At 36.9% G+C, this 121896-nt stretch overlaps 4 protein-coding genes across 4 annotated transcripts in view; 2 read left to right on the top strand and 2 right to left on the bottom strand.

Moving 5' to 3' along the window:
- Nucleotides 1-24847: 24847 nt before the first annotated feature.
- Nucleotides 24848-53310, top strand: LOC100890537. The gene is made up of 11 exons (XM_030988299.1): nucleotides 24848-25273; nucleotides 44559-44805; nucleotides 46162-46338; nucleotides 46800-47014; nucleotides 48406-48547; nucleotides 49421-49535; nucleotides 50713-50781; nucleotides 51061-51197; nucleotides 51465-51552; nucleotides 52554-52718; nucleotides 53272-53310. Exons 1-11 carry the CDS (start codon nucleotides 24925-24927, stop codon nucleotides 53308-53310), a joined length of 1743 nt encoding a protein of 580 aa, XP_030844159.1. The 5' UTR covers nucleotides 24848-24924.
- Nucleotides 53311-53532: 222 nt separating this feature from the next.
- On the top strand, nucleotides 53533-56980 carry LOC115924941. The gene is made up of 4 exons (XM_030987906.1): nucleotides 53533-53703; nucleotides 54375-54458; nucleotides 55826-56038; nucleotides 56753-56980. Exons 1-4 carry the CDS (start codon nucleotides 53551-53553, stop codon nucleotides 56858-56860), a joined length of 558 nt encoding a protein of 185 aa, XP_030843766.1. The 5' UTR covers nucleotides 53533-53550; the 3' UTR covers nucleotides 56861-56980.
- Nucleotides 56981-60106: 3126 nt separating this feature from the next.
- On the bottom strand, nucleotides 60107-68326 carry LOC577111 (small subunit processome component 20 homolog). The gene is made up of 11 exons (XM_011670483.2): nucleotides 68170-68326; nucleotides 67608-67718; nucleotides 66341-66490; nucleotides 65515-65634; nucleotides 64677-64871; nucleotides 63936-64074; nucleotides 63361-63725; nucleotides 62291-62539; nucleotides 61410-61548; nucleotides 60967-61112; nucleotides 60107-60250 (listed from the first exon to the last, which is right to left on the bottom strand). The coding sequence occupies exons 1-11, from the start codon at nucleotides 68176-68178 to the stop codon at nucleotides 60119-60121; spliced, it is 1755 nt and encodes a 584-aa protein (XP_011668785.1). The 5' UTR covers nucleotides 68179-68326; the 3' UTR covers nucleotides 60107-60118.
- A 42956-nt stretch (nucleotides 68327-111282) lies between these two features.
- The window catches only part of LOC587153 (small subunit processome component 20 homolog), a 54108-nt gene continuing 43494 nt past the window's right edge, over nucleotides 111283-121896 (bottom strand). The window contains 13 exon segments of the mRNA XM_030988298.1: nucleotides 111283-111312; nucleotides 111357-111388; nucleotides 111391-111526; nucleotides 112170-112286; nucleotides 113151-113292; nucleotides 113615-113781; nucleotides 114294-114461; nucleotides 116408-116506; nucleotides 117053-117209; nucleotides 117508-117647; nucleotides 119088-119350; nucleotides 120407-120492; nucleotides 121017-121288. Of these exon segments, the coding sequence (XP_030844158.1) occupies nucleotides 111283-111312; nucleotides 111357-111388; nucleotides 111391-111526; nucleotides 112170-112286; nucleotides 113151-113292; nucleotides 113615-113781; nucleotides 114294-114461; nucleotides 116408-116506; nucleotides 117053-117209; nucleotides 117508-117647; nucleotides 119088-119350; nucleotides 120407-120492; nucleotides 121017-121288 (1809 nt within the window).

Raw genomic sequence — 121896 nt, 5'->3', positions numbered from 1 at the left:
GCTTTATATCTTTACCCTACGAATGATGCACCATTACACCATTCGGGGTTCATTTATGAAATAGTGCATCCTAAAAGATGCACGGTGGGCATCACGTGAGGCTCCATTAGGTACACCAGTAAATGCTTGTTCAGATATGACGGGGTAAACCCCCCCCCCCCCCCCCCCACCTATTTCCTCAATTTACTGCTCGTTATACGAGGGTAAAGATCCGGTAGTGGTATGCAGCTTATACCAAAAGGCTCGCCCCGATATGACGCGGTAATATGACGCGGTAAACCGCGGCTTTTGTTTTAATCTTGACGTCCTAAGCGTTCAAATTTCTGTATTTTATAATAGACTAAAAGAGAGCGTCAATGAGGACCTTTGTGAGGACGCGTAGGACATTTGTTGCGCGCATTTGCCATTCGTTCAGACGTTATAACAAAAAGAAACCTCCGTGCTTTACTGCTTCAAATCTAAATTAGACTTAATGGGGAAACGCTAAGGGAATTTATTCCACCCTAATGTACCACTTTCAATGATTTTCTGGTGTGAGGGTGGTCCTTAGATGTCGTATCTTGGGAATACGAGAGGGAACTGTTAAATCCTAATTGCTAAGGTTTGTTTCATCGCCGTCTCTGCACCGGTCACTTGATTCTCATCAATGACGTCATTACAAAGTACAGCGCGAGGGGTGTTTTTGATAAGGCCGACGTGTTCACATGAGCAAACTTGTGGAGTAGCGTGGGTGCAGCCAGAGCAAATCTATTTCAAAAGAGTTATTTCATGGAGTTCCAAATAGTCCCATCCTATAGAGATTGCACGTAGGAGGGAACTACTTGGAGCTCGAGATTGCTGATGTTTTTCAAGCGTTTGGATAGTAAAAAAACACAACAAAAAAACATTTGTTTTTAAAAAGACCTTAAGTAATTCTTGTTCACCTACCATCTGATGATTACCTTCTAAATAGTGAGAAGAAACAATGTTTAGAATCATTTATATCTCACTATTTGGCTTCGGAAATCATAAATACAGAGCTATGGGCATTTTTACTATATTGGACAAAAGTTTCTTCCCTAATTGTACGTACAATGACTCATGCAAACACAATACAATTAAAGACTACATGATAATTACACGTGATCGATCCCATGATTAGTATCAACTGACTTTTCATTAGATTGGTTTGATTAATTAGCCTAGCCTTGGGACCGCTAAAGGCTTTGAGAAGTAAATGTCATAGTATCTACTCAGTGTTTTCATTCTTGTACATATGTAAGTCTCTTTTTTATATGATGGTGTAATGTATAATACGCGTCACATTTTTGCATATTATGACACAGAGGCCCGGTCCCCCACTTAGTGTTATTTAGGGTACGCGTATGCTTGTTCCCTCTTTTTGAAAACACCCCCTATCTGAGGACTGCCAACATTTCCGAACCCCCCTTTCGCGGGCTTTTTGCGGGCTTTTCCTACCTTGGAGACCCCCCTAAATCCGGAAAAATGCTCAATGTACCCCCCTAAATTCGGAATAATTTCTCAGGAGTCCAAAAAGATGAGAGAAATAGGAAAAACACCCCCTTTTTTAAAGAAATCTCCGGGTGAAAAGTCAAAAACACCCTCTTTTTGTTTACATTTCGCGGGCCGGACTTTGTCGCACGAAAAGTACCCCTTTACCGGACATTTTGGTAACACGCATGCGGTCATTCCGTTCTCGGAGTGGGGGGCCGGGCACAGAGGTCAGTAGTTACCATGAATTTATACTTTTAAAAACTGTGATGCGGTTAACCGCGCCATATATGAACATGCCTGTTGTGCTCGTGAGTTAACAAGAATGTCTCAACATTTGATCTCATTTATATTATTTGGTACTGTATTAAAGGATACCAGTCATTAAAATAAAACGATTTATGTACACCTACGAGAGGCTGCAATGTATCAACTCGACCTTTAAACAGAAGGTTGAGTTCTTGGCAGAGATGAAAAATAATTTGTTAGCGTTAACATTGTATTATGCAAGAATGTGGAAGAACATCGGATAAAAAAATGTTTCCTGAAAAGCATGGCTCTCAAATGCCTTAATATTCTAAATATGACACGTAAAGTATAAAAACGTATTTTTATGCCACATTTAAGTGTAGTCCCATATACATATTTATGTGATCAGGGATTGTAATTTTACCAAGACTGGGCCATTTTTCTTATCATTTTGATGATGCTATAACCAATACTTAATGTGCTAGATGATCAACCTTTTCCGATCGATTCTACAAAGTTTCCTTCACAATGCAATCGCATGACTCAACTTTATCTTTAAACCAGAACATAGCCACAAAGTGCTGGATGTACTGGATAGATATTAAGAATATCACACAACCGCGTGCACTGAATCCAAGTCTGGCGGTTTGATTAATATAAAGAATGATAATATAATGCTTATTGTTATGGCCCACATATCCAAAGGTGCTGAAGGCGCTCAAAGATTACACCGTCTTTTCAGTGCTCACAACATTCAAGGAAACCGGTACACAATTAACACCTGGGTGGAGAGTGGCAAATGTAGATTTAATGTCTTGCCAGAGGACATGATTGCCATGGTGGGATTCGAACCGCGATCCATGTGATCTACAGTCGAATGTTGTATCCAATAGACCATGACATCTCTTTCATTGAAATGAAATGAAATAAATTGGAATTTCTGGTAATTATGCTAGGCCACCTTCGAATCAAAGTTTCCCAGAGAAGATTCTTCTTGTCCACCAAGTTTGTAATCAACCAGAGTCCATAACTTTTTTTGCCTTCATTAAATTCTTCACTTTTTCTCCAAAAATTGTTTTTTGGTTTAATCCTCGAAAAATTCCGGAAAATTTGATTTTAAAAAGCGAGAACATTTCTGCATGTTGCAGCTTTCTCCGCGGATTCCTTTTTCCATTTTCGTCTGGTCTTTTTGTTTAGCTTTCCTTTCCTATTCTTTTTAGCATGTGTAGTATGTGTACTTTGGAATGTTATGCTGTTTTACAAGGCCATTGGAGCGGCTTACATTTCTATATCAATATTTATCTAACTGTATACACATCATGCACATGGTAGACTTGGTTTAAATAAAATTGATATCCATCTCCAGCCTTAGAGGCCATTTTAAAGGCATCGTTTAACAATGTTAAATCTGAGATGCATGGCCCGACGTGTTATCAGTGTCTGTGAAATGGTGTAATGTTAAAGCCCTAACAAATCGCGCTTCAAAATGATCGAAAAATGCCTCAAAAAGTAAAAATCTTTGAGTGATCGGTTTTACCATACTCGTTTTCTCCAATAGTCTGTAGTGTTATGGAAAAGGTTAGGAAAACGCAAACATTTGGTTTCGATTTTTTAAAGGTTTATAATTATCATTGCAGCATGAGCTAAATCCAGGATTCTGTTTCAGAATTTGAGACAAAGTCACGATAATAATTGTGCATTTGAAAAATTATTATTAGTCTTTTTAAATCACCAAGTAAATCTCAGATCTTGTTCATCATTTTTTGAAAATCAAATTATAAAAGGTCATTTCATCACGATCCTATACCAGTATCTGGCTGCCGCCATTTGTGTGTCCTCACTGGAGATCGTGACGTAAATGCACTATGGATGTATGATTGGACAACTTTATCAATCATACTAAAACAAGTTGAATTATTCCAGAATATTTTATTCTTTTAATTGAAAATATTAATTTGAATTATGAATGAATTATATTTGTCATATTAAGACAGTAATACAATACATATCTCTAATTTAATGTAAGCCGATTCATAAATTTCCAAATTACGTACGCGTGGGAGCTTGATCAGAGCACGAACGCACGCATATGTCTAATCTTGGGTATTTTACATTTTTGCAACAGTTATTACCGATCTTTGTAAGTATTCGGTGTGTTTGTAGATCTCGTACTATCGCAGATCTATTTCATTCATTAAATACAAAAAAAGAAATCATAGTTTTGTACTCGTGGTGTATCACTATTATTGGCAGCTCCCTTCTGAACTTGTAGCAGACAATAACCGTCTTCTTATTTTGGAAACTTTGGTAAATATACATATCCTACAATCCTGATTGTTGTATGAAAATGTGAGTTTAAATGTCCTCTACATAATGACGCAGGTTGCAAGAAGGGTTTCATTATCCTTTAAAGGATTTTTTCATGTAAACGACAACATCTTTTACTCATTTTAAGGATTTCACCGACGTATGAGCCTTTTAAAAGGAGCATGTTTAATGCGGGAACAAGTCCATGTTGGTCAGGTAAGGTGTAAGGCATAGGAAGGACATCAAGCGAGAAATAGTAGGTGCGAACGAGGAGGTGATAGAAAGCAATGACTGTGTAGAGACCGATGAGAATAAAATGGAATTGGGAGATAGACAGACTGGGAGAGGGACAAGTAGATTATAATACAGAGGATGGTAACCAGCAGATCGAAAAAGTTCGAATGACAGAGGATAAAGAAAATCAAAGTACTACGTACCCTTAAAGTGACTCGGTAACATTGTGAAAGGTTAATGAAAAAATTGCGTATTTTTTGGATGAAATGTTACTTATTATATTCCTTCAGCCGTACTTACCCTCTAACATGCAAACAATTCTTTAAAAGTTCTTTAAAACCACAAGGATATTTATGGTTTTCTTCGGAGGCGTCACTGTGCGACACCCTCTAACAGTAAATTCTCCCAACCACTTTTTGAATTTCCCCAACTGTTTTTCCATGAAAATAAGACATAAGACAAGCTTTACAAAATCATTCAACACCTATATGTCTGGAATGGTATATAGAGCCAATTCTTGGCTTTGTGACAATTTACATTCACCTAAAATATAATTAGATCGTAATAATTGTTATCATAAATAATCGTCTGTTTTCATTCGAAATTTCATATTATCTTGAATTGTATATCTAGCACTGATGTCACTACCTTAGCACCATTTTCTCTCATCTGAACAATGTTTCAAAGACCCTTTAATAGTAACGACTTATGGCAGTTTACCCAAAGTGTAACATTTCATCCGTTTTATCACATTCTTCACGGGAATTGTTTTTAAATCTAGAAGTGTGAATGAGAGTAGCCTGATTATATTGCCTCTGAAATTAATTGTGTAAGCTGAAAACCTACCTGAAGGAAGGCATGGTCATACACTTAAGGCTGACTCTCTACAATACTAGCCCTAATTCTCGACTTATATTAATTATCATGACTTTCTCGAAATAGATTACCTCATTTCAACATATAAGGCTGAGTAAATATCGTCACGATTCGTAGAAATTCGAGAAAGGGGGTTCTTATTCATGTGATGGTTGATATGTTTTCTGTACTCAAATGTCATTGGGTCAATTGTAACACGAATTATTTTGTAAATTCAATTTCATTTATGCGTATGCCCTACGGAGGTTCAAAAAAGATGAAATTGCAGTATATTGCATTTTATAGATGTCCTCGTATGCTTATATATTCCATTTCAAAACAAAAATATCGAATAACAATGATATGGGGTGCGCTGAAAAAAAGAAGGAAGAGGAGACGAGAAACTAGGAATTGATTTTATTTGGCCTAAGTGGTATACGAGCGAGATGCGTAGTCACGTAGTATATCCATATGGAATTGTTCTTGGAATCATCAGCATAAAGTCAAATTACGAACACGAATCTAATAGCAACGTAGATGAAGAAAGGTGTACATGCGATGTCAGTGAGCGTGTAGTTTACAGGTTCAAGCCCCCGGATCATTGTTGAGTGTAACTGTGTCTGCGGTGTAAGACTGTAATAGGCATTGTTACTTTAGCCGCTCCTGACACAGCCAGAGACTGTCATATCTAGGCTCTGCTCAAGGCTTTAGGAATTGTGTTAAGTGTCGCATTAGAGTTTGCATGCTTGCAGACTCATGAGCACAGGTCATACGTCATACCTTGTAGGTCCATGGTGTTCACCAAGTAGATTCGAGGCTAGTAACTTCTTGATCTAACCATCTGTTTACACATGTCAATCCTACAGTCCATAGTGCAGAGAAAGTTAAAGATAAATTTGAGTTCTGGTAAAAAAACAAAATGAATTCTCACAGAATCTAACGAAACTTACACTGAATGTTCAAGATTACAAATAAATGTCATGTGCCAAACAATTTTGAAAGACAATGTATACTGGCTGAGTAATGAGCATAGAAAGATAAGTAAATCAGGGTAGTACTAGCCCCGACACCATGTGTGTTGTCCCATATACATCTTTCTATGAAAGTGATTGTTACTTTACCAAGACTCTGCCAAATTTATGATGATTTTGATGACTCCAGAACCTTGCATTACACTCTAAGAAAAAAGGGTGCAAAAAAGGGTGCAAAATAAGAGTTTGCACCCTTTACATAAAAATGAACCCTATGTAAGGAAAAGGGGTTCAAAAAAGGGTGCAATATAAGATTTTGCACCCTTCCCACAAAAATGAACCCTAACGACCCAAAAAGGTGCAAAATAAAAGTTTGCATATTGCATGCATATTCATGATTACCTTCCACGTGTTCACATAAAAATACATTTATCATATGATTTGTTAAGCAAATTATGACAATGCATATCAATTTTGTGATTTGTATTTTCCTTCGGCAATCATTAACCAATAGATTATTTTGTCTGATCATGTTACAATTACATTCACGTTTTAGCAATATATATATTGATTATATGATTACTAACCAAGAAACATCATGCATGTTTAATATGTATTTGTGTACGAGCAAACGTCACGAGTATTCCTTGATGATAGGTGCAGGATTGCACCTTTTAAAGAGTGCAGGATTGAACCCCTTAATGTGCTGCTATTGCATCGGTTTGCACCCCTAAAGGAGCAGGATTGAACCATTAAGGGAACTAACAAGTCTCCTAAAAGGTGCATTCTGGCACCCTCCTAAAGGGTGCAGGATTTAACCTCTAAAGGTGCTGCTATTGTTGCATCGGTTTGCACCCCTAAAGGTGCAGGATTAAACCATAAAGGGTACTAACATTTCCCCCAAAAGGTTCAATCTGGCACCCTTTTGAAGGGTGCAGGATTGCACCTTTAAAAAGGGTGCAGGATTTAACTCCTAAAGGTGCTGCTATTGTTGCATCGGTTTGAACCCCTAAAGGTGCACAGTTGCACCATTTTTTCTTAGTGTGTACACACCATTACTTACATGCTATATGATCAACTTTTCTGATCCATTCCACACCTTTTCTTTCACAATGCAATCGCATTACCAGAACTCAAGTTTATCTTTAACAGGTATAAGGGAGAAGGGCAATTATTGTGTATACTATGATTTAAGAATATGGGTTACCCTATAAAATGCGATGGCTTTAAAAACTTTGTTCTCCTTGTTGCCACGTTGGCATTGGTGGAATTAAAGGTTAAGTGGTTATCGGCATATTAGTGTATCAAACACATTGTCCGAAAAAAACTACTAGCGTACAATGAACAACCAGGTTATTAATAACCTTACAAAGTTTTGTACTTGTTTAAGTATGTGTCATATTGAAGCTTGCATCTAAAAGTATTACACGAATGACCTAGTTCAACTAGTCCCCCTTTCATTCTTGAATTACGACAAATACCAAAAAAAAAATCAAATTTAGAAGGGTCTATATGATTCAGTGTTTGAAGAAAAAAATTTCCCCCGCAATAATTTATTCTTACTACCCTCCGATTCGTAATTATCGACAATATTTTTTCCAAGTTCCTAGTGCCATTCACCTTCTACGAGGTATTGTATTTTCAAAGTCATTATGTATATGTCTTTCTGGGGTTGTTGCTTTTTCACATATTTCGACAATATATCAATATGATTATCATTTCTTTCCTGTTTAGGGTATATCACAACTAGGGTATAACGTCTCTTCCAAGTTTGAATATTTTACCTCGGCTTAAGCTCGGGTAGCTATAGCGCTAAGGGCATTTGGGTAACAAATTTCTTTACCTGGGTCGAGTGTGGCAAACGTAGATTAATGTCTTGCCAAAGGACGTTCGAGCTGTAATAGGGAATTGAAACCCGGTCCTACCTTAATGTTGTCGATAGCGATTTTTCATTTCAATTCAATTTAATTCAAAATATTATTTTTCACACACAGAAATAGGGATAACCTTTACATGAATCATTCGCTGGGTGTTCCCTTTTCACTGGTAGCTTTGGAAAACATTCCATTTTCCCCCACTGTTTTTTCATTTACAATAGTTATATGCAACCCCCCCCCCCCCCCTCAAAAACATTTCTCTTTTGTCATTTTATTACTTTTACAAGTGTCTAAGATCGCTATCTTTAAAACGTAATATAATATTGTTTTGATGTGTAATTGAGATGGGAAGACAAGTTCTCTTGTAATTGAACCACACAATGCCTCTCTAGAGCTGTGTACCTTGCCTGAATGAGATCTAGTATAATGATGCATTAGGGATCTAATGAAACTCGCTTCTTTGAGCACAGATATTACAACCGTTGATATTACGTGATTCGTAAAGGTACGATGTCTCCGGTGAATTCAATGCAGGAAATGGTGTATTCTCACATATACTTATAATAAATTTATAAATGTGATTTAAAAGAAGCATAATCGAGAGATATTATATTGTACAATACACAGATGGCATTACAGTGATGGCAAAATGTGGGAATTTGATTGCGGTTGTTATTATTGTTGTTTTTGTTTATTTGTTTTATATGTAGGTTTGTTAGTATTTTGTTTGTTTGTTTTTTAACTTTGTTTTACAACATTGTGTGGTCGGATGGTTAAAAACTAATTTTTCGATATGTTTTTATTGATTCCCAATATAATTACAATTGATCGCTTTCATTATTGGCTGTTGTGTACACATTTTGTTCCTGTTAGTATACAAACTAAGATAAGTTACGATTTTTTTCATAATCATAAAATCATGCATCTTTATTTAGCATGTTTAATGTTAATTATTCCCAATTTAATGATACGACATAGAATTGCTCTTCGTTCTCCAAAACACCTTATTGTGGAGGTTTTGGTCTAATGGATAAATCTCGGGACTGTTAACCACAAGGTACGGGGTTCGGATCCCTGCCGTAGCAACGTCCATTGGCAAGACAATAATCTAATAGAACATTAATATTATCGTCCTTGTGGTAATTATTTTATCAGAAGAATTCTTACACATGCGTTGTTTTATTTTCATCATTTGAAAATTCATTTTTTGCTTGAAAAGATATATATATATGTATTCGTCAGAAAGACGAAAACTACACGTATTACAACTCGCGAAAGTAATACTCTTTTTCATTGAATTATACTGAAACCTAAAGAGTCTAATTTGATGACGGGGGTTGGGGAATCTGTTATGCATCTCTTCTGTAAAATCAGCCCTGATTTTAAAATTCTGCAGTTAATAAAAATGAGTTTGACATATTGAACTGCAGAAAGCAGTGAACAAGCGACTATCAATATTTCTATTAATATTATTGTTATTATCATTACTAGTATAAGTATTTTTCTAGTCGTTGTCCATGTTATTGATATTATTATTAATATTGTATTAATATTATTAGTATTGTTATCATTATTATTGTTATTGTTATTATCATTATCATCATTATTGATATTATCACTATTATAATAACTACTACTACTACTTTTACTTTCTCAAGATAAGAGGATGATATAAATATACTCGTATGGCTTGATGGCACAATGATGTTAATCTTGTCACTAAAAAAGTGCCCCTCCCCCCCCCCCCAAAAAAAAAAAAATCCTCCTTACATAAACCCTGATGTAGGATAAGGCAGGTAATAGGGAAAACGTGTCTTGCTGCAGGCAACTAATATTCATCTCTCTCCGTCCACAATTGATACCTCTGTCCGATGGAGTTGCAAAATGACAATATTTTGATATCAAAGCATGGGAAACAAACAATCCAGGAGTACCTATTATCAAATGACCTTGCATGAGATGGAAGAAGTTTAATGGTTTCTGGACTTTCTGTCAGGTAACCGAAGAACTGTTGTCATGGTTATCATAATAGCCCTGAAGCAGAGTTACCACCGTAAATGTAAGTACATCAGATCCATTACAGCGGTGTTATGGTTAGGTAAGACATTTGATATGAAGTCATTATTGCTGCGATGGCTGCAGAGAAAAGTGGAGTTCTGGGAAGGGCACATTTCCAGGGCAGTAAGCCTTTTCTCCAATGCCATGATAATAAATCTGTTACAACGTTTGTTTCAACTCCAATCGAATTATCGGACCGAGTCACGAAGCCAAACCGACTCTATAGCGACTCTAAACCGACCGATTCACGGTCACTGGAGGCCCTAATTTTGTTGTTGTTGTTGTCGTTGTTATTGATGTTTTTGTTTGGTCTTCCGCGCCCCCCCCCCTCCCCCCCCCCCCCCCCACTCCGAAAACGGACGGACCCCTTGCGTTTACCAAGATGTCCGGTAAAGGGGTACTTTTCGTGCGACAAAGTCCTGCCCGAGATTTGTAAAAAAAAAAGGGGTGTATTAACTTTTCACCCGGAGATTTCTTTAAAAAGGGGGCGTTTTTTCTCTCTCTCTCATCTCTTTCGACTCCTCAGAAATTATTCCGAATTTAGGGGCGTACATTGAGCATTTTTAATGATTTAGGAGGGTTTCCAAGCAAAAAAAGCCCGCGAAAAGCCCGCGAAAAGGGGGTTCGGAAATATTGGCAGTCCCCAGATAGGGGGTGCTTTCAAAAAGAGGGAACAAACATATGCGTACCCTAAATAACACTGAGTGGAGGGGGGCGGGTTTGGTCTCTAGTCGGTGTGCTATCGGTCTCGTTATTGCTACTGGAGTACAACCTCTCTTATTTACAAACGTCTACATGCTTCTCATTAATCTTCACGGGCAGGGCAGATCCTGGATCTTTTCCGAGGAGAGGGGGCGAAATCGAATTCGAACCCCAAACCCTTGGATTGAGAGACAACTGAATGAACCGCTACACCACAAGATCTCTTAAATGGTGGCAGGTGAACCTTTATACCATAAATTTTGATGAAAGAATTTAAAAAAGGGGGGATGGAGAGAAAACGTGCTTGTAGAGAGTAGATAAATGAGACGGGTGGAGAGGGCGGAAGCTATAAAGAAAGAAAACGGTGCTTCGACCTGAGTTATCGAGAGAGGATGATACCAAGGAAGGAGGGAGAGAGAGAGAGAGAGAGAGAGAGAATGCGTGTGCGTGTGTGTGTGTGCGTTTGAGGGTGGGGTGATATAATGGGGTACAGGTATGGGGGAAAATTTCATCAGACTGCACTCTATAACGAGAAAGAATAGGATCTCTAAGTACCCATCAAAGTAAATGTCATCAGGATTGAATTTACATTGCAAATTTAATTATGAGCACAGTGGTTTTCTGCGGTCCCGTTATTACTGTTACCAAACTACACATTGCTTGCAGACATGACTTGATTGAGTTTACACGGGGGTGGATGGAAAAAAGAAGAAACCCAATACATGACATCAAACTCATTGGGGGTAAACACTTAAAGAGAAATTAAATTAAAAAAGGGAACAAAACTAAAGCTCAATCTTTTCTTTTTTGTGACTGTTCTCCTTGGCAGATATGACATCCATTTCCAAGAATTCTACTTCACTAGGTGATGCTGTTGTTTTTGCTGTTATGGATTTTATGGCGTTTGTCATTAATTATTTTTAATATTGATGACGATTTCTCATAAGAAATAATTTTAAATGAATACGGGAACCAAATCTTCTTTTGAACAATATTTTTTATCATAATGTTCTACATGCTCATTATTATAAATGATTTGTTTTAATTATTTTTGTCCACATGTTTATGAAGAGCAATCAAGGTTCGTGGGATGAAGATTAATATAAATACAACTAGATAACCTTTACCAAACTAATGTGCGATGACTAAGAAAAATTATTAGCGTAAGTATACGACAGGCAATTTTTAAAAAACTAATAATATTTTGTTAAAGTAGGGATTAGCTCCTGTCTTTAATAGTATACAGTCTAACTTACTTTAGTGACCACCTCTAGAGAAGAACCACCTTTTTTTGTCTCCCTTGACCGGTCTCAAAAAAAAGGTCTCATTGTCCTAGGTGTAACTAAGAATTGCCACTTTTGACGGTCAACACAATTTAACTTTTACCGGCTATGAATACATCTGGAGTATGTATATTACTTGTTATATTATCGTCAATTATTACAAACGTTGAAATGTTGTTTTGTTGTGAATGTGATGCAATCGCACTTATAAAGCAATTGATCATGAGAGCAGTAAGATTCTATTTGATTTTGATTTCAGATTATTTCGTAGGACTGCACAGAGAAGGAGAAGCGCAATATCGTCCTTAAATAATCAATCGCAAACATATAAATCGGGGGAATATATAAAGACAGATATGTAAAATAAAGAGATAGATCTATGTGCATTGAACATGGCAGACAATAAATGACAAAGATAATGAATAGCGGGGTTTTTTTTAATAATAAAAGTGACAATAAATAGTTAGATGCATGTGCAGTGATTATGGCACATAATCAATGGCGAAAATGTACATCGGGGAAATATATTCACACATAGATGAAATAAAAATGAAGAGATGGATGCCTTGGGCTAGCTCTTTCTTGTCAACTTGCCATTGTAGAAAACAGCACCAAAACAAATTCTCTCGAGACGATATCTTTAATGTACATTTATGCTGAATCGAGCATCCTATGTGTTTGTTTACATTAAGCATAAAGCACGTTTGATAACACCCACGCTCTAAAGAATTATGACTTTCCACTGACCTGTTCTTGAGCACCGTAGTCCAGTTATCCACCGTCCATCATCATACGCAGCCTTATAAAACCTAAACAGAACGAATCTTTCCAGGTCGATGTCCACACAATATTCCGATTTGCTATGTTTAGAACAACATTGGATACAGCTTGTTTCGTAGGTCTGAGATGCCTTGCTACCGTAGATAGGAAAGTAGAATGCTAGCTTCGTATAATGCCTCTGTACGTCTAACTGTCGCATTCAACTACAAATCAGTGAAAATCAACGACCGACTCCTTCGCAAGCTGCCCGCATACGGTCTGACGAGATATACACACACAACACACGCTACACCGCGCACACACACACTACCCCGAACACACGCACTACACCGCACACACTATGAGCTATATTGCGCACAAACAGTGAGTAGCACCTGGTGCAGACGATGGCTTGTCAAATTTTATTCCACGATTTTTTTTCTTTTTCCCGGGCAACTGACAATGCATGAATCGTGAGCTGTGTAAAAGCGGACGGGTTTTTTGAGTCGTAAAAGGGTTATTTTCTTTCTGCGACTGCGTCACATTTCATGCCATATGTTAATAACCGTAGCCTAGATAGCTTACACGTTTAACAATGGATCTCGGTTAAAATAGTCGAAATATTCGATATGTATGTCACGGATGATTCAAAATATTACTTAGCCTTGTGACCTTTATACAAAGATAATGAATAAAAAGATACAGGAGATATAAAGAAAAGTTAGAGGCGTATTACTTCACATGTCAACTGCAAAAATGGAAAATATATGACATAAGACATTACAGTGAATTTATCTGCATTTTCGTCTATTATAATACACAAGAAATATTGAGATACTGACTTTGTCAGTATTTTTTAAAGTTTACAATATTTCAAATCATATGTAGTTCGAAGGTCAGTCAGTGTTGAAACCGTTCTATTCTACGTTGCTGTTGTATAAGCACTATCATCACCACTATAATGTTATCAGTATAGTGAGAATATTGCGAGTTTGCTCAGCTGGGCCATATTACTTGGTTTAGTGGTATTTTATTTTACATTGACGGTCGTTATCTCTTTACTGTTGTCTTTGATTTCAGACTTCAGATTGCTTGAAATTCAGAAGTCTTTATTCATCACTATATTCATGAATGTTTCTATTATAAATTCAATTTTAATTTATTATTTTTCTAGATCACGATAAACAATTACAATATTATATACAGTGTAAAAGATGTACACATGTTTGATTATTAAGTAAAATGAAATCCAACAAACATTACCTGATAAGCATATTCAAAATTGTCAGCCAGTTCACACAAATTTTGAAATTGCTCCTATTTGAATACTTAGCAAGGAAACAGTCTCTCGAAAGTTTGCATTTTCTATTCTCCCATTGGAAACTACAAAAACTTTGGTAAACATTTGAACAAAATCAAAAGTCAAGTTCATGTACAGGCGCGCCGGAAGCAGTTTGGGATTGGGGACAAACATCCCAGGGGCTCACATTGCAGGAGACGTAACGAGAAAAAAAGTTCGGAAGGGGGGGGGGCAGACGAAAAATCTGCATCACTACCAGCCTTACACGGTACATGCAGGTCCCGCGGAACGTTTTTCAAAGTGGAGTATTATCGTTCAGGTAGACGTAAATTGGCGTCCAGGGCATGAGCCTCGGCAGGGGGTCAAGGGGCTGAGCCCCCGGAAGCTCAGGGGTTTTAGGTATTTAATTACGGTCAGATGAGCATCCAGGGGCCCGCCTTAAGGCCCTTGGTGGGGTCCAGGGGGCAGAGCCCCCGGAAGCTCAGGGGTTTTAGGTATTTAATTAAGGTCAGATGGGCATCCAGTGGGCCGCCTTAACGCCCTTGGTGTGGTCCAGGGGGCAGAGCCCCCGGAAGCTCAGGGGTTTTAGGTGTTCAATTACGGTCAGATGAGCATCCAGGGGGGCCGCCTTAGGGCCCTTGATGGGGTTCAGGGGGCAAAGCCCCGGAAGCTCAGGGGTTTTAGGTATTTAATTACGGTCAGATGAGCATCCAGGGGCCCGCGTTAGAGCCCTTGTTTGGGTCCAGGGGGCGGAGCCCCCGTAAGCTCTGGGGTTTTAAGCATTTAATTACGGTCTGATGAACATTTTTTATACCTTATTTGTTACATTGGCAGGTAACTTATTTTTTTCTCCGTCTTTCTTTCTTTTTCTCTTTAACATACTTTTTCAAAAAGGAGGGGGGGGGGGGCTCGAGCCCAGCCACTTTGCAGACCATGACATGAAGGCTTCTAAATAAGCGTATTTCGCCTGACTGTAATTTGGAAATGTCTTATTTTCCAACAAACGCATAAAAAGGTATGACTTACAAAAAATAAGAAATACCTCACACCCCCCCCCCCCCCATCAGTACGCCAGCGTTCAGGGGCTCATGTCTTCTCACCCCTATAACAAAAAAACGGACACGCTTTCCCATTCTCGCACAATATGTCCACGATATGCGCGTATTGCTATGATAGAGACCTCCATTGATAAATACCGTATAGGTGGCATGCGCAATGTTTATAAAATTAAATTCCTGTGAACTTTCCTTTTTCTTTGAATGGAATTGTATATGTGATTTAATTCAGGTTTTTATTATTATTACGTTCTTTTGGATTAAAAATACAAACCATGTTTACTCCTTTACTGTTTTTTTGTTTGTTTTTGGAGGGGGGGGGCGTTTTTTTTTTTTTTTGGGGGGGGGCAAAAATGCGTTTTGCCCCCCCCCCCCCACTTTTTTTGACTGGGGGGGGGCAACTGGGGATCAGTATCTTTAATTGTACATTTGTTTGAGTGAAAACAGACCACTATTAATACAACAATTAGAAAACTAATCTGATCGATTCCTGAATTCTCCAACTATATGCTTAAAATCGAATTACATTTTAGGTTTTAGGTGAAAGTAAATCGTCACAAAGCAATGAATCGGGTCTGTATACCATTTCAGATATTTAAGTGTTGACTGATTTTTAAAAGCCTGTTGTATGTCTTATGTTCATGGAAAAACGGTTGGGAAAATTCAAAAATGGTTGGGAGAATTTACTGTTAGAGGGTGTCGCACAGTGATGCCTTCACGAAAAATAAATATCTTTGTGGTTTGAGAAATTTTTGAGGATTGTTTGCATGTTCGAGGGTTAGTACAGTAGAAGGAATATAATTCATACCAAAGTTACACAGTATTTTCATCAACCTTCAACAATGTTACTGAGTCACTTTAAAGCCTAGGTGAGACCATTTTATAGACTCGTTTGATTGATGACTTTATCTTGAGTTACACACATCATTAAATGTTGTTAAATTATTGAAAGTGTGATGAGTCGTCAAGCATCCCTGCAATCAATTTAATGACTAAACCCATAACCGCACTGACCGTAAAATTAACTATTAATTACTTTGATTCCTGATAAAATGTGTAAATATTCGCCCACTCACCATGTATATAATGCTTCACTCAAGCAGTCATAATAAAGAACTTTATCATTCCCTACCATCGAATTTCAATCAAAATTTCACCGACTGAACACCACTTTCAATTTCTCGTTTCAATTTTATGTGGCTATAATCATCAATAATCTAGGTAATAAGCGTGAGTTGGTTCTTTGGGATTGCGACCAATTAGCCTAGTTTATAGGTTCCCACTCAGATAAAAGTTGTCAGTAATTCTGATAATGGTCAGTGTAAATTCTTTGGGGAGGGGCACATATCACCCCCCCCCCCTCCCTCTTTAAACATTGCATACACCTATATGTACCTGATAAGCGTGTGATGCCCAGCATGGCCAATATAGATAACCCCTTCCCTCTTCCACAACGATTATAACAGTTTCACTAAAAATAGAATACTCTTTCTTCTTTTGAAAGGTTTTATACCTCACTTGGTACCTTGAAATTATGATTTGGAAAAAAATGATAACCCGTGTTTTTCTGGCTTATCGGGATGTTTTACACATATTTGTTTCACTAATCGAAAAATCCTGCGCATGATACCTTTTGAATATTGCTATTTTTCGATCATTAATATAGTAACATCACGTACTTATTTCTCTTCATTGCACCTACAATTATCAGGTCTGCACCCATGTGTGTGTGTGTGCATGTGTATGTGTGTGCGTGCGTGCGTGCGTGTGTGTTTGTGTGTGTGTATCTATCTCTCCTTTTGTTTTTTCTGCCTCTCTCTCTCTCTCTCTACATCCTCCCTCTCTCTCTCTCCACATCCCCTCTCTCTCTGTTTCTTTTGTTCACTTTGTCTCTCTCTCTCTCTCTCACTTTTATAATACTGACTTGAATGATGTGAGTCATCGATAGATTATCATTGGTTGGCGGGGACGGGGGAGGCGGACAGGGTCGGAGTTAGCTTAGGTTTCATACCCTGTCAGCACCTGATACATTTCTTTTCTTTTCTTTTCTTCATTTATTGAAGGTAGGGGATGGTCTTGTAAGAGATTTTCTTTTTATTTCGACATCTGGCATGCCATCAAAATATGTGCCTAGAAACGCAAAGTATAGAAACGCATGGTAGATGGAACAGGCACAAGATGCGATGCAAAGTAGAAAATATAAAGAAGGTCGAAAAGCTTTCTATACCCGATAAAAGCCTTTCCAGGAAGGAGAAGGCGCCAAAAGAATGGATACATCCTCGGAACTATTCCACAAAGAGATACGGACATAAAGGATAAAGAAACCTGGATTTCACCTTGCATATGGATTGTAACCATGGTAACCGATATACGTAAGCTGCCGTTCTCCTCACAGGCTAGACGTAGTGTAAAGTACTCGTTCTATTAGTATAACTCAACGCATTTGGACAATGATCGCCTATCCAGCTATCGTTCACGGAGAAGTTATTACATTATCACACTCAATTTATGTTTATTTCATTGCATGATGAATGCAAAGGTTCAGCGTATCTAAGATTTTCTCCTACTGCTTGGTATTTTCTATCAATGCCTTTTTGAATGTATCTACCCATGAAGCAGTGATGATGATTTTGTTTGTTTTTTTGTTAATTTTTTGATAGAAAGTGTTGCCTTCTTTCGTTTAGTAAGATATTTTGCTTCAGTTTAAATTTGTAAATATGCGGTCGGCATCAGTTAGGAAGTGATATGAAGCTAAACATTATACGAATCAAATGAATTTTGTATTTCTTTTTTTCTTTTTTGAAAAATACCCCAGAAAGATGGATCATATGTTTTGACTATTGTTATTTAAATGGCTTTTATAGAAGACTAATTTTGAGAAAAGAATGTGGAAAAGATGAAAGGGAGGAAATGTTATTGTTCACTTTTTGAAGAACTTTAAAAAAGCATCGACACCAACACCATCCTTATCAAAAGAGAAAAAAGTATTGTTTACTTTACCTTCAATGGTGAAAATGTATACATTCACTGTTGGCCATAAAGGTGGAATAATTATTTTTACCCCAATTTATGGAATGATTTTGACGATGATTCATTCCTAATAGATCTAAATAACAGTACTCTAGCCCCCGCTGCGTACAATCATTGATTCATTGTCTAAGCAATGGCCTCGTTAATGTCAGCCCCCATGATCAAAACCGTGTCAATGTGCTTTATTAGTGCCCTTTTTATGAGGCAATAATCCTTATTACCGTCAGTTATGACTTAAGGACGTAGGTCCCCTAGTTAATTAGCATAGTAGCACACACATGCTTTAGCAGTCACTCAAAACAACCACTCAAAACTTATTTTGCAATAAAATCTGAGAATGTATACTATTATCTAGATCTATTAGAAATAGAACATTGTCAAAATCATTCCATAAATTGGGGTAAAAAATAATTATTCCACCATTATGACCAACAGTGTAGATCGAAATTTGCTTTGTATTGAGATACTTTATTACACCTGTCTGGATGAAAAGGAAATTTACTTTTAACTCAGCTACGGCTTTCTTCTTTTTCCTGGAGTTCATATCATTTTAGATAAAAGCTCTTTACGTGGTTTCGTATTCAATTCCGTTAAACCCAATAATGATTGTATTTCAAAAAGATTTTGCATTCAATGGCTGATTGCAAATGTTTACAATAACTTACCAGCACCCCCCCCCCCCCACTCAGTGTTATATAGGGTACGCGTATGCTCGTTCCCTCTTTTTGAAAGCACCCCCTATTTGAGGACTGCCAACATTTCCGAACCCCCCTTTCACGGGCTTTTCGCGGGCTTTTCCTGCCTTGGAGACCCCCCTAAATACGGAAAATCCTTAATGTACCCCCCTAAATTTGGAATAATTTCTCAGGAGTCCAAAGAGATGAGATGAGAAAAAGAAAAAACGACACCCTTTTTAAAGAAAACTCCAGGTGAAAAGTCAAATACACCCCCCTTTTTTTTACAATTCTCGGGCCGGACTTTGTCGCACGAAAAGTACCCCTTTACCGGACATTTGGTAACACACATGCGGTCATTCCGACCCCGGAGTGGGGGGCCGGGACCAGCAGACGTTTCAAATTACCTTGTACCACTAACAGTATTGCTTACGTAAACAACAACACCGGTAAGATTGTACAATTGATAATATAATTCATGTTCATTAACAAGATAAAACAGATGAGAAACATATTTGCAATGTTTATAGGATTCTGATTTAAAATCCTCAAAATATACACATCATTCACAATAATCATTGAATCATGAATAAGTATATTAGATATATGACAAGGTAAACCTTCTTCGCAAGACCTGGATATTGATGGCATGCGCATTAGCACGTAACTCTCTTCCGCCTTATCAATGAATGAATTTATCTTGACTGGCATGTCATAATGGGAACTAATGAATGACATATGAATAAAGGCTGTGTTGCCATGGTAATCGGTAATTGGAATCAGGATTTTGGTCATAGCTTTCATGATTAATTTAGGAGAACACCTCAATCTAATGTTTGCTTAAGGAAAGGCGGGTGAACATGAAAAGTGAAAGGTGGAAATATTTGAAATTTCTGTATTTATGTACAGTTTTAAAATTGAACCAAATTGATTGGAAACATGACATTGATATATGTTGGTTCATTTCAAGTGATGATATACAAATATAACACTGTCTTGAGAGGTTCTGGTTAAAACTATGCGCAAGAGGTAACTCCAATAGTACTCTTTGAGTCACCGAGGCCCATAGTTTTAACCATTACCGCGAAAAGAGGGCATGATATTTGTTTTATATCCTGCATCAACATATTATTTTCAACAACAAAAACAATTTGTATTAAAAAAAATTACAAATAAAAAACAAATTAACAAATAAAGATTTGAAGAAGAAAAAATAAATCAAAGAAATTCAACTCCCAAATAGTACTCCTTAATAGTGACCTACTCCCAAATAGTACTTTTTCAGAGCAACCTTAAAATAATTAAAATATTTCTGGTCATGTGACAAGACCTCAACCAATCAGAAATCAATACATTTTTGATGCTGGGATGATAATAAATATTTTGAGGTGGTGAAGAAGAACGACATGTATGAATTGTTAACATGATAAAAATAGGACCTACAAAAAGCGAGTCACCGCACTATATTACAAATATTACAGGCGAAATAGAAATAGAAACCTAAACATTTTATGAATTACGGAGACGATTCTTAGGTATAATACGAGAAAGCTACCATAAAAATAAAGTTTTTTTATTTGTTAAATTATTTTTATTAAGTATTGTCAAGGAAAATATTTAGGCCTATCAAATTTTTGTTTTTTAATAAGTCGCAGAAATCCCCTTCTGTTCCTGATTATAGATTAGCCCAAGCCTTATTGATAAATGCACCCTCTTTATTTCATTTAATCAGCGAAAAAAAATATCCGAACAAGAAATATTGTTGTTGTGTTGTGTGTGTTTTTTTTTTGTTTTTTTTTTGTTTTTTTTTGTTTTTGTTGGGGGGTCGTTTATCGATACATTTTATTCAATGTTAATCTTTTTCTTAGGGTTAGAAGTTCCCCTTTAATAGGTGAGACATGCAATACATCAGTTACCATGTTACGCACTTAAAACAAAAATCCTTGCCATGCGCTTTATACATACCCAATAGATGAACTTTACTTTTACTATACCCACATCTAAATTTGTTTTGGAAGTCATGACCAAAATTTTATTTTGATCAATGTTTTTATTTAAAAGGAAAATACAACCTTTATAGCAACATACTCGAAAATAAAGCAGACAAATCTTAAACTGCAGACTGGTAAATGTTTGAACAAAAATCGGGGGAAAGGGGTTATATATTTTTGAAAGTAAGAATAACTAGAACGTTTATGAACTTCAAAATGTCTGAATCTGTAATTTAAATGTTGTTCAACACACAAAAGTACTACATTTTCTTTTTTTCAAATTGTTTGACTCAGTATATAATCGATAACATATTGTGAGTGGTGCCCCAATGGAGAGGGCATGGAGAAGATTAATGATAGTTTGTACACGGCAAACTGGAGAGATGTCATAGACTTGGTGATCTCAAACTCCAAATATTCATAACCTTCTTTATTGGTCCGATTCATTTCGAACTTTCGCCATTCTGTTTCCTTTATTTTTGTGCTCTCATAAAGTATGAACAAAGGATAAAATTGTCTTGTTAAGTAATTTAAATCATTCTGGAATACCTGTAGTAGATGATGAAGGTCTATGACATCATATCAATGTTAGTAAGTGCTACTTTGCAGCGCTCAAGGTTTACTCGGTTGCATAAGGTCTCCTATTTAAAGGCTAAGAAAGATTATGATGACAAAAGAGGGCGCTCATAATAATCTGAAACAGTGCCATTGATTAGGAGAGTTTGGGCAACCCGGTCCCAGTTGGGCGCAATGACTATTATTGCTTTGTTGGGCGAGCACACAACAAAATAATAAAATAAATGCAATGACTCTAATTTGCTGTTGAACATCATGAGCTAGGATATGTTTTAATACGACTGTTAATAGCCAGGTGTATACTTCGTACTAATACAATTTTATAGCCACTTCGGAGACTGTATCTATGCATGAGCAGATAAAGGTAATGTGTACAAAACTGTAAAACACATCGAGACGACTGCTGGATATGTATTCACGGAAGTAATATAATCATGATTCATATATGCACCGGCGGTACATTCTATGATACACAGGTAAAAGTATTGTTTTCAAAAGGGCAAACAAAGGTTATTAATAAAGCACCTCCGTAACATTGGCAGTGAGTAGTCTGAAATGATCAAAGCGTGATGGACGTCTCCATGTGTAAAAGATCCGTGGGTATTTGGGGGTCATTTGTACAAGTGCTATCTCCGAGGTAATGACGTAGTACTTTCTTTCAAGCCGAACGCCCTCTACGGAATGGACAGAGCGTAGAGCAGTGGATTTCCTCTCGCGTACTGTGTCGTTGATATGTGAGAGCTTTTGTAAATCGAAAATTACTTCTTCTCTTTATGATAAGAAGAATAAATGTTACTTTCAGTCTCCTATGTTTTGTTTTTCTTAATTTAAATTGGCTGAATCAGTAATGTCACTGTGACGTATTGCCGGATAACTTTCCGCTTAATTTCAACACAAACAATTACTAAAATGATTTTGTTTTTCTTCTTCAAATTGTATGATCCAGGAAGGTTTTTCCTTTTCTAAAAGGACCTTTAATAATATGCTATCTATAGTATATTTGTGTGCAGGGCCCAGGATATTTTTATACACGACAAAGAGGAGAGTGGTCTGTGACTACGTCACAATCCATTGCCGAAGTTGCCAGTTTGAGATATTCGCACAGATTTAGGGATCTCACATTTGTAGGGTTAGTGTTAGGGGTCAAACTTTCACGTTCTGCTTTCATACAATATTTCAACGGCTGGGTTACCATTTAATTCAAATTTGCAACTCTCCACCCATGTATTAAATGGGTACTGGTTGGAAAGCATTCCCGGCATGCTGTAGGTAGCCTATATAATTATAGGCCCTACCTATAGAGTGTTGAAGTGTGACGTCATAAAAAAAATATATTTTTAGAATTTCTCAATTTTGTCTTCATTACCCGAAAGAGCATAAAAAATAGTGTCCACATGTCGAAAACCAATTGAATATGTTAAGTATTGGCTGAGCTATGACCATCTGAATAAGTATATTCCCCTTGGTAACTCAGTGTTATTCGCTCTGGCTCCTAAAGGAAAATGAAGAAAAAAATAAGAAATTCTAAAAAAATAGATTTGTATGATGTCACAGCTTTGGTACTCTATAGAGTTTGGCTGATATTGGAGCACCTTGATTGCCTAGGCACCTTGAGTGTAGAATGGATATGAGCGCTATTCATATCCAATATTACTTTATCAGCAGTTTATTCTATGATGATATCCAGGGGTGTAATATCAATACATGTGTCCTATAGTATCCCATCTTCTCACGATAAAATGTCACAATGGTTGCTTACAATAACGCGTCCATTCATAAAGTGCATTAACACTATATTAAGCCGTCAGGAGTTTAAACGTAGCTATTATTGACAAAGAGTTGCACTCTAGCTAATGCTGTTGAGATGAATTAAAGCTTTCAGGAGTTAAACACTTTATTGTTAAATACGATGTAGTCTAGTGATCAACAATGAGCCTAAAGTGCCAATTTCTCATCGCCAGCGGGTGTTTATCAGATGAAATATAAATCTTGTCATTCAAGTACAGTAATTAGACCAAATCCGTTTTATAATACGCCTGACAATGTCAATACAAGTCTCCTAATGATACATTGTGGTATAATAGTATTTAGGAATTAAGTTTATTTCAGACTTGAAATAAGTTCGAGGGTCGATTTTATTCCTCTTTCCAAGTATAGGTGATTAGACATGTCTATAATTTTGAAATAGGAATCATCGGTTTTTCGTGATCTGAAAGTCTGTGAATATGGTGACGAAACCTTCAATTAACGCGATGACTCGGTGGTAGAACAGTGGTTTCGTAACTGGGATGAGGTCCCGGGTTCGCAACCAAGCCGATGAGCAAGTGCCCCTTGATAAGGCCTTAATCCGCATTACCAAGTCTCTCGGAGAGGACTTAAAACCGTCGATTTCCTGGTTGCTCACTTACAAGCGCACCCATGATTTCTTAGTAGTCAGGTAAAACAAACCAACACACATACTAACCAAATCCGTATTCCTATTTGAAAGATCATATGTTTCTTTTTTTTAGTTGCTTTTCAGACAAAACCTCGTAGAAAATAAATATTTAATGTTCGATTAATTTTAAATTATTATATTCTTAATAGTCGAGGGTTCGCACTATTAGAGGGAATGTTATGAATCAGTGTTTCACTGTGAACTTATTATGTGGCAGGAGTTAACATGCAATACTGCAAATCTGTTTATAGGTCAAGTAAGATACTGATACCATTTAAATCCCATTTCATTTTCCCATGAAGTTGGAACTGAAATTTCACAATTTTCATTTAGAAAAAAAGGAATATACCGCATTATGCAAATTGTGTTATGGTTTATTGATATGTATAGCGATCTGACGTTATAGTGTACAGAAGTAGGCGACCTCAGCAACACATTCAGGCAGAATTTTCTTAAATTTCTTTAAAAACTTGATACATTGAACGTAATTTGAACAAGCTTTGAAGCTGTTGCCCATAGAAAACTGTGAAGATATTATATATGTTTATAAGATGATGAAACGGATCCTAATGAAATGATTGGTTGAGAGCGTACACGTGACCAAGCATTTATGTTGCCTAACACGTAATTACTAATGACCGGTCATTAGTAAAATCATGTTGTAAAACATCATTTTGTAAAACAAATAAAACATCATCTTATAAAACAAATAATACAAATTATGTTTAGGGCATTAGTAAAATTACCCACACTCAGTACCTTCGAAACAATCCAGACACCCTCGGCTTTCGCCTCGGGCGTGTTTAGACTGTTTCAAAGATACCTTGTTGTGGGTAATTCTTACTAATGCCCTCACTGCTGTGTATTATTTGTATAATATAGTTGCTCAACCACGCCCACCCACTCTCACAATCTCATAGAGAAGCGGTGCACCCGGAGCAGACGACATGCGTGTTCGTTCGTACAGCGAGAATCAACCGAGAATCGCTATAATTTATACGAGGCTGAATTCTAGTTCACAGTGACCACTTCATTTCAAGAAGTTTCCAAGAGGCGGATAGTATACTCTACCATCATGAGATTCAGGTTACGCCGAATTTGCTCATTTTTTGTGTTCATATTCCTGCCAGCTCAGCTGATGGTTATAATTGGTGTTCATTATATCAATCGTAAAGATGAGTCTCTTCCGCCAGCTGCTAACAAGGCAACCGAGCTCAAAATCTCTGCCGATGAGACGCCGGGATTAGAGCACGGAGCGATGGAGGTGTTCACTGAGCTGCAGAGAAAATGGGATACTAAGAAGGATTTAGATCTTGTGAGGGATTTAGATGACAAGGAGGAACGTGACGAAAACAACAATGGTTTGATGAAGCAACATGAAAGAAAACTATCACACATTCTACGAGAAGGTACAAAAGAGAAGGGTAAGAGGAGGTCTTTTTACCATTCCTGATTGGAACATCGAGAATAAGAATAATAATAGTAATACATATGATAATGATTATGATGATAATAATAATGATAAAAAATAATTTTAATGATACTTATCTAAGCACTTTAGACTGTAATTAGTATTACTCCGGTCATTCTATTCAATTGCTAAGAAGAAGAAGAACAGGAACAAGAAGAAAAAACATACGTTAAAGAAATTTTACAGCAGTCCAACAGCCCTTTTAAGGTATTTTGTTATTTTGAAAGAAAACACATGCTTTTTGAATTTGTTTGCCTACTTAAAGCATCTTCGCAACAATAAGCAAATCCGACCTCGTAATTAGCCTATTTGTATGAAAGGAAACTAAATTAGAGGGAAAATTGACGAAATTTTGAAGTAAATCGGGCCAATAATGAGAAAATTATGATTTCGTTTGAAATATGAGATCACTACAGCTATTCGGCTCTCAAATTGGCTTTTTTTTTCCTCAGTGGATTGTGACGAAGTTATGGACAGATCTCCCGTATGTCGTGTATAAAAATATAATTAATTACCGTTCTTCTCCAAAGTGCCTTCTTCCTTCGGGCACTAAAGAGAAAAATGAATAGTGTAATATGATAGGTCCTCTAAAAAGAAAATACCCCATACACTTTTGTTTTAAAGATATATGAGTTGTGTTATGTGTTGGAAAAATGGGAAAATTGTCAGGCATAACATCACAGGGACATCATTGATTCAGCTAATTTAAAGTTCCCACACGTATAGTGATCAAAACTTATTTTGTTATCATAACTTCTTCTTTCTTTTCGTTCAAACTGTAACTAGTTTGTTTTTTATATTGTTATGCCTTTTTTAGTGTTATTTACTATTAAGGTGGGATTTCCCTTTAAATGTGTCCGGGTTTTGTTATTTCCGCTTTGATTCATTCAGGATTATGAATATGTTATGTTACCTTTGATGAGAAGTTGAGTATTTTGGGGTATAATAGAAGAAAATGTTCACCGCATGAATATCATCCATGCTAAATAGATCCTTGGTAATAATCTTTTACACTTTAATTTATTTGTAAAGACATTGTGTCGCATGTGATGAGAAGAAGAGTGTTTCGGGTAGTGTAAGAACAACATGCTCACCGCATGACATCATCCATGCGAGATAGATCCTTGATATAGAATTATATCAAATCAAAATATCAGCAAGAGATGACCTTTCGCGCTTGACCTGAAAATGAATTCATATTTGTTGCAAAATAGAATGTAGCGAGATAAAGCATTTCTGCAGGATAGTGATGATTTTTGTAACGTACTGTGCTTGATAAAGGCTTCAAGGGCGACCTCGACAATTAGATTTAGATAGAATTGAATTCTGGTAAAGGTTTTATTTTTAATATCACGCTTTGAATCTTTCTTCCCAATGCGGGAGATAATCATCTTTTGTAGCAATGTTTCGTGCATTGTAAAGGAGATTGCTTCTAAAATGCTTCTAAAATACCAACTGTTGATAAACTTGGAAAACAACTTTTTTAAAAACTTCGAGTATGCCTACTCATAACAGTATGAGGTGCTCTTCACGTAGATTTAATTAGGTGATACGTAACGAAGTCTACGTATCACCTATTGATTTCGTCAAGATTTTTATTCCTAGTATTCTTCCTCGATTTTGTTCGCAGGATATCTCAAGATTGAATAAAGCCATTGTCATGAAACTTTCAATGATGATAGATCTTAGTCTAACTTAGAACTGCGTGACTTTTCAAAGACTCAAAATCATCGTGACGTCATCCAGGCGCCATTTTGTGAAAATCAACTTTTGATCATATCTTCATAACGGAAAGTATTTTTTCATTCATATTTATCATGAATAAGATCAATATCCGTCGGGTCAATTTGAGGTCAATAAATGCGCGCAAAAATGCGCGTACGCGTAGGCGCGCGCGTTAATGCGCGCGTAAAATTTAAAATTGCTCAAAATCGTCTTAAATTTTTTTTGCATACGTTTCAGGCCATTATAAGCATTTCATAAAAAAATCACGCAAAACACGCATTTTTGCACGTTTTCGTTCGTCACGGCCGAACGAAAAATAATTTCTCCGCAAAAGCTTCTGACCGAATATTCCTCATATTTTTCCGAAAAATTTGATACCATGTTTAGCTCTTTATCACTATTAAAAACGGAATGAGCGTCCGTTCAAGATAACCGTCCGTACGCGCAATTTTTGTAATACATTGCATATATGGGCAAAAACATGCCTATAAAAAGTCCATTGGGATGAATAGGGATTGCCAATTTTTTTCTTCATATTTAGATAGAGTATGAGTCGGAGGTATGATTTCATATCTCATTTGGCCATTAAGTACATCTTAACGTCATCATAATGGCCTTGGAAGTCAAAAATACAAAATTGCATATTATGACGTCATTGTATTTATGGAAAATGTAGTGTATTTCTCTCAATATTCATCGATTCTCTTTGAAATGTCGATATGTTGTAGATAAGGCAATTCTCTACAAGATCACTTTCCACTAAGTTTCATTTTAATGAGGTCATCATAGTACAAAATTCAATTAAAGGCCACATGTCAGAATTTTCGTCATTTGCGTGTTATGTCTATGGAAGGTGAATTTCGTTCACGTCATGAATCTACATGGCATTCATCTATGAGCACTATCTATCTTACGTGTGCTCTGTTTTCTCCCAAATTGGGGTATGTAATAGCTGAGACCATGGGCTATAAAAACGGTGCTTTTAGTTTTTCGGTCAGATGATGGTATCATGTCACAATTTTCAATTGAAAGTCGAATTTGCAAATTCCGTAGAACTTTGCAGTAATTATGATGTCACGTATGTCCTATTTGTGAAATTTTAACGTTAGCAGTGTTCTAGTATTGAGTTTAATTGATGATGGTTTGATTGAGAATAAAAATAAAAGAACAACAATGCATTGCGGCATAAACGGATGAATTAGGAAATGTTTTACAAATTTAAAATACAATATATTCAAACATTCATATCAAATAACATCGAAATTAAAGAATTGAACCTGAATGAGTAAATTGTTAAAAACAATATTCAACTTCGAAATTTGTATTTCATTTTTGATCTTCCGAAATCATTTGATATAAAAAGGAGATACACAAAGTGAAGAAGAACATGATGATGATGTAAAGCAAAGAAAGAAAAGAAAAGTTGATGGTAAGATGGTAAGAGGATAGACAGAGGGTATAGTAACACTATCCTAAGGTATCGATATCAATATTCAAGCATTACACATTATACAAATTACAAATGATAGAGGCGAAGTTATTATGCGAATACTTATATGACAAATTGTACACATTTATATTTTCCTCTAGGTAATAGCTACTACAAGAAAAAGGTTATGTTTTATCCAAACTGTAAAAAAAGGGGAATTATTAGAAGAAGTAAAAGTAGAAGAAGAAAGAGGGAAAAGAGAATTGAGAAAAAAGGAGATGGGTGAGATGCCTTGCTGCCTTCCTCTTTATCTCTTGTTCTGTCTCGATCTGCCTCTCTATTTCTGTATAGTCTCCCCCTTTCTCTCTGCATCATCCCAGTGTCTCATTTATTAGTGTATTACATGTATACAAATCAAATCAAAGGAAATTTGAGGCAATTTCAATCGTTTAGCCATTCACTGCCATGCATACTAACAATCATTTCTAGAATTAACATCTTATAGATGTTGGTTTATGGATGGGTAAAATATAAATATCTTACTCATATTTTATATTGAATCAGGACTAAATAAATCACTGTGTTCATGTTTAATTGATAAAAAAAGGGCTTAAAAACTTTATTTGCATGTTATCTCAAGACTTGACAGATGGCACACGGAAGCATTCACATCCTTAGTGCGTTAAAACGTTATTCAAACGGTAGATCTTTCTTTCCAATACGGAACGGTCAATAAGCAGCATGAAACTTAATTAAGATATAGTCCTTATTAGTCATAATCAGCTCTATTGACGTCATTGTTGCGTATTTAGTGCGTCGAAATATCACTTCAATGATTGGTATAAGTATATCTCTGCAATGTTTAGTAATAGCAGGGCACTCTCCCTGGTAATAGTTAACAGTTATCATATATAACGATCCTCAATCGAAAACATGAAGGGGGCGCTGTGCCACTTTCAATCATGGTCATCATTTTAATATCGTCATCATCGTATTCATGAACATAATCGTTTTTTGATTATCGGCAACACTTTCATGACCAGTATTCAAAAGAGCTTATTTATGCTAGAAATATGGAAGGCATTGTTCTCAATTGCATCTCTCTCTCTCTCCTCTCTCTTGCTGTGTTTCCCTTCTCCCCTCATGTTCTGCCCCTCTCCTTTACTTGGTCTGTCTCTGCATCTCTCTCTCACTCTCTATCTCTCTTTCCCTCTCTACGCTTTTATCCTCTCCCTCTCTCTCTCTCTCTCTCTTTCTCTTGCCTTGCCTTCTTCTTATTATATTGCTCTGTCTCCCTCTGTTCTACACAGTTGAAACTTGACTAATGGATATACCATAATGGAAGTAGTATTTAATAAAGAAAGATGAAATCGTGAAAATGCGTTCTTCATTATGTTACACACGTATCACCTAATTCGTCAAAGTGACGAATTAAAGTCTAGTATTTATTTTGTGTCTGTATAGAAGAAATTATTATTATTCTTCCTCAATTTTGTTCGCAGGATATCTCAAGAATGGCAAAAGCCATTATCATGAAACTTGCCATGATGATAGATCTTAGTCTAACTTAGAACTGCGTGACTTTTCATAGACTCAACGTCATCGTGACGTCATCCAAGCGCCATTTTGTGAAAATCAACTTATAATCATATCTTCATAACGGAAAGAATTTTTTCATTCATATTTATCATGATTAAGATCAATATCTGTCCGGTCAATTTCAGATCAGTAAACGTGCGCAAATGCGCGCGTGCGCGTTCGTCCGCGCGTTTACGCGCGCCCAAAAATTTGAAATGCTCTAAATCATCCCTAATTTTTTTTACATACGTTTCAGGCCATATGGAGCATTTGATAAAAAAATTACGCACACGCGCATGCGCGCGCGTTTCCGCGCGTACTGACATTTTGCAACATAGAATCGCCGATTTTTTTTCTGTCATCATATTTTGTACATTTTTTCCAAGCATTTTGATAATTTGTTCACCTTTTAATAACGCAATGAGTGTCCGTCAAATTTGGCAGCACGCGCGGATTTGCGTTATCTTTATCCACAATACATGGGCAAAAACATGCCTATATAAAATTCATTGTTACTCTTTAGAATAGATAGAAACTCCTAATATTTTTTAATATTTGGATAGACTATGAGTCGGAGATATCATTTCATGTCTCATTTGATCCTCAATGAACTCATGACGTCATCATAATGGCCTCCAAACTTAAAATTTCAATTTGCATATTATGACGTCAGCATATTTTTGGAAAATTGATTGTATCTCTGTAAATATGGATCAATTTTCTTTCAAATTTTGATATGTTCTAGCTGAGACAATTTTCTACAAATGTAGTAACCACAATTTTCCAGTTTGACAAAGGTATCATGGCATATTTCTGCGATTAAAGGAGGCATGTCAATTTTTCACATTTTGCGTGTATTGTCTAAAGGACATGACTATTTCTCAAAACTGCATTCTACATTTCCGTCTTTCGCGAGCAACATCTCCGTTGTTTTAGCTTTGTTTACGCTGAGATTCGAATATGTTGTAGCTGAGACAATTACCTATCTCCAATGTGCACTACATTTTTTGATCGTATGCCGGAATCATGCTCATATTTCACTTGCAAAGTAGGACTTCAGAATTCTATTTCCCGTTTACGTGTAATTCGCTATGGGAGATGTTTTGGTATATCAGTAACGCACTTGACTTTCAACCTCGAGATCCCTGGTTCGAGTCCGGGTGTCTCCAACAATTTTTTCTCCACTTTTTTTTCCTTTTGACCTTTCACTGTACCATCTCCTTTGATTATTTAAACACGTAGAATCGCAAATAATGTGATAAACAACCCTTTTTACTTTATTATTACCCTATTTTCACTTAATCCATTACTTTTTGCGTGTTATCCCTATGGGAGATGACTTTTTCTCAAATCTGGAGTCTACATTCCTGTCTTTTGCGAGCAATATCGCCGTTATTTCTGCTTGGATTTTGTTTTTTTTTAAGTATGTTGTAGCTGAGACTATATGCTATCTGAATCAACCCTTATTTTTTCAATAAGATGTCAGGATCGCGCTCATGATCATGATCATGATCATTATCATCATGATCATCATTATCATAATGATGATAATCATTTATCAATTACATTTTCATTTCTTTGAATAAGATAAAATCGTCAAAAGGTGTTCTTCATGATGTAAATTAGAGTCAAATGTGTAACTGGTTACTGCACAGGGTCAAAGGTCATATATTGTTTCGATCTATCTTCCCTAGATCCATGATGATCAAGGAGACACAATTTAATCTTGACATATGGATAGATCATAATGGGAGAAGCATATAAATGGGAGAAGCATTTCATAAAATAATATATCGTGTAATGCATTATTCGTTATGTAAACCATTATCATACGTATCACCTAATTCGTCTAAGTGACGAATTAAAGTCTAGTTATCTTTGTAATCTTTGGAAGCTCCACCTTGCTACATCTTTTTTCGCAGCTAAAAAACAACATGACCAACCACTGCTAAAAATATTGCATTTGAATATTACAACTGAAACAAACATGATTTACGGAATCCCGCTGCCTCGGGGGAGGGGGAAGGAGGTAAACCCCCCCCCCCTTCCCTGAATGCTTTTTACGAAGGAATTCCGCCGCCCACTTTTCTAGAATACGTAAGGGGGTTAGGGCTGACACGATTTTGTTTTCCTTTTCAAAGACTTGTTTCAATGGGGATCCCTGAAGGGATTGCTGCGTCCGCCCCCTCCCCAATCCACTTTTTGTGAACATCATCCTTAATTAAGCCGACAATGCGTATAGAATGTAGTAGCCTAGACACAATTCCGCTGGGACAATTAGCGTATGGTTTGTGTGTTAATTTATGACGATCTGTACGACTGATGTTTTCAGCTGTCTAGTTTTCAATGATTACATGATTGAAGTAAGATGTTATGTCTTCCTGGTCATGCTCTAATTATTGTTATCTGTTTTCAATGCACCGCTGACATCATCATCTGCGACTGGGCCGCACTGCCATCAACCCCAGGACCTGTCTTCATAGCTTTTTTAGTTTTTTGATTTTCTTCCCTCAGTTGATCATACTGATGAGGATGCAAAATGAAATAAAATTGCTGTATGGCTGTATTCTAATCTAAGCGTCCCGTCTCGTTTCGTGCACTAGGGAAAGGACTTTCAAGATGCTTGCTTCTTTTTTGTCTTGTCTCCAGCCAGTCGTTGAAAACAAACTTGTCAATCTGTTGAATAGTTGTTGGCCAATTGACAGTCACATTGAGGCAATTAGGAAGGGTGTAATTGTCGGCAGCTGCCAGGAAGATAGACGGAGATGTAGAAGGCGAAACTTAAACGGAGACATTTGCAAAGGAAGTGAGAATTTAAGTCCAAGGATTATGACTGCCATATTGAATTCTACTAATCGTGTCAATAGAGAATGATTTAGTTCATAAGTCACGTGCATGTTAAAGGAATACTGCACCTCAATATATAATGTTGCCCATAAAGTTGTATTTATTTCTAACCTCTTTCCATGGTGACAAATATTACGGTTAATTCTTGATAGATATAGTTAGAATCTTCTTAGACCTTTATTGATCAATCTCTACGAAGCGTTGCATTGACCAATACAAGTCCGATAAGACATACCTTTATCTATCAGAAATAAACCATATTGTAACAATCATTTCATGAAAAGAGGTACAGTGAAACCTGTCTATAAAGACCACCCAAGGGAGACAAGAAAGGTGGTCTTTACAGGCAGGTGGTCTTTATGTATAGTTTCCTTTAGTACATGTTTCAAGGAGAAACCATTTTCAAGGGAAACAAAAAATGTGGTCTTTATAGGCAGGTGGTCTTTGTAGACAGGTGGTCACTAAAGCTGGTTTGACTGTATAATCCAACTTCGTGGGCATCAAGGTAGGCTGTGGAAATAATGATGTTTTGAGAGCTATCTGCATTACTGACGTATGCTATTAATATTTAAATTATAAACGCATCTGTTGAATTTCAGCATCTCGAAGTTCATTTTCACGTTAGAAATCTTGTTCATGTCCCCATTCTACTAGTCCTCTCAAATTTTGTCTACACATAGCAGACATGACGCACTGACTCGTCCTTAAACATTAGGATTTGCACTCAGCTGATTTTATATTGCGTATACGGTCTATGCATTTAGAGCTAACGTGTCAACTGTAAATAATAATAATAATATGGATTTATATAGCGCCTAATACGAAATACTGTCTCTAAGCGCTTGGTAAAGCTTGCTAAAGCCTCTGGTATAACTAGGCTTTAATTCATTTTTTAGTAAGTCTGGTCTACGAACCTACGGGTGTTTCACATAAAATCATTTTCGATTTTAGTATGCTAAAATCGATTAAATATAATGTAATTAAGAAATTTCAAACATTTAGAAGGGAAACTATGATGACTATAAACACACTTCTGAAGTGTTGAAAAGGGTATAACACACACTTACTTAAATTATGTGGATATGCTGTTCATATGTTTTGATAGTTTTCGATAGAATTCGTATTTTGAATAAGCTTGTCTTGTGATTAGTTCAATTTGATGATTTATGGAATTCATTCACGTTGAAAATGAACTTGACAGAATTCAGCGTATGTACAATATAATTAATAAACAGTTAGAATCACTTTTATTGGTATGGTTATTCTTGATTTAATAGAGAAGCACAACACGTTACGTTGAATCTATTTATCTTTTGTAACATTAATGTATCTGAGCAAACAAATTGTTATCAAATTTTAAAGTATAAACAAATCGAGACAACTTTTTCAGCCAGTTCAAGCTGAATCTCATACTGGGAAGTTTCCTTGGTGAAACCTTCCTGTTTCACGCTCTATTTATGGTTGACATTACCTGTATAGACAACATGGCCCTGTTTCACGGAACTGTCACCATGGTCATGAGAGCTATTCCAATTGAAATGCGTTTTAATTTTAATACACGAGTTTCAATGGATGTCAACGACCTTGTACTTACGACGGTTTTGTGAAACGTTGCCCAGGCCTAAAAGCATATTCAATATTTCTTTCGTACAAAACTATCAAGCGATCTATACATGTACTGATGCAGGTACCATTGGCCCCATACAAATTTCACCTGATAGTGTCAATATTTCAAATGTATGATCCGTCAAATTCTTCACGCTCTGACGATGGTTTCTGATGTTTAGGTTACCTGGGAAAGGTCATGACATTGACCTACATCTATCAACCTATTCAAATTCAATTTGTGATCGGGGTCAGAGGTCGAGCTGTATGCCTCCTTTGGGCATAGGAGAGTGACAGTTTGCGTAAATGTAGTTTATTAATGCGACACAATTTTAAGTTTGAGGTCTTTAGGCGATTAAGACGTGTGACAGGGAAAAATGAAGGGAATATGATATGGTGATAACGACGACGACGATGGCGATGATGATGATGATTAATGGTTGTGATGGTGTCAACGATGATGATGGTGGTGATGATGATGAAGATCATAAGTTATGAATACATATTTAAGACTTTGTGTAGTTAAACAAAAAGATTATTTAAGAAAAAGATATATATAAAAAGTGCAGTGGCACCCTTTAGTTTCCCCTGCATTAAACTCTACAGATTCTGATTCTGAGCCGTGTAGTCCTACATGGCAATATACATGTAATGTTTTGAAGTATCTAATACCATATACAGTGTAGCACAAAAGTAGTAATTTATACTGGCAGGTAGGCTGGATGTAAATTGCTGTTGATTCCTCATGAGACATTGTACATTGTTTGCGAGGCCTGTCATAGGACCTCGTTAAGTACAAATTGTTAACTTTTAAATGGAACAGCCTGTCATAGGACCTCGTTAAGTACAAATTGTTAACTTTTAAATGGAACAGCCTGTCATAGGACCTCGTTAAGTACAAATTGTTAACTTTTGAATGGAACAGCCTACCACCCCTCCCCCCCCCCCCATCCCCCCCCCCCCCCCCTCTTGCCCCACCAGGAGAGGAGCATGTAGAAATAATGCACATCTGGTTCTCCATATATTTTAATTTCATTTTATTTTATTTGTCATGTTATTCGTCTATTAAACGGAGTGTGACTCGGGATGTAAATTTTTCATTTGGAATATTAATGCAAGGCGACCAATTCTATAAGGGAAAAGCTTTTTCGTGTTTTACATATCAGTAACAGTTTGGTAGAGCATTATAGAAAAAGTGCCCACTGAAAGGATTGCCCTCATATTTGACATATTTCAAGTAACAGCTAACGTGGCTGATATGGTTGTTGACACGTTCATGTCACATATGTTTGTGTAGTCCCTTAATTATGCACAATTATGTGTACATTGCACTGACTTTTAGCAAGACTCGGTTAATTTCTCATCATAATTTCTTTCACTATGCAATCGCATGACCAGAAGTCAACTTTACCTTTAAGAAACTGTGTCAGAGCATTATTGCTACTAGTACAGGTACAAGCTAGATTTACTGCTCCTGATAGAAAAAAAAACACACAGGGAATAGGGCCTTAATTTCATAAATTGAGAAAAACTGAATAGCCGAGGACAGACGTAAATTGTGTTTATTCTCAAGAGAAAAAGACGACATGTAAGGTCGACTGTACACGTAATGAGTCCGTATCCATGGTAACGGTTGAAGGCTAGAAACGTAGAGGAATGTTCTCTATAGTGTCATAACAACAGGTAATCGTATGAAAATAAAGGTTAAATTATGTAGAATGTACATCATAGACACATCGTATAAAAGTAATTTGTGGTCATTTGGTAATATAATTTTTATTTCTCAATCCTCTTATTTCTTTTTACTACAAAATTAATGTATTTTACGAGAATAATCCTATCTCATTGTTGTGTCGGCTAAATGAAGATATTCACGAGACAGTTATGAGAATGTTATGATTACGTGATTGTATAGTGGATCGAGTGTTGTGAAGCTATCACCCAGGCTTTTCTCTTTTGATGAAATCTTCAGAAATAAGAAAATAGTGTACAGTGCAGAATGATATTTTTGAAAATGTAGTTTCTGATTTTATGCTACATGTATATGCTATTAAAAGAAAGTGTTAAAGGTACTATGTCCCTTTTGCAGCCAACCTCAAATGCTGTAGAACATTGCAGGAATTATGAATATGTCATGTATGTCCTATCTGTGAAATTTAAACGTTAGCAGTGTCATCATATTCAAATTATGCAAGGAAACCCGTTTACTTGCTAGACTTCACTGTCAGACACTATTGAGTGACTGACTGGCTTTTCTTCTTCTTTGGTAATAACATACATAAAAAGAGTTGTAAAGGGTACATGAGCATTTGTCTACATCAATAACCTACTTCTTGTGATGGCCAAGATTAAACTGATTGAATCTTTGCGCAGCATAAAACGTATGACCATTCGTTACAATTGTCTGAAAATCAAGACTATTACTTTTGGGCTCTATAGCCCTAAAGTCGATTTGACAACTAATAGTCGTTATTTTCCCACTTGAAGACATTTTCAAGCCCCACCTTTTTTAGGGAAGTTCTAAATTAGTATTATCTTTCAAATGCAGTTGGAATTTAACTTTTTCATTTTTTTGGCCTGCAAATGGGACATAGTACCTTTAATAGTCACATTTGCACTGCGCTTCTAATTAAAATACCTTTCTAAGCGCTTTACATCGTAATTATTATCACCCCGGCCATCAGGGTAATTAGATTCAATTGTTAATCCGCACGTGACAGTGCACACGCTTCGCTCCCTGGGGAGTGTTTCAGCAAGGTGCTATTTTACTAGCGCACACATGACAATCCAACCACATTAATGTTCGAATCCTACAGGATATCAAATTTAACACGAAGGTGGAGAGTGGCAAATTAGTGCCGCCGAGGGACTCGAGTCAAAACTAGTTCACAGCACCTCTACGTTTTGGTTTTAAGTATGTTTTACCCCTGCACTATCATTAAACATAATTGTTGAAAGGGGTGTGTCAATAAGGAACGGAAAGGAAAAGTAAGGGAAGGAAAAAGAAAAGGAAAAGTAAGGAAATGGGAAGGAAAAGGAAAGGAAAGTAAGGAAAAGGGAGAGAAAGGAAAAGTAAGGAAAGGGTAAGGAAAGTAAAATAAATGAAAGGAACGAGGGGAAGGAAGGGAAATGATAGGAGAGAGAAAGAAAAGAAATCAGAGAAAGAAATAGAAATGAGTCAAAATAAAGGAAAGGAAAGGAAGGGAAATACAACGAGAGGAGAAGAAACGAAAGACAAAAGAGAAAAAAGAAATATGAATTCGAATTCATGCACGGGAGAAAGATACGGATAAGGGGAAGACTATGAAAAGAAAAGACATTGGGAAGAAGGAGAATAATGATTAACAGTATAAGAGAGAACAAGAAGGAATAAAACCATAACAGAGGAATCAGCATACAACATAATTATACTAAAGTAGAAGATAGAGAGAAGGAAAATGATGTCTAAGATGTAGCCGATACTTGGCCCTCCCCGTTGCATGATTGTTTCGGAAGCTAGATTGAAAATAGAGCATCTTATCTACGTGATTGAGATATAAGAGGAAACGGGATGAGATGTGTGTAGGCGATGAGCGTAACACGGTGGAACGGCTGAATAGAAAATTAAAGGAGTGAGAGGGGCAATAGTTGTGTCTGCAATCACTGACTCTCATTTGACACTTTACAACAACTCCTAAAGCCTTGAGCAGAGGCTAGCTGCGTAAGTCTCTAGTTGAGTCTGGAGTAGCTGAAGTACAGAGCCTATGCAGAATGTTGTCAGCTTAGTCTCACATTGCAGACACTGCTACGCACAATGACTGACTAGGTTTCCAGTCCGCAAACATGAATGGCCTTTTGTCTTACAGGAGCAAGCTTAAGTTATGTTATTCCAGACATACCGAGAATATCTGAGAGCTCAGTATATTTCCTGACTGTATCAAGCTGATAATAATTAATAATTATTATTAAAGGCATTTCTATAGCGCCTTCTATTCTATTCCGAGGCGCATTATTATTATTACCCTGGCTTTAGACTAGCTGCCATTACAGTGCTCTAGCATATTAAGGAATTAATTCCTGCCAGGTACCTATTTACCTCACCTGAAATCCCTATACTAGAGATTGAATCAGACAACACATCATCTAAAATGATATTGTTATGCCAATTTATTTTCACAAATCCCATCTATATACTAGACGATTCTACTGTCTTGACGGATGTAGCATAGTAAATGGATCGTGACCGCGATCGCTATGGACAGGATGGATATAAACAATGTCATAGCTGACAAGATTTAAAAACAAATAGAAAACTCAGAATTCGAGGGTGGTCCCAAACGATCTGACTGTCTTGTGCTTCTTTTATCAAGTTTAACTTATAACTTTTTTAAGAAAGTGAGATTTAGATCAACGTCGAGTGTAAAGCGTGATATCAAAATCCCTCCGAATATCAATGTACCACTTTAAAACATTTCGTCTGTGTAATTTGTCTCTATACTGATTTAAGGAACATGACTTTCTTCATGGTTTAAAAAGAAGTTTCAGTTCCCGTCAATATTTGTTTAAATATATATATATATATTCGAAGTTTCATCATTCTTTGATCTTCAAATACCCTCATATTCGAAGTTTGACGAGAAATAGCTGTAAAGATTTGTGTGTATATGCCATTTTGTCAGTAGGATGTAGTGAATTTCTTTTATTTTGGGTCATTACAAAGCCCCAGCGGAAACATTAACTCACATTCAACCTTTCCAAATCAATTACTTCCAGACAGTTTATTTCAAGATGGACAACCCCGACAAACAAAAAGGTTACAATCGTGGCTGGAAAGGAAAAGGCTGGGTTTGCAACCCTCAAAATTCATCCCCTTCCAATTATTTTTAGAGGAACAGGAACGATATAAGGAACAAATGATTTTGTTATATATATGATATTCTGAACTATATTGAATGATATACAGTAGGCTTTCGGGTGCACAATGTGAGATAGAGGGAGGATTGAGAAGTCCTGAAAAAGACTCTCGGTAATCTTTCTTGAGGGTTTGTAGTCCTGAAAAGGACTATTGATATATTGAATGAGTAGTTTTGTTTTCCTGTAATGCTTTCAAATGCATGAAAGATTTTACCAAAACTATGAAAACAAGGCCTTGAGACTACCAGAGGGGAAATGATAGTCAGATGCAATGAAAACATGTGGGTGGAAACATGTGGGTGAAACATGTGGGTGAAATCACTGGAATCGGTAAAGATAACGAATTAAATGGTCTAAAGTGCGCTTAGATATAAGGAATATATAATGTAATACATGCATATACAGGTATCTAAAATGGACGAGAAAAAATTATATTTACACTGTCTTACAATGGGTTACCTTTAAAAGCTTAGCAAGTCTAGACCAACTCTCGTTTATCGACTAACCTTATTTTTTTTCTTTCTTCTAAAGAATGAATTGTAATCTAAATTTAAATATCCGTCTTAACACCCATGTAAGGCGTCTGGAAATTCGTCTTAATCTAGATGTGAGTGTTACAATGAGAAGCAGGGGTATAATTGCACGTGTAATGTTCTCTCATTATGATAATCAGAGGAAGCATTCATGATCTTGTCTCTCTACGGGTTATCATGATGAAGCTATTCAACAGACAGTGGCATAGCATGGATCCAGTCATTTATGAGGGCACTGCAGGGTGGGGTGGGGTGCACCGGTCCGTAGACGGAGGCTGTGGGAGGGGGTGGGCCTATTATTTAATTTTCTCGCCCTTATCCGGCATGTCTCCCTCCCCCCTCCCCTCTATAAATGAAAGGCACGTTTAATATAAAGCTCTACTTTATAATATAAACAAGCAGAAAATATGACTCTTTTCGATATTTAAGGTACATGATCACTTTACCCTTTTGTCTCTATTTTATCAATTCCCCCCCCCCCCCTCTAAATATTTACCTTGTATATTATGTCGGGTTGTGAAGCATCATTATCACATGCATATTTTTAAAGTTAGTTCCTATCAGGTTCGGGGTAACTTTGATGCTTTTAAACGATGTAGATACTTAGCTTGAAGTTTTTGTTTCACGTAAGGCAATCCAAAATAATACAAAGTCGGTAACAAGATGGCCCCAAACTATAATCTTATAATACACTGTTGGTCATAAAGGTGGAATTTTTTTTTTACCCCAATTTATGGAATGATTTCGACAATGATTTATTCCTAATATATCGAGATAATAGTATACATTCTCAGATTTGTTTAAATAATAATTTGCAAGTGTTTGTTTGCGTGACTGCTAAAGCATGTGTGGGCTACTATGATTATCAACTAGGGGACCCACGTCCTTATGTCATAACTGACAGTAATGAGGATTAGTGCCTCACAAAAGGGCCTAAACTTGGAAAGGGACGTGCATGGGTTAGAGACTATGAAAAGAAAGGTTTCGATCGGGTATGGATGAGAGACTAGATCAAGTCACAAATCATCCATGTATTTGGTCCGACGCGGAAGTGAGGGAACGTTCCGTTGATAGACATGTTTATAATCGTAAACAGACATGACATATCATATCTTGAAAGTTATTGTCAATCAAAACCATATTCTTCAAGTTATCAAAGGAGATATAAGACGATTTGACGATTTATTGTCGAGCGGTCTTGTTACTGACAAGGACGTTAAAAGGAAAAACTTATGAGAATAAAAGATTTAACGATTTGTTATTTCATAAATGTTATGAGAGAGGGGGAGATAGAGAAAGAGGGGGAGAGAGGGGAGGAGGGGATGGGGGAAGAGGAAGTGGGGGAGATAAAGAGGGGAAGAGAAGGAAAGAGAAAGAGAGAGTGAGTGGGTGAAGTGAGGTGAACAAAAACAGGGTAAAAAGTTTTGGCGAGTTAAAGAGGGAACATGAAAGTGTGAATGAGAGAGAGGGACAGGGAGACATACCGACAGACGGGTAGACATGGGAAGGAGGAGGGGGCACGTGCGTCGGGGTAAAGGCAAGTGAGAGGGGGCACTAGAACGCAAAGAGAAAAAGAGAAATGAGAAAAAAAGAAGTAAAATTATGATTGTTTTGAGGATTATAATAATGATGTCCCGCGAATAGACTAGATATGCTTTTTATCAGTATAAGATTTTTTTTTTCGTTATTATAAAATATGGGGTTTAAAGGAATAAAACTCATTTTCAGCATACCTACATATATTCGCTGGGATGAGGTTCCTTTAAGTTTGTGAATTATTGAGCGCTGCGTATTGATTGCTCGCAAGGTAGTATTAAGAACGATTATTGGCAATGACTTAAGCAGGGCTCCCACTTAGCCGAGTTGGAACCTCGAGTTGTGGCGAGCTGGCGCGATCTTATGGCAAGCCGTTTTATTATTAATTGATATCAATAAATCAATTCTTGTTATCAAGAAATAATTTTATGTTGTAAAGCAATGGTAATTCTTGATATCAAGATTTCGATTTCGTGATATCAGGAATTCGATTTCGTGATATCAAGAATTGAATTCTTGATATCAAGAAATATGTTTTAATGATAAAACTGCTTGCCATAAGATCGCGCCAGCTCGCCACAACTCGAGGCCCTGCTTTACATCAGAAAAACATGATTGCTGCGAGTAAGGACGTACAACACCTGGGCCCCGTCTTATAAAGAGTTGATATCAATCGCAACTTATGTACGATTCATATCAATCGCAACTATGTACATAAGAGATAGGACACTGCAAACTTGAGATTTAGTGGAGGACTTGCGATTGGTTGGGATCAATCGCAACTCTTTATAAGACAGGGCCCTGGAGTTACATGTTCAACGCCACCGCTACAACAAGCATGTTGAGAATAATGAGGTGAGAATAATCACAATCAAAAGCTCTCTATTGTACAACGAAGAGACATGAAAGGTGATGCATATTCTGTCATGATGATAATAAGTTTTCGCGGACCCAAATATTTACAGAAAAAATGCCCCAAGTTGATATTAATATAGATGTACCTACTGTTGTACTTATATCTGGAGATGTGTGAGCAGGCGCGCGCGCACTTCACTGATATATTATTGTTTAGATGTTTCTTCCAGGGGACCTAGAGACAAATCATTCCGTTAACCTATTATTACTCAGTGAGCTACAATACTCTCGTCTGCGCACATTACTTGGTGCTATGTCGGGCAAGCTTCCGGGTTGTCAAGAACAACATTTGCTTTAAAAGTTCGCATACAATTTGAAAATGTTAGTCTATTGAGAACGGTCCATGCAGTGGACTAGGGATAAATTTAAACGACCTTTGTCAAATCAGAACAGACTCTGCACCTGTCGATGCAGGTGTATGGAATAAGAATGTCATTCTTCCGTCTGCATGTATGTAAGACAATTAGATTAAAGCCGATTCCTTGCCAAGAACCTAAAGGTTAAGGCCAAACATCCTCTTAAAGACCACATGAACATGAACGATTGGGGATGCTATAGGATTTTGTTGGTAATACTATTTTTCAAAAATCCAGTTGTTCATACATAATATAGAATAAAAAAAAACTTAAATGAAGATTTATTTATATATTTTCTTTAAAAATGAAGGTCTATTGTCGAAACTCTTAAATGTTGTGAGTCATATCTATGCGTTATGCGTTAGCACTGTTAGCACTGTGGCTGAAAGCGATTGGACTTGGATTTTTTAAAAATGCACTAAATCATTAGCTTATGTAACGTAAAGATAACATATCAAGCTTATAACATAAATGCTATAGGAGGCGCGATGGTTTTGTGGTCGAGCAGAGGCCTCGTACCCGGGATATCCCGGGTTCGAAACCAAGTTGCTGCGGTAGTGCCCGGTAAGACATTAATCCTCATTACCAAGGCCCTCAAAGAGGACTGAAGGCCGTCGGTCCCCTAGTTGCTTACTTACAAGCATCCGCATATTTTCTTAGCAGTCAGGTAAAACACAATAGCCAACAAATAAAAAGATCGTTCATCAGTTGAAAGTAATTTTACATAAAAACGTGTCTCATGCATTGTCATAGTTGTATGCCCTCCCAAATCCCCGGAAAGGAAAGCAATGACCTAGTTTTCATGGCTGTTTAACACACGTGACCTTATCATGAATTTCATTCTAAATTGAAATGACATTCGTGCTTGAACTCTATAACTATGTATTAGGCTCATGTAATAATAGAACAGTCAAGACATTCATGAAAACCTTGTAATATTATTATCGCGTTTTTTGTTCCCTTGATGTTTCTGCCTATGTCATCTTTATCGAAAGGAATTTTCGAGTTATTCTTTGAGTTATATAGCAGCACTGGCATCACTGAGTAAGGCCTCGCTTGATTATTTAAAAGAAGAAAGAAGTTGTTGAACAGAATTTGTCAAGTTATATGAAAACATTTCAGACTCAACATAATAAATGAAATTATCGTTTTAGCTTTTGTAATGTATTCGTCTTGTTTGCCCATCAACATGCATCATTCCTGGAGTTGTTTCATGGCGTAGTACGTAGTTTAGTTACTTGACTCTCAGTCTTTAGATTGAGGGGTCGAATCCCAGCCCGATACTCAGTACGTCTTTTGGCAAGACATTAGGGACTTTTAGATTCGCACGGAGACAATGGGGATTGCTACGGTCGACGTCCTTTTAATGCACTGCCTTGAATGGACGTCACACGTATCAGTCCACGCAAATCTAAAAGTCCCTAATATTACACATTTACCACTCTCTACCCAGGTGTTAAATGGTTACCCGGTAGAATGTTAATCATTGTAGTTTTCTCAGCATTGTGAGCGTCTGTAAAATGGCGCCTGGCTTGTAATATTCCCCAGGGAGTGAAGAATGTGGATTCCTTGTGCGCGAGCAAGACTGAATCCAAGGGCGGGGGTAATAATAAATCCGTAAGGCACTTTATATAAACATCCTGGATGCATTCAATGCTATATAAATAAAAAACAATATATTATCATTGTTAGCATTATTATTGTTTTTATTATTATTACCATTATTATTATGGTGATGATGATGATGATCATGGTGATGACGGGTAATATTTTTCAGCTGGTAGTAGTAAATATTACTGACTTTTGTTCACGTTTCTACAGATAATCACACAGTGCATCTCCCTCCCCTCATCAAATCACAAACACCGATCCTTATCAACCAAACTAAAGCTGCTATCGATCAACTCAAGAAGTCACGTGATCGTCTATTCAGCGATGCGATTGGTCCATCGAGTGACAGTCAGTGTATGATCCCTAACATGGACACACCAGCACACACGTGTAGAGAGTATATACAATGGAAATGTAAAATGGTCCCTACGTTTACTTCGTATGATCCAGTCAACAGGTATGAATATTCATTGTCTGGTTTTGGCATAACTTAGTGGGGTGGCGAAGTCAGAAAATGAAAGTCAGAGAGAGAAGGGTGCATGAGAGAGAGAGAGAGAGAGAGAGAGAGAGGGAGAGGTGAAGAAAAAGGAAAAAAAGAAGGAGATGATGAAGAAGAAGAGTAAAGAATTCCTTGAAATGCTAGAGCACCCTAATGGCAGCCATGCAAAAGCCGGAGCGCCCGCAATATCCAGTCTGACAGACATGAGCACTTTGAAAGAATCCCCTCTCGTGACTTATTATTATCAAAACGACGAAGAAGGAAAAAAAAGAAAAAGAAAATAGTAGTTGCTTTTTATATTCCATACATCAATATCATAAGGGATTAAAATTTCAGTGGAATAATTAGAAAGAAAAATTCCCAGTCATTTTCATCTAAGCGTATGTAACATGAATTCGTTTCCCAGGTTAAAGTCACGATATAGTCATTATGATTGCCATCCATACTCATGTGTGACAGATTGATTCGTGTTTTAATCTGCAAAGTTGGATTCTACCCACGTTTTAATAAAGCTTAAAATCAGAGTATTACAGTAATCTGTGAATGAATTCTGCCTAAATGTAAAACTTTCTTTCAATAAAACTCCGTTAATATGCAATTTTATTGCAAAGTCACGTCCGTCAATGTATAACAGATATCATAAAAATGAGGAAATACATATAATAACGATGACATAATACAGGCTTTAACAACTGAACCACATCGCCTCCCTAATATGGTATGGAGGAGTTTGTTGTTTGGTTTATAAGATGAAAAAAGGGAGACGGCACTATTCTGGAAACGTAAACAATTAACATGATTAAAGAAACAACTTTTTCGTTGTTTCCCGAAGCCGCGAGATACAAATGATTCTCTATTGACGGTTGAAGGATAATTCGCATAATTCACCAGCTATGCGTAAATGAATTAAAGAAATAGATCTGTAAGCTGGAGAAATCAAGCTAAATTTTGGCTTTTAATTATTGAGTCTAACTCATTAATTGATACATCGAGGGGGATTCACATTTCACACTTACAGGAACGTAAAAAGGAATTGTTGGTGAAGGGGCAAACATTTTCGTGGGCGAGTTAGATACATGTATTTCGTGATAGTTTGGAATACTTCGTGGTAATTCGTCATAGTTACAAACTAAACCAAACAGAGAGATATCAAAAGAAAGAGAAAGAGAGACCGATGGGGAAGGTGGGTTGGTAGTGGAGAAAAGATCGTGTCGAAAGGGGTCGGGGTGGGGATAGAAGACTAGTATTGACATTTCCGTTCCTTTTTGTCCTGATGCATATATATAACTCAATTACACTCTCATTTGTTTTCAGATTAATCTCAGTCACGTGTAAAGGAATGTTTCGAGTCAATCAGGTCGAGAGAGTCGAGTCTGAATACGCACTGTCACCTGATAACTATAGACAACCGCCATTTTGGGAATACTACGAAGGAGTCAATAACATCACCATGGAAACAGAATATGCTGATATCGCCTGTAAAGATAAATTGTGAGTCAACCTTAACGTGGCTTATTAGATATTATGCACACGTTGTCTGGTCCCACTCCCCCTCTCTCTCTCTCTCTCTCTCTCTCTCTCTCTCTCTCATTCGTGCCCTCACTACCCCCCCCCCCCTCTTTCTCTCTTCTATTATCTCTACGACTCTGATCCTTATTTCTGCTTATATATTTTTCTTTTCCTTCTTCTTTGTAAAAAAACACTTTGAAAAAAACCCTATTCCTCTCAAGGTTGATAAGTTATTATCTCCACTAATATCCAATCTCTAGAGTTGAGCTATACATTAAATTAAAGCTTTTGGAACGGATAATCGGAATCGATCATAACATAGAATTTGAAAACACGAATTCTGTCTCCTTTTGACGTGACGGGTCACAGATAATTTGTATCATACGTCATAAGCTTCTACCCTTTATCATAATATAACCTGTGTTCCCTTATTCCTCCAACAGATTTCAAGACGTTCACAATTACCACACTCAATTCCAACCTAGGCCTGGTATCGACTGGCTCCAAGGGAATGCTCTTAGGACGATTCGTCTCAAAGAGCCACAGTGGAAACCGGTCTCTATTCTTACTATAGTTCTAGACTCAACTTCTCGGGCCCACTTTCACAGGAGATGCGGATTGCCCAAGACAGCTGCCTTGCTACGAAAGTATTATGAAGGTAAGTAATCTACAAGGTAGTAATGGTTCTAGTTTTACTGGTGAAATCATCAGGGGAGGGGGAGGGGGTTGCACAAAAAGCCTTGCAAATTGGTTACGGAAAAACATGTCCTCTGTCTCAACGTGCACAAAATAGATAAAACAACATTAAGACAACAAACAGACATGTTCAAATTAAAAAATGGTTACATTATTAGCTGGTTTAACCCTTTTAGTGCAGATATCAACATTAGTATTCTTATGAAATTAGGTGATATGGGACGGTTGGATAGAAAACATGATAGATGTTTACATACAATTCGATGAGTCGAGGAGAGGCGGGGGAAAGGCCTTCTTAAGGTTATCGAGAATACGTGCTTATGTCGAGAATTTCGCACCTTATCTCAGGTACATACATGTATATACGTGATGTTTATAAGGGCGTCCCGGTGGTCGGATGTTTTAATTTTCCATTATGTGAGCAACACTTGCCACATATTCGGGTGGCGGACGGAATTGTGTTTATTGTATTCCTCTTCATTTCTAGCACGTACAGACAAAATTATGAAAGGTCTCGAAAAGGTCTCGAAATTCTTCCTAGTTTGTAGTTGATCTATGTTTAGACAAGACAAGACAACCCACAGTCATTTTCCCAGCGGAAATACCAAAATAAACCATGCTCAAAATCAAGGATGTGTCAACAATTGAATTACCACATTACATTCTCATGTTAACCCTCTCTGTTATTCTAAGATTTGTTTTGTTTTTATTTTGTACCAAACAACCTCCATTTTTGTGAAGATCTTTTGGAGACTGAAATTCAATATGTAGTAGAATGGAAACAGAGCTTTGAACTTAGTTTAGGCCCAACATGTCAAATTCAAGCAAGTTTGAAGGAGAAAGACGCTAAATCCTGAACTCTCTTCCGAATTCGATGATACAAATCACCAATACCACTTGTACTCATCATTATGATGGAATCCGTTACGGTATAATCTTTCTCTTTATTAATTAAATTATATATTACTGTTTTTTTTTTCTTTTCTTATTTTGTTATGATGTCCTTTTCCGCACTTGATATAATTATGACGAAGTTACACAAAATATGTTTACAGTTGATAGGTAATAATTAAATTATATTTTAATATATTATAAGATTACCTTTGGCGAGTTTTCAAAGATCGGAGGAGATAACCCTTTTTAACATTCTCCAATTCTTTAAAGCACTTTTAAACACACAATGAAATCAATTTCAATGCATTTACCTACAGTTCACGGCTCTTCTACTATGCGAGGAAGCGTAGTGACCGAGCGAAATTTCTGATACTGAATAATAAAACTTCCCTCTTTTGATTTTCAGTATGCTGATGTTCAACTCTAACAAAAATGCTTTAATTTATCTTTCTTTACTAGGAATGACCTCAGGTTTATCGCATCAGTCGTTCATGTTTAATCGCTTTAATGGCATCAGTACTGCTACAGTGCTCAATCTAACACCACTCTTCACAGGGCAGCTTTATGATCATGTCGATGAGGAGAAGATCAGGCAAAAAATGTAAGTTACCATGGGTACATTATAATAATAATAATAATACATAAGATTTATAAGGCGACAAGTCCACTTGACAGTCAAATGCTCAAGGCGCAGCTTGTGCAAAAGATGAAATACACGAGACATATATACAAAGTGCAATAGGAAAGGTACAGACATGAAAGGTAATGGTAATCAATTTTACGCTAAATTAAACAGATATATCTTAAGATTATACCATTCTTGTATTGATGATGGTTGCAATCATAGGTGTACCTGGGGAGGAGGCAGGGGCGATAACTCTCACACCCTTCCCCCATGATTTTCAAAGTTCCGATGTTGTGGAAATCATCGCCTTATATCCCAGTTGTGAGGTGCTTTATCTCCTCTCAATAAAGGTTCAATTTGACCGAATATCGTCATATTCGGGCAGCAGGGTGCCTGAATGTTTTAATTTTAATTCAGAAACGTTTTTCAGCTAAAATATTGCAATGAATAATATGCATAACCATTCAAGTATCTTTTATTAAATAGTACCAACAGGTATCTCCCAGTTTGCCAAGTCTAATATCGTTGATACAAATTCTTTAATTTTTCTCGAATATTGCTCTCAGTCATTAGTTAGTCGCAAGTAGGATATCACATGTTTACGTTATCTACTCATCATTCTTTTCTTAGACCACAGACCTGTGACAACAACTTGAACCAGGGACCGGTTTCATAAAACTTCTTTATCAATAACAAATGCCAAAACTATTTAAAAAAAATTGCTCTCAGCCAATCAGATGCAAAGATTTCAGGAGCTTATAACAACTACTGTATCTTATTATTGATAACAAATATGAAACAGGGCCTAGGTTCTGTGAAATAAATTATTTGTTTGTGTGTTTCGTTTAGCTACGGGAAAGATATCAAAGAATGGATGTGGCAGTATGCGGAGTCCCGGGGGTATCTAACAAGCTATGGTGTCGATAATGGGAGCGGCATGATGGGTACAAGAACACAGTGTAAGGTAACCATGGTAACCAAGGATATCAACCATAATTTGTAATGGTATTAAAGCCAATGAAGGACCTTAAGGTAACATTTGATTTGTATTGAAGATTGAAGCTGGTTTTTCCAGAGGACTCATCTATTCGGTAAAAGACGAAAACAAAAAAGATGACTGAGGAAGAAAGGGACATGTATATAAGTCGTATAGCGTTACTATTGGATAAAGTTTTTCCACTGAACAACGAAAATCGGTCATTTATTTAGCTATATTAACCCATTTATTATCAAACAACTACTTTCGAAAAATCAGCCTAACGTAATCGTAATCTGATTGTGATTTCTGTTGGATATAAAGATGGGTATTTAAATTTCCCTTGAGTTGATTTTCGAAAATAATTGCGACCGTGCTAACAATGACCAGTTTAAACCAATAGGGAGTCTTGTAATTAATTGATAATTTTGGAACCGGCGCAGGTTGCATAAAATTACTAAAGCACACATAATTCATTTTAAAAGAATGGCAAACTTTTTTCGTCAAATGTAAAAATGCTTGAGATTCTGGAGAAATAGCATTTATGAGATTTCATTATTTGCTTCACGATAGTATAAACATTATAAGCTTAAACACAAGTAAGTAGTTGACCTAACACCTGTAGGCCTAATAACAAATTCATCTTCGTCTGTTTTTTAAATATATATTATGGGATAGCGCATTCATTCAATTTGTTTAAAGGCTCATTCGGATATGAAAAAGTGAACCGCGGCGTTTGTTTTTAACGTGTGATGTCTCGTTCAGATAAGACGCAGCAATACCGTGGCGTTTTTTTATGATGACGTAAAGTGTAAAACGCTTCACATTTCTGTATATTCTATAACACAGAGCTTTCTGAATACGCGCGGGACATTCGTTGCGCGCAGTATTTACCGCGGCGGTTCAGTTTTTGCGACGGTCAACCGCGTCACAAATGAACGAGCCTCAAATGGATGGCAACTGCGCGCACAAAGGTCCGACGCGTATTCACTAAGCCCTGTGTTAAGACATACAGAAATGACATGAGACTAATAGTCATCACGAACAAAAAGAAAAAAAAAACCTGCCGCGGTTGACCACCTCATATTCTGAACAACGCTTACCGAAACTTTAATACGTAGTAATGTTTTTTTTTTTTCTCGTTTTTCTTTTTGGTCTATGAAAGGCGTGTTTATACAGACCTCCAGTGTTACCTCATATTGAGCATGGATGGAAACGGAGAGAGAATGAACGGGTAAGAATCTAACTATAAACCTATCTTGGAATTCTCAATTACAAATACATCCTCTGTTCGGAGCCAGAAGGGCGTTAACTCTGTGATAATGTATGAGCTATCGCCCTTGTGGTTCCAAACAAACTCTATGTTAGCGTCTAGGAATTGTATATTTTTAGAAAGAGATCAGGACAGAGGGGGCAGAGAGAGAGAGAAAGAGAGCAAAGAGAGAGAGAGAGAGAGAGAGATTTTTAGGCCTATGAAAACTATTAATCACTATGAATATTGTCTTTGGTGCAGGTTTCTACTACTACTCTATCAGGGTTGTGTGAAGGCAACCACATGATACATGAATATATTCTCAATTACACTAGAGATTTTTTACGTCATCCCCATCCTGCTAAGTGGGCAGCGCTGGATCTGAACGCAGGTCACAGGTATTAACTCTGAATTTTCAAATTTGTATCTAAAGTCAAAGATTACTAATATTATGCAAAAATATTAAAAATAAACCTTGAAAGTTAAAAGAAATATATTTCAATATCGGAAAGGAAGTTTTCTGTATTTATCAATTTCGTATTTCAAAAGGATAACGAGGTCATAGTGATGGTAGGCTTAAGTAGTCTTGATAAAACAATATCGTTATTGTTTTGCATAATACTATAATGCCTTACCTCCTCGTCTTTTTTTAAAAATCTTTCCAGAAGAGAGATGGAATCAGTCAACCAAGTCGACAATGAATTATCCAAAGTCCTACAGACGCTGCTTGATGAAGATAAAAACCTTGTGGTGGTATGACTATTGCATGATTAAAAGTATTATTACAACATTACTGCCATGATTATGCAAATAAAACACAGCAGTGAGGGCATTAGTAAGAATCAACCACAGAAGGTACCTTTGGAACGGTCTAACACGCCCGAGGCGATAGCAGAGGATTATTTTACTAATGTCCGAACAAAATGTTGTGTTTTAGTTGTTTTATAAGATGATTTTTTTATTTATTTTTATAAATGATATTTCATAACATGATTTTACTAATAACCGGTCATAAGTAGAATTACATGTTAGGCAAAATAAATGTCTGATCATGTGTACGCTCTCAACCTATTATGTGAGTAGGATCCGCTCCATCTTATACAATTTATTACCATCATTGTAGCCTGGCAATTCCATGTCGCAGTTTAAACAAGGCTATTATATTTTCTGATCTGTTTTGGCTAATCTAGACTTGTATGGGATAAAATAGTAGATTCATTTTTTTTTTAATTTTTGAACTAGTTACATGAGAACACATTGACCATTGCGAGACATACGAGGTCTTTTTGCATGGAGTTATATAGCCAACGATTTGGTGCAGAATATATTTTATTTCGTAAAAATTATCTATACCTTAGCAACTTAAAATAGATACTCCATACAAAGATACCTTGTTAATAATTATCCCCACTATTAGAGATTAAGACCCGCCACTTTTATTGTGGTTTGGAAAACAATTGTCCAACTAAAAGTGAGGATTATCTAGGTAGACCCGTATCATTTTGGTTTCTGAAGGTGTCATGGTGAGTGGTTCAATCACTTGACTCTCAATCCAAGGGTTGAGGGTTCAAATTCCGAGCCTGGCACGAACATCCTTTGACAAGACATACTTTCCACCCAGGTTTAAATGGGTACCTGGTAATTGCTGGGGTAAATCGATTGCAGGGCCCTCAGGGGGGAACAGCATTGATGCTGGTGAGGCTAGTCTGGGTAAACAAAATTATTACAATTATACTAGTTTTGTTTGTTTCTAGGTACTCCTAGGGGATCACGGCAAACCATTCCAGAAAGATCCGTCTTATATTGGAAGTCATTACGAAACACTCCTCCCGTTCTTGTCGGTTACCATGCCAACGTGGATGCTACGTCAGAGACCCGATGTTTTCCGTAACCTGGCTATTAACCAGCAAAGATACCTTGTAAGTTTATTTTATAAGTCTTAGGACAGTCATTATGATCAAAGAAATTAACAGAATTCCCTTCTCAATATTCAACTCCCTTTATTGTGGAATTTTACATGGCAATATATATTTTAATGATTTTTCTAAAGAACTTGATGTACATATGCCTACTGTAGATAATTTAAACAGACATACATATACGCTGAACAGGCAATGCATACTCAACGGAGATATTAGAGCTACAGTAAACAACTAAATTATTCATACCCTTACCAAGTTTTGTAATTTTTTAAGTATATGAAAATGGAATTGTCCCTATTGATGTTTTCGTCTAGAGAATGTAACATAAACCTTACATCTAAAAGTATTGATCGAAGGACCTAATTCACCAGTCCATCTTTCATTATTGAGTTACGAAAAGAGAACAAAAAATTACAAGGGGTATGAATTAACTCAAATGTACTCTTGAGCTAGATGTAGATTTAATACTCAACAAAACATCGAGTACAAGAGTGCACATACGTTTGTTCAGTTTTCAAACGTAAGTTACATCATGTACTCTTCCCCATAGCCTTGGGATCCAGGACTGCTCAGGACCCCCATTGGATAAAAGTTGTTCCCAGGTGCCTGCCCCCATCCCCTCCTTCTCCTCCTCTTGCAACACACATAGTGTAAAAGCAGTATATCTATGATAGACCAATATGTTGTATGTATGTTATGGTTCTACCAATGTCAATACATGTATACCGAGTTTAGATCTCAACACGGATTGCAAAGAATGAATTGAAAAGCTTTCTACCATGCATAATCATATGTCTTTGTTAAGGTACATGCGGACCTGCACGTAAGCATGAAATCACTGCTTCATTTCCCTCATATTGAGGACGTAAAGGGAGTGAGAGGAGAGAAAGCGGTGAATATCTTTCAGGATGAGATTAGAGAAGACAGAGGATGCGAGGAGGCTGATATGCCGATATGGAGCTGTGTTTGTGGAACCATGAAGGTATACGTTTGCACCCATTACCACCATCATCGATTTCTAATTCTGTATAATATTATACGCCACACGTAAAAACAATCGTTGGTCAGTCACATGTAAATGGAAAAGAGTTTTTTTTATAATAGATGACAGGCAACTAAAAAGAATTAGATTAGATCCCCAGTCATTGTTACTGGCCAAGAGTTTATGGACTTGCATTTGATTTATAGGAATTTGATTCATCTCAACGTATATGTACTGTACCTATCTTAAGCAGACAAGAAAGCGTTGATGCTTTCACATATTATATAATGCTTGTAAAACGATGTGTTGTGAAAAAATTAACCGGAACATTTTCTCCCATACGGACTATTTTCTCTTTGTTTTAAGAGACATCACATTACATGAACGGTATTGCGGTAACTTATATAATTTGTTTTGTTAATGAGTTATCCATGTATAAAATAAGTGTAACCAAAGCTAATTAGCAGTGGGGGTGGGGGGGGGGGGGATACACAAACAATATAAACGGATGACCTTTCGATTTATAATACTACATTAATTGAAGATTTCTTTAAAAGTTTGAACAGATTGCAATACGTAAGAGGGATGTTAAGACGTTTTGACAAATAGCTGTCTTTACCATGCACCAGAATTTCTTTTTATCTCCGAATTATCTTTATTATGAATGACAGAAGCTTCCAGGGAGAGAATTTAACGATCTTCATAAAGAAATGGCCGAGGTTGGACTAGGTCATATAAACAGCTTACATAGCCCGGTAAGTATAGAACTATATATCGTAGGCAGGGACAGGCGGAGGGATTGGTGTAAAAGGCCACTTCGGAAAAAGCACTTGTAGAAATGACCCCGAGATATCCACATATCTTTTAAATTAAAGTCCCTCTAAAGTGTTGGGAGCCCCAAATTTGTCAAAAATATGTGATGGTAAAATGTCAATTAAATGTATTATAATGTGAAAGTGGATGTCATTTTATTAAAAAAGTACAACAGAAAACCCAATTTATGTGTTTTGTCATCAATATGTGTCTTCAAACACATTTTTTCTTCTTCAGAAGTGTGTCTTAAATGACACCATCTTACACATTATTATACAATATACGTGAAAAATTGCCATCAAATTTGTAGGGCACCCAACACTTTAGAGGGATTTTAAACATGGAGATGTTTCACTTTGGGCATTTTTGAATAATCACTGCCATAGTGATGGAAGTGCTTCATGAATTATACCTTTTGTTTGCATATAACACAGGTGCAGGTATGAATAAAGATTACATAACTTTTATGAACACGTATCTAGCAGTTGTCTTGATGGGATTTACAGTTTATAGTACAATGACCTTTATCTGCCTAAAAGGGGTTTTAAGGGAATGCTGGCTTGACTTCTGCTGTCGACCTTAAAATTAACATAGGCCAATAATGTGGTCATTGGCTTAATTAGCCACAAATTGACGAGGGGGCCTTGGTGCGCGGGCAGACGGAAAGCATATGGGTAAGGGGATATGGGGGCAGTCAGTACACTGTTGAACTATTGCAAGTTCCGTTGATTTGCGATGCACTACAACTAGACATATGCGAAAAGCCTTATCTGTTGCTGTCTTCAAAGTTTTATTGAAGACGCACTTCTTTTCAGGAGCTTTTGAATATTTTGTTTTGACTGTTTGTGTGTAAAGTAGCACCGTTAGGAGTTTTGTTTTCATAGCTGTGCTATATTTTTTGTATTGCTTGATTTGCCTCATTTTTGCATTTTTCTTACTTTCCATTCCCGTTTATCATCTTAACGTATCATTTCTCTTTTTCTTAATTTTTGTCCTTGCAATTACTCTCTTTCTTTCCTCATAAGTAGTAACAAAATAAGCACTGTTCCTTTTATTTAATTTATGTACATCTGGTTATGCTGAGGCTTTAGCTTTAGCTTTTTCAATGTAATTATCATACATATGGTTGTATCTTTTGTTTTAACTGTTACCATGTATATTATGTTCTTTTATTGTATGATTAGTTATGATTATTATCATGTATATTATGTTCAATTATGTTATTTTCGATAAAGTGGAAATAAATAAACTTGAAACTTGAAATGTAAATTGATCTAATTATTACAATCATTATCATGTTTTCATGTAGAGTCTGTTGAGCAAAGTGGATTCTAGTCTCCCTCTCAGACGCTCATCATGTATAGATCTCAGCTTCAAAAGACTTCTACACGTGTTTATCAACGAGAATGAGAATAAACCAATCAACTCTACCTTTAGACGAGTCTACCATATGACCTTTCAGACTAACGAGCTGGATACTATATGGGATCTAGTCATCGACAATCAATTAAATATCAAACAGGTGAGATATCTTTCATTTTAAAGCCCCACTGCACTACTTAAAGCTACTTGCGCCCTCTATATAGCAAACAATGCATATTAAAGCGATGACCGTTGGTTCCCCATGGTCCATTTTTTCTTATGTTAATTGAGAGCTGATTTGATGAGATAACCACCTGTCAGTTACCATGCAGGAAGGTCTAATCCCTCCTGGCCAAACTAGTGCAGAGGGGCTTTAAATGAACTACAATAATGGCTTCAGATTACTGACAAAATTCACTACCAGATACTTATACCAGCTTTAAAAGCTACGTCTAGCACTCTACCTTAAGGCATCTTCTCACTCTTTCAGCAGCAAAGAACATCATATTCACTATGATCTACATCAGCTCCATCCCTTATCATTCCCAAATTCTGAAAACAGACTGGCTTAAAATCCTTTCAGTCCCTTGATACACGCTTAGCAACGGAATAAACTTCCTGCATTTTTAAGAAATAGTAATTCACTCGACTCCTTCAAAAACATCTGAAACACCTTTTATCCTTTGAAAAAGGCACTATATAAATCCAATAATTATTATCATTATGATAATTATGGCCATGGGTTCATTAGCTACGTGATTAGCACGCAATACTACAAGTACAATAAGAGGTACACTAGGGCAGAAGTTCAGTATTGCTTTAATTCAAGCATTTGACCCATTTTAACATGGTTTATGTCATTATCTTTTTACAGGTGAAACAAGCGAGTCTATATCAGAGGTTTGATGTGTGTTGGGATAAACGAGTTCCACAGCCATTCTGCGTTTGCGATCTTAGTAAGAAGGCAGAAGACATCATATGATCTACTCAAATCCAGAACATGGACATCTTCTCTGGCCTGGGGGGTTTTTCACAGAGCCTTTTTTCAGTGACAAATGACAAAAATCAGTGACAAATCTGCTGATAACCAATCAGAAGCAAGGATTTCAGTAGCTTATAACAAAATATGTCATTTGTCATTGATGACAAGTTTTGTGAAACGCCCCCCAGATGGATAGTTCAGATATGACGCAACAAAATTGCATTTTCTTTTGTGATGACGTAAAGTGTAATATGCTTAACAATGCTGTATCTTATAACACAGAGCTCAGTGAATACATGCAACATCCATCAGTCCCCCAATTGTTTTGAAGCCATAGAAGAACTTTATCATAACCATGGATTGGCTTTCATCCGGCTTTAGACTGATCTTGACCAAATTTGGCAATCACACGAATGAACGGACTAGTAATGCCTTGTAATGCCTTGTAATGCCGATACTGCAGATATATGCTAACCTTTACATCCAGCTTTCAGGGAGGATTCATTCAGAAATCAGGGAGTTTTCAATCAATTGCATACAGCAAAATAAGAATAATCTTTCACAAAATCAGGGAGGTATTAACATTTATGTGGGATGAGGTATAAAAAAATAAATTTTTCAGGGGGCCTCCCTGAAAATCAGGGAGGGTTGGCATCTCTGATACTGCACAGAACAGCCAGGGCGCGGTAAATGAATGGCAATTGCATGCAACATACGACTTGCTTGTATTCACAGAGGAGAAAAAAAGTCTGCCTCATCATTAAGCAAATAAGCACAATTTCACAACTAATTTCTATAATAAACACTCTGTCAGAATCGACCAGTTTTATTTTGATTCCACATAGAAGAAATGTCTTCACTCTCTTGTGCAATGTAATCAACAATGTGTATATACTGTAGGTAGTTTGTAAGTATTAAATCCAATACTGTATCTCCATATCTCAAATAAAAGACTTGAAATATAAATACTGTTTACTTGCATGATTCTTTTACATACTGACCACATATTGTACATGTATCCTTTTAATTATAAAGCAGAATTCAGTTGCCTCACACCTGTTAAAACTGCCCCAGTAAAAGTGACTGGACACAGCTAGACAACTATGTACATGTGGATAAATTCTCTCTTTAAGGACAATCCCACCATCCTAAAACTTGCTCTACTAAATAACAAATAAATATGATACTTGTTGTATGTTTATACATGAATTGAAATGTCTTTCCTGTTCATAACAGATGAGAAATAACCAAGTTTGTATTAAATTCATATGACTAAAACATCTTAATTTTTCCACAAAGTTAGGTATTTTCCCGTTTATCACCACTAATCTATGATTTTAAACAGGTTCAATCTAATCCATCTGGTACATCAAGTTTGAAGATGGATTAATCATTAAAAATAAAAAGTATTGTAGGAAGAGATACAGTCATCACAAATTAGCTTAATTAGATATTGAAAAGCTTGGCAATTAGAAAATACTGAGAACAAATTAATTATACTAATACCCACAGGAAAGATGAGGTGTCTAAAGAAAATTGCTTTTACATGTAGCTAGTGCAAGTCCCACCTTTGCAATATTTCTTTACACAGGCAATATTTTGGGTGACAGATCCACTTAAATCAAACTTGTTACTTTAAACTAACAAAAACAGGATATGAAATGGAGATATAAAACATTTTGGCACAACCTATCTTGTTGTATCTGAAGAAGCTTGCAGCATGGCCTATCAATACAAGCATACACATATATAGATTTGGGTATCACATTCAAACTTTCAATCAAACATGTTCCAATTATATTAAACAAACTTTCATTGCAGGCACTTGCTATACTGAACAAGTATATAAACAAAATATATATATATATATATATATGGGGACGGTGAGCGATTTAGCTCTGAAAAGCACAAAAATAGCTCAGGTAAATTGAAAAAGAGCTCCAGGGAAAATCACAGTGAGAAAAACACACTGACATGTATACAACCCCCCCCCCCCCCCCCCCCCAAAAAAAAAAAAAAAAAAAAAAAAATTAAAGTTGTTGCGGACAGAAAACTATTTTTTACAATTCATTGCAAAACTGTAGTGTAGCTCTGCCCTGGTCACAAGTAAAAAAACATGTCAACAATGTAGTTTTCTTCTGATAATACATGCGTTCATAATGATCACGTACCATCCAGTTTACCTGTACATTATCTTAATGGTACATGTAGATGCATTCTCTGTGTAATTATTATCAATAATATAGGTTAGGGGTTGATAGAAGGGGTATCAATAATATGAATTATAGATGCTAACATTCAGGCCATAGAAAAGACATGGAATGGCATGGGAAACAAGGGGTCTGTTTTTTATTTTCATGGTCCACATTTTTTTTGCAGCACCTGAAAATTTGTGTACTAATTTTTGGTGCTGAATTCAAATATCCACTGTTGATCCCCTGGTTGATTACTTACAAGCATACACATGCTTTAGTAGCAGTCAGGTAATAAACCTTCAAACAATCATACCAATTTAATAATCGTATCATAATAATAATAATATAGAATATTTTATAGCGCACATATCCACCACGTAAGGTGCTCCAAGAACCCCTCAACTCTGCTAGCATACCGTATCAGTGCTCACAGCATTCAAGGAATTCCTTCCTACTGGTACCCTTCTACCTCCTGGGGGGAAAGTGGCAAATGTAGATTAATGTCAAGCCAGAGGACATTAGTGCCGCAGCGGGAATCCTCAGTCCAACATTGAACGACGTATCCACTAGACCATGGGAGTGTTTCACAAAGACTAAAATCGACTTTAAGTTGGACTTAACTATGGCAGGCTATTCATGCCACTGGTTGCTCTCATCATTGGTCTCTCAACTATGATCTTTGGATAATATATTTAGTTTCAATAATGAACTATCAACAAAAGGCAATTCTATAGAGTTGTGACCATGATTTGTACGTCCCTTGATAAACCAATGCCATGAATGGTCAGAGGAACTAGTGGCATGAATGGCCTGCCATAGTTAAGTCCAACTTGGAGTCAATCTTATTCTTTGTGAAACACCACCCATGACACTTTTACAATTCTATTCCAGAGACCCGTTTCACAAAGCCTTTTTTAAATGACAAATGACAAAAATTAGTGACAAATCTGTTGATAACCAATCAGAAGCGAGGATTTCAGTAGCTTATAACAAAAACTGTCATATGTCACTGATGACAAGTTTTGTGAATCCCCCCCCCCCCCCCCCCCCCTGGGTTACTACTCTATGTCTGTTTAGGTCTCTTGTTGATATGATAAGTTGGTCTCATCATTTGCAGCTTTCGTTTCCTTGAGTCTTTCTTCAACTGCTGTTTCTTCATCTTCCTCAAAGCTGCTTTCTCAGGATCAGCAACAGCCTGAAAGTACAAACAAACCAACATTACCCATACATCCAAACTCTGCAAAATAATAACAACGGTGCAGGAGAGGCACATTGTAGAAAGGTATAACTAGGAAACGAAGGATAAAAAGAGGAAGAGAATAAATATGACAGATACAGAAGGGAAAAGAATAAATATGAGACATTACAAAAAATAATACATATGAGAAGTAAGAATAGAGGAAGAGAATAAATATGAGAGATCAAAAGAGGAAGAGAATAAATATGAGAGCTAAAAATAGGAAGAGAATGAATATTAGACATAATTGTAAGATGATTCTTGGTTAGCTCCGCAAAATATAGTGTCATAGAAAGATAAAAGAGAAAGAGGTATTAAAGAGAAGAAATGAGGAGGCATAGATAAATGAAGGAGAAGAGAAGAATTATGATTGAACAAAAATAGGAAGATAATAATACAAAAGGAGAAAGAGTAAAAGAAGAAGATGGGAGAGAATAACAGAATAAATAAAGGAGAAAGAGAACAGCAATAAAACAGAAGAAAAAGAGGGAAAAAATAGATTGATGGGAAAAAGGAATAGAAAGTGAAGAGGGGGAGAGAGAGAGGATAAAGTGAAGGAAAAGAGAAAAAAGAAAGAGGGATAGAAAGAAAGGAAAAAGAGGGAGATGAGGAGAAAGCAGAAGAGAGAGGGGACAAAATAGGATGAGAAGGAAGGTTGGTATCATGAAGTGTACCTCTAGAGCTCTCTTCCTTTTCCTAGCCATTCTTGTTTCATTAGAATCCCTTTGAACTGCAGCGTAGACCTCTGAGAAAACATCTAATCCAACCAGAGACTTCAACAGCTCCAGGACCTCCTGACACAACGTCTTTAGCTCAGGATCTGGTAGAATAAACAAATCAAAAGAAAGTACATCATCCATCTGACTATGTGCAAGACAAATCTCACAGCTTTTAAAGCAGGAATGCACTTCTTATATCTACTTGCGCCCTCTATATAGCCAACAATGCCTATCTGGTACCTGTTGGTCCCCCATGATCCTCTTTTTCTTATGTTAATTGAGAGCTGATTTGATGAGATAACCACCTGTCAGTGACCCTGCTGGGTGGTTTAATCCCTCCTGGCCAAACTAGTGCAGATAGGCTTTAAAAACCAGTATATTTATCAATAAAGACTTACCAGCTTGAGCTGACTTGTCGTTGACCTCTCGTCCCACCACATGAAGCATGCTAGGAAGGTATGGTCGAAGCGACCCTTGACCTAGGTCTAAAGCTGTAGCAGCGATCCATTTAATCACTGACATCCTCTTGAGTGTTATCTGAATCAAACAACAAATCAAAATGGAGATTATGGGTAGAAAATCAAAACATTATTAATTTTAGTTCAATTTAATTCAATTTCACACAGAAAGAAAAAAATAAATTCTCATACAGAAAATTAACAAAGACAATATCACAGACCTACTTTCTACTTATTGGGTAAAGTTGTCTTTATAGGGGAAAAAAGTTACCTACAGGTACTGAGCAATCATAATAGAAGTTAAAGTTTTAGCTCCAAAGCTGAATAAATTTTACTTTGATTTTTTGTTTAATTACTATTATTTTTTATTACAACCAAAACTTGAGGTTGGATTTCAAATAAAAATACAAATACAAACAGATAGATGATAATGGTAGAAATTATGTACACAAAAAGTCAAAGGAACTGTAGAGTCTGATACATACATGTAAGCGGTATATATGAATAAAATGTCCTACTAGCAAACTTGTTTAAGAAATCATTGCATCATAGAAATGGACTTGCTCTTGTGCAGTGGATGAGAGGAATATATCTTGTTTAAAGCCTGACTGCACTAGTTTGGCCAGAAGGGATTAGACCAACCAGCATGGTCACTGACAGGTGGTTATCTCATCAACTCAACTCTCAATTAACATAAGAAAAAGGGGATCATGGAGGACCAGTGGTCACCGATTAGGTGTTGTTTGCTATATAGAGGGCGCAAGTAGCTATAAGTAGTGCAGTTGGGCTTTAAGTTTTATTCTAGAATGGTTTGATCTTACCTTTGGGGTCTTAGCTACCTCAGTGGCTGCTATCCTGCTCATTCTCTTCAAGATCCAAGACGTACTCAGCGTTTCGTTCTCTCTGTCCATCTTCTCTTCTCCTCCTTCCTTCTCTTCATCTCCTTCTTCCTCCTTCTCTTCGTCTCCTTCTTCCTCCTTCTCTTCATCTTCTTCTTCTAGTTCTTCTACAGCTTCACGAGGGTTCAATATCCGCACCACTTTGGATATGAAGATGACGTTCTTAATCACCTGGCAATAACAACAACAACGACACAAGAAAATATCAAATTGTATATCTTTTAACTTTTCAAAATTTCTGTTTGCGATAGCACTTGGATTTGGTGTTGACCTCCAAGAAAAAACATTAACAACTATCCATAAATTCAGAGTTTCTTTGTAGAATAAGGGATTATTGTAAATATATCAGTTACTCATACACGCCAACATTTGAAAATCAGAAATCTGTACAAATTATGCTATTTTAAAAAAAAAGAGGAACAATCCTAACTCTCCTATTCAATACTACAGACAAATTTGTACAGGAAGAGGAACACCTGCATTAAAATGATAATTATCTTCTCCCAAAAAGAGGAATGTTCCTCTTTAATCTGAACAGTTGGCATGTATGGTTACTGAATGGCACTGTGGATAGTGACAATTTCAAGATGACTTGTTATTGAGAGTTTGAAGGCCTCGGTAGACTATGAATAGCTGACGATGGAAACAGAAAATGTTCTATCCGCCTTGACTATCCTTTCTGCCAAATAAGTTTCAGCTTTTGACATCACCTATCTTGCTTGTTTTCTCCTACTTCAAGACTCTTTTTCTCTTAACGATGAAAACATCTGAAATAATGGCACTCCTACAAATTCTTGCCCCCAAAACAGTAAAAAAATAAGAGTAAAAAAGTAAATAAGTAAAAAGTAAAAAGTAAAAAGTGAAAATAAAAAAGTAAAAGGTAAAAAGTAAAAATTAAAGATTAAGAGGTAAAAAGTAAAAAGAAAAAAGGAAAAAAGAAAAAGTAAAATGTAAAAAGTAAAAAGTAAAAAGTAAAAAGTAAAAAGTTTTACCTGCTCTGCTAGCTCCTTGGTTACCATGCTGGAATTGAGCTGCTTACAAAACTTGTCCGCCAATCCCATCATCCTCTCTTCTAGGTTGCTATGGAGATACTCCATCCTCTTGCCTTCCTCTGATTTAACAACAGCTCCTCCATCTCTAATCATCTCCTTCTGGTTCTTCTTCTTCTTTTTTTTCTTCTTCTTCTGCTGACTCTCAGACGAAGGAGTGATTGCTGCTGCTGCTTCTGATGCATCAGCGTCTGTTACTATAGCAACCAGATGATGCGGTTGCCAAGCAGCGAAGAGTTCTCCAAAGAGTCTTGCAGCCATCAGTCTCACCCAAGAGTGAGGATGAACAAGGTGTGATTCCAGAGATTCTACAACATTAAGAATTGAAACAAATTAAAAAATAATGAATGTATGTGCGTTAGGTAACGTTAAGCCTTAAAGGGACTCGTTAACATTGTTCAGAAGAGAGAAAATGGTGCTTAGGTAGTTACTTCAACATCTCACTTTTTTCAGAGGATAACTCATCAACTTTATGATGAATTTCTTAGAGTTTGTGCACTTAGGTATATCCTACTTACCCCACATAGATGTGATGATTTCAGGTTGATCTTTGTAGGTAGCTAGCTGACACTGTTTAGTGATCTTACAAAGTGCCGACATGACATGAAACATGAGATGATCTTGAGCTTTCATTTCATTCTCTTCTCCTAGCTCCTCCTAACAATCAAATCAAATAAGATCAAATAAAATCACAAAAAATCATAAAATAATAATCATACAAAAAATTTATATAACACTTGTGACGCAAAAGTATCAAAGAGCTGTAAACAAATCAGATAAAATCAAATCAAATCAATTCAAAACGATTAAAATCAGATCAAATCAGATTAAATAAAATTAAATCAAATTAAAACAAATCTAATCTAAACAGATCAAATCAGATCAAATCAGATCAAATCAAATTAGATTCAAATTAAATCTAATTTAATCAGATCAAATAAGATTAAATCAAATCAAATCTAATCTAATCAGATAAAATCTAATCCAATCAAATTAAATCAAATCACAGGCCCAATCAAATCAAATCTTATCTAATCAGATAAAATCCATTCCAATCAAATTAAATCTAATCTAATCAGATAAAATCCAATCCAATCCAATCAAATTATATCAAATCACAACAAATGAAATCAGAACAAATCAGATTAAATCAAATCAAATCAATCAAATCAAATCAAATCAAATCAATTCACATGTGATTTGGAACGATATAAATCTGAAAACTGAAAGCAATTGATGAAGCTGTGTCTTGCTCTTACCTCTAGTAAGTTCTCGGGCCTGATGATATCACAGATGACTGGTAATACCTGAGTGAGACGTCGGTTGAATTCTTCTTCCTCCGCTTCTACAAAGATGGCCGTTAATTGAGCGGCCAATCTCTGATGCGCAGGCTTCGTATCTTGCAACCAGTGTAGAGTGATGCTAAACAGCTCATCACGCTTCTCTAAGCTTAGCTGTAAGAGAAATTAAAGGCATAGTTTAACAGTGTTAAATCTGAGATGCATGGCCCTAAGTGTTATCAGTTTCTGTAATATGCTGTTAATAGTATTAAAGCCCTAAGAAAAATGTGTATGTATTGTTTTAAAAACTGTTAGGAAAACGAACTTTGAAATTTCGATTTCCATTCATAAATATCTTGATAATCAGACAGACGATTGGCTTATAAAAGTCAGATGATTCCTGACTGACCTAAAGGTTTATAATTATGATTGCAGCATGAGCTTAATCCAGGATTTTGTTTCAGAATCTGAGGCAATGTTTAACACCAAGTCACTTTAAAACATCACTTTAATTTTTTAGACTATCCAAAACAGCATGCTTTATAGATACATGGTAAAATTCATAAGTCTTTAGTAGAACACTCCATCATGTCCAGATATTTGTAAATGCACACAATGCATATCTTTATATGCACTACACAGTTATGGCTTGCTCAGATATGGCGTGGTAAACTGGTGAAGAAAAAAAATCACCATTTTTACATGTTAATGAATTGAAACTGCAAGCAACAAAAGACTTGCACATATGCATTGAGCTCTGAGACTAGTGCACAGCCCTCGTACAATCAGATAAAAGAATATTTGAGAGATGACTCACCTTATCTAAGAGAGTGATGAGAGCCAGAGCCGTCAGCTTTCTACAGTTTGCTGAGTCATCATTCACTAACCGTGTTGCCATGGGGATGTAGAACAGACCAGCATGCTCTACAAGAAGTTTCTGGATGACAAAATTTTAAAAAATTAAAATAAATAATAATACCTGTTTCTTAAAATAAAATGCTCTTTCATAAAAAGATCAAAGCATTACAGTATTTTTATTATCCCAGTCACTGGAATGAATTACTATTCTGCACATCATAGTACACATTCTCCACTCCCTGGGTAGCATTCCAGCTACTCGTCATCTAACAAGCACACACATGCTCATCCAACCACAATGATGTTTGCATCCTACCAGACCAGTTTATAGCACCTGGGTATAAAGGAGCAATGTAGATAAAAACGCCTTGCTCAAGGACTCACATACAGTACCGAAGCTGTGACATCAGAACAAAATCTATTTTTAGAATTTCTAAATTTTGTCTTCATTTTCCGAAAGAGCATCAAAAATTGTGTCCAAATGTTGAAAACCAATTGAATATGTTAAGTATTGGCTGAGATACATGTAGGACCATCCAAATAAATAGATTGCCTATAGAAACTCTGCGTTAAATTGCTCTGGCTCATAATGTTATGAACCAGAGCAATATAACACTCCTATAGAGTTCCTATATAATCTACATGTATTTATTCAGATGGTCATATCTCAAAATATATTTTTGATGACATCACACTTCACCACTCTATTGGACTTGCCTTTTTCATTTTGCTGCTTCTCATGTGATCATTCTTTCATGGATTGTGATAGGTCTAATAAGACTTACCTGGGGGAAGGACGAGTAGATGGTTGCTAGCATCTCTAGGGCCGACTCTCTTCCTGATTCTACGCTGAAACTCAACTGCTTCACGTAGAACTCTAGATGGCGCTTTAACTTCTTACCAAGCGGGTAGTCCAAGAGAAACTGATGCATCACCTGTGGTATGATAATAATATAATAATCATAATGGATATTTTTGTAGCTCTGGTCCAGTTCTGGTCATAGGATGGCATTGTAAAACAAATGTTGTGGAATCGATCAGAAAAGGTTAATCATCTAGCATATAAGTATTGGTGTGTACTGCGAGGTTCTGGAATCATCAAAATGATAGGAAATTTTGCCCAGTCTTGGTAAAGTTACAAGCACTGTACACAGAAAGATGTATATGGGACTACGCTATATCTATCCAGGCTGGATAAATATGACAATTTACCAAAAATATGTTTTAGTAGGCAAAGTGTGCATGTTGGTGTTACTCAAACATATTTGTAATTTCTATTTTTTATGACTATATTGGTGTTACTCAAACATATTTGTAATTTCTATTTTTTATGACTATATTGACTATTTTCTACAAATATTTTGAGTATTTTCTAAGACTATATTGAGTATTTTCTACAACTATATTGAGTATCTTCTATGACTATATTGAGTATTTTCTATGACTATATTGAGTATTTTCTTTGATTATATTGAGTATTTTCTTTGACTATATTGATTATCTTCTATGACTATATTGAGTATTTTCTTTGACTATATTGAGTATTTTCTTTGACTATATTGAGTATCTTCTATGACTATATTGAGTATTTTCTATGACTATATTGAGTATTTTCTTTGACTATATTGAGTATTTTCTATGACTATATTGAGTATTTTCTATGACTATATTGAGTATTTTCTTTGACTATATTGAGTATTTTCTTTGACTATATTGAGTATTTTCTTTGACTATATTGAGTATCTTCTATGACTATATTGAGTATTTTCTATGACTATATTAAGGATCTTCTATGACTATATTGAGTATTTTCTATGACTATATTGAGTATTTTCTATGACTATATTGAGTATTTTCTTTGACTATATTGAGTATTTTCTTTGACTATATTGAGTATTTTCTTTGACTATATTGAGTATCTTCTATGACTATATTGAGTATTTTCTATGACTATATTGAGGATCTTCTATGACTATATTGAGTATTTTCTTTGATTATATTGAGGATCTTCTATGACTATATTGAGTATTTTCTATGACAACATTGACTCACCTGTCTGCACTGTAACCTGACAGAGCTGGACTGTTGAGTGATTGACAGATCTGAGATTTTACTCATGATACCATGGATTTCTGGAGCTACCAGCTTTCGAGTCAAGATGGCCTAAGAGAAAAAAAAAAAAAAATTTATATAATGTTAACAATTTAACATGATTCTTGTAGTCTGACTTCACATGTTTGGATTACCTTTTATCAATACTTGTTTGTATTTTAAAAAAATAATACAAATCATTTTTGTAAATAATCTAACTAGTGAAAATTTGAAAAATGCACATTCATGATTTTTTTTTTTTATCACTGTGAACCTTGGGTCTCTGCTCTGTGTATAACTGATGTTACGCTGATGAACGTGAACCGGGTCTTCATTAGAAGATAGTGAGGCAGTATAACTTGGCTGGTGTAATCATGGATGCCTTCTTCAGCGTATAATGGAACTCATCCGCATGCATCATTTGTATATTATATGCTGATGAACATGATACGGGTCTTCATTAGAAGTATTACTGTTACCAATTTGAATACGAATAGTGATTGATACGGCATAGAGAACATACCTTGAGCATTGTGAACGCAGTTGCTTGTCTGGTGTAATCATGGATGTCTTCCTCAGCATAGGCAAGTAGAACTTGCAACTGTTTCTCATTGATTGTGTAGTGCTTCACATCGCGGATCAGGACTGTTACCGCCTAAAAACAACCATAAAAAGAACATCTTTGAAAACAAACTTAATTAACAATTTTTAAGATCTCACAAGTGTGTATCCAGTGCACCATTTCCACTCTTTCTGTGTTTTGTTTAGTAAAGCACATAGAGACATGCAATTATGTCTATGTGTTATGCACTGTACAAAAATGTTTCATTATTATCTCATTTATGTTTAGATGCATTATGAGGTAGATTTATAGCACTGCCGTGTTTCAAAATGCAGTCACCAAAATTATTTCCTCTATAAAAGATTAATCAGCAAAAACATCAAGGTAGTCTTAAAAAACAAAGCAAACAGTGAAATTTATTTCTTCTGTTAATAATTTGAAGTAAATTTGAATAATTTTCAATATCACGAACACATAATAACACCAATCCATGAAAATCCAATTGCATTAAAGCTATTTGGATTAAGCATCCAATCATGCTTTTGAATACAACAGATTGTGTATTAAACATCAACAATAGATACAGTTCATGATAGCTGTGGATCATAAGCCAAAAATGAGTTCACAAGTTGAATATTGCAGATGAAAATTATCTAAATGGATACAGTTCCGCCTGCGATCAACGTCACACTGATCGCACGCAATTGATCGCGCTCAAAATGCGCGACTATGAGCGCGATCGCGCGCTCTTGTTATGCGTTATCACTGAATGCGCATACTGTCCTCTACGGCAGAAAAGAGGCGCGATATTCTGTACGGCAGCATTACAAAAGCGCTCGATTCCGTTCAAAACGGCAGTAAAAAGCGGGGGTGTTTTAAAAATATCTCTCCCGTTTCAATTTTGTTTTCCTCATTAATACGTTGATTGTTTTCCCTTTTTGAAGATTATCTAGATCATGCATGCCTGCTTTTTTTTAATTTTCTACTTCTAAAAACAATAATTATCAGCAAGGTTTTGTTGCCCCTACGGAGATCTAAAAACGATAATTATCGGCAATACTTTGTTGCCCCTACGGTGATCTAAAAACAATAATTATCGGCAAGGTTTTGTTGCCCCTACGGACAACTAAAAACAATAATTATCGGCAAGGCTTTGTTGCCCCTACGGAGATCTAAAAACAATAATTATCGGCAAGACTTTGTGGCCGCTACGGAGATCTGAAAATTATAATTATCGGCAAGGTTTTGTTGACCCTCCGGAGATCTAAAAACAATAATTATCGGCAAGACTTTGTTGCCCCTACGGAGATCTAAAAACAATAATTATCAGCAAGGTTTTGTTGCCCCTATGGAGATCTAAAAACAATAATTATCGGCAAGGTTTTGTTGCTCCTACGGAGATCTAAAAACAATAATAATCGGCAAGACTTAGGTGCCCCTACGGAGATCTAAAAACAATAATTATCGGCAAGACTTTGTTGCTCCTACGGAGGTCTAAAAACAATAATTATCGGCAAGGTTTTGTTGCCCCTCCGGAGATCTAAAAACAAAAATTATCGGCAAGGTTTAGTTGCCCCTCCGGAGATCTAAAAACAATAATTATCTGCAACGTTTTGTTGCCCCTATGGAGATCTAAAAACAATAATTATCGGCAAGGTTTTGTTGCCCCTACGGAGATCTAAAAACAATAATTATCGACAAGACTTTGTTGCTCCTACGGAGACAATTAGTTGTCGCTGATATTACCGGCTTTGTGACAAAAATTAAGCCGACGGAAAGAAAGAAATGAATAAAGAAAATTAATTCAAATATCACTTGCGCTAGAGAAACAAAAAGTGAGAGAGATAGAAGCGAAAACGATTAAATATCGCTGATTTTACCGGCTCTCATGATAAAACTTAAGCCGTCGGAAATAAATAAAGAAAATGAATTGCAATATCACTGGCACTAGAGAAATAAAAAGTGAGAGAAAGAGATTGGTGAAAGAGATTGGTGAAAACAATGAAGTGTCGCTGATATTACCGGCTTTCATGACAAAAATTAAGCCGACGGAAAGAAAGAAACGAATAAAGAAAATATCACTTGCGCTAGAGAAATAAAAAGTGAGATTTTTTTCTTCTTCTCCACCTCACTTTGTCACTTTGATTCTATTTTGTACTAAAATTTTTGTAAATAATTATGGGTTCACCTATTAAAACTTGCATATTTGTTTGTAAAGTGTATTTTCATTGTTTTATATTCTGTTCTAACAAAACAATGGATTCTGAGTGGGGCATTCTGGCGACATTCCGAATGCCAATTGTATAAATCCGTGACGTAATTAACTATGAGGCCTAAAAAATAAAAATATATTGTGCCTTAGGTGCTAAAACATGGGTCGGTCGGAAAATAATCATCTATCTTTTTTTTTTTTTTTTTTTTTTTTTTTTTCTCGCCCTTTTTGGGCTGATATTTTTCAGCTTTTAATGCTTTAATACATGTGTTTCAGCGACATCATTCCATTCATATCTTTTCACCTTATACTAATCCATGGTTTACAATATTGTGTTGAGACAACACTCTCTGCTTCCCAGCTGATGAGGTTTTTCAACTGCCTGTAAAACTTGCTAGCAATGTGAAGATTGTTGACAAATTGTACAGGTAGTCCCGGGCACAAAGTGGTCTCTTTACTAACCAAAGAAGGGACCGAAACTGACACAGGAAAAGACGGCCAGACAGTTTTGCATGCAAGAGGTTCAAATCATAGCCTATCACAAAATTTGTATCTAAACTGGCCCGCTTCATAAAATATGCTCTTCATTCCTGTTTCAGTCCTGGGGATTGTTCCAAGTGTATGTTTGTATCCGTTTGTTGAGTCTGAAATGAGTCAAATCTGACCCCAAAAAACAAACAATAATCAAATACATGAATGTTAGAACTCACTGTATCTCCATTTTTTAATCTGAGTTGTATAATTTACGAAGTTACAAACCAACTTACACTTTGTCTTGCTGGAAAACTTTAATAAAGAAACAATATTTGAATAAATAAACACAAATATAATGTGTGTTTTCTCGATCACATGAGTTTCATGGAACAGAGCGCATACGATCCCATTTGATTGCAACTGATCGCAGACAATTACTGCGTGTTCTGGTAACGTAGAGGCTTGTGGATAGTTCTCAATGTTGTAGGGTAAGTTTGAAGGAAAGAAAAAGACAAAACTCTAACGTTTGAGATTCGAGGAAACATAATATGGGGATGTATGAGTAGTTTCTGTCATGGGCGGAGATTCCTTTTCGAAAGGTTTACAAACGTGTATAGTCTCATAGCAACAGCATTCATTTGCGATCAGATGCAATCGCGTGAAGAAAAAAAAGTCTTTAGCGGTAAAAGGCACGACAATTATAATTTTGATGTAAAAAGCCCGGTCGACAAAGCCTATTCAAATTTTACGTGCAGGTAGATGAAACACAAATTATGTTCTTTGTAAAAATTATATTGCTATGGTGTCCTTTGAGAATCAATTGACGGATCATTCTCATGGCTCCTCTTTGAAAAGACATAACGGAAAAATGTACTCTCACCGTACCAGGTGTTTCGGGGTCAAGTTAAACATTTTATGCGTCCTCAAAAGATTCCCTTTTTCTTTCAAACACAATTCTTGTCGTTAAGCAATATCCCTATTTCTGTAAGAGCATTCGCACTCAAGCAGACTATGAATCTTAATTTTGTTATGTCTCTCCAATGTATATAATAGTTTAAATAAAACGACTATCAATCGATCTTTCCGTACTGTAGCTTTATGCTTGAATTTCATTTTAATTATCCACCCCGACTGGCGCCTTTACGATCGCATTTGATTGCAACTGATCGCAGCTGATCGCAGACAATAACTGTGTGTTCTGGTTACGTAGAGGCTTGTGGATAGTTCTCAATAGTTTGAAGAAAAGAAGAAAAAAACAGAACCCTAACGTTTGAGATTCGAGGAAACATAATATGGGGATGTATGAGTAGATTCTGTCATGGGCGGAGATTCCTTTTCGAAAGGTTTACAAACGTGTATAGTCTCATTGCAACAGCATTCATTTGCGATCAGATGCAATCGCGTGAAGAAAAATAGGGTCTAGCGGTAAAAGGCACAACAATTATAATTTTGGTGTAGAAAGCCCGGTCGACAAAGCCTATTCAAATTTTACAAGCAGGTAGATGAAACACAAATTATGTTCTTTGTAACATTTATAGTGCTAAAGGGTACTTTGAAAATCAATCGACGGATCATTCTCATGGCTCCTCTTTGAAAAGCGTAACGGAAGAATGTACTCTCACCGTAGCAGGTGTTCGGGGTCAAGTTAAACATTTTATGCGTCCTCAAAAGATTCCCTTTTTTTTCAAACACAATTCTTGTCGTTAAGCAATATCCCTATTTCTGTGAGAGCATTCGCACTCAAGCAGACTATGAATCTTTATTTTGTTATGTCTCTCCAATGTATATAATAGTTTAAATAAAACGACTATCAATCGATCTTTCCGTACTGTAGCTTTATGCTTGAATTTCATTTTAATTATCCACCCCGACTGGCGCCTTTATATTAAGAGCACACTGTTCAGCTATCGCATCCAAAACAGTTTAATCCGGCCCATCAAAGATTAAAAAATTATAAACGTGGATGGGAGAGAGATGCGGAGAGATGCGGAAAGCTTAAAAATCTTCTATACGAGGAACAGAGCGCATACGATCCCATTTGATTGCAACTGATCGCAGACAATAACTGTGTGTTCTGGTTACGTAGAGGCTTGTGGATAGTTCTCAATAGTTTGAAGAAAAGAAAGAAAAAAACAGAACCCTAACGTTTGAGATTCGAGGAAACATAATTACGGGGATGTATGAGTAGATTCTGTCATGGGCGGAGATTCCTTTTCGAAAGGTTTACAAACGTGTATAGTCTCATTGCAACAGCATTCATTTTGCGATCAGATGCAATCGCGTGAAGAAAAAAGGGTCCAGCGGTAAAAGGCACAACAATTATAATTTTGGTGTAGAAAGCCCGGTCGACAAAGCCTATTCAAATTTTACAAGCAGGTAGATGAAACACAAATTATGTTCTTTGTAAACTTTATAGTGCTATGGGGTACTATGAAAATCAATTGACGGATCATTCTCATGGCTCCTCTTTGAAAAGACATAACGGAAGAATGTACTCTCACCGTAGCAGGTGTTTCGGGGTCAAGTTAAACATTTTATGCGTCCTCAAAATATTCCCTTTTTCTTTCAAACACAATTCTTGTCGTTAAGCAATATCCCTATTTCTGTCAGAGCATTCGCACTCAAGCAGACTATGAATCTTAATTTTGTTATGTCTCTCCAATGTATATAATAGTTTAAATAAAACGACTATCAATCGATCTTTCCGTACTGTAGCTTTATGCTTGAATTTCATTTTAATTATCCACCCCGACTGGCGCCTTTATATTAAGAGCACACTGTTCAGCTATCGCATCCAAAACAGTTTAATCCGGCCCATCAAAGATTAAAAAATTATAAACGTGGATGGGAGAGAGATGCGGAGAGATGCGGAAAGCTTGAAAATCTTCTATACAAGGAACAGAGCGCATACGATCCCATTTGATTGCAACTGATCGCAGCTGATCGCAGACAATAACTGTGTGTTCTGGTTACGTAGAGGCTTGTGGATAGTTCTCAATAGTTTGAAGAAAAGAAGAAAAAAAACAGAACCCTAACGTTTGAGATTCGAGGAAACATAATATGGGGATGTATGAGTAGATTCTGTCATGGGCGGAGATTCCTTTTCGAAAGGTATACAAACGTGTATAGTCTCATTGCAACAGCATTCATTTGCGATCAGATGCAATCGCGTGAAGAAAAAAGGGTCTAGCGGTAAAAGGCACAACAATTATAATTTTGGTGTAGAAAGCCCGGTCGACAAAGCCTATTCAAATTTTACAAGCAGGTAGATGAAACACAAATTATGTTCTTTGTAAATTTTATAGTGCTATGGGGTACTATGAAAATCAATTGACGGATCATTCTCATGGCTCCTCTTTGAAAAGACATAACGGAAGAATGTACTCTCACCGTAGCAGGTGTTTCGGGGTCAAGTTAAACATTTTATGCGTCCTCAAAAGATTCCCTTTTTCTTTCAAACACAATTCTTGTCGTTAAGCAATATCCCTATTTCTGTCAGAGCATTCGCACTCAAGCAGACTATGAATCTTAATTTTGTTATGTCTCTCCAATGTATATAATAGTTTAAATAAAACGACTATCAATCGATCTTTCCGTACTGTAGCTTTATGCTTGAATTTCATTTTAATTATCCACCCCGACTGGCGCCTTTATATAAAGAGCACACTGTTCAGCTATCGCATCCAAAACAGTTTAATCCGGCCCAGCAAAGATTAAAAAATTATAAACGTGGATGGGAGAGAGATGCGGAGAGATGCGGAAAGCTTGAAAATCTTCTATACAAGGAACAGAGCGCATACGATCCCATTTGATTGCAACTGATCGCAGCTGATCGCAGACAATAACTGTGTGTTCTGGTTACGTAGAGGCTTGTCGATAGTTCTCAATAGTTTGAAGAAAAGAAAAAAAAAACAGAACCCTAACGTTTGAGATTCGAGGAAACATAATATGGGGATGTATGAGTAGATTCTGTCATGGGCGGAGATTCCTTTTCGAAAGGTTTACAAACGTGTAGTCTCATTGCAACAGCATTCATTTGCGATCAGATGCAATCGCGTGAAGAAAAAAGGGTCTAGCGGTAAAAGGCACAACAATAATAATTTTGGTGTAGAAAGCCCGGTCGACAAAGCCTATTCAAATTTTACAAGCAGGTAGATAAAACACAAATTATGTTCTTTGTAAACTTTATAGTGCTATGGGGTACTTTGAAAATCAATTGACGGATCATTCTCATGGCTCCTCTTTGAAAAAACATAACGGAAGAATGTACTCTCACCGTAGCAGGTGTTTCGGGGTCAAGTTAAACATTTTATGCGTCCTCAAAAGATTCCCTTTTTCTTTCAAACACAATTTTTGTCGTTAAGCAATATCCCTATTTCTGTGAGAGCATTCGCACTCAAGCAGACTATGAATCTTAATTTTGTTATGTCTCTCCAATGTATATAATAGTTTAAATAAAACGACTATCAATCGATCTTTCCGTACTGTAGCTTTATGCTTGAATTTCATTTTAATTATCCACCCCGACTGGCGCCTTTATATGAAGAGCACACTGTTCAGCTATCGCATCCAAAACAGTTTAATCCGGCCCAGCAAAGATTAAAAAATTATAAACGTGGATGGGAGAGATGCGGAGAGATGCGGAAAGCTTGAAAATCTTCTATACAAGGAACAGAGCGCATACGATCCCATTTGATTGCAACTGATCGCAGCTGATCGCAGACAATAACTGTATGTTCTGGTTACGTAGAGGCTTGTGGATAGTTCTCAATAGTTTGAAGAAAAGAAGAAAAAAACAGAACCCTAACGTTTGAGATTCGAGGAAACATAATATGGGGATGTATGAGTAGATTCTGTCATGGGCGGAGATTCCTTTTCGAAAGGTTTACAAACGTGTATAGTCTCATTGCAACAGCATTCATTTGCGATCAGATGCAATCGCGTGAAGAAAAAAGGGTCTAGCGGTAAAAGGCACAACAATTATAATTTTGGTGTAGAAAGCCCGGTCGACAAAGCCTATTCAAATTTTACAAGCAGGTAGATGAAACACAAATTATGTTCTTTGTAAACTTTATAGTGCTATGGGGTTCTTTGAAAATCAATTGACGGATCATTCTCATGGCTCCTCTTTGAAAAAACATAACGGAAGAATGTACTCTCACCGTAGCAGGTGTTTCGGGGTCAAGTTAAACATTTTATGCGTCCTCAAAAGATTCCCTTTTTCTTTCAAACACAATTCTTGTCGTTAAGCAATATCCCTATTTCTGTGAGAGCATTCGCACTCAAGCAGACTATGAATCTTAATTTCGTTATGTCTCTCCAATGTATATAATAGTTTAAATAAAACGACTATCAATCGATCTTTCCGTACTGTAGCTTTATGCTTGAATTTCATTTTAATTATCCACTCCGACCGCCGCCTATATTTTTAAGTGGACACTGTTCAGCTATCGCATCCAAAACAGTTTAATCCAGCCCAGCAAAGATGAAAAATTATAAATGTGGCTGGGGAGAGAGATGGGGAAAGCTTAAAAATCTTCTATACGAGGAACAGAGCGCATACGATCCCATTTGATTGCAACTGATCGCAGACAATAACTGTGTGTTCTGGTTACGTAGAGGCTTGTGGATAGTTCTCAATAGTTTGAAGAAAAGAAAAAAAAACAGAACCCTAACGTTTGAGATTCGAGGAAACATAATTACGGGGATGTATGAGTAGATTCTGTCATGGGCGGAGATTCCTTTTCGAAAGGTTTACAAACGTGTATAGTCTCATTGCAACAGCATTCATTTGCGATCAGATGCAATCGCGTGAAGAAAAAAGGGTCCAGCGGTAAAAGGCACAACAATTATAATTTTGGTGTAGAAAGCCCGGTCGACAAAGCCTATTCAAATTTTACAAGCAGGTAGATGAAACACAAATTATGTTCTTTGTAAATTTTATAGTGCTATGGGGTACTATGAAAATCAATTGACGGATCATTCTCATGGCTCCTCTTTGAAAAGACATAACGGAAGAATGTACTCTCACCGTAGCAGGTGTTTCGGGGTCAAGTTAAACATTTTATGCGTCCTCAAAAGATTCCCTTTTTCTTTCAAACACAATTCTTGTCGTTAAGCAATATCCCTATTTCTGTCAGAGCATTCGCACTCAAGCAGACTATGAATCTTAATTTTGTTATGTCTCTCCAATGTATATAATAGTTTAAATAAAACGACTATCAATCGATCTTTCCGTACTGTAGCTTTATGCTTGAATTTCATTTTAATTATCCACCCCGACTGGCGCCTTTATATTAAGAGCACACTGTTCAGCTATCGCATCCAAAACAGTTTAATCCGGCCCAGCAAAGATTAAAAAATTATAAACGTGGATGGGAGAGAGATGCGGAGAGATGCGGAAAGCTTGAAAATCTTCTATACAAGGAACAGAGCGCATACGATCCCATTTGATTGCAACTGATCGCAGACAATAACTGTGTGTTCTGGTTACGTAGAGGCTTGTCAATAGTTCTCAATAGTTTGAAGAAAAGAAAAAAAACAGAACCCTAACGTTTGAGATTCGAGGAAACATAATATGGGGATGTATGAGTAGATTCTGTCATGGGCGGAGATTCCTTTTCGAAAGGTTTACAAACGTGTATAGTCTCATTGCAACAGCATTCATTTGCGATCAGATGCAATCGCGTGAAGAAAAAAGGGTCTAGCGGTAAAAGGCACAACAATTATAATTTTGGTGTAGAAAGCCCGGTCGACAAAGCCTATTCAAATTTTACAAGCAGGTAGATGAAACACAAATTATGTTCTTTGTAAACTTTATAGTGCTATGGGGTTCTTTGAAAATCAATTGACGGATCATTCTCATGGCTCCTCTTTGAAAAAACATAACGGAAGAATGTACTCTCACCGTAGCAGGTGTTTCGGGGTCAAGTTAAACATTTTATGCGTCCTCAAAAGATTCCCTTTTTCTTTCAAACACAATTCTTGTCGTTAAGCAATATCCCTATTTCTGTGAGAGCATTCGCACTCAAGCAGACTATGAATCTTAATTTCGTTATGTCTCTCCAATGTATATAATAGTTTAAATAAAACGACTATCAATCGATCTTTCCGTACTGTAGCTTTATGCTTGAATTTCATTTTAATTATCCACCCCGACTGGCGCCTTTATATTAAGAGCACACTGTTCAGCTATCGCATCCAAAACAGTTTAATCCGGCCCAGCAAAGATTAAAAAATTATAAACGTGGATGGGAGAGAGATGCGGAGAGATGCGGAAAGCTTGAAAATCTTCTATACAAGGAACAGAGCGCATACGATCCCATTTGATTGCAACTGATCGCAGCTGATCGCAGACAATAACTGTGTGTTCTGGTTACGTAGAGGCTTGTCGATAGTTCTCAATAGTTTGAAGAAAAGAAGAAAAAAACAGAACCCTAACGTTTGAGATTCGAGGAAACGTAATATGGGGATGTATGAGTAGATTCTGTCATGGGCGGAGATTCCTTTTCGAAAGGTTTACAAACGTGTATAGTCTCATTGCAACAGCATTCATTTGCGATCAGATGCAATCGCGTGAAGAAAAAAAGGGTCTAGCGGTAAAAGGCACAACAATTATAATTTTGGTGTAGAAAGCCCGGTCGACAAAGCCTATTCAAATTTTACAAGCAGGTAGATAAAACACAAATTATGTTCTTTGTAAACTTTATAGTGCTATGGGGTACTTTGAAAATCAATTGACGGATCATTCTCATGGCTCCTCTTTGAAAAAACATAACGGAAGAATGTACTCTCACCGTAGCAGGTGTTTCGGGGTCAAGTTAAACATTTTATGCGTCCTCAAAAGATTCCCTTTTTCTTTCAAACACAATTCTTGTCGTTAAGCAATATCCCTATTTCTGTCAGAGCATTCGCACTCAAGCAGACTATGAATCTTAATTTTGTTATGTCTCTCCAATGTATATAATAGTTTAAATAAAACGACTATCAATCGATCTTTCCGTACTGTAGCTTTATGCTTGAATTTCATTTTAATTATCCACCCCGACTGGCGCCTTTATATTAAGAGCACACTGTTCAGCTATCGCATCCAAAACAGTTTAATCCGGCCCAGCAAAGATTAAAAAATTATAAACGTGGATGGGAGAGAGATGCGGAGAGATGCGGAAAGCTTGAAAATCTTCTATACAAGGAACAGAGCGCATACGATCCCATTTGATTGCAACTGATCGCAGACAATAACTGTGTGTTCTGGTTACGTAGAGGCTTGTCAATAGTTCTCAATAGTTTGAAGAAAAGAAAAAAAAAACAGAACCCTAACGTTTGAGATTCGAGGAAACATAATATGGGGATGTATGAGTAGATTCTGTCATGGGCGGAGATTCCTTTTCGAAAGGTTTACAAACGTGTATAGTCTCATTGCAACAGCATTCATTTGCGATCAGATGCAATCGCGTGAAGAAAAAAGGGTCTAGCGGTAAAAGGCACAACAATTATAATTTTGGTGTAGAAAGCCCGGTCGACAAAGCCTATTCAAATTTTACAAGCAGGTAGATGAAACACAAATTATGTTCTTTGTAAACTTTATAGTGCTATGGGGTTCTTTGAAAATCAATTGACGGATCATTCTCATGGCTCCTCTTTGAAAAAACATAACGGAAGAATGTACTCTCACCGTAGCAGGTGTTTCGGGGTCAAGTTAAACATTTTATGCGTCCTCAAAAGATTCCCTTTTTCTTTCAAACACAATTCTTGTCGTTAAGCAATATCCCTATTTCTGTGAGAGCATTCGCACTCAAGCAGACTATGAATCTTAATTTCGTTATGTCTCTCCAATGTATATAATAGTTTAAATAAAACGACTATCAATCGATCTTTCCGTACTGTAGCTTTATGCTTGAATTTCATTTTAATTATCCACCCCGACTGGCGCCTTTATATTAAGAGCACACTGTTCAGCTATCGCATCCAAAACAGTTTAATCCGGCCCAGCAAAGATTAAAAAATTATAAACGTGGATGGGAGAGAGATGCGGAGAGATGCGGAAAGCTTGAAAATCTTCTATACAAGGAACAGAGCGCATACGATCCCATTTGATTGCAACTGATCGCAGCTGATCGCAGACAATAACTGTGTGTTCTGGTTACGTAGAGGCTTGTCGATAGTTCTCAATAGTTTGAAGAAAAGAAGAAAAAAACAGAACCCTAACGTTTGAGATTCGAGGAAACGTAATATGGGGATGTATGAGTAGATTCTGTCATGGGCGGAGATTCCTTTTCGAAAGGTTTACAAACGTGTATAGTCTCATTGCAACAGCATTCATTTGCGATCAGATGCAATCGCGTGAAGAAAAAAAGGGTCTAGCGGTAAAAGGCACAACAATTATAATTTTGGTGTAGAAAGCCCGGTCGACAAAGCCTATTCAAATTTTACAAGCAGGTAGATAAAACACAAATTATGTTCTTTGTAAACTTTATAGTGCTATGGGGTACTTTGAAAATCAATTGACGGATCATTCTCATGGCTCCTCTTTGAAAAAACATAACGGAAGAATGTACTCTCACCGTAGCAGGTGTTTCGGGGTCAAGTTAAACATTTTATGCGTCCTCAAAAGATTCCCTTTTTCTTTCAAACACAATTCTTGTCGTTAAGCAATATCCCTATTTCTGTCAGAGCATTCGCACTCAAGCAGACTATGAATCTTAATTTTGTTATGTCTCTCCAATGTATATAATAGTTTAAATAAAACGACTATCAATCGATCTTTCCGTACTGTAGCTTTATGCTTGAATTTCATTTTAATTATCCACCCCGACTGGCGCCTTTATATAAAGAGCACACTGTTCAGCTATCGCATCCAAAACAGTTTAATCCGGCCCAGCAAAGATTAAAAAATTATAAACGTGGATGGGAGAGAGATGCGGAGAGATGCGGAAAGCTTGAAAATCTTCTATACAAGGAACAGAGCGCATACGATCCCATTTGATTGCAACTGATCGCAGACAATAACTGTGTGTTCTGGTTACGTAGAGGCTTGTCAATAGTTCTCAATAGTTTGAAGAAAAGAAAAAAAAACAGAACCCTAACGTTTGAGATTCGAGGAAACATAATATGGGGATGTATGAGTAGATTCTGTCATGGGCGGAGATTCCTTTTCGAAAGGTTTACAAACGTGTATAGTCTCATTGCAACAGCATTCATTTGCGATCAGATGCAATCGCGTGAAGAAAAAAGGGTCTAGCGGTAAAAGGCACAACAATTATAATTTTGGTGTAGAAAGCCCGGTCGACAAAGCCTATTCAAATTTTACAAGCAGGTAGATGAAACACAAATTATGTTCTTTGTAAACTTTATAGTGCTATGGGGTTCTTTGAAAATCAATTGACGGATCATTCTCATGGCTCCTCTTTGAAAAAACATAACGGAAGAATGTACTCTCACCGTAGCAGGTGTTTCGGGGTCAAGTTAAACATTTTATGCGTCCTCAAAAGATTCCCTTTTTCTTTCAAACACAATTCTTGTCGTTAAGCAATATCCCTATTTCTGTGAGAGCATTCGCACTCAAGCAGACTATGAATCTTAATTTCGTTATGTCTCTCCAATGTATATAATAGTTTAAATAAAACGACTATCAATCGATCTTTCCGTACTGTAGCTTTATGCTTGAATTTCATTTTAATTATCCACCCCGACTGGCGCCTTTATATTAAGAGCACACTGTTCAGCTATCGCATCCAAAACAGTTTAATCCGGCCCAGCAAAGATTAAAAAATTATAAACGTGGATGGGAGAGAGATGCGGAGAGATGCGGAAAGCTTGAAAATCTTCTATACAAGGAACAGAGCGCATACGATCCCATTTGATTGCAACTGATCGCAGCTGATCGCAGACAATAACTGTGTGTTCTGGTTACGTAGAGGCTTGTCGATAGTTCTCAATAGTTTGAAGAAAAGAAGAAAAAAACAGAACCCTAACGTTTGAGATTCGAGGAAACGTAATATGGGGATGTATGAGTAGATTCTGTCATGGGCGGAGATTCCTTTTCGAAAGGTTTACAAACGTGTATAGTCTCATTGCAACAGCATTCATTTGCGATCAGATGCAATCGCGTGAAGAAAAAAAGGGTCTAGCGGTAAAAGGCACAACAATTATAATTTTGGTGTAGAAAGCCCGGTCGACAAAGCCTATTCAAATTTTACAAGCAGGTAGATAAAACACAAATTATGTTCTTTGTAAACTTTATAGTGCTATGGGGTACTTTGAAAATCAATTGACGGATCATTCTCATGGCTCCTCTTTGAAAAAACATAACGGAAGAATGTACTCTCACCGTAGCAGGTGTTTCGGGGTCAAGTTAAACATTTTATGCGTCCTCAAAAGATTCCCTTTTTCTTTCAAACACAATTCTTGTCGTTAAGCAATATCCCTATTTCTGTCAGAGCATTCGCACTCAAGCAGACTATGAATCTTAATTTTGTTATGTCTCTCCAATGTATATAATAGTTTAAATAAAACGACTATCAATCGATCTTTCCGTACTGTAGCTTTATGCTTGAATTTCATTTTAATTATCCACCCCGACTGGCGCCTTTATATAAAGAGCACACTGTTCAGCTATCGCATCCAAAACAGTTTAATCCGGCCCAGCAAAGATTAAAAAATTATAAACGTGGATGGGAGAGAGATGCGGAGAGATGCGGAAAGCTTGAAAATCTTCTATACAAGGAACAGAGCGCATACGATCCCATTTGATTGCAACTGATCGCAGACAATAACTGTGTGTTCTGGTTACGTAGAGGCTTGTCAATAGTTCTCAATAGTTTGAAGAAAAGAAAAAAAAACAGAACCCTAACGTTTGAGATTCGAGGAAACATAATATGGGGATGTATGAGTAGATTCTGTCATGGGCGGAGATTCCTTTTCGAAAGGTTTACAAACGTGTATAGTCTCATTGCAACAGCATTCATTTGCGATCAGATGCAATCGCGTGAAGAAAAAAGGGTCTAGCGGTAAAAGGCACAACAATTATAATTTTGGTGTAGAAAGCCCGGTCGACAAAGCCTATTCAAATTTTACAAGCAGGTAGATGAAACACAAATTATGTTCTTTGTAAACTTTATAGTGCTATGGGGTTCTTTGAAAATCAATTGACGGATCATTCTCATGGCTCCTCTTTGAAAAAACATAACGGAAGAATGTACTCTCACCGTAGCAGGTGTTTCGGGGTCAAGTTAAACATTTTATGCGTCCTCAAAAGATTCCCTTTTTCTTTCAAACACAATTCTTGTCGTTAAGCAATATCCCTATTTCTGTGAGAGCATTCGCACTCAAGCAGACTATGAATCTTAATTTCGTTATGTCTCTCCAATGTATATAATAGTTTAAATAAAACGACTATCAATCGATCTTTCCGTACTGTAGCTTTATGCTTGAATTTCATTTTAATTATCCACCCCGACTGGCGCCTTTATATTAAGAGCACACTGTTCAGCTATCGCATCCAAAACAGTTTAATCCGGCCCAGCAAAGATTAAAAAATTATAAACGTGGATGGGAGAGAGATGCGGAGAGATGCGGAAAGCTTGAAAATCTTCTATACAAGGAACAGAGCGCATACGATCCCATTTGATTGCAACTGATCGCAGCTGATCGCAGACAATAACTGTGTGTTCTGGTTACGTAGAGGCTTGTCGATAGTTCTCAATAGTTTGAAGAAAAGAAAAAAAAACAGAACCCTAACGTTTGAGATTCGAGGAAACGTAATATGGGGATGTATGAGTAGATTCTGTCATGGGCGGAGATTCCTTTTCGAAAGGTTTACAAACGTGTATAGTCTCATTGCAACAGCATTCATTTGCGATCAGATGCAATCGCGTGAAGAAAAAAAGGGTCTAGCGGTAAAAGGCACAACAATTATAATTTTGGTGTAGAAAGCCCGGTCGACAAAGCCTATTCAAATTTTACAAGCAGGTAGATAAAACACAAATTATGTTCTTTGTAAACTTTATAGTGCTATGGGGTACTTTGAAAATCAATTGACGGATCATTCTCATGGCTCCTCTTTGAAAAAACATAACGGAAGAATGTACTCTCACCGTAGCAGGTGTTTCGGGGTCAAGTTAAACATTTTATGCGTCCTCAAAAGATTCCCTTTTTCTTTCAAACACAATTCTTGTCGTTAAGCAATATCCCTATTTCTGTCAGAGCATTCGCACTCAAGCAGACTATGAATCTTAATTTTGTTATGTCTCTCCAATGTATATAATAGTTTAAATAAAACGACTATCAATCGATCTTTCCGTACTGTAGCTTTATGCTTGAATTTCATTTTAATTATCCACCCCGACTGGCGCCTTTATATAAAGAGCACACTGTTCAGCTATCGCATCCAAAACAGTTTAATCCGGCCCAGCAAAGATTAAAAAATTATAAACGTGGATGGGAGAGAGATGCGGAGAGATGCGGAAAGCTTGAAAATCTTCTATACAAGGAACAGAGCGCATACGATCCCATTTGATTGCAACTGATCGCAGACAATAACTGTGTGTTCTGGTTACGTAGAGGCTTGTCAATAGTTCTCAATAGTTTGAAGAAAAGAAAAAAAAACAGAACCCTAACGTTTGAGATTCGAGGAAACATAATATGGGGATGTATGAGTAGATTCTGTCATGGGCGGAGATTCCTTTTCGAAAGGTTTACAAACGTGTATAGTCTCATTGCAACAGCATTCATTTGCGATCAGATGCAATCGCGTGAAGAAAAAAGGGTCTAGCGGTAAAAGGCACAACAATTATAATTTTGGTGTAGAAAGCCCGGTCGACAAAGCCTATTCAAATTTTACAAGCAGGTAGATGAAACACAAATTATGTTCTTTGTAAACTTTATAGTGCTATGGGGTTCTTTGAAAATCAATTGACGGATCATTCTCATGGCTCCTCTTTGAAAAAACATAACGGAAGAATGTACTCTCACCGTAGCAGGTGTTTCGGGGTCAAGTTAAACATTTTATGCGTCCTCAAAAGATTCCCTTTTTCTTTCAAACACAATTCTTGTCGTTAAGCAATATCCCTATTTCTGTGAGAGCATTCGCACTCAAGCAGACTATGAATCTTAATTTCGTTATGTCTCTCCAATGTATATAATAGTTTAAATAAAACGACTATCAATCGATCTTTCCGTACTGTAGCTTTATGCTTGAATTTCATTTTAATTATCCACCCCGACTGGCGCCTTTATATTAAGAGCACACTGTTCAGCTATCGCATCCAAAACAGTTTAATCCGGCCCAGCAAAGATTAAAAAATTATAAACGTGGATGGGAGAGAGATGCGGAGAGATGCGGAAAGCTTGAAAATCTTCTATACAAGGAACAGAGCGCATACGATCCCATTTGATTGCAACTGATCGCAGCTGATCGCAGACAATAACTGTGTGTTCTGGTTACGTAGAGGCTTGTCGATAGTTCTCAATAGTTTGAAGAAAAGAAGAAAAAAACAGAACCCTAACGTTTGAGATTCGAGGAAACGTAATATGGGGATGTATGAGTAGATTCTGTCATGGGCGGAGATTCCTTTTCGAAAGGTTTACAAACGTGTATAGTCTCATTGCAACAGCATTCATTTGCGATCAGATGCAATCGCGTGAAGAAAAAAAGGGTCTAGCGGTAAAAGGCACAACAATTATAATTTTGGTGTAGAAAGCCCGGTCGACAAAGCCTATTCAAATTTTACAAGCAGGTAGATAAAACACAAATTATGTTCTTTGTAAACTTTATAGTGCTATGGGGTACTTTGAAAATCAATTGACGGATCATTCTCATGGCTCCTCTTTGAAAAAACATAACGGAAGAATGTACTCTCACCGTAGCAGGTGTTTCGGGGTCAAGTTAAACATTTTATGCGTCCTCAAAAGATTCCCTTTTTCTTTCAAACACAATTCTTGTCGTTAAGCAATATCCCTATTTCTGTCAGAGCATTCGCACTCAAGCAGACTATGAATCTTAATTTTGTTATGTCTCTCCAATGTATATAATAGTTTAAATAAAACGACTATCAATCGATCTTTCCGTACTGTAGCTTTATGCTTGAATTTCATTTTAATTATCCACCCCGACTGGCGCCTTTATATAAAGAGCACACTGTTCAGCTATCGCATCCAAAACAGTTTAATCCGGCCCAGCAAAGATTAAAAAATTATAAACGTGGATGGGAGAGAGATGCGGAGAGATGCGGAAAGCTTGAAAATCTTCTATACAAGGAACAGAGCGCATACGATCCCATTTGATTGCAACTGATCGCAGACAATAACTGTGTGTTCTGGTTACGTAGAGGCTTGTCAATAGTTCTCAATAGTTTGAAGAAAAGAAAAAAAAACAGAACCCTAACGTTTGAGATTCGAGGAAACATAATATGGGGATGTATGAGTAGATTCTGTCATGGGCGGAGATTCCTTTTCGAAAGGTTTACAAACGTGTATAGTCTCATTGCAACAGCATTCATTTGCGATCAGATGCAATCGCGTGAAGAAAAAAGGGTCTAGCGGTAAAAGGCACAACAATTATAATTTTGGTGTAGAAAGCCCGGTCGACAAAGCCTATTCAAATTTTACAAGCAGGTAGATGAAACACAAATTATGTTCTTTGTAAACTTTATAGTGCTATGGGGTTCTTTGAAAATCAATTGACGGATCATTCTCATGGCTCCTCTTTGAAAAAACATAACGGAAGAATGTACTCTCACCGTAGCAGGTGTTTCGGGGTCAAGTTAAACATTTTATGCGTCCTCAAAAGATTCCCTTTTTCTTTCAAACACAATTCTTGTCGTTAAGCAATATCCCTATTTCTGTGAGAGCATTCGCACTCAAGCAGACTATGAATCTTAATTTCGTTATGTCTCTCCAATGTATATAATAGTTTAAATAAAACGACTATCAATCGATCTTTCCGTACTGTAGCTTTATGCTTGAATTTCATTTTAATTATCCACTCCGACCGCCGCCTATATTTTTAAGTGGACACTGTTCAGCTATCGCATCCAAAACAGTTTAATCCAGCCCAGCAAAGATGAAAAATTATAAATGTGGCTGGGGAGAGAGATGGGGAAAGCTTAAAAATCTTCTATACGAGGAACAGAGCGCATACGATCCCATTTGATTGCAACTGATCGCAGACAATAACTGTGTGTTCTGGTTACGTAGAGGCTTGTGGATAGTTCTCAATAGTTTGAAGAAAAGAAAAAAAAACAGAACCCTAACGTTTGAGATTCGAGGAAACATAATTACGGGGATGTATGAGTAGATTCTGTCATGGGCGGAGATTCCTTTTCGAAAGGTTTACAAACGTGTATAGTCTCATTGCAACAGCATTCATTTGCGATCAGATGCAATCGCGTGAAGAAAAAAGGGTCCAGCGGTAAAAGGCACAACAATTATAATTTTGGTGTAGAAAGCCCGGTCGACAAAGCCTATTCAAATTTTACAAGCAGGTAGATGAAACACAAATTATGTTCTTTGTAAATTTTATAGTGCTATGGGGTACTATGAAAATCAATTGACGGATCATTCTCATGGCTCCTCTTTGAAAAGACATAACGGAAGAATGTACTCTCACCGTAGCAGGTGTTTCGGGGTCAAGTTAAACATTTTATGCGTCCTCAAAAGATTCCCCTTTTCTTTCAAACACAATTCTTGTCGTTAAGCAATATCCCTATTTCTGTCAGAGCATTCGCACTCAAGCAGACTATGAATCTTAATTTTGTTATGTCTCTCCAATGTATATAATAGTTTAAATAAAACGACTATCAATCGATCTTTCCGTACTGTAGCTTTATGCTTGAATTTCATTTTAATTATCCACCCCGACTGGCGCCTTTATATTAAGAGCACACTGTTCAGCTATCGCATCCAAAACAGTTTAATCCGGCCCAGCAAAGATTAAAAAATTATAAACGTGGATGGGAGAGAGATGCGGAGAGATGCGGAAAGCTTGAAAATCTTCTATACAAGGAACAGAGCGCATACGATCCCATTTGATTGCAACTGATCGCAGACAATAACTGTGTGTTCTGGTTACGTAGAGGCTTGTCAATAGTTCTCAATAGTTTGAAGAAAAGAAAAAAAAAACAGAACCCTAACGTTTGAGATTCGAGGAAACATAATATGGGGATGTATGAGTAGATTCTGTCATGGGCGGAGATTCCTTTTCGAAAGGTTTACAAACGTGTATAGTCTCATTGCAACAGCATTCATTTGCGATCAGATGCAATCGCGTGAAGAAAAAAGGGTCTAGCGGTAAAAGGCACAACAATTATAATTTTGGTGTAGAAAGCCCGGTCGACAAAGCCTATTCAAATTTTACAAGCAGGTAGATGAAACACAAATTATGTTCTTTGTAAACTTTATAGTGCTATGGGGTTCTTTGAAAATCAATTGACGGATCATTCTCATGGCTCCTCTTTGAAAAAACATAACGGAAGAATGTACTCTCACCGTAGCAGGTGTTTCGGGGTCAAGTTAAACATTTTATGCGTCCTCAAAAGATTCCCTTTTTCTTTCAAACACAATTCTTGTCGTTAAGCAATATCCCTATTTCTGTGAGAGCATTCGCACTCAAGCAGACTATGAATCTTAATTTCGTTATGTCTCTCCAATGTATATAATAGTTTAAATAAAACGACTATCAATCGATCTTTCCGTACTGTAGCTTTATGCTTGAATTTCATTTTAATTATCCACCCCGACTGGCGCCTTTATATTAAGAGCACACTGTTCAGCTATCGCATCCAAAACAGTTTAATCCGGCCCAGCAAAGATTAAAAAATTATAAACGTGGATGGGAGAGAGATGCGGAGAGATGCGGAAAGCTTGAAAATCTTCTATACAAGGAACAGAGCGCATACGATCCCATTTGATTGCAACTGATCGCAGCTGATCGCAGACAATAACTGTGTGTTCTGGTTACGTAGAGGCTTGTCGATAGTTCTCAATAGTTTGAAGAAAAGAAGAAAAAAACAGAACCCTAACGTTTGAGATTCGAGGAAACGTAATATGGGGATGTATGAGTAGATTCTGTCATGGGCGGAGATTCCTTTTCGAAAGGTTTACAAACGTGTATAGTCTCATTGCAACAGCATTCATTTGCGATCAGATGCAATCGCGTGAAGAAAAAAGGGTCTAGCGGTAAAAGGCACAACAATTATAATTTTGGTGTAGAAAGCCCGGTCGACAAAGCCTATTCAAATTTTACAAGCAGGTAGATAAAACACAAATTATGTTCTTTGTAAACTTTATAGTGCTATGGGGTACTTTGAAAATCAATTGACGGATCATTCTCATGGCTCCTCTTTGAAAAAACATAACGGAAGAATGTACTCTCACCGTAGCAGGTGTTTCGGGGTCAAGTTAAACATTTTATGCGTCCTCAAAAGATTCCCTTTTTCTTTCAAACACAATTCTTGTCGTTAAGCAATATCCCTATTTCTGTCAGAGCATTCGCACTCAAGCAGACTATGAATCTTAATTTTGTTATGTCTCTCCAATGTATATAATAGTTTAAATAAAACGACTATCAATCGATCTTTCCGTACTGTAGCTTTATGCTTGAATTTCATTTTAATTATCCACCCCGACTGGCGCCTTTATATTAAGAGCACACTGTTCAGCTATCGCATCCAAAACAGTTTAATCCGGCCCAGCAAAGATTAAAAAATTATAAACGTGGATGGGAGAGAGATGCGGAGAGATGCGGAAAGCTTGAAAATCTTCTATACAAGGAACAGAGCGCATACGATCCCATTTGATTGCAACTGATCGCAGACAATAACTGTGTGTTCTGGTTACGTAGAGGCTTGTCAATAGTTCTCAATAGTTTGAAGAAAAGAAAAAAAAACAGAACCCTAACGTTTGAGATTCGAGGAAACATAATATGGGGATGTATGAGTAGATTCTGTCATGGGCGGAGATTCCTTTTCGAAAGGTTTACAAACGTGTATAGTCTCATTGCAACAGCATTCATTTGCGATCAGATACAATCGCGTGAAGAAAAAAGGGTCTAGCGGTAAAAGGCACAACAATTATAATTTTGGTGTAGAAAGCCCGGTCGACAAAGCCTATTCAAATTTTACAAGCAGGTAGATGAAACACAAATTATGTTCTTTGTAAACTTTATAGTGCTATGGGGTTCTTTGAAAATCAATTGACGGATCATTCTCATGGCTCCTCTTTGAAAAAACATAACGGAAGAATGTACTCTCACCGTAGCAGGTGTTTCGGGGTCAAGTTAAACATTTTATGCGTCCTCAAAAGATTCCCTTTTTCTTTCAAACACAATTCTTGTCGTTAAGCAATATCCCTATTTCTGTGAGAGCATTCGCACTCAAGCAGACTATGAATCTTAATTTCGTTATGTCTCTCCAATGTATATAATAGTTTAAATAAAACGACTATCAATCGATCTTTCCGTACTGTAGCTTTATGCTTGAATTTCATTTTAATTATCCACCCCGACTGGCGCCTTTATATTAAGAGCACACTGTTCAGCTATCGCATCCAAAACAGTTTAATCCGGCCCAGCAAAGATTAAAAAATTATAAACGTGGATGGGAGAGAGATGCGGAGAGATGCGGAAAGCTTGAAAATCTTCTATACAAGGAACAGAGCGCATACGATCCCATTTGATTGCAACTGATCGCAGCTGATCGCAGACAATAACTGTGTGTTCTGGTTACGTAGAGGCTTGTCGATAGTTCTCAATAGTTTGAAGAAAAGAAGAAAAAAACAGAACCCTAACGTTTGAGATTCGAGGAAACGTAATATGGGGATGTATGAGTAGATTCTGTCATGGGCGGAGATTCCTTTTCGAAAGGTTTACAAACGTGTATAGTCTCATTGCAACAGCATTCATTTGCGATCAGATGCAATCGCGTGAAGAAAAAAAGGGTCTAGCGGTAAAAGGCACAACAATTATAATTTTGGTGTAGAAAGCCCGGTCGACAAAGCCTATTCAAATTTTACAAGCAGGTAGATAAAACACAAATTATGTTCTTTGTAAACTTTATAGTGCTATGGGGTACTTTGAAAATCAATTGACGGATCATTCTCATGGCTCCTCTTTGAAAAAACATAACGGAAGAATGTACTCTCACCGTAGCAGGTGTTTCGGGGTCAAGTTAAACATTTTATGCGTCCTCAAAAGATTCCCTTTTTCTTTCAAACACAATTCTTGTCGTTAAGCAATATCCCTATTTCTGTCAGAGCATTCGCACTCAAGCAGACTATGAATCTTAATTTTGTTATGTCTCTCCAATGTATATAATAGTTTAAATAAAACGACTATCAATCGATCTTTCCGTACTGTAGCTTTATGCTTGAATTTCATTTTAATTATCCACCCCGACTGGCGCCTTTATATAAAGAGCACACTGTTCAGCTATCGCATCCAAAACAGTTTAATCCGGCCCAGCAAAGATTAAAAAATTATAAACGTGGATGGGAGAGAGATGCGGAGAGATGCGGAAAGCTTGAAAATCTTCTATACAAGGAACAGAGCGCATACGATCCCATTTGATTGCAACTGATCGCAGACAATAACTGTGTGTTCTGGTTACGTAGAGGCTTGTCAATAGTTCTCAATAGTTTGAAGAAAAGAAAAAAAAACAGAACCCTAACGTTTGAGATTCGAGGAAACATAATATGGGGATGTATGAGTAGATTCTGTCATGGGCGGAGATTCCTTTTCGAAAGGTTTACAAACGTGTATAGTCTCATTGCAACAGCATTCATTTGCGATCAGATGCAATCGCGTGAAGAAAAAAGGGTCTAGCGGTAAAAGGCACAACAATTATAATTTTGGTGTAGAAAGCCCGGTCGACAAAGCCTATTCAAATTTTACAAGCAGGTAGATGAAACACAAATTATGTTCTTTGTAAACTTTATAGTGCTATGGGGTTCTTTGAAAATCAATTGACGGATCATTCTCATGGCTCCTCTTTGAAAAAACATAACGGAAGAATGTACTCTCACCGTAGCAGGTGTTTCGGGGTCAAGTTAAACATTTTATGCGTCCTCAAAAGATTCCCTTTTTCTTTCAAACACAATTCTTGTCGTTAAGCAATATCCCTATTTCTGTGAGAGCATTCGCACTCAAGCAGACTATGAATCTTAATTTCGTTATGTCTCTCCAATGTATATAATAGTTTAAATAAAACGACTATCAATCGATCTTTCCGTACTGTAGCTTTATGCTTGAATTTCATTTTAATTATCCACCCCGACTGGCGCCTTTATATTAAGAGCACACTGTTCAGCTATCGCATCCAAAACAGTTTAATCCGGCCCAGCAAAGATTAAAAAATTATAAACGTGGATGGGAGAGAGATGCGGAGAGATGCGGAAAGCTTGAAAATCTTCTATACAAGGAACAGAGCGCATACGATCCCATTTGATTGCAACTGATCGCAGCTGATCGCAGACAATAACTGTGTGTTCTGGTTACGTAGAGGCTTGTCGATAGTTCTCAATAGTTTGAAGAAAAGAAGAAAAAAACAGAACCCTAACGTTTGAGATTCGAGGAAACGTAATATGGGGATGTATGAGTAGATTCTGTCATGGGCGGAGATTCCTTTTCGAAAGGTTTACAAACGTGTATAGTCTCATTGCAACAGCATTCATTTGCGATCAGATGCAATCGCGTGAAGAAAAAAAGGGTCTAGCGGTAAAAGGCACAACAATTATAATTTTGGTGTAGAAAGCCCGGTCGACAAAGCCTATTCAAATTTTACAAGCAGGTAGATAAAACACAAATTATGTTCTTTGTAAACTTTATAGTGCTATGGGGTACTTTGAAAATCAATTGACGGATCATTCTCATGGCTCCTCTTTGAAAAAACATAACGGAAGAATGTACTCTCACCGTAGCAGGTGTTTCGGGGTCAAGTTAAACATTTTATGCGTCCTCAAAAGATTCCCTTTTTCTTTCAAACACAATTCTTGTCGTTAAGCAATATCCCTATTTCTGTCAGAGCATTCGCACTCAAGCAGACTATGAATCTTAATTTTGTTATGTCTCTCCAATGTATATAATAGTTTAAATAAAACGACTATCAATCGATCTTTCCGTACTGTAGCTTTATGCTTGAATTTCATTTTAATTATCCACCCCGACTGGCGCCTTTATATAAAGAGCACACTGTTCAGCTATCGCATCCAAAACAGTTTAATCCGGCCCAGCAAAGATTAAAAAATTATAAACGTGGATGGGAGAGAGATGCGGAGAGATGCGGAAAGCTTGAAAATCTTCTATACAAGGAACAGAGCGCATACGATCCCATTTGATTGCAACTGATCGCAGACAATAACTGTGTGTTCTGGTTACGTAGAGGCTTGTCAATAGTTCTCAATAGTTTGAAGAAAAGAAAAAAAAACAGAACCCTAACGTTTGAGATTCGAGGAAACATAATATGGGGATGTATGAGTAGATTCTGTCATGGGCGGAGATTCCTTTTCGAAAGGTTTACAAACGTGTATAGTCTCATTGCAACAGCATTCATTTGCGATCAGATGCAATCGCGTGAAGAAAAAAGGGTCTAGCGGTAAAAGGCACAACAATTATAATTTTGGTGTAGAAAGCCCGGTCGACAAAGCCTATTCAAATTTTACAAGCAGGTAGATGAAACACAAATTATGTTCTTTGTAAACTTTATAGTGCTATGGGGTTCTTTGAAAATCAATTGACGGATCATTCTCATGGCTCCTCTTTGAAAAAACATAACGGAAGAATGTACTCTCACCGTAGCAGGTGTTTCGGGGTCAAGTTAAACATTTTATGCGTCCTCAAAAGATTCCCTTTTTCTTTCAAACACAATTCTTGTCGTTAAGCAATATCCCTATTTCTGTGAGAGCATTCGCACTCAAGCAGACTATGAATCTTAATTTCGTTATGTCTCTCCAATGTATATAATAGTTTAAATAAAACGACTATCAATCGATCTTTCCGTACTGTAGCTTTATGCTTGAATTTCATTTTAATTATCCACTCCGACCGCCGCCTATATTTTTAAGTGGACACTGTTCAGCTATCGCATCCAAAACAGTTTAATCCAGCCCAGCAAAGATGAAAAATTATAAATGTGGCTGGGGAGAGAGATGGGGAAAGCTTGAAAATCTTCTATACGAGGAACAGAGCGCATACGATCCCATTTGATTGCAACTGATCGCAGCTGATCGCAGACAATAACTGTGTGTTCTGGTTACGTAGAGGCTTGTGGATAGTTCTCAATAGTTTGAAGAAAAGAAAAAAAAACAGAACCCTAACGTTTGAGATTCGAGGAAACATAATTATGGGGATGTATGTGTAGATTCTGTCATGGGCGGAGATTCCTTTTCGAAAGGTTTACAAACGTGTATAGTCTCATTGCAACAGCATTCATTTGCGATCAGATGCAATCGCGTGAAGAAAAAAGGGTCCAGCGGTAAAAGGCACAACAATTATAATTTTGGTGTAGAAAGCCCGGTCGACAAAGCCTATTCAAATTTTACAAGCAGGTAGATAAAACACAAATTATGTTCTTTGTAAACTTTATAGTGCTATGGGGTACTATGAAAATCAATTGACGGATCATTCTCATGGCTCCTCTTTGAAAAGACATAACGGAAGAATGTACTCTCACCGTAGCAGGTGTTTCGGGGTCAAGTTAAACATTTTATGCGTCCTCAAAAGATTCCCTTTTTCTTTCAAACACAATTCTTGTCGTTAAGCAATATCCCTATTTCTGTGAGAGCATTCGCACTCAAGCAGACTATGAATCTTAATTTTGTTATGTCTCTCCAATGTATATAATAGTTTAAATAAAACGACTATCAATCGATCTTTCCGTACTGTAGCTTTATGCTTGAATTTCATTTTAATTATCCACCCCGACCGCCGCCTATATTATTAAGTGGACACTGTTCAGCTATCGCATCCAAAACAGTTTAATCCAGCCCAGCAAAGATGAAAAATTATAAATGTGGCTGGGGAGAGAGATGCGGAAAGCTTGAAAATCTTCTATACAAGGAACAGAGCGCATATACGATCGCATTTGATTGCAACTGATCGTAGCTGATCGCAGACAATAACTGTGTGTTCTGGTTACGTAGAGGCTTCTCGATAGTTCTCAATAGTTTGAAGAAAAGAAGAAAAAAACAGAACCCTAACGTTTGAGATTCGAGGAAACGTAATATGGGGATGTATGAGTAGATTCTGTCATGGGCGGAGATTCCTTTTCGAAAGGTTTACAAACGTGTATAGTCTCATTGCAACAGCATTCATTTGCGATCAGATGCAATCGCGTGAAGAAAAAAAGGGTCTAGCGGTAAAAGGCACAACAATTATAATTTTGGTGTAGAAAGCCCGGTCGACAAAGCCTATTCAAATTTTACAAGCAGGTAGATGAAACACAAATTATGTTCTTTGTAAACTTTATAGTGCTCAAGGGTACTTTGAAAATCAATCGACGGATCATTCTCATGGCTCCTCTTTGAAAAGCGTAACGGAAGAATGTACTCTCACCGTAGCAGGTGTTTCGGGGTCAAGTTAAACATTTTATGCGTCCTCAAAAGATTCCCTTTTTCTTTCAAACACAATTCTTGTCGTTAAGCAATATCCCTATTTCTGTGAGAGCATTCGCACTCAAGCAGACTATGAATCTGTATTTTGTTATGTCTCTCCAATGTTTATAATAGTTTAAATAAAACGACTATCAATCGATCTTTCCGTACTGTAGCTTTATGCTTGAATTTCATTTTAATTATCCACCCCGACTGGCGCTTTTATAATTAAGAGCACACTGTTCAGCTATCGCATCCAAAACAGTTTAATCCGGCCCAGCAAAGATTAAAAAATTATAAACGTGGATGGGAGAGAGATGCGGAGAGATGCGGAAAGCTTGAAATCTTCTATACAAGGAACAGAGCGCATACGATCCCATTTGATTGCAACTGATCGCAGCTGATCGCAGACAATAACTGTGTGTTCTGGTTACGTAGAGGCTTGTCGATAGTTCTCAATAGTTTGAAGAAAAGAAGAAAAAAAACAGAACCCTAACGTTTGAGATTCGAGGAAACATAATATGGGGATGTATGAGTAGATTCTGTCATGGGCGGAGATTCCTTTTCGAAAGGTTTACAAACGTGTATAGTCTCATTGCAACAGCATTCATTTGCGATCAGATGCAATCGCGTGAAGAAAAAAGGGTCTAGCGGTAAAAGGCACAACAATTATAATTTTGGTGTAGAAAGCCCGGTCGACAAAGCCTATTCAAATTTTACAAGCAGGTAGATAAAACACAAATTATGTTCTTTGTAAACTTTATAGTGCTAAAGGGTACTTTGAAAATCAATCGACGGATCATTCTCATGGCTCCTCTTTGAAAAGCGTAACGGAAGAATGTACACTCACCGTACCAGGTGTTTCGGGGTTGAGTTAAACATTTTATGCGTCCTCAAAAGATTCCCTTTTTCTTTCAAACACAATTCTTGTCGTTAAAGAATATCCCTATTTCTGTGAGAGCATTCGAACTCAAGCAGACTATGAATATACATTTTGTGTAGAAAGCCCGGCCGACAAAACCTATTCAAATTAATTGCAGTATCGTTTTTTTCTGGGAAGCACTGTATAGGCCGATAGCTTATCTGAAATGAGGTGTCATGTCAATCAACACCAAAGTTCAAAATACCGCATATTATACGCGCCTTTGTTCTAGGGTGCGTTTAATCGACACTTTTTCACCCTAGAATCACGGTTTCTAAAGACGTTTAGTTTAAAACGCAATGCGTTCAAGCGATTTTTTCGTCGGTCGTAAAAATAAACGTGTTTGAAAACACAAACATGAAACGCTGAAAAAGATGCGTTTTGTATCATGATTCAAAAGAATCACGGTCGCTAAAATTCGATTGAACGGACGGAGTTCTCAATCATGATTGTATGACGAAGCCTCTTCCGGTTTGGGAAAACCGCGCGCCCGCTTTGCATGCAATTTGCGTTCACTATACCATCGTGGCCTGTTCCGTTATGTTATTCCTTGTTTTTCCTTCTATCATTTTCTCTTTCTGTCTTTCCTTATGTTATTCTTTGTTTCTTCCTTCTATTCTTATGTTATTCTTTGTTTTTTTTCCTTCTATCACCTTTTCTTATGTTATTCTTTGTTTTATCATTCTATCATTTGCTCTTTCTGTCTTTCCTTATGTTATTCTTTGTTTTTTTCCCTTCTATATCACCTTTTCTTATGTTATTCTTTGTTTTTATCATGCTATCATTTGCTCTTTCTGTCTTTCCTTATGTTATTCTTTGTTTTTTTCCTTCTATATCACCTTTTCTTATGTTATTCTTTGTTTTTATCATTCTATCATTTGCTCTTTCTGTCTTTCCTTATGTTATTCTTTGTTTCTTCCTTCTATACTTATGTTATTCTTTGTTTTTTCCTTCTATCACCTTTTCTTATGTAATTCTTTGTTTTAAGCATTCTATCAATTTCTCTTTCTGTCTTTCCTTATGTTATTCTTTGTTTCTTCCTTCTATCATCTTCTCTTATGTTATTCTTTGTTTTTATAATTCTATCAATTTCTTATGTTATTCTTTGTTTTAATCATTCTGTTACTTTCTCTTTCTATCTTTTCTTATGTTATTCTTTGATTCTTCCTTCTTTCACCTTCTCTTATGTTATTCTTTGTTTTAATCATTCTATTACTTTCTCTTTCTGTTCTTCCTTATGTCATTCTTTGTTCCTTCCTTTTTTCACATTCTCTTTCTGTCTTTCCTTATGTTATTCTTTGTTTCTTCCTTCTATTTTTATGTTATTCTTTGTTTTTTCCTTCTATTACCTTCTCTTTTGTTATTCTTTGTTTCTTCCTTCTATTCTTATGTTATGCTTTGTTTTTTCCTTCTATCACCTTTTATGTAATTCTTTGTTTTAAGCATTCTATCACTCTCTCTTTCTGTCTTTCCTTATGTTATTCTTCGATTCTTCCTTCTTTCACCTTCTCTTATGTTATTCTTTGTTTTAATCATTCTATCGACTTTATCTTTCTGTCTTTCCTTATGTTATTCTTTGTTTCTTCCTTCTATCACCTTCTCATTCTTTGTCTTATTATTGCGATCTATGCTCAAAACAGCAGTCGACAGTCGGCCGTAAACAATTCCAGAAAGCGCGCGCCGAAGTTCCTGGGCCATACTGCGCAGTGGATTGGCTCGCAATGAGCTAGAATCAGCGTTGATGAAAAATCGCTTGAACGCAAACCGCAGTGACCTTGCTTTTTGTAACGGCGTTTTGAATTGTGATTCATGTTTGTGATTCTAGCTTCGAAAATTCGATTGAACGCACCCATAGAGCGCCGACTCAGGACATACTTGTAGTTGGAATGTAATAAATCTGTCATTATTTGTAAGTCGTTGTTGCGACTGGGCAACGATACAGAGTGGCATGAGAACATCATTGTTCAATCGTTAGAGCATATGGACCATTTAGATAGGAAATTAACAAAATTGAGGAAGCAGTGGCGGATCCAGGATTTTCCAATAGAGGAGTGGGGGTGGGGGGCAACGGGGCCGGGCCCCTTCATTTTCTTAATTCATTTCTTTCTTTCCGTTGGCTTACTTTTTGTATAGCCGGTAACATCAGCGATATTTAATAGTTTTCGCTTCGCTCTCTCCCGCGATCTGTCTCTCTTTATATTGCTCAAACGCTGTATTGTGATATTGGCATTCATTAATTTTCTTTCATTTATTTCTTTCTTTCCGTTGGTGTACTTAATGATAATGACTTTATCAAAGTGCTAAAGCCCAAATTAAAAATGAGACAATAATTTCACTGATTTTTCTCTAATGGAGAGTTTTCTACATTATCGATCGTGGTTTGACTGACTTGGAAGTTGCTGATAAAATGCTCAGAAACCAGATGGTTAATATCATATCCAAATTTTAAGTCTATTGCTTTTGTAACTAAAAAGTTATAGCGCTCTAAAGTTGACACTTTGTTGTGAGCCAAAATAGCAAATTTGGTTGCTAAGGGCCTTCTCCTTAGCAACGGTAACATAGTGCCGTGAAAAATAGAATATATCGCGAGAAGATGCTATCACCAAGCAGATTTTGATAGGAAGTGTGATGTCAGATGATGCATTTTCATCATACTTTAATGATATATATTGCTTAGTTCATGTTGCTATGATAATAATATGCCTAACAACCGATATATAATGTGTTCTCAGAGTCAAATCAGGATATAGGTCAAATACTATATAAAATAAGACCTGTACCAAGTGACAGACATAATTTGCCGTCTTAAATAATTATGTTCGTGCATGGTGTGGTTCAGAACTTTCGCCCTACCCCCTCCCTCGCTTGAAATGCCCCCCCCCCCCACCACCACCAATAAAATCAAGAATAATTTTGGGATGGGGGCAGTATGTTGTGTAGGACAAGGATGTGTGATCGGAAATGATGCAGGCTAAGAGTCTGTCAATAACTAAGTGACACATAAATTGAGATGTGGATCCAGGTGATAGTCATGATTTTCAGTCCAAATCATTAAGACAATGAATGGAGGGGTTCAGAATGTGCACCCTCCCCCTTCTGTGACCCCCCCCCCCCCCCCCCCCCCCCAGTATGCAGCTAGGTGCCGGAATACATCTTACCTGGAGTATTTTTCATGACAAAATGACATTTCTACCATATAAACTAGGTGTACTTTCTAAAAAAAATTACAATTTGGAGTTACATCATAATGGGGGAGAAGGGGTCTCGTCAAATTATATAAATCTTTAAAAGGGAATATAAATGCCAATGAAATTTAAGCACAAAGCTACAATACGGAAATATCGATCGATAGTCGTTTTATTTAAACTATACATTGGAGAGGCTTAATCTAGCCCCCGACTATACACGTTTGTAGACCTTTCGAAAAGGAATCTCCACCCATAACAGATACTTCTCATACATCCCCATAATGTCTCCCCAAATCTCAAACGTTAGGGTTCTGTTTTTTTTTCTTCTTCAAACTTACCCTACAACATTGAGAACTATCCACAAGCCTCAATGTTACCAGAACACACAGTCATTGTCTGCGATCAACTGCGATCAGCTGCAATCAGATGGGATCGTATGCGATCTATTCCTTGCATAATTTTGTCAAATAATTATATCCGACGTGAGAAGTAATGCTTAATAAAAAGTTGTTTTTTTAAACATAAAGGAAGAGCCATATAATGAAGAGGGGGGGGGGGAGCACTTTTTTGTTGGGGGGGGGGGAGTCCAAGATTTGACTCAGCCAGCCGCTGAATAAGCGGGGGGGGGGGTCACCTTTTTTGGTCACCCTTTAGCACAAGTTTTTTATAATTATTATTATTTCTTTCTTTTATAAAAAGAAAAAGATTGAGGGGGTCCGACCCCCCCCCCCCCCCCCCTTGCGTACGCGCCTGATTCAGACATTAGTATAGACAGTAAAAACTAGAATGTGTACAGGAAGACTCATTTCTAAAATTATACATATTATACTTCCAGAGATGTTGGTGCTTTCATAAACAAGTACAATTCGGTGTGTAGCAGAAGTGGATGAAATCATGTGTGCAAGAAAACACACATGTATTTGTGTTTATTTATTCAAATATTGTTTCTTTATTAAAGTTTTCCAGAAAGTGTAAGTTGGTGTGTAACTTTGTATATTGTACAACTCGGATTAAAACATGGAGATACAGTACATGAATGTATATGAATTGTTACATTTTTTGGGGTCAGATTTGACTTATTTCAAACTCAAAAAACGGATACAAACATACACTTGGAACAATCCCCAGGACTGAAACAGGAATGAAGAGCATATTTTATGAATTGGGCCAGTTTAGATACAAATTTAGTGATAGGCTATGATTTGAACCTCTTGCATGCAAAACTGTCTGGCCGTCTTTTCCTGTGTCAGTTTCGGTCCCTTCTTTGGTTAGTAAAGAGACCACTTTTTGCCCGGGACCACCTGTACAATTTGTCAACAATCTTCACATTGCTAACAAGTTTTACAGGTAGTTGAAAACAACTTCGTCAGCTTGGGAAGCAGAGAGTGTTGTCTCAACACAACATTGTAAACCATGGATTAGTATAAGGTGAAAAGATATGAATGGAATGATGTCGCTGAAACACATGTTTTAAAGCATTAAAATATTTAAAACTGAAAATTAGCAACCCAAAGAGGGCGAGAACAAAAAAAGAAAAGAAAAAAAAAAAACAAACATACAAAACTGAAAAATATCAGCCCAAAAAGGGCGATAAAAAAAAAGGAAAGAAAAAAAAAAGATTTCCGACCGACCCCTGTTTTAGCACCTAAGGCACAACATCTTTTTATTTTTTAGGCCTAATAGTTAATTACGTCACGGATTTATACAATTGGCATTCGGAATGTCGCCAGAATGCCCCACTCAGAAAAAAAAAACAGTAAAACGGCGCGATTTTTGGACTTTTTTTTAATCACCCCCCCCCCCCCACCTGGCAAAAAGCTAGATCCGCCCCTTGATCGATCCATGTTTTAGATGTTTTAGGCAATACGATATCTTTTAATTGTTTAGACCCAATAGTTAATTACTTTGTCAGGTAACCTTTGACCTGAGGCGTCACGGATTTATGCAATTGGCATTCGGAATGCAGCCAGAATGCCCCACTCAGAATCCATTGTTTTGCGCGAAAGCTTGACGTTTCATTAAATGTATCAGAGAAAAAAGACGATTTGTTCTCGACTCTTAATCCTTGTCTGGATTCAGTTCCCCCCCTCCCCTCCTGCGCGAAGCGTGGAAGCTTTGACGTTTCATTAAATTAGTAGAGAAAGAAGACGATTCGTTGTACCGTTCTCAACTCTTGTCTTTGTATGCTCCTTTTTCTTCCTACGTCCTCTCCCTTTTTTTTCTCTTCTCTCTCTCTTTTTTGTTGTGGGGGGGGGGGGGGGGGGTCGACTGCCCCCACCCGCGGCTATGCGCCTGACTTGTAGTGGTATTTAAAATTGGTGAAGAATGTGAACTTAAAACACAGGAACAAAGCAAATGTTCCCCAGGACCGTATTTGGAATTTATATTTTTTTAAATAACAGTTTGACCAAATGTGCGATAAATATAATTGATATTAAAAGGTCTGGTAACAACTGCAGCAATACAAGTCGTGATTCCTTAGTACAGTTTCGCGACCTCCTCAACTGGGAGACACATTCTGAATTGTCTCAACTCAAACACAACAGAACTACATCTTCTTAAAATTTGTGGGCTATTGTTTTACTTAACATCTTCTAATTTTTGTTTTGAGATCGATTACATATCGATACCATGTACCATTGTTCAATGAATTCATCATGCACTAATAAACCTTACAATGATATTTACTTCTAAAACATAAGCCCCAAAATAACAAAATTTGAGGTCAGTAAAGGATAAAGAAATTGGAAAAATCAAATCAAACATTTAAAACAGCGCAATTTATGTTTATGTTTTAAGTAAGTCATATGTATGTATGCTGTGCATCATGTATATCTTGGAAGTGACATGTTACAGTGTAGAATTAGAAAGGTTTTTCACACATGTTACTATTAAAAGTACTCTTCTATTATATAGCTTGTATACGTGGGTTTTTGTTTTTTTGTTGTTAATGTTTGTATTAATATCAATACAAATTACCACAATAAGATAATACTAACAATGTGCATTAATAAGATGCATGAAGTTATTTAACAAACAGGAAGTACACAAGTTGAACCAACAAAATTGAATAAAGGGTACGTAAAAAGTTCTACACAAAGAATTTCCAAATAATGAATAGTGAATAATGAAATAGTTGCCTCATTATGAGCTGAAAAGGTGTGACGGGAAACTCGCAATCGACTCGGAGTTTCAGGGGCCTTATTATTTAAGATATTTGTAGGCCTATTTATACTTCGTACATGTAGGCCTATCAATTGCTATTATAGTCAATTTGTGATTTGAGTGGCAATACTGCCTTGTGATAATACTCTATGTATATAGGCTCAAATAAATTTGGTACCCCAAGTGTGCAGTCAAAATCGTCTCTCTATACTTTGTATAAGAGCTTCCAAAACTAAAGATCTATCGCTATGATCTACAGGCCTAGGCTATAGGCCTACTTGTAGCTTTTGTTGATAGTCTAAAAATACTCATGATTACTTTTCATCGGATTACAAAAAATAATTACGGTCTAGTTTAAATTCATGTATATTATAATAATAGGATCTATATTAAGATTTGAGAAATACGCAACAATATTTCCTTTCCCAAAAAATTATATTCAAATACGAGGATACCAAAGTATTTGTACAGGTCTCGGGTCTATATTTATTTTGTTCTGTATTTTGAGTTTTTGCTGTTACGAGTTTATATTCATAATTGATATCGAATATTATTGTTACCAATCAGGGCCTCATGGAACCACCACTATCAGGGAAATTAGCCACCCTGTCTAAATATCAGAAATATATAGCTCGAACGCGTCATTTAAATAGACTACGACCTGACCTCTCTGAAAAGGCGACCTCATTCTCATAACATTACTCATCGTGCTTTATACAACACCTACGTGGATCCTTGTCATTTGATTGGACGATTGTTGGTCACATGATATTCAATAGATGGTATATTGCACGGTCGTGCATTTTTGGTTATATGCGCCGTGCATTTTTGGTTATATGCAGACTGCGTATCTCTCTGCTGCATGTGCGCGCGCGTATCCCTGCGTGTATCTGACGCGAAGGCAATCTGCATGTAATTGAGAAGGCTTGACTCGAACTGTAATTTATCTTTATAAGGAGTAAAGCATAATTTGTTGATTAACGTTCTATTAGGTCTTCTTCGATGTTGTATAAAACAAATAATGAATGTTTTTCATTCGTTTAATAGTGCAAATATTTGCATTCGTTGAAAGATTAACGTTAATTCTATTCAACTCGGCTGACGCCTCGTTGAATAGAATGTTAATCTTTCAACTCATGAACATATTCGCACTATTGAACTCATAACCATTCATTATTTGTATACTATTTTGTGTGCATAGCGCACTGACGACCGACTATGCATTGACCTCAGTGCGACTATGTACTAATGCGCGTCTAGTATGTGTGCAAGTGTGATTTATACACATACGTATGCTGTATGTATGTGTATGTAGCGCGTGTGTTATAAGTGTTCTGGGTACTTGTGTGTGTAATTATGTCCGGCATGTGCGCATGATATGCATGCGATACTAGAAAAGCAAACTGTGCATACGTAATTAGGTGTAATCTTGATAATTGAGATGTGTATATATACGTGTGTTTTACGTAAATGATCCAATTCTGGTTTTAATACACTAGCTACATAAATGCAAGGGAAATCCAACCCGAGTAACAATTGTAATTGTGCGAAAACAGAAAAATCAAAGAAATATATAGTTGAAAGTTTGAACTATTAAATCGGACAAAGGAAATAATAAGAAAACTCCTTGCCCTTAATCATACATCTATGTGAATCTCAAATTAGCATATTGGTCACTCGACTATGATGTAGAAATATCCAGGTACAACAACTCTGTCAGGCGTCACATGTAGGCGGCCTACACTGAATAATCATTAAAGGAGAATTAACCTTTTATAAAGCAGATTGCTTGGACAAATGGAGAAAAATCAAAGAAGCACATTAGTGAAGGTTTGAGAAAAATCGGATAAATAATGAGCTCAGATCGCACAGTGGGCACTAGGCTTTAGAAGTTTTGAATTATTGTCAATAAAAAGTGTCCATTAAAAAAAAAAAACCTAGTAGGCCTACATGTAGATCATATGAGGAACCTGGGAAATGAAGAGAGCTTGAAATTATCAGTATAGGGGTAAGATACAGATCCGCTACTAGGATTTACGGTGAATGGGGGGGGGGGGGGGGGTTATAGGCATACACATTTTTGACCCACCTTCAATTCAATCAATAGGCATAAAGTAGGATAACATAGTTTTCACTAAACTGTCGCATTCAATTTTAGCAATGTTTTCATGCATTAAAGTGATTGCGATCGATTGCGTTCGCAAGTGCACGCATATGCGCGCGGTCAACTGTGATGTGAATATATTTCACTTTAAAAGTTCCCCCAAAAGACCCGCAGGAACTCTAAATAATTTTTTGAAAAAGAGATAACGTCTAATATATTTTTCGCCACCGATTAGTTTTTACTTTGAGATTCCCGCCGCAACTTAAATCATCTTTTAAAAAATAGAAAATATTGCGTCATAAAAGATAACAAGTCCGCCAATTTGATTTTGGTTTAGAGAGTTCGAAAAGGATCCACCTTCAATTTAATCAACTAGCCTAAAGAAAGATAACATAGTTTTCACTAAACTGTCGCATTCAATTTTAGCAATGTTTTCATGCATTAAAGTGATTGCGATCGATTGCGTTCGCAAGTGCACGCATATGCACGCGATCAACTTACTGTGACGTGAATATATATATATATTCCACTTTAAAAGTCCCCCCAAAAGACCCGCCGCAACTTAAATCATTTTTTGAAAAAGAGACAAATATTGCGTCATAAAAGATAATAAGTCCGCCCATTCGATTTTGGTTTAGAGAGTTCGAAAAGGATCCACCTTCAATTTAATACAAAATAGGGCATGGGTGTCGATCCCGGGGGGGGGGGGGGGGGTGGGGGATATATCCCCCCCCCCCCCCAAATATTTCAGGTGGGGGTGGCCTGTACATTACCATCAAAAAAAAATGAAGAGAAAAATTAATGAGAGCCCGATGAGAGTAGTTAACGGTTATTACTCGCAAGATGACCATCAATATACACAGCTATCTCATTTTCATGATACATACGCAAATGAGACAACCGTATATGAGACAAGAATAAATTGAATTCTCGCTCATACGGCTTCATCAGGAATTGATGAATTTATTCAATTTATTCAATCTAAAAGCTAAATGTTAAGCGCGAAGCGCAAAAGTGCAAAAAAAGAAGTAGAGAGTAGGAATAAGAAACAGAGAAGATACAGGCTCGTAGCCATGGGGGTGTGTGGCGGTGGGGACGGTCGCCCCCCCCCCTTCTTTCTCTATTAGTGAAGCGCGAAGCGCAAAAGTGCAAAAAAAGAAGTAGAGAGTAGGAATAAGAAACAGAGAAGATACAGGCTCGTAGCCATGGGGGTGTGTGGCGGTGGGGACGGTCGCCCCCCCCCCAAAAAAAAAGAGAGAGAGAGAGAGAGAGAGAAAGAAGAAAGGAAGAGGACGTAAGAAGAAAAAGGATTAAGAGTCGAGAACGGTACAACGAATCGTCTTCTTTCTCTAATAATTTAATGAAACGTCAAAGCTTCCGCGTTTCGCGCGGGAACGGGGGGGGGGGGGGGAGGAACTGAATTAAGACATGGAGTAAGGGTCGAGAATGGTACAACGAAACGTCTTCTTTCTTTAATAATTGAATGAAACATCAAAGCTTCCGCGCTTTGTGCGGGAAGGGGGGGGGGGGCTAAATTCAGTCAAGGATTAAGAGTCGAGAATGGTACAACGAATCGTCTTCTTTCTTTAATAATTTAATGAAACGTCAACAGAAACTGAATTTAGACAAGGATAAAGATTCGAGAACGGTACAACGAATCGTCTTCTTTCTCTAATAATTTAATGAAACGCAGAAGCTTCCACGCTTCGCGCGGGAAGGGGGGGGGGGGGGACTGAATTCAGTCAAGGATAAAGAATCCAGAATGATACAACGAAACGTCTTCTTTCTTTAATAATTTAATGAAACGCCAAAGTAAACTGAATTTAGACAAGGATTAAGAGTCGAAAACTGTACAACGAATCGCCTTCTTTCTCTTATAATTTAATGAAACGTCAAAGCTTCCGCGCTTCGCGCAGGAAGGGGGGGGGGGGAGAGGAGGAAACTGAATTCAGTCAAGGATAAAGAATCCAGAATGGTACAACGAAACGTCTTCTTTCTTTCATAAATTAATGAAACGTCGGAGTTTCCGCGCTATGCGCGGAGGAATTGGAACTTGATTCAAACAAGGATTAAGAGTCGAGAACGGTACAACGAATCACCCTCTTTCTTTGATAATTGAATGAAACGTCAAAGCTCCCGCGCTTCGCGCGGGAAGGGGGGGGGGGGCTGAATTCAGACAAGGATTAAGATTAAAAAACGGTACAACGAAACATCTTCTTTCTCTAATAATTTAACGAAACGTCAAAGCTTCCGCGCTTTGCACAGGAAGGGGGGGGGGGGAGAAACTGAATTCAGTCAAGGATAAAGAGTCGAGAATGGTACAACGAAACGTCTTCTCTCTTTAATAATTTAATGAAACGCCAAAGGAAACTGAATTTAGACAAGGATTAAGAGTCGGGAACGGTACAACGAATCGCCTTCTTTCTCTATTAGTGAAACGTCAAAGCTTTCGCGTTTCGCGCGGGAAGGGGTGGGGGGAGGAACTGAATTCATACATTGAGTAAGAGTCGAGAATGGTACAACTAAACGTCTTCTTTCTTTAATAATTTAATGAAACTTCAGAGTTTCCGCGCTATATGCGCGGAGGAATTGGAACTTGATTCAAACAAGGATTAAGAGTCGAAAACGGTACAACGAATCGCCTTCTTTCTCTTATAATTTAATGAAATATCAAAGCTTCCGCGCTTCGCGCGGGAAGGGGGGGGGGCTGAATTCAGACAAGGATTAAGATTAAAAAACGGTACAACGAAACATCTTCTTTCTCTAATAATTTAACGAAACGTCAAAGCTTCCGCGCTTTGCACAGGAAGGGGGGGGGGGGAGAAACTGAATTCAGTCAAGGATAAAGAGTCGAGAATGGTACAACGAAACGTCTTCTCTCTTTAATAATTTAATGAAACGCCAAAGGAAACTGAATTTAGACAAGGATTAAGAGTCGGGAACGGTACAACGAATCGCCTTCTTTCTCTATTAGTGAAACGTCAAAGCTTTCGCGTTTCGCGCGGGAAGGGGTGGGGGGAGGAACTGAATTCATACATTGAGTAAGAGTCGAGAATGGTACAACTAAACGTCTTCTTTCTTTAATAATTTAATGAAACTTCAGAGTTTCCGCGCTATATGCGCGGAGGAATTGGAACTTGATTCAAACAAGGATTAAGAGTCGAAAACGGTACAACGAATCGCCTTCTTTCTCTTATAATTTAATGAAATATCAAAGCTTCCGCGCTTCGCGCGGGAAGGGGGGGGGGGGGGGGTGGGGGAACTGAATTCAGACAAGGATTAAGAGTCGAGAATGGTACAACGAACCATCTTCTTTCTCTAATAATTTAACGAAACGCCAAAGCTTCCGCGCTTTGCACAGGAAGGGGGGGGGGGGGGGGAGAAACTGAATTCAGTCAAGGATAAAGAGTCGAGAATGGTACAACGAAACGTCTTCTCTCTTTAATAATTTAATGAAACGCCAAAGGAAACTGAAATTAGACAAGGATTAAGAGTCGGGAACGGTACAACGAATCGCCTTCTTTCTCTATTAGTGAAACGTCAAAGCTTTCGCGTTTCGCGCGGGAAGGGGTGATGGGGGGAGGAACTGAATTCATACATTGAGTAAGAGTCGAGAATGGTACAACTAAACGTCTTCTTTCTTTAATAATTTAATGAAACTTCAGAGTTTCCGCGCTATATGCGCGGAGGAATTGGAACTTGATTCAAACAAGGATTAAGAGTCGAAAACGGTACAACGAATCGCCTTCTTTCTCTTATAATTTAATGAAATATCAAAGCTTCCGCGCTTCGCGCGGGAACGGGGGGGGGGGGGGGGGGGGGGGGGGGGAACTGAATTCAGACAAGGATTAAGAGTCGAGAATGGTACAACGAATCGTCTTCTTTCTTTAATAATTTAATGAAACGTCAAAAGAAACTGAATCTAGACAAGGATTAAGAGTCGAGAATGGTACAACGAATCGTCCTCTTACTTTAACTATTAACGTCCGAGCTTCCGCGCTACGCGGTAAGATACAGATCCGCTACTAGTATTTCATGTGAATGGGGGGTATAGAAATACAATTTTTTGACCCACCTTCAATTCAATCAATAGGCAAAAAGTAGGATAACATAGTTTTTACTAAACTGTCGCATTCAATTTTAGCAATGTTTTCATGCATTAAAGTGATTACGATCAATTGCGTTCGCAAGTGCACGCATATGCGCGCGATCAACTGTGATGTGAATATATTTCACTTTAAAAGTCCCCCCAAAAGACCCGCCGCAACTTAAATCATTTTTTGAAAAAGAGAAAATATTGCGTCATATAAGATAATAAGTCCGCCAATTTGATTTTGGTTTAGAGAGTTTGAAAAGGATCCACCTTCAATTTAATCAACATGCCTAAAGAAAGATAACATAGTTTTCACTAAACTGTCGCATTCAATTTTAGCAATGTTTTCATGCATTAAAGTGATTGCGATCGATTGTGTTCGGAAGTGTGCGCAGTCAACTGTGAGGTGAATAGATTTCACTTTAAAAGTTTCCCAAAAGACATGCCGCAACTTAAATCATTTTTTGAAAAAGAGATAGCGTCTAATATATTTTTTCTCCGCCGATTAGTTATCACTTTGAGGTTCCCCCGCAACTTAAATCGTCTTTTGAAAAATAGATAAATATTGCGTTTTATAAGATAGCAAGTCTACCGATTTAATTTGGTTTAGCGAATTCAAAAAGGATCCACTTACAATTTAATCAATATGCCTAAAGAAAGATAACATAGATTTCACTAAACTGTCGCATTCAATTATAGCAATGTTTTCCATGCATTTAAGTTAGTGATTGCGATCGATTGCGATCGCAAGTGCACGCATATGCGCGCGATCAACTGCCACGTGAATAGTTTTCACTTTAAAATTCCCCAAAAGACCCACCGCAACTTGAATCTTTTTTCCAAAAAAAAAAGAGACAAAATATTGCGTCATAAAAGATAACAAGTCAGCCGATTCGATTTTGGTTTAGAGAGTTCGAAAAGGTTCCGCCTTCAATTTAATAAAAAATAGAGTGATATTGTCTAACATATTTTTTCGTAACCGACTAGTTTTCACTTTCATATTCCCGCCGCAACTTAAATCATAAATAGAAAGGTATTGCGTCTGATAAGATAACAAGTCCACCAATATAATTGTGATTTAGAGAGTTCGTAAAGGATCCACCTTCAATTTAATCAACTAGCCTAAAGAAAGATAACCTAGTATTCATTTAAGTGCCGCATTCAATTTAGCAATTCCATGCATTAAAGTGATTGCTATCGCAAGTGCACGCATATGCGCGCGATCAACTGTCACGTGAATAGTTTTCACTTTAAAATTCCCCCAAAAGACCCGCCGCAACTTAAATCGTTTTTTGGAAAAAGAGACAAATATTGCGTCATAAAAGAAAATAAGTTCGCCGATTTCATTTTGGTTTAGATATTTTGAAAAGGATCCGCCTTCAATTTAATAAAAATAGAAAGATAACGTCTAATACATTTTTGTCCGCCGATTAGTTTCCCGCCGAAACTTAAATCGTCTTTTGAAAAATAGTATTGCGTCTGATAAGATAACAAGTCCACCTATTTAATTTTGGTTTAGCGAATTAAAAAAGGAACCGCCTTAAATTCAATCGAAATTGAAAGATAACGTCTTATATATTTTTCACCGCCGATTAGTTATCACTTTGAGGTTCCCGCCGCAACTTAAATCGTCTTTTGAAAAAATAGATAAATATTGCGTCTCATTAGATACCAAGTCTACCGATTTAATTTTGGTTTAGCGAATTCAAAAGTCATCCGCCTTCAATTTAGTCAAAAAATGAACGTCTAATATATTTTTTCCCCGCCGATTAGATTTCACTTTGAGATTCCCGCCGCAACATTATGCGTAAGTAGCAACAATAACTGACAAAAATAAAAAAGCAAACTATCGCCAACAGAGGGCGACATTTCATACGGAAGGACTGCGTTACATTTTAGCTATGTTTTCCACCCACTAAGCTGATCGCGATCAATCGCGTTCGCGCGCAAGTGCACGCGTATGCGCGCGATCCACTGTGACGTTGATCGCAGGCGGAACTGTAGATGTACATTGTACTTTTTTGGGGTGTCATACGAAATGTCCAGGGGATTGTTTTTCTAGGAGGGGTGTGGTCCTGAGGTGATAGTCCATAGTCTATGGAAATTTTGAAGGCTTCCATGGTGAAGATAGCGAAGCTTGTAGTTATATCATGTAATTAGATGGCCCAGACAAAGGGCCCACCCATGCTTAACGTTTGTTTTGATAGGTTGTCTCATCCTAAAGAGGATTCACACAACCTACAAAACGTCAAACATGGGTGGGCCCTTGTCACAGCCACCCGATCACTCTTGACAGGATAAGTGGTATAACCACAAGCTTTGCTCACAGTCCATAGTCTAGCTGTCATAGATTACTTGGATACAAGCCTGCATGATTTCAAATGATAATGAAAGGGACGGTTTGAGAGTACCTTGAAAGTGACGACCATGAGCTCAAAGTTATCCCCTTCGCAGCTCCCACCCTGGCATGTTTCCTCAGTAACCTGAATAGTGATTGGGTCACCTGCTTCATCACGTTGGACAACGAGGGCAGAGGGTAACGTAGCAACCAGCACATACATCGCAAAGCACAGGTGATCACCTAAAAAATGAATATTCAGAGGTTTTTCAAATGAATATTCAGAAATTTTTCAAATAAATATTTAGAGGTTTTTCAATTGAATTCATTCAAATTAGGTTTTATTCAATCTCTTCAAAAAGTCCAAAGACTAAAAATGCAAGTTTACATTAAACATACAATTATATAAAAAGGCATTCATTCATTTAAAGATTCATACATTTACATATATGTATATAAAGTCATATGATGTGATATTTATTTAGTAAGTCTGCAAGGTACATAATTATACAACATACAAATCATATATTTACTAAAATATTGATTTTAACTGATGAGGAACACAACACAAACAAAAAATGAATGCAGTCTGCAGATGTTTGTTCAAAATGAGAATACAATAAAATCAATCTTTGCACAAATTATACCCATCTTTTCCCTGCTTCCAAACAATGGGTGAAACATTTCATTGGCTGCTTAAATCAATATCGTCGCAAATTAAAATTAATGCTACATGTACAATGTATGACTAGCATCTCAATCTAACAAAATCAAAATATATACACAAGTGTAATACATATCAAAAGCAAAATCATTTAAGAAAATGGAATTTGTAATTATGCAACTGTACACTTACAATGAGTTTTTCTTTTTTCTGGAAGCTTACCCTTGTATGTTGCGACTCCATAGACCTGTATAAGACACTGGTGAATGGATCCAACATAGCCATGTGCTTGTCATTGCTCGATACAAACTTGGATCTCTTCAAACTCATGTTCAACAGCTACAGAAATGAATTTAAAGAATAAATAGATAGATAGTGGTGGTTATTTTACGTGACAGCTAAGAAAGCTATGATGAGGATTAATGCCTTACCAAAGGGGCACTAGCGCATCGACTTGGTTTCGAACCCGGGTTACCGGATTACGAGACCATTGCTCTATCAATTAGATCACAGAAAACATCTCACAGTATGTATACCTTCTATTTGAAACAGTGAACACAGTGATAATAGTAAACAGAGTAGAGGAGTTGTGATCTAACAATAGTAATAATGATAATATTGGATTCTTTTATAGCACACATATCCATCACGTAAGTTGCTCAGAGACTCAAATACTACCCTGGCTCTGCTAGGCTACTGTACCCGTGCTCAAAGCACTCAAGGAATTCATTCCTACCGGTACATATTTAACATCTCAGTGGAGAGTGGCAGATGTGGATTAATGTCTTAACAAAGGATATAAATGTAACTTTTATTATCATTATCTAAATCAAGTTAAAATCGCAAGGTGAGGACTGTAAAATTGGTTAATTGGGAAACAAACAATATTTTACAGTTATTCACTGACTTATATGCTACTTGAAACAAAAGTATAGGTTTAAAAGCTGTTTAAACAAAAACATCAATTCAAATACACATATTGCAACTTAATTTTCATGTTATATTCCAGTGCTGAAATAAATTAAAAATCATCAGAGCTAAATGTTTACTCTTGGAAGTTCATTTCTAATGTATACTGCTTCTTGTTTTCAAAATAACATTAAAATTCAATGGCATAAAGAGCATTCATAAAACAGATGAATTGAAAAGCAAACTTTTTAGATTAGTGTTGGTATGAAGACATTAATCAGAGAAGGTATTTACCTGTAAACCAAACTCGATGAGTAGATGTATGTGTGTCCTGGTGCCAGTCTCAGGAACCAGACCCGATCGCTTGGGTGTAGCAGGTAATAAGTATGTGCTTGGAGGTCTGTGACCGACCTTAGAGCTGTCTTTCTTCTCATTCCTAAACAGTAGAGGTAAACATACATATGTCATAGTTTTTAGTAGTATAGTCTTATTAATGTGACTAGGTATGAAATGTTACTTCTTATATCCCTTCTACTGTACTAACTCCCTTACATGCAAAAAATCCTGACAAAAAATCATCAAACCACAAAGATATTTATGGTTTCCTTTGAAGGCGTCACTGTGCGACAACCTCTACCAGTAAATTCTCCCAACCATTAAAATAAGACATAAGACAGTCTTTTTTTTAAATCTTTCAACACTTAAATAAGTAAAATTCTCAAGAAACACAAATTGACACAAATCAAATGTTCACATACTTTGTAGGTGGTTTGAGCAGGGGAAGCGTCTCTGACGTTAGTCCATGAATGAAGATCAGCAGAGTCTCCTGGGATATCCCAGCATTCTCTTGGAGACCAATCGTACATCTACGCAACGTCTCTCGGACTCGGTTTACAGCTCGATGGCTGTTAGAAGTATCAAGGATCTACGAAAAGCATGATTAATACAATTTCAAAATACTGTAAAACAAATCAATTTTACACACACATGTAATTAGTGCAATTCGATGTTGTTGTTTGTTTTATTCAACCTGCATACCTGTACAAAGTGTAATCTTTATCATAACATGATCGTAAATTTTTAAGGGCAATTTCAATACCTTATCGTATGTCCAATAGATATCATGTTTGCAAAAAAATGATTATATTTTCTACAATTCTTTGATAATGATGCATTGGCACAAGCCAACCGATATCACCCTAGATTGATCTTTCAAAAGTAGATGGCTAACAGGGTCTTTTTCAACCCATTTTCAAAACAGATTTGACAAACCATCTGAAAGTTCTGAAATAAATTCCATTGCTACTTGTAAGTTATTACCATGTGTTTTTGCTACAGATGTCATTGCCATATCTCCTAAGTAACGACATGCATGGACAAGACGTCAAACATGAGTTATCTTCCTTATGGTTCTGAGAAGATGGGATGTTATCTCACCTCTTTCAACGGAGTAATTAACTTTGTGATTGACCCCTGACCAACGAACTTTGACACCACTTCATAACAATCATAAGCCTTGATGCTCCGAGCTTCAAGCAGTTTTCCCACAATGCCTTCTACTTCCTTCTCTTCCGACACAGCTCCGAAGAGTTCTTGATTGAAGACCTAACAGAGAATACATTCAACAATCAGGTTAATATATTCTCATCACTAATCTTACATAAACTAAACTAAGCTTAAAGATGAAGTTGAGTTCTGGTCATGCGATTGCATTGTGAAAGAAACGGTGTGGAATCGACCAGAAAAGGTTGATCATCTAGCATATAAGAATTTGTGTGTATTGCAAGGTTCTGGAATCATCAAAATGATAAGAAATTTGGCCAAGTCTTGGTAAAGTTACAAACACTGTACACAGAAAGATGTATATGGGACTACACGAACATGTGGCGTAAAAATCCTACCCTGGATTTTTACGATGTTACATGACATATTTAGAATATGAAGGTATTTGAAGAGCCATGCTTTTCAGGGAACATGTCTTATCTGATGTTCTTCTACACTTGCATAATAAGAATGATAACGCTCACAAATTATTAACTCTTAAGCTGCCACCCATACAATGCACCCAGTGCCACAGTGCTAATCCCTATTGTGCCAGCCACAAATCTCCTGTGTGCCAAGTTAATTTTAAGGTTGGTTCAAGTGCATGTTAATTAAATCTTTACAAAAAAACAAATCGCTAAATTACTCGAGAAAATCCAATCTGACTGTTGTATACAAAGACGAGTAATCCAAAGCCGATAATCTGATGCACGCGATGGTACTTTCAATAGCGCTGCAAAAGCACTCAGAACGGTGCAATGGGCATGAACAATGACTGTTATTACATATGCGCCCTTGCATGCACAAAGCAGAGTAGCGGTGGCTCGCTAGCATGAACGTGGTATTCAATCGATAGCGCGCTCGCGTGCACAGAGCACTATAACAATAGCGCGCTAGCAGTCTCATGGCAGGATATGAGTTAAGGGATCGTTTAACAATGTTAAATCTGAGATGCACGACCCTACGTGTTATCAGTGCCTGTGATATGCTGTTATGTTGAAGCCCTACAAAAATTGCGTTTCAAAATGATCAAGAAGTGCCTCAAAAAAGTAATAAACCTTTGAGTGACCGGTTTTACCATACTCATTTTCCCTAATAAACTGTACTGTTATGAAAACCGTTTGGCAAACGCAAAATTTGATTTCGATTTTCAATCATAAATATCTTGAAAATCAGACAGGCGATCAGCTTGTAAAAGTCATAAGGTTCCTTTAGCATGAGCTAAATCCAGGATTTTTTTAAAGGATCTAAGACAAAGTTACCGGATCCTTTTAATCAAGAATTAGAAGTAAGGTAAGAATTTCAGAAATGTCAAATTTTCATTCATGATTGAGATTGTGAATGGTCACACGGATAGCACAGAGGAATTCACACATGCCTTGCAAAAAAGCCAAAAATTGGGGAAAGTCAGACAAGTACTGTAGCACTATTCCTAAATTCTAGCCATTTTCTTACATCAGAAACTTACATATTGAGAAGCTTTCTCTGTCAGGAAGATTCTATATTTCAACATCATTACCGGTACATCTAATCAAATTGCAATTCATCCTAAATGTGGTCATATTCTAATGTGTTTGGTGTTTAGTTTGTTTAGCCTACCAGTACTCATTAGAACAAATAAGGCATGGATGAAAACCATAATACCTGCCAATCAAGGCCTCCAAAATAATTGGCTTAAGCCTGTTAGAAAACTGTCTTAAACTTAGGGTAACATACTTAGCAAAAAAACTTAAACTGAATACCAAAGTTGGCTGAGTTTATTTTTACCTAAGCTGAAAGCTGAGTTAAATATTTATGTTTCTGACATAAGTATTGTATTAAATACTGGCCCTGGGCCCCCGTTCCATAAAACTTAGCATTGATGGTAACTTTGCAATTAATGGTAAGTTCCATGGAAATCTATCGATTGGCTGTTGACGGATGTTGCCATGGTAGTTAATATTGATGGCAAAGTTACCATCAATGCTAACTTTTATGCCACACGGCCTAGATCAGTTGACTATAAATACCTGTATGAGAGAGAATAAACAGCCATCTAGGTCGCCGGAGGTCAGCTTGGGTGAGATGTTCTTCAGTAGAAGGTGAACGGTAAAACCAAGTACATGGAGCTGTCAAGAATAAACAAAACAGTATTAAAATGTCATCTATACAAAAAAAGAGTGTTAGCAGATTTTATAGAGTGTTTTCTGCAAGCACATACTCTAATTTGACACTTTACACTATGATCCATTTGATGATTATCATTATTTAAGATTAAATGATTATTGGACCATGTGGATAGTAGACAGGCTGGGTGTAGATCCTATGGGAATAGACCAATTGGGTAGTAGACGAACTGGTCGTAGACCAAACACCATTTCTCGATTTAAACACTTTATCCACTCCCAATTTCTTACGATTTCCCAAGCATTCAAGGAAATTAATCCTTCGAAAGCCCTTTCGTCAAGTGTTTTTAATCAAGAAATTTTATCAAGAGCTTTAGACACAATGTAGACCTTGATGGGATTAATTTTGACAATGGGATTCACGTCTGCAAATAACGTCATACATTATTTTGTTTTAATTTTATTATTACACAATTTTCACAACTGGATATTTGAATCAGTTGTAGACCAATGGATAATAAACCGACTGATTACAGAGTACCTACTTACCTCAAAACCTCTTTTGAGACTCGTCCTGAGCTGTTTGAGGATCAGACCAAAGTATTTCACACCCAGCGAGTCTACGATCTTCACCAAGGTATCTCTTGTGATGTTACGCACATCCAAGGCGCGACTACGTAGCATCTGACAAACCTTCAATAGCACACTGTGTAACATAAGAAATGTGAAGAATATTATTCCTTTATCAGTCAGACACAACATTGGAAAACCGATTAAAGGTAAATACTCCGAAAAAAACAACGAATGAAACACAGTGAATATACATTTAGTGCCATTAGCGTTCATTCCGTGGCTGTGTGTACAAAAGGCATTGGAAAGACGTTCCAAAGCCAACCTGCCTTTGAAATATTCTTTTTTAATAATGTTGTGGATATATTTTATATGTGTTTGTAATTTTGAAGGCCTAGAAACTACATAACGTGGTATATAAACAGCTCATATACCTGAATAGATGTTGGTCCATAGTTTCTTTTGGTAGTGCTTGTAGCAGTTTAATGACGGCCAGAGCAATAGGAACTCTTAAAACCTCTTCATCCTGTGCTATCCGGTTCCTTGCTTTCTTGTGCTCTCCTTCACTTTTTGTCTATGAAAACAATAAAATGCATATCATGATGGGCATATCATACAGGGAGGACTTGCTTGATTTTAACTGATTCGTATTAAACTTGATCGCAAATTGTTCTTCAAATTGGCAACAATAATATTTTTTTCTTTATGTTATATTGTTTTAATAATATGCAATGCCTTTGGAAATATGAGTTGCAGATAAAATTGAGAAAAACTGAAAAAATGCCCATGTTGATCTAAAACCATGATTTTGATCCTCTCAACGTGTTGCCAATTGAAAGATTTTAATACTTAAATATTCTCCCTTTATAAAATTCCTAACTTTAAACGCAATGTGATCATGAAACAAAAAAGGAAATATTATGTGATAAAAAAATTGCAATTTCTTTTCTTGCATCTGGTCAAATTTCTAGAGCTCTGAATAAAAATGTACAGAGCCAAACCATAAAATATGGATGACTGTCCCAAAGAGGGATAAGGTGGTTCTACATTATATGTACTTTTATACAACGCCTATTAAGATTCTTGCAACCTCATTGGTCAATTCTTGATCACATGATATGTGCTAAAAGTACCATTGAACGGCATCATTCTCCAGCCGTGCAATTCCGTTTGATCCTTTCGCACCATTGCACTCTGAAGTATATGGTGAGCTAAGTGACGTCAGAGTGCAATGGTGCAAAAGGATCAAACAAAATTGCACTCCGCGTCACATTAAACATAAAGGTTGGTACACGCGGCGCATGGTACGCATGTGGTTTGCTGCCTGCTTAATAGTGCGCGCTCACCATCAGCAATTTCATCAATTGAAAACGAACAAAAAATCGCTGAGATTTAGGCCAAGGAAAAAAGTCCGTTCACGTCCAAGGTGTTGTATAAAACAAATAGTGAATGGTCTTTATTCGTGCAATGGAACAATATTTTGCAATCGGTTAAAGATGAGACGCTCCATTCAACTCGGTTGCGCCTCGTTGAATATAGCGTCTCTTATCTTTCACCTCGTGCAAAATCTTGTACCATTGCACTCATGACCATTCACTATTTGTATACTATAGCACATATCACAGAAAATGGAGTCCCCATGCGCTTTTAGGAATATAAGGAAAAAAAGAGAAAGGATACAAAAAAGTTTGAAGGCGAAGAGCATGTACATGCATGTAAACTTAATTATAAGTTCCAAAATGAACCACTGAACCATAATAAGTCTTTAAGGTAGGTGGTCCTAATGTACAGATTCATTTAGAATGTGTTTTAAAGAGAAGAACTGTTGTAAGGAAACAGGAATATGTGGTCAATATAGACAGGTGGTCTTTCTAAAGCAGGTTTTACCATTACACAGCAATTCATATTCATATTTCTTTTTTAATCATTGCTTGAATCATAACAGAAAGTTTTGCAAGAAGAGTGACTACAGGTCATTTTTTCTTTTCCAAAAAAAGATGAGAAGATATCTTACACTCTTGGTGATGATCCTATGAAGCTGTGGAAGGATGCTACGAACGATTGTACGATGGATCTTAGTTGCCAAGGCGACTTGTTTCTTCTTCTCTATCTCCTTCTTATCCTTCTCTTCATCTATACCACTATCATCTCCGCTCTCGTCTTTCTCTTCTTGAGCATCGTCATCTTCTTCATCATCTTCCTTTGTCGCCAAGTCATCCTCCTCTCCAGGTGTCATCTCCTTATCATCACCACCTTCTTCAAGTTGTTTGACATCTTCTGTGAAAAGGAAATAAATGTATTAAAGGCATCGTTTAACAATGTTAAATCTGAGAAGCATGGCCCCACATGTTATCAGTGTCTGTGATGTGTTGTAATATAGAAGCCCTAACAAAATTGCGCTTCAAAAAAGTTAAAATCTTTGAGTGACCGGTTTTACCATACTCATTTTCCCCACTCGATCGACTTGTAAAAGTCATGGGGTTCCTGACTGACCTAAAGGTTTATAATTATCATTGCAGCATGAGCTAAATCCAGGATTTTGTTTCAGAATCTGAGACAAAGATACCCAATCCCTTTAAAGGGATCCGGTAACTTTGTCTTAGATCCTTTAGAAATAATCCTTGATTTAGCTCATGCTGGATTGATAATTATAAACCTTTAGGTTAGTCAGGAACTCCATGACTTTTACAAGCCGATCGCCTGTCTGATTATCAAGATATTAATAATTGGGATTACAAATTTTGAAAACCGTTCGCCTGACGGTTTTCATAACACTACAGTCTATTGTAGAAAACGAGTATGGTAAAACCGGTCACTCAAAGATTTTTACTTTTTTGAGGCACTTCTTGATCATTTTGAAGCGCAATTTTTTTAGGGCTTCAATATTACATCATATCACATCATATCAGATTTAACAGTGTTAAAAGATCCATTTAAAGGTCGGGAGACATCCAAATATAGTTGATTCCTGTTGATGTGCAGGGTTGCATATAACTCTTATTTTCTTATTCAAACATCTACCTAAATATATTTCACAGACTTTTAAATATTTCTTAAAATAATTTTCTCAGACCTGCTAAGCTCCACCCTAGCTCACTAATGATTGACAGATGATGTCACAAGATGAACGAGATCTGGAGCATTTTTTGGGGTGGAGCTTAGCAGGTATGAGAAAATTATTATTTTAAATATTTAAAAATCTATGAAACATAGTTACATGTTCGAATAACAAAATATGAGTTGTATGCAGCCCTGCACATCAACAGGAATCAACTTATAATTGGATATCACCCGACCTTTAAGGTTTGATTCCAGAATGAAATATATTTCTACCTTGAAAGATTTTTTTCTCCTTGTTATCCAATCCAGCAGACAGCGAGAGATCGAAGTGGAAAGCATCCAAGACAGCAACAATCAATCTGTGACGGATTCAAAGCAGAACATTTTTGTTATCGGCAATACATTAAAAATATCTCACAAACAAGTGCTATATTCTTATACTTTCTTTGTAGAGGTGCTGAAGTCGAGTGATTTAATCACTTGACTTTAAATGCAAAGGTTGTAAGTTGTAAGTATCAGTTGCTGATGATCGCTTGTAAGGCAACCATGTTCCATTAGTCTGCCTCATTCAATATATTTTTGCTCTGCCTAGGCATCGAGCACTGTACGGAAGGATGGAGCAAACCTAAGTATATGTATGAGTATTTTAGTCTGTTTGAATTGTATTTTAATTGAATTATGAAATGAATAAATGAAACCAAAACAAATATTAGTATGTACAAGAGGACCCGCAGAGAGAAGAATGTAAAATATGTACTTTGCAACAATAGCACTTAAATCTAATGACACGTTCAATAACAATCATAGACAAAGCAATAAGAAACATAGTATTAACCCATTCTTAACCCGAATATTTTGTTTCATTATGAAAAAGAAATCTCACCTGACAGCTATCTTCTGGAAATCAATACTCCTCATGAGCAATCTTAAATACTGCGTTAGAAGGCTTAGATACTGTGGCCATGGCAGCGCAGAAGCCATGCCACCCACGGCTGCGATTGCCTCCACTACAAGGTTCATGTTCTTAGCAACCTCGGGGTCAAAGATCATGGAGGTCGCAGCGGGAAGGAGAAAGTGCTGGACGACCTTTGGTGAGAGCTTCCCCTCTTGGCAGTATTTGGAGAGGCGACGAAGGGCCCTCATTCTCCGATGATGCTAATGATTCGTAAATAAAAGAAACACATTTCAGAAGAGATTCATGGGATGGTGATGTGACTTGAATGTAAATTCTTGTTACACAATCAGTGGCAAAATTACATGTTATAGTAAGCTTTATATACCTCACTTAAGAAATCCAGCCATCTGATTGGTCGAAATTGCATTCATAAACTTGAACTATTTCTGTAAAATTCCCAGTAACCATGGTTAAAACAGTTCTAAAATCCCAGTAACCATGGTTACCAGGAAAATAGTTCAGTCTCCATGGTTACCCCATAGGTTACCATGTTAAAAAATGGTCTGAGCGATCGAGGATACCGTACGTGTGCGAAGAATTGGTCGGTAATTTCAATACAATTCAATCTCGATCAATTTTATCTTGCATTGTTGACATGAAGACGAAAATAAACTTCCAAAAACAAAAAAACAACATCTGCCGATAGATCTTGATCTAAGTTTGTGCCAATATGCATTGCAAAAGTAAAAGTAAAAGAAGGGCCCGTTTAATGGAGCCCGCGGCGAAGCATCCACCACGCGAAGCCGTTTTCAATCCATTTTAATGTATATATATATATTAGAGAAAACTGCTAGATATGGTGACAGAG

The sequence above is a fragment of the Strongylocentrotus purpuratus genome, unplaced genomic scaffold (assembly GCF_000002235.5).
Source record: "Strongylocentrotus purpuratus isolate Spur 01 unplaced genomic scaffold, Spur_5.0 spur5_scaffold_17, whole genome shotgun sequence".
Classification (NCBI taxonomy): domain Eukaryota; kingdom Metazoa; phylum Echinodermata; class Echinoidea; order Camarodonta; family Strongylocentrotidae; genus Strongylocentrotus; species Strongylocentrotus purpuratus.
Note: the sequence above shows the minus strand (reverse complement) of the source record. Positions and strands in the feature narration are given on the sequence as shown.

Excerpts from the sequence above, each read along its gene's own strand:
- LOC100890537 (XM_030988299.1), top strand. The coding sequence starts at position 24,925 with ATGAGATTCAGGTTACGCCGAATTTGCTCATTTTTTGTGTTCATATTC. Across the intron at positions 44,806-46,161 it reads TCGTATGATCCAGTCAACAG|ATTAATCTCAGTCACGTGTA; the intron begins GTATGAATATTC and ends ATTTGTTTTCAG. Across the intron at positions 47,015-48,405 it reads GCTACGAAAGTATTATGAAG|GAATGACCTCAGGTTTATCG; the intron begins GTAAGTAATCTA and ends TTTCTTTACTAG.
- LOC115924941 (XM_030987906.1), top strand. The coding sequence starts at position 53,551 with ATGAAATCACTGCTTCATTTCCCTCATATTGAGGACGTAAAGGGAGTG. Across the intron at positions 53,704-54,374 it reads GTGTTTGTGGAACCATGAAG|AAGCTTCCAGGGAGAGAATT; the intron begins GTATACGTTTGC and ends TATGAATGACAG. Across the intron at positions 56,039-56,752 it reads ATCAATTAAATATCAAACAG|GTGAAACAAGCGAGTCTATA; the intron begins GTGAGATATCTT and ends ATCTTTTTACAG.
- LOC577111 (XM_011670483.2), bottom strand. Across the intron at positions 64,075-64,676 it reads GGCCCGAGAACTTACTAGAG|GAGGAGCTAGGAGAAGAGAA; the intron begins GTAAGAGCAAGA and ends TTTGATTGTTAG. Across the intron at positions 62,540-63,360 it reads CCAAGGAGCTAGCAGAGCAG|GTGATTAAGAACGTCATCTT; the intron begins GTAAAACTTTTT and ends TGTTATTGCCAG.